A 144,179-nucleotide genomic window follows, 5' to 3' on the forward strand; every position below is an offset into this window, starting at 1 on the left:
GTCTTTGGGTTCTCATAGTTTTGTAACTGTCCAAATATTTCAAAAAGACTCCAAAGTTGGCGACCAGATAAAAGGAAAGAACTTTAATAATAACAGTAAAACACCAAGAAAAATGGTCAAACGTTTTTGTCCTTACAACTAGGACTTCTTCAGAAACATTTCCTTCCAATAACAGTTTATTTAAATACCTTAATTTAAACAGTCATGTGATCCTAATAAAAAAAAAAACAATATTGCTGAATTTAACTGAAACTGTTAATACTTTTGCTATTTTTAGACATCTGATATTGGTATTGTAAACTATTTGTAGCTACCTGTTAATTCGTATGTACTTTTTTGTCTGAACTCTTTTTTGTAATTAATACTGTTGTTTTTGTGGAGCTTTTCTCCCTGGGCCTCCACTGAAAATGGGCCCCCGAGCCCAGTAGACCTCCTCGGCAATCAAACTGAAATAAATAAATAAAACAAATTATGATCTATCTGTTAAAATCCTGCTAAACTACAGGCAGAGTCAGAGAGATAGAAAGAGAAAAAGTGAGAAAAAGAAAATAGAGTGAGGATGTCATATCTAGTCACAGTGCAATATACAACCTTGGACCAGTTTATCAGTACCTGGGCCACTGCATAAACTCTGATCGCAGTCGTAGCTGAGGGAACAATCCCCCTTTTGTGCAGCAGGTTAGCCATATAATGTATGAATTAACATTAGTAGTTGGTTATTTGAACGCTGGAAACAGACATTTTATACAGCCCAAATGAATAGTTTGTTTAATCAGTTATAGCAGCTCTGTGATAAGCAGCAGTAGGACAAAATTAGTCTTCAACATATGAGACACTTAAAATGAAGATGTGTAAAAGTATGCTTAAGAAATATGAATATTTTGAAATATTTTAGAGAATTTCCAGACTTGCTAAGGTTGTTATGCTTTTAATTCATGTTCCACCAGATGTCACTATTACTCTCCTGAAAGACCAAATGCTTAGCTTGACAACTTTTTTTTCTTACATTTTTTATTCTTTTAATAATACGATTGAGAAAATGGCTTGCTGTTTTCCTAAAAGAAAACAATTGTTTTTGTGTATGACTGCGATTTGAATTGCTGCCTAGTAAATCACCTTCACACTGTTTCTGCTTAGCATTTCAAAGCACTGTGGCATAAATGAATATACAACGTTTAGTAGAAGGTATTCACAAAGGCAGAATCAAATCAGCATTCCAAGAGAGTTTCACTGAGTCAATGCTAACTGTACAGCCATGTGTTAGCGCCAGTGCACCTGCAAGGATAACAAAACGTGTTTGGTAGTATGTTCTGAGGCTACCTGACATACTGTGGCCCCTCACTATACTATGTTGACAAGATTAATAGTATACTAGTATACTTGTGTAGCCTTCTGAGTTAATTTCATTAGGTCATTCAAAATGACACCATCATAATAATGTGCATGATAGTATTAATATTCACACAGGTAAATTGTGAGATAGATGTGAGTGGGCAGTGGTGAGACTACAACAGTGAATGCATACCATGGAAAGGGAGTTTAGCCATTGTTTAACCCTCAGTAGCTTTACAAGGTTGAGGAACAATACAGAATAATAAGAGAACACACATCTCCAGAGGAGGGCTTTGTGAGCATGAGTGCACCTTTCTCAAATGCCAGCATATGCAGTTTATCCAGAGACGGTTGGCTTATAGTTTATGCTTATAGCTGTGGTTTTACTAAGCTCAGCAGCCATTGGCTGATGCCAGATAAATACATTGGTTTAAGTCCATAGCAAGAAAGAATCCTAGTCCTTTCATTATTTTTATTGCTACTTTTTATGACAGAATTGTTATTATGTATTACTGTGTATACACTGTTCTGCATTGCTCAAGTTAGAACCGTATCTAAAATAATAATGTTATGGCCATTTTCTGTCACAGAAAGACTGTTTGGAAGAGGAACCAGTAGAATATATTCAGCATAAGGGTCTATGTAGTAGTACCAGAAGGAGTTTAGGATTTACTTTATATACCAGCCTTGCAGTTTTATACTCTTGGCTGGCTTTGTATTATCAACAATAATATTTATAATAATTCAAATTAAGGTTAGCATACTTAATTTGGTTAACTATAAAGTCGCTAAATGTTGATGGGGCAAATATAGGCTGTTAATTACTTGACCCTAGAATTTAGTTAGGTTCATCTTAACTTTAGTATTCTTAATGTATTGGCATGTATAAGTATATAATTACTTGCTGCTAGAATTTAGCTATGCTCCATTTATACATTTAGTACTCTTAACTTACATTGTAGTCAGGGAACGTTAGCATAGTTTGTATAGATATATTGTTATACTTATTACCATTGCGATGTGTCGATATAGTTAAGTCTTGCATTCATTTCCTGGGCTAATCTGCTCAAATCCACTATTTAATTTCAGAAAGCAAGTTTACTTTGTTTTCCTGTATTGTTACGAAATGCTGCTCAACTAAGGATTTATCTTAAAAAACTGTAATTGTACTCAGGAACGCTGACTAGATTTCTCACAAAGACTGTATCTGTATTTCTTTTCTTAACTGTAGTGTGCATTGTGAACACTTCTTATATGGGACTTGCTGATTATTTGTCTTATTACTTCTGCCATATTTTGCACAGGTTCTTGTTGAGAAAGGTCCTCAAAACAGCCCACCTACCCAGATAACAAATGTTAAATAGAATAAAATAAAACCTTGGCACTCACAGCTCAGCTAGGTCTAAGACAGCAATTTCAAAAATGTAATGCTTTTTGTCATAAAAGGTAAATGGATAACCCTCTCAGTGCAAAAGATACTTAAAGGCATCCTATACAGAGCAATCACTGCCACTGTGAATTGACTTGTCCAGTTTGCCCTTGCATCTCCTAAAATACTGATGGCCGATGTAATGACAGGATGGCTCTGGCAGTACATGAAAATGGATAGAAATATTGTGAGAGCTGGAGGCTTAAACAGTATATGCTGCCAAGGCCTGCCAATAGTCTCTATTAGTAATAGAATATGAATACTTCACATAAAATTGAGAAAAATAAGGAAGGAGCAGAGTTCACTTTACCTTACAGAAGAGGAAGAATTCATCTAGTGTTTGAGTGTGTGAGCTAAGGATCTGAATTTTTCAGGCTGGGACTATAGCATATTATAGTTAGTGCATTCAAGTTTTTTTTTTTTTTGGGGGGGGGGGGGACAACACTATTCCAGAAGATTATTGGTGTAGCAGTCACTTTTGGTAACAATAAAAGAAAATAAGACTAAGACTTCTGACATACATACTCATTATAAAGGCTAGTTGCAGTTTGTTTGATCATGGATTTTACTCAAGAATAGGCCTTGAATTACAAAAATACTTTATTGTTGTTCTCTTTCTGCATAGTGACTTGCAGATTAATAGAGGGAGTCGGGACTGTGAGTAACAATTCATGCAGTTAAAGAAAGAATCACCTTATAAAAGTCTGTGCCCTTTAGTATCAGTCAGAGTTCAACACCAAAGAAAAAACAGTCAGTGAACAGACAAAAGGCCAAAGAGTGTGGATATTCTGCTAAGCTATACTTTCAGTACACTGAGGAAATGAGGAAGGAGAGGAAAGCAGTGTGTGTGTTTGACGTCCAGTGGGGTTTTGTGATGGGTAATTTGCTGTCTAATTACTGTGGATGTAAGAAAAAAGGTACAGAGGACAAACTGAGGAAAGTGGTAGCATGAGCTTTTGTAGTGATGGAGTGCACAGTTATTGATAGTCTGGACAATGACATGTAACAACAAACCTAGAAATTAGCACAAAAGGAAGTTAAAAAAAGAAAGCAAGCTGTGCAGGGATGTCTTTTGTCATTTTTTCAGCTGCTACTTTATCATAAACAGAACAAGGAACATACACGTAGTGAAGATGTGCAGGATTTTTGCCTGGCTGTGATTTACATGCACAGGCATAATTCTCCATTTAGTCAGATGATGTTCTGGAGGGAGGCAAACGGAACACTATCCTATGAGAAAAAATGTATGAGGACTGATTTATGTACTGGGAAGCAGACAGGATGAAAAGTTGCTCCTCCCATCTAACATCACATGATGGGTCCCTATCAATTGATCGAGTTTTCAAAAACTCAAAATTCATATGGTCGACACCATATGATTGAGTGTTTGAAAACCCAAAGCTTTTTAATGCGGATTGTGGTACAGAGCAGATTGGGAAATGTACCCTTTTCCTCACTGTGGTGCGATCTTGGAGTTGGTATATGTAATTTGCAGGAGGGGTGGGGGGCAGGGGGGCTTGCCCCCTTCAAAAGCATAAAAAAGGTAGATTTTTGTGTTTTTTTATGTTTTCTTTTGATGTTTGAGTTTTCAGAAACTCGATCATGTGGTCTTGACCGTATGAATTTCGAGTATTTGAAAACTCAATCATCTGATATATACCCCACATGACTAGTGCATTGTAGAGAATGTGAATCCCCTTCCTTTTTTTCCTACTTTGTGTACCTTCAGCTGACCATCTCCTGCTCAGTGGTACTAGTGGTACACTCATAACTTCTGACTTTATATTATCAAGAATAATATCTCCTAGGCTGAATCTCTCCAAACTATTAGGATGTTCAGAAGTGGAAGCGGAAGCATAGAGCAGTGGTAGCAGCTGGCAGCATCACAGACATTGTCCGGTATGCCAGTGACCTTTGTTAGGCCCTACTTACTATGTGGTGACATAATGCTGAGGCTGCATGGAGAATAATACATGGCCTCTGAGGACATGTCCATGCTGGGCCCAGGGTAGCCCCGCCTCCTTGGCCATCCTGCAAAACATGCTTGGTGAGTGATGAAGCCCCAGTCTCCACCATGGTTTAATGAACAATCCACCTATTACTATAGCAACTCCCCAGTGCAGGGATGCCATCCTCCCTGCTACTCCATCACTCTCCTGAGTTGCAAATTGATGTCAAATTTCTGATTTGTAAAACATTTCATTTTTCTATGCCACCAAAACAGTGCAGTATCCTCTGTAATCTTGTTTTGATGGACAGGGTCCTTGTTGTCATTATAAGAGGATTATAAGCATAATACTCCCCTGTTTATTTCTACTACATTATTAGGCAGATCATTTTCATCAACTGAGTTTAGAATTACAGACAGTCCCCAGTTTAGTTACTAGTACCATTATATTTTATTATATTAATTTGTGTATTATCTGTCATAGGTTCACTGATATATTGTAACTCATATACCTCTGGCAAGGGTAGCATGAGTGACTGTTACGTGAAGTGTATTTAAAATCAGAACTATATCACCATACCATCACTGTACCACTAAACACATGCCTGAACAGACCTTTATAAGACAGATTTAGCATACCTTAATGAGTCATGGATGAAACCATTTAACAATGATTCAGAAACAAAAAGAGCTGGGTGTGATCTCTATGGAACAGTTTATACCTTAAATGTAAAAGAAAAAACAAAAGTATTTCTTAGCCTAAGCAGACTAACTCGGCATACTGCCACCCCCTTACTCCAGTACAGCTTCAAAATGTTGAGCTATAATTCTGGGTCATGTCTGTTTTGTGATCTCATTCTGTTCCATAAACTGAACACCACATGTGTACTGTGGTGAGAAAATCATTCTATGTTGCACAACTTATAACTAAGGGCAAGGCATCTGGGTACAAAGAGGTCATTGTTCCTCTGTACGTGGTTCTCATCAGACCAATCACTGAGGACAGTGCACCCTTTGGCATGTGCCTGACCTGGCACTTGCAACAGCTTGAGAGACCACAGATATTACTCACATTAAGTCTATGCTGACCATCTCAAAGACCTATTCCTGTGCTCAGTCTCCTACAGACTACTGCACCATGATTTATGCCTAGTCTACAAGGCATCCTCTGATCACTCACTGATGGAGTTGTTGCATATCTGCAAAACAAATAGCATCAGAAATACTAGTTCTAGGATCCTAAACTTTGTCTGCAACATAAACAGGGCATGTTGGAGGGACAGGTTTGTGTCTCAAAGATTACCACTTCTCTGGAACAGGCTACACATCCATGTGAAGCAAAGCACATATCTTACCCTATTCAAATGCAACTCAGACCAATGAATGGGAAATTGAATATTTAACCCTGGTTTGATACTTATGTCCCTAATGGACAGGGCCAGGCTGTGAATGCTTGATGTGTACAAGCCTATATCATAACTGTAAAGTTTCTTGTGGTATTGACACATGTCAACAATATTTTGTTAAATTTGGAGTAAGCTTGATTACCTTAAAATGGCTTTAGGGCAATAGATTATTAACCACTTGTTAATTATGTGGGTCAGGATGGAACACTAGCCACCAGGAGTAACATCAACTACATGGGTCAGTGAGTACAACAGCCAACTTAGCCATCAGGGATAATATGTCATGCCATGGGAGGATCTCCAGATGCAGCTCTCTGCATCAGGCACAATTTCCCTTAAGAGCACACAGTCAGTCCGGGGGTTGATTCAACTCTGTTTCTCCAGTTCCCAAATAAGACTCCCCACTAGCACAGCTACAGAGTTGAGTCCTTAGCCAGAGTTCTAAACCAAGTCATCTAACACTCTCTGTTCAACCAGCGCTTCGTATCCTACACACACACACACACACACACACTTACTTTGAGATTTGATTTTCATGTGCACACACACACACACACACACACACACACACACACACACACACACACACACACACACACACACATATCTGGGAAAAGCTGGTACAGGTTTACTAGCTATTCCCCCTATTGCCCAGACTATAAGGTAGCTATCACTGCCACCAGAACCCCATAACAGCTACTTTAAGGCCATTACAAGGGTACCCAATATACTGGGTGACATTACTACTAATACAAATGGTAGTTTGTCTAAGACCAATTTTGTTAGGAGTGGCCCACATAGTGTCACCAAATAAATATGCAAATACTCTCAAAACTTAAATATCTCTACAAAGATCAGACACAATGAAAGGTTTAAACATATTTAATAATAAATAATAAAAGAACAAGAAAATACTAAGCCTATATTCACAGTGACATCAGAGATCAAATCACAGGAAATGTTTAAAATAACATTGAATAAAGAAAAACAGTATCTAAAATAAGCTTCACTATATTCTGAACCGAAGCTAAGAGAAACACTATCCCCTACTTACTTAATAAAGCAAGGCAGATTATGTGGTGAATTGTCCTTCTTGCTGTCAGGCCCAAGACAGAATACAGAATGCTCTGTCTCACTAAGAGACTTCTTAAAATAATATCTAAAATATTACATCTGAGATAGCTTGCAGAATGACATCACTTCTGGTCATCTGACTTCCAATGCAACCCCCCCCCCAATTGCTGGAAGTTGGCAGGACTTAGTACCTACCTGTAAAAATACACATACAAGGACTTTTGCTCAGATCTTTGGCAGGTGCTGGAAGTCGTAAAACAATTGCATACCTCCATACTTCCAGAGTAGTATTTAGTTCATCCCAAAGACAATTCAGAAAACTTCCTAGTACAGACTTTTTGTCTCTGGCTGCTTTGAAACCTATGAGCTAGCATCTCAATGGCCTAACCTATAAAGTGATTTAATTTCAGATATGTTTTAACTTTTGCTAGACTGAGGTTAACCTCCTGATTTCCAGTTTCCTCTGTTAAAACATTTAAACAGTTACAATAGTTCATGTACATTTTTGTTCTCTCCAGTAGGGCACACTGTGGATACAGTTCAAACACAAGCACTTTACAAATACCTTTTCAATATAAAGGTCTGTACAAATCAGTTTGATAAACACATGACATACAGTTTTAATGCATTTGTAACACCAGCATCTTGTATGACATACACTTCTAATACATTTGTAACACAAGCATTTTATATAAATCAATTTGATATTCAGAAATGACATATAATTATTTACAAAATTCCAGCTAGCTGTGCTGGCAGTACCTCTTTTCATCACAGGCACTTACATATAACAGAAAGAATGTATACCAGTGATACTTTGTATTGCACGAAAACAGGGACAGATTTAAATTATGTCTCCTACAAACTTAGAAAGCTGATAGTTTAACAGTTTTTGCACTGCTCTGGGCTTACTGAAGGATATGACATATGCAACTCTAATGGCTGGCATTAATAACTGACTTTAATCATTCATGATTTATGAGAGCAGGAAAAAAGGAGACATCATGGATGTCCTGATAAGAAAGGGAGAGGTATATGGAGTATGTGGTGTGTGCATGTTTGAATATGTGTATTGTGTTTTAGAGAATGAATGGTAAGGGGTTGGTGTCTGTGCTGACACAATGTGGCCACTGCCACTGGTAATTAGTGTAGGAAGTGCTGATCTGCACTTGTGCTAGTTGACCATGATTTAGAGACATGCAAATTAGCCAGGAATTAGGTCTTTCCTCAATGCACCTAATAAGTCTCTGAATCACAAAATACAGCATCGCAGAAAAAAGTCTGTTTTACAGTATCCTTTAACATTAGCAATGGGTTCATTATTAATCCGCAGGAAAGAGTCATTGTATAAAGATTTATCTGCTTTTTTTATGTTTAGTTATATCCAGAAAGCTGGAAATGTATGTATTTTCGACTATAACCTATGGCTTCTGACTACTGAATATTGTAATACAAAGTTTGATGGTGCATTCTAAAACTTGAAACTGCATGGATATTTGGCTATAAGCTATAGTTGAGGACTGCAGTTAATATTTAATTAATCAGAAATGTATTATATGCTGAACATACGAAAGGACCTCTGGAGTTCTCACCAGGCTCTAACTGAAAATTGTCTGTGCCTATATGGACTCTCTTCAGCCAACAAAATAATCAGTCAGCCTTCCCAACCAAGGCTATCCAACTGTAAAAAGTTGAGAATTATAAGTTGGTGCATTTGTCATGCTAAATGTATTATTCGTTCCTAAATTTTGGTTTCTTTTCCCTGTTCCTTCAAAACATCAATTATTCCATCTCAAGAGTGTGTACATAGCTTTTTTGCTTGTAGGATTAAGGTTACTCTAGGATGGGAATACTATGAAAATGATTGCCAGTCTGTTTCCATATTCTGTGGCTTGTACATTTTTGTAAAAATTATGCATCTTGATTTAAGGGATGTAAAGAACACTGAAATTAGATGTAAAATTGTGTTTTATAAGGTCCCATTATCTAAATTTCTAAGGTGTATATAGCCAATAAACTGGCTTTAATGAGTGAGTACTAAGGCAGTTTTTGACTGAAAATGACAGACCTCGGCTTATGTTTGATTACGTTAAACAATTATTGGCCTGTTGTAATACAGCTATGCCCCATTCAGCTGCTTCTTGCAATCCACACACTTTGCAATGTCTCCAGCTACCACTGCCTTGTTCCTTTTCTACTCCTGTTAGTGTTTTTTGCTGTTTGTTGTGCCCTCTCTTGCTTGTTCCATTTGTTTTTCTATTTTCTTAAGAGAATTTTGGTCAGAACAAAGAAGAAATTCTGCACTTTTCTTTATAAGAAATGTAATGTTTCCTAAACTGATAAGTGCTGCAGTTATGCAGGTGATAAGGTATGGCTAGAACACTGAGTATGCCAAATGCTGATGTTATTGTTTGGAAACAAAACATAAAAACAGGGTGATGAAAGTGTTAAAATATGTGGAATTGTGCTTGAGTTCTGTAGATTTGTATTGAATAAGTATAAATATAAAGATTTAGGAGAGGCAGTAAAGCATATTTATTATTGTAACATAGATGTTACTTATTAGGAGTTCAGGTCGATGTGAAAGAAATGATAAGGAATCAGTTTTTTTTTTTTTTCTTTATTTGTGTTATTGGTCCTTGCTGCCTGCTAACTGTGTTAGTACCTGTGCCATTATTCTGGTCTGTTCATTTCCCATCACCAGAGTGAGAGCCAAATAAGAGGGGCAATCACTGAGGTAGCCATCAGGGGTGGTTTGAGTTTTTACCTTTTTTAGCTTTACATACTCTGAGTGCACTCAACTATATAAGGGAAGGGGCTTCCAATGGGCTATCAGCTCAAGTCATCCCTAAATTCTGCAAGGGAAGTTGCCAGCAAGCAGCCCTGCCCCTTTTCACTGAAGCATGAATGTGGTGGTTTCTCTGCTCTTTATCTGAGAAATCAAACCATCCCCTATGTGTCCCTGAGTGCACGCCTCCCTCTCCCCACCATCGGGAGTCATAAGTAGGCCAAGCCCCTTAATTCCTCTCTCTTTCTTCTTGACTGTTCCAGTGACAGGTTACCTGGGTCACAATCAGGACTCCATTACTTTGTGCCTCAGAGCCAAGCAATGACAACTGTTAGGTTCATAGGTTGGTACTAGGTTACCTGCCTAGCCAGAATGTATTGGCTTTCGCTGCCCCCTTAGATTAGTTCCCTATGCCTCTGTCCAGCAGAGCCACTGAAGTGATCCCTGAGGCAAACTTTCTGTTTCCCATCCACTCTTCAATGTTTCTTTTGAAGAGTGTTAGTGAGGAGCTCTGCCTAATGTAGATTGGGATCTTGTTTCAAAGCATGGGAAGTCTCTGGGACAGGAATCTATCCCTCCAGCACATCCTATTTATTGTTGTGGTGAGATTTAGATCCCTAGAGCATGTGGCTCAAGAGGATAAAGTTTTCTTTAGGTGGAGCATGTCCATCAATTCTGGGTTGGACATGGCCTTGTATGTCAGGCAGAGATCACCTCTGAGTAGGCGGTATGCAACCAAGTACAACTGGAGTTTCTTTAGTCATGCTGCATAGGGCATCTGTTTGATGCCAGTGATCCTCTTGGTGTGGTACATCTGTGGTCTTTCCAGCTGTTGCAGGTGTCTTGTAAGGTACATCCCAAATGGGGCATTGTACGCTATGATGGGTCTGATGAGTGATGAGTAGAGGGGCACAATGACCTCTTTTGATCTGGATGCGAACCCTTTTGTGATTAGGTGGGCCACGTAGAAGGATTTTCTAACTACTTTGGCAATGTGATTATCAAAGGTGAGATTACTATCTACTTGGGTCCCTAGATCCTTATTACATCTTCCGTATTTAGGGGACTACCACCTATGTGGTAGTTTGTGGGTACTTTGTTTTTTCCAAAGGGGATGACTATGCACTTTTTGGCATTTAGCTTGAGGCCATGATTTTGACACCAGGTATCCATCTAAGTGAGACCCTTTTGGAGGATGTCTGTGTCAGCTGGAGAGTCAGTTATAGCCCCTAGTTTGCAGTCATCTGTGAACTTGGTCAGCCATAGTCCTCCTGTGCTTGCCTGTACCTCTGAGAAGTATATGCTGAACAGGAGGGGTCCTAGAACTGAGCCCTGGGGAACGCCACTTGTAACCGGTTTAGTGTTGGACCTAGCTCCCGCAACTCTCACCATGTGGGTTCTGTCTGTGAGCCAGTTGGCAACCCATCTTGTGACATAGGGGTTTATGTTCAGGCTGGTAAGCTTGTGTATAATACCAAAATGGGGAATGGCGTCGAAGGCCTTAGCGAGGTCTAGGTAGGCTGTGTGTACCACCTTTCCCTCGTCTATAGCCTTGGTAACTGTCTCAAAGAAGTCCACCAGGTTTAGGAGGCATGATCTGTCCTTAACAAAGCCAAAGTGGGTAGGGTCCAGAGTTTGGAGGTTCCCAATGTCTCTGTTAAGGAGTTCCATGATGATGCGCTCCATAACCTTGCAGACCCAGCTAGTCAGGCTTATAGGGTGATTGTTCCCAGGGTCTGTTGTGGCTCCACCTTTGTGGAGTGGAATAATCATTGCTGTGCACCACTCTATGGGTATGTAGCCTGTGGAGAGGCTGAGTTTGAACAGTGTGTTTAGGTGAGGGGTTAGTTCATCTTTGAGCTTGTGTAGGGCACAGCCTGGGACACCGTCCGGTCCCATTGATGCTTTGTTTTCGGCTTTGGAGAGGGCTGTTTTAACCTGAGTGTCTGTGATTTCAGGGATTCTACATTCTTCTGGTATGGTTATGGGCCCTTTTGGGGGTGAGAGGGGGATGAAGATTGCACTGAACCTGTCTGCCAGGATGTTGGCGATATCTGTCGGTTCAGTGTATTTTGTGCCATTCTGCACTAACTCCGAGCAGATCTGAGCATTGTCACTTAGATTCTTGACATAGCTAAAGAATGCCTTGTGGTTATCTTTGGAGTCCTTGGCAATTTTTCTTTCAAAGCTCACCTTGGATGATTTTATGAGGGATCGTCGTTTCTTGCTGATACTGATCAGGGATGTCTTCCCTTCTTAGGATTTTACTCTTTTCTGTACTAGTTTCCTCCTTCTATTGTATAGCTTGTTTATGGCAGGAGTCCACCAGAGTGGTTTCCTTTTCTTGGAGGAGTGAGTCTTTGTTTTGCTTGGGATGACACGATCCATGCGTTCTTGTAGTCAGGTAACTTGGCCTGGCGCCATCTTTGATATCCTGAATCTCTACCTGGCTGCTGTGTTGTCCCTGGCCCACCGGGTGATCACAGTCTCTCAACCTCCTTCCTTCATGTATGACCGTGAACCTACCTGCCTGGTCAAAAGGGATCCTCTGCTATTAAACACAGCTATCTGAGCTGCTCTCTGGGGATAATCCTGTCTAACTCTCCAAGTCCCTCTTACAAAAGGACTCAAGGAACTCTCAACCTCCTTCCTTCACCGTGAACCTACCTGCCTGGTCAAAAGGGACCCCTGCTATTAAACCCAGCTATCTGAGCTGCTCTCTGGGGATAATCCTGTCTAACTCTTCAAGTCCCTCTTACAAAAGGACTCAAGGAAGTACGTGTATTTACAATCCTCAGTGTAAGGAACTGCTTTATCGCCTGTTCTGGTTTGTGTACAAAAGACTCTCTCACAAGCTAGGCTTCCAGCAGCCAGGCCCTGCTTTCCCCTATAAATAAACTACTCCACTCCGTTGTTACTAAACACTGCCTTACCCATTTCTTACCTTTGCACCTTCCATGCCAACTCAAATTTCTAACTGTCCACTAGGTGGCGGCCTTTACTCGCTTGTCTTATCTTCCCTCTCTCTAGTTTCCAACCCCTCACTACTGCTTAATTCTGATGTCTCTTTTCCTACTCTCCCTGTCCAATATCTGGCTGATCTTGTACCTACCCCTTATCACCCTATCTCCCTTTCCCCTCACCTCTATTCCCCTGAAAACAGATTCTTGTAGAATCACTACCCATTCACCTGCAACTGTCCAAGAGCTCCTCTAAACTCTGTAGCTTACTGATTGTCTCTTAGTTTCTCATCCTTTACCTGCTCCACGATCTTCTACTTCTGTTCTCATCTCTTGCCCTCCTTCTGTCCCCTATACTGTCCTAGATTAGCTACGACATCATCACGTATCCTAGCTCACCTACTATCCTTGTTCCTCCTCCCTAGATTCTTGACCTTCCTCCACTTTCTTGCCTATCCCCTACCCTCACCTCCTCACTTCCTTTCCCAAAAGGCTTATAGTCAGGTCTTTGTCCCTGTCCCTCCCTCCCCCCCCCCTCCTTCCACTTTCCTATCCTTTCATCTGTGTTTCTAGTTGTATATACTTTTACCTATTGTACCCATGCTGACTTAATTTATTCGTTAATCAGGGTAGCATATATATATTTATTTATATATATTATTTTTATGCATTTTTATGTGATTTTTAATAAGCCCACATTTATTGGACATGAACTAAAAGTTTTTCATTATCCAGGCTGCTTTTGTTGTGCTTTGGGCTGAGCATCGTTAATGTGGAAATATTTTTTAAACTTCATAAACATTTTAGGATAAGAATGTTGTTTATATATACATCTTCAATGCTGACTAAACCAAACTAATGTATGGCTTGATGAAATTTTGAGAAGTTTTTATGGTTTCTTGTTAAAATGAGTATTTCTAAAGTGTGGAGTTTGGAACATTCATTAAAACCTTTTGAAAAAGAATATAATGGATTTTTCGGCATTCTTTGGCTTACTGCACTTCATTTTATGGTTTTTGGTAACATTAGAGTGCATCCAGTGTTTTTTTGTTATTTCCAAATAAGTAAAGTGGAAGTTGACTCCGTCATTAGAAACGTTCATGATACCATATATGATCTTTAATGTCTAGATGTGTTGACAAGTGCCTATATGAGTTCCTAACTATTGAGTCCCCATTGATTCCTATAATTAAAGGGCTCCCTAAGGTACATAAAGGTGTTCATCCCCCCTACGACCAATAGTATCTGAAAACTTTGGGTTACTGAGCATGCTTCTCAGTATGTACAATCCAAGTTAGGCCCACTGGTAGGAATGATACCTACTATTTTGAAAAATTCCTTTAAATTATTGGAAGATCTTAAGGATGTTTCCTTGCTTGAAAATATGAGGTCAGATACCTTAATGGTTACGTTAGATATAAAGAGTTTGTTTACCAGCATACCTAACGATTTTGGCATTGAGGCCGTCAGAGTTGTCTAAATGAGTGTGACAACATGAATAATAATGACCAGCTAACTATTTGCACCTTGCTGGATTTAATACTTAATAATAATATCATCATGTTTCAAGACAAAGTGTATAGGCAAACATGGGGCGAGCCATGGGCACCCCTGTGCTAATGCCTATGCGAATATAGCAATTTACCAATGGGAGAGGATGTACATTTTAATGATAAGAACTTCATTACTAATGTTATTTTATATAGGCGATTTGTTGATGATATCCTCCTTTTGGAATGGTAGTATCGAATCTCTGAATGACTTTGTTAATTATATGGGGTCAACTACATCTTTTTGGAATTTACTTATGAGTTTTCTTCTACCAGTGTTAATTACCTTGATGTAACTATAACTAAGAATGATATGAATGAGATTACAACCTCCTTTATAGAAAGCCCTGTTGAGGAATGGCATACTCCACTATGAGAGTATGCACCCTAGGCATATTTTTCCTAATGTAGTAAAAAACCAGATGGATAGGGTTACCAGACTGTGTAATAATGTTGATGATGGTGATTGTTTATTGGATTTCCAAGCAAAATGTTTTATGAATAGGGATACCCTTCTCAGCTAGTAATGAACTTTGGAAGCAATACTGCACCTACTCAGGAATAGACCCAGAAAATATTTTTATGGATATTCTACTAGAACTATCAGAAGTAGGGTACAATACGACCTCAAATACACTAATGATGTAAAATACATAAAGGACATCCTATGTAAGAACTGGAAGTTACTTACTATGAATAGAGACCTGCTGAGAATTGTAGGGGAGAAACCCAATTTTAGATATAGTAATTGCCTTAACCTGAAAAGGTTGTTGTGTAAGGAGAAAATGAAAATTGTACCTCCTGATATAAGGATGAAGTTTAGGCAAGGAACTTTTCCCTGTAGGAAATGTTGCATTTGCAAGTTTATTACGGTTGATCAGAAATATGAAAATATAGAGTTAGGTACTATGTTTACACCGAATTTTTATGCTACCTGTGATACTACTAATGTAGTCTACTTGGCCACATGTGAAGGCTGTGAAGCCTACTATGTGGGAATGACCACATGTAGACTCAAAGACCGAGTCTACAATCATATATATGATATACGAAAAGTAAATACCAACAATGTCTTAGCCAGACATTGTCAGTCATTCCCGACACATGTATTTAAGTTTAGGGTTTTACAGATTTTGTACCCTAGTAGGAGGGAAGGGGATATATTAGGAACCCTTGAGTTGAATGAGTTAAGGTGGATTTTAACCCTTAGGGCGCACTTAGAACCTGGCCTGAACTCGGCCCTTAGCATTAGACCTGCACTTCTATGAATAACTACTGATGCTATATTTGCACCGTGGCTTCCTTGTTTTACTTCTCTCCCTTCCCTTCGTGCTCCCTTGTAAAGGAGCCTTGAGTCGACTGGGTTAAGGTGGACTATAATCTTTATGATGCAAGTAGAACCCGGCTTGAGCTTGGCCTTGACAGTTGATTTGTGTTTCTATTTAATGGTTTTGGTATTTTATCTACATTGTGTTTTACCAGTCCCTCATTTTTTCCTGTCCCCCCCCCCCCCCTCCTTCCACTTTCCTATCCTTTCATCTGTGTTTCTAGTTGTATATACTTTTACCTATTGTACCCATGCTGACTTAATTTATTCGTTAATCAGGGTAGCATATATATATTTATTTATATATATTATTTTTATGCATTTTTATGTGATTTTTAATAAGCCCACATTTATTGGACATGAACTAAAAGTTTTTCATTATCCAGGCTGCTTTTGTTGTGCTTTGGGCTGAGCATCGTTAATGTGGAAATATTTTTTAAACTTCATAAACATTTTAGGATAAGAATGTTGTTTATATATACATCTTCAATGCTGACTAAACCAAACTAATGTATGGCTTGATGAAATTTTGAGAAGTTTTTATGGTTTCTTGTTAAAATGAGTATTTCTAAAGTGTGGAGTTTGGAACATTCATTAAAACCTTTTGAAAAAGAATATACGGATTTTTCGGCATTCTTTGGCTTACTGCACTTCATTTTATGGTTTTTGGTAACACTAGAGTGCATCCAGTGTTTTTTTGTTATTTCCAAATAAGTAAAGTGGAAGTTGACTCCGTCATTAGAAACGTTCATGATACCATATATGATCTTTTAATGTCTAGATGTGTTGACAAGTGCCTATATGAGTTCCTAACTATTGAGTCCCCATTGATTCCTATAATTAAAGGGCTCCCTAAGGTACATAAAGGGGTTCATCCCCCACCCCTACGACCAATAGTATCTGGAAAACTTTGGGTTACTGAGCATGCTTCTCAGTATGTACAATCCAAGTTAGGCCCACTGGTAGGAATGATACCTACTATTTTGAAAAATTCCTTTAAATTATTGGAAGATCTTAAGGATGTTTCCTTGCTTGAAAATATGAGGTCAGATACCTTAATGGTTACGTTAGATATAAAGAGTTTGTTTACCAGCATACCTAACGATTTTGGCATTGAGGCCGTCAGGAGTTGTCTAAATGAGTGTGACAACATGAATAATAATGACCAGCTAACTATTTGCACCTTGCTGGATTTAATACTTAATAATAATATCATCATGTTTCAAGACAAAGTGTATAGGCAAACATGGGGCGTAGCCATGGGCACCCCCTGTGCTAATGCCTATGCGAATATAGCAATTTACCAATGGGAGAGGATGTACATTTTTAATGATAAGAACTTCATTACTAATGTTATTTTATATAGGCGATTTGTTGATGATATCCTCCTTTTTTGGAATGGTAGTATCGAATCTCTGAATGACTTTGTTAATTATATGGGGTCAACTACATCTTTTTTTGGAATTTACTTATGAGTTTTCTTCTACCAGTGTTAATTACCTTGATGTAACTATAACTAAGAATGATATGAATGAGATTACAACCTCCCTTTATAGAAAGCCCTGTTGGAGGAATGGCATACTCCACTATGAGAGTATGCACCCTAGGCATATTTTTCCTAATGTAGTAAAAAACCAGATGGATAGGGTTACCAGACTGTGTAATAATGTTGATGATGGTGATTGTTTATTGGATTTCCAAGCAAAATGTTTTATGAATAGGGGATACCCTTCTCAGCTAGTAATGAACTTTGGAAGCAATACTGCACCTACTCAGGGAATAGACCCAGAAAAATATTTTTATGGATATTCTACTAGAACTATCAGAAGTAGGGTACAATACGACCTCAAATACACTAATGATGTAAAATACATAAAGGACATCCTATGTAAGAACTGGAAGTTACTTACTATGAATAGAGACCTGCTGAGAATTGTAGGGGAGAAACCCAATTTTAGATATAGTAATTGCCTTAACCTGAAAAGGTTGTTGTGTAAGGAGAAAATGAAAATTGTACCTCCTGATATAAGGATGAAGTTTAGGCAAGGAACTTTTCCCTGTAGGAAATGTTGCATTTGCAAGTTTATTACGGTTGATCAGAAATATGAAAATATAGAGTTAGGTACTATGTTTACACCGAATTTTTATGCTACCTGTGATACTACTAATGTAGTCTACTTGGCCACATGTGAAGGCTGTGAAGCCTGCTATGTGGGAATGACCACATGTAGACTCAAAGACCGAGTCTACAATCATATATATGATATACGAAAAGTAAATACCAACAATGTCTTAGCCAGACATTGTCAGTCATTCCCGACACATGTATTTAAGTTTAGGGTTTTACAGATTTTGTACCCTAGTAGGAGGGAAGGGGATATATTAGGAACCCTTGAGTTGAATGAGTTAAGGTGGATTTTAACCCTTAGGGCGCACTTAGAACCTGGCCTGAACTCGGCCCTTAGCATTAGACCTGCACTTCTATGAATAACTACTGATGCTGTATTTGCACCGTGGCTTCCTTGTTTTACTTCTCTCCCTTCCCTTCGTGCTCCCTTGTAAAGGAGCCTTGAGTCGACTGGGTTAAGGTGGACTATAATCTTTATGATGCAAGTAGAACCCGGCTTGAGCTTGGCCTTGACAGTTGATTTGTGTTTCTATTTAATGGTTTTGGTATTTTATCTACATTGTGTTTTACCAGTCCCTCATTTTTTCCTGCCCCCCCCCCCCCTCCTTCCACTTTCCTATCCTTTCATCTGTGTTTCTAGTTGTATATACTTTTACCTATTGTACCCATGCTGACTTAATTTATTCGTTAATCAGGGTAGCATATATATATATTTATTTATATATATTATTTTTATGCATTTTTATGTGATTTTTAATAAGCCCACATTTATTGGACATGAACTAAAAGTTTTTCATTATCCAGGCTGCTTTTGTTGTGCTTTGGGCTGAGCATTGTTAATGTGGAAATATTTTTTAAACTTCATAAACATTTTAGGATAAGAATGTTGTTTATATATACATCTTCAATGCTGACTAAACCAAACTAATGTATGACTTGATGAAATTTTGAGAAGTTTTTATGGTTTCTTGTTAAAATGAGTATTTCTAAAGTGTGAGTATACTCCATTGAAATGATGTGAATTGTTTCTGCTTGCCCTAATTACTTGCTAATTAGGGCGTATGCTTTTGTATATAAGTACAAGGTATAATTCTGTTTAATGTAACCTGATGAAGCGCACTAGCTAAGTGCGTGAAAGCGCTTGTTCTGTTCCAAATAAATCAATTGTTTTCATCGTGGTGGTTCCAGTGATTTGTCAGATTATGACCGTGAACCTACCTGCCTGGTCAAAAGGGATCCTCTGCTATTAAACACAGCTATCTGAGCTGCTCTCTGGGGATAATCCTGTCTAACTCTCCAAGTCCCTCTTACAAAAGGACTCAAGGAACTCTCAACCTCCTTCCTTCACCGTGAACCTACCTGCCTGGTCAAAAGGGACCCCTGCTATTAAACCCAGCTATCTGAGCTGCTCTCTGGGGATAATCCTGTCTAACTCTTCAAGTCTCTCTTACAAAACGACTCAAGGAAGTACGTGTATTTACAATCCTCAGTGTAAGGAACTGCTTTATCGCCTGTTCTGGCTTGTGTACAAAAGACCCTCTCACAAGCTAGGCATCCAGCAGCCAGGCCCTGCTTTCCCCTATAAATAAACGACTCCACTCCGTTGTTACTAAACACTGCCTTACCCATTTCTTACCTTTGTACCTTCCCTGCCAACTCAAATTTCTAACTGTCCACTAGGTGGCGGCCTTTACTCACTTGTCTTATCTTCCCTCTCTCTAGTTTCCAACCCCTCAGTACTGCTTAATTCTGATGTCTCTTTTCCTACTCTCCCTGTCCAATATCTGACTGATCTTGTACCTACCCCTTATCACCCTATCTCCCTTTCCCCTCACCTCTATTCCCCTGAAAACAGATTCTTGTAGAATCACTACCCATTCACCTGCAACTGTCCAAGAGCTCCTCTAAACTCTGTAGCTTACTGATTGTCTCTTAGTTTCTCATCCTTTACCTGCTCCACGATCTTCTACTTCTGTTCTCATTTCTTGCCCTCCTTCTGTCCCCTATACTGTCCTAGATAGGTTATGACATCATCACGTATCCTAGCTCACCTACTATCCTTGTTCCTCCTCCCTAGATTCTTGACCTTCCTCCACTTTCTTGCCTATCCCCTACCCTCACCTCCTCACTTCCTTTCCCAAAAGGCTTATAGTCAGGTATCTTGGCCTGGGGCCATCTTTGATATACTGCATCTCTCCATGGCTGCTGTGTTGTCCCTGTCCCACCGGGTGATCGCAATGTAAGTTGTTGTTGTTGTTGTCATGTCTTTCAGCTTTTCCCGGTTAGGGGTCGCCACAGTGGAACTCCGGTCCGCTAATGATTGGTAGTTGATTTTTACGTGCCGAGTTACCAGCTCTGATGCACAACCTTCAACGAAGGTATGCCCATTTACGCATGTCTCCACGCAGAAGACGCTCTAGCTGAGAATTGAACCGGACAGCATCTTGTTGTCAGGCAACAACGCTATCGCAGCACCACCACCGTGGGTATGTGATTGCAATGTAAGTCTGTTTACTTATTGTAACGTCAATGTTTAACTTATTTTTGTTTTATATGTAACTTCTAAGGTGGGCTTACATAGGCTGGTATATTTGTTGTACTGCTTACTTATCTGTATTTAATTGTTCACCATTGCTGTGCATCTAGAATGCCCAATTAGTAGGCAGTGACCCCAAATGATTTCTTTACCATGCCATTTCCTCCTCAAAGTGTGCGAGGGAGTCCCTACTCCGTGGAGTTAGTTTTATTTTTTTTTCTTCAGGTCTTCAGATAATCTCAGTGGCGGCTGGTGACTTCAAATCAAAGGGGGGCTGCAGGAGACAGCTGAATGGGTGGGGTCAATGGGAATGGGTGTGGCCAACTAGAAAGGGGAGGAGCTATGCTCAATTACCACAAAAACTTTAAAAAAATACGCTGCCCTGGGTGCCAAACCATCATTATGGGAGTCCAATTAAGACAAATGAAGTGTAGAAGAAAAAAATTCAATCCATTGGCTGCATGACAGCTTACTTAATATCTAGATGGAAACAAAAAGGATGTGAGGCATGAAAAAATAAATAACTTTAAATACATTACTGGAATGCCAGTCAAAATCAAGTATAAGAAAAACAAGCAGCACTTAACTCAAATCACTTCTCCTTGCACTCCAGCTCTAATTATAATTTATATTCAGCTTTATTAAAGTACCAAGTAACATGCTGAAAGTAGCAATCTCTGTGATACCCTCACTTGTAAAAATCTTTCTTATCCAAAAAAGACCTGCTGTCTGACAACTATCTATTTGTTTCATGGGGAAAACATGTCTTCAGACAAGCATGTTTAGGGAAAATACTGTTGCCCTGTTAATTCCTGTGAAGAATTTATGTAATACTAGATGATGACATGTCATACTGAGCAAATAATAACATTCAAGAAGTACCCATGATAGTATGAGAAAAACATTCCACAAAAAAAAAAAAATCTCGTGGACCTTCAGAATACAGCTGTTACTAAGGAATAGACAGACTATAGATAAAATATGCCACAAGGAGTCTATGTAGTACATATACAGTAAGGGTTATGAATGATCTTTGAATATTATGGAGGTCAGCAGAAACAATGCCAGAAAGTTGCAGTCTGTATCATAAGTAGTTAAACAAAATGTGTATCATTAGTTTGATGCAGATTACACTGAATAGCAATATTTCAAATCACAAAACCCTGAAAGGACAGGGTTTCATCCAACCCAACAAAACCCTTAAACCACACTCAAAAGCACCAAAAAAACTTGTACTTACTGCTACTTATAAACAACAATTCTGACATCACAGGGCAGTGAGGGAAGGAGAAACTCCCTTATGACATAGGTAAAAACATACACCATTTATAACAAGTCAGTGTAAATGTAAGGAATATATTGATTCACTTTCACTAACAAAACACATCAGCCTGCAAATATTTAAACCCTTTGCAACATTCAACTGAAATACTTACACTCAGAAAGGTTAGAACTATCTTATTTTTCAGAACAAAACATAAATGGGCCGCGAGGGTTTAAAACACATAAACTCCACACGGAGTAACGGACAAAAGTCACGCAACTATAAAACCAAAGGGTTTATTAAATAAGTTAAGCACTTTCGTCCCTATTGTATCACTGGAACATCTTCAGAACTGCTTAACTTGTTTAATAAATCCTTTGTTTTTATAGTTGCGTGACTTTTGTCTGTTACTCAGTGTGTGGAGCTTATGGTGTTTTAGACCCTCGAGGTCAATTTATGTTTTGTTCTTGGTTTCTGAGTAGCACCGTTCTAACGGGTTTTGTTTTGTATTCTCAGTCACTCTTCAGAACAGAAAATCATCACGTAATCCATGTCATATCGTTAGGGATAAAGAGTGTTTGTATAAGCTTACTTCATTATTTAATAATGATGTACCCTTAAGTGTATTTAAGTGTGTTTAATTTTATGAAGAAAAGCTAAATATAGGAGAAACAAGGCTAAATCTACACCCTTAAATGGGTAATGCTGAAAATGTATATACAGGAGGAGCAACACTAAATCGTAAGTTAAAAAAATATAGTGCTATGCCTAAATCAGCAGTGGGGAATGGGAGTTAGGAATTATGTATTAATGTTTGTCATAGCTCTCAAAGTCTTTGCTCACGAATCAGGGTTCAAGCCAAACATACCGAGGGACAAGGTCCCTAAATCAGTCACAGTAATACACACACACACACACACACACACACACACACACACAGCCTTCATCACCTACCAGCCCAAACTCCAGCGACACACAGCCTTCACCTACCAGCCCAAACTCCAGCAACACACACAGCCTTCTATTCTGCACCCGTCCTTCACTCTGTACTTTCTTCTTCTTCTTCTTTCTTCTTCTTTCTTCTGCTCTTCTTCCGCTGTCCAAACGACAATAAATCCACCAAAAAAAAACGTCGATTCCGAAACAGAAATGAAAAAAAATTACAATGATGATCACAATTAAAGCTGAAGCTCGATTCCTCCTAAGCCAAACTGAACTGACTGATTCTTGCTCTCTTCCCAGGACATAAAGCCCGGGAAGAGAGTGACAACCAATCAGCAGCATTTAGGCTTTAGCCCAGCAGGCATGTCATGACTGACGTGCTTGCGGACGTCGCAGTCCGAGCCCCTTCCAAGTCTATGCGGTTTGGAACCGCTGCCGCATAGACTTCTGGGCATCACAATGATGCCTTATGTGCTCCTCCGGGCTGCAAAGAAAACAAAAAAAAAGCTGTTTACAACCGCGGGTAAGGTGCGCAATGCGCATGCGCATACTTTCGAGTCGCGGACTTGAAATTTAAACTAAAAAAAAAGATTTCTTTTTTTTTTTTACATTAAATTAAAAAATAAAAACAAGACCAAAACAACTGAGGGGGCTGCAGACCGGCAGTCCGATGCCACGAGCCGCCCCTGGATAATCCCATTGCAGCTCTGTGCTTATGGTGAAGGTCTACCTTAATTTTGTGACCTATACTTATGTTCACCTTTGTTTAGATTCTTACCAGGCACATAGACATGTTAAGCTGCTCTTATACACTAGTGTCTTTCTGGTACAACATATAAAGAGTGCTCTTCAGCTCACAAAGCTTGTATAGGTCTAGCTACTAACTCGTTTACTGTTTCATCAGGGATAATATCCAGAGCTCACCGTTATTTTAGCGTGTGTTTTGCATCCAATACATTGGTACCATTAGTAGTTTTCATCCTCATAAGAAGCACACACTGTTTTAAGGTGCTGGTTAGCATGTAGTCAAGTGCTTTTGCTTTTCACGACAGCACCTTCTTAATTAGTTCAAGTTGATTCTTCCTGAGTTGTTTTTTCTAATACAGACAAGCTTCTGTTTTTGGTTACTACCCTTAATCCTTTACTATGAGTACATGTAGCACATATAGAAGGAAAAAAGTCACAGAATATTGAAGACACAGATAGCTTAAGCACTTACATGTAGCGCATACTCGAGGACTCTGGTCTCCGAGTATAGATGATACATTAATGGGTTAATAAGAAGTATAGGACACACAAATATAAAGACTGCATTGTTCTCCTAAGCGCTTACACTCAACGCTTTTTAAAGGGAAGGCAGTCTCCGAGCTCAAATAACACATGTTGCTGAAGTGCTTTCACTAGCGCATATTTGAGGTGGTCATTATTATTTTTTTTCTCCGAGCACAGACAGGCCAGAGAGCCTCTGCTCTAATTGTTACTGGCTACGGCCAAATAGTTTTATGTTTCTTTTTGTCAATCAGTACCCTGCTACTATGACATAGAATAGTTTATTCCTATATCGGACATACTGAGGAGTGCTTTATGGCTAGCCCTCATTGCTCAGGGTTACTCAATTAGTTGTCTTCCTTTTGGCATTGGAAAATAATTTGCTAATGTGACAGTTGTGTCCTGTGGTTGCATCAGGCACATATGTATTTGCTTATGGTTTCTTCACTTGTATTAGACTGCTATCTCCTATATATCTCCTTTTTCTAGTTAACTCCTGCCTAGCATTACTTAGAAATGCACCGTGGGAATGTACTGAGATAGCTGTTACTTGTCATTGTTTCTGGCTCATATCTTTATGTTAATTGCTTGCCTCTCTTGTATTTAACTAATATCTGTTATCAACTGCAGTAGTCTAGATACTCCTGCCTAGCATTCTTTAGAACAGCACATTGAGAATGTTTTGTACTGATAATTGCAAAGTATTGTAAGGATTTGTAAGGTTCCATACCTGTTTCTGCATGTAAATTGATTTTGTTTCTACCTGGCTTATGTTACCAACATTTAACCAGAACCTGCATCCTTGCTTAGCCTTAGCTACAGTAATTTTATGAGGTAGTATATAACCTTGTGTAAGTGCTTGTGCTTAGTGCAATTCATCTTTGGCTTACTCTATGCTCTTACCTAACTGTATTAAGCTCTACACTGACACCCAACTGGACTCTCACTAAACTGTATTTTTTTTTGTCTGTCTCCACCCCACATAGCTCTCAACCTCCTTCCTTCATTTATGACCGTAAACCTACCTGCCTGGTCAAAAGGGACCCCCTGCTATTAAACCCAGCTATCTGAGATGCTCTCTGGGGATAATCCTGTCTAACTCTCCAAGTCCCTCTTACAAAAGGACTCAATGAAGTACGTGTATTTACAATCCTCAATGTAATGAACTGCTTTATCGCCTGTTCTGGTTTGTGTACAAAAGGCCCCTCCCAAGCTAGGCATCCAGCAGCCAGGCCCTGCTCTTCCCTATAAATAAACCAGTCCACTCTGTTGTTACTAAACACTACCTTACCCATTTCTTACCTTTGTACCTTCCCTGCCAACTCAAATTTCTAACTATGTCCACTAGGTGGCGCCCTTTACTCGCTTGTCTTATCTTCCATCTCTCTAGTTTTCAACCCCTCACTACTGCTTAATTCTGACGTCTCTTTTCCTGCTCCTCCTGTCCAATATCTGACTGATCTTGTACCTACCCCTTATCACCCTATCTCCCTTTCCCCTCACCTTATTCCCCTGTAAACAGATTCTTGTAGAATCACTACCCATTCACCTGCAACTGTCCAAGAGCTCCTCAAAACTCTGTAGCTTACTGATTGTCTCTTAGATTCTCATCGTTTACCTGCTCTAACCCACACCATTCGCCCTGCAGGCTCACTCCGCTTCCTCCTACCCCCAATTCCTGTCCACCCCCAAGGGTCCTAACCTTATACTTTTCTGGCCACTCCCCCTTCTTACCTTACCTATCACACAGTACCTCACCCTCCTACCCATCCATAACCTATCCTAGTCTACTAGAACACGTACTCTCTTTCTTTTTTCATCATGACTCCCTCTCTTCCTTCCCACAATTTCTTTTATATCCTTTTAACTACCTTCATACACATCCCTATCATCATGCCTCCACTACTAAGCTCTAATAATTTAAATCATATACTCCTTTCCTCACTTCTTTCTTTTCTTATACTATCTTACCTTCTAACATCATATGAACAGCTTAGCCTAAAATACACGCACTCTTTCACCCAATACACTAGCCAACCTTCCCAAATCACATTCCAGCCATTCTCAAACTACATCTCTTCTCCTAGCTACCTTCTACCAAGATTTCATAGCAAATTCTATATTACCTACAATAACCACCCAGATAAAAAAACATCTTACTTCTACTCCGAACCCTCTGACACCAAAATTAGACTACTTCTCTCTCTCATAGCAGGTGACATTCATCCCAACCCTGGCCCAAACAATACTCCTACTATAAATCCCCTACTCTCTCCACCATCCTGCTCTACCTTTCCATCCAAATCCCCAAACTCTCTCTCTATAGCTCACCTAAACATCTGCAGAATTAATAATAAAATTGCCCAGCCCCATTTCCTGCTTGATATCCACTCATTTGAAATACTTTGCCTAACTGAAACTTGGCTAAAACCACCAATCCAAGACAGTGAAATTACTCCCTAAGGTTACAACATTTTAAGACTAGACCGTAAATCCAAAAAAGGTGGTGGTATAGCAATTCTGTATAAAACGGGCATGTAAATTACTGTTATCCATGAAAACCTCCCTCTGTTAGCAACTCTGAAATTCTTATCACTAAACTACACCTTAATACCCACAAATCCATTAATATTATTTGCACCTACCTTCCTCCTGGAAATAATATTAACACACTAGAAGAAATTCTTAATTGGCTCTCTATTACATATCCACAAGAAACCATACTACTCGGTGATGTCAATATAGACTGGAAAACCTGCTCCTCAGGAGTCCCACCCTCCCTCCTAAATTTCAGTGGCTTCTCACAAGCCATTAACACCCCAACCAGAAAAAACAAATCTAACAATAAAGAAAGTATATTGGATTGGATTCTGATTAACAGTCAAAACCAAAATTACATAGTAGGAACTCTACCTGACGACTTAAGTGACCATGCCCTCACCTATTTAATAAGATGTAAAAGCCCTACTCCTCACCTTACTAAATATAAACAAATCAGAACAAATAGAAACTTCAACCCTGAATCCTTCCTTGCTGAATTACAAACTACAAATTGGTCTCCTCTTAAACTTCTGCCAATAGATGACGCTGTTGCATACTTCAATTCAAAATTCCTATCTATACTAGACTCTCATGCCCCTTTAAGATCTATTAGAATTCGCTCAAAACAAGCCCCTTGGCTCTCAAAAGACACACAGCATAAAATAATTTTGAAAAATAAACTTTGGACCAAATACCATAGCATCAAAGATCTCAGCCACCATCTTAAATTTAGACAAATAAGAAATATTACAAAAAAAGCCATACTTCTAGACAAAAGAAATTACTATTGCCACCTACAACAAACTAACCAGCTAAACCCACAGAAGTGTTGGGCAGGGATTAATAGACTCTTAAAACCTGGCCACTCTGACACCCCACACCCCTTAAACTTTTCCCATAACAACCCAAAACAAACAGCTGATGCCTTTAATACATTCTTCACTGAAACTGTCTGGTCTCTATCTTAATAACTATCCTCTTCTTCCACTTCTATTCCCCAATTACAACTTCAACCTGTACCCACATCCCTCATCTACTCTCTTCTCCACAAACTTAAACCCTCCATCCCATCTGCTGACCTTCTACCCCCCAATAATTACAAATTGCTGCCAAACCATTGACCTATCCTATTTCCATTCTAATTAACAGAACCATTACCGAAGGGTACATTCCCTCAATCTGGAAAATATCACATATTGTTCCCCTACATAACGGTGGTGAATCAATAGAGCTTTCTAACTACCGACCCATAGCCCTTCTCTCCCCGCTTGCTAAAATAATGGAAAAATGTATCCAAAAACAGCTTCTTAAACACCTGTTAAATAACAACCTCCTATTCAACTATCAGCATGGTTTCAGACCCTTCCATAGAACCACTTCTGCCCTCCTTTCCTTCACTGACTGCATCAACAAAAATCAGAACAATAATATCCTCACCTCTGCTCTCTTCGTTGATCTATCCAAAGCCTTCGATATGGTCAGTCACCAGATTCTAATAAATTTACTGAAAACATTACCCTTAGACTCTAGTGCCATAAATTGGTTCCACTCCTACCTTCAAAGTAGACAACAGGCAGTACTCTGGCATAATAACTTATCCAACCACCTCCCCATTTCCCTAGGAGTTCCCCAAGGCTCTATTCTTGGCCCCCTTCTGTTTTCTATTTTTATTAATGATCTGGAAACTAGTATTCCCTTAGCTACCTGTATACAATATGCTGACGATTCTACTCTGATCTGTTCTGCCTCATCTGCCTCTGAACTACACTCTATCACCCAGCAAACTTTTTAACCGCAGAAACTTGGTTCCTTAAACGATGTCTAATCTTAAACCCTAAAAAAAACAAATTGTTACTTTTCTCCCCCACCCGCAAGTCCCCTCCTCTCAACTTCTCAGTCCTCTCTAATAATGGCACCATTATATCTCCAGACCCCTCCACTAGGCTCCTGAGAGATGAAATAGATAACAACCTATCCTTTGATTCTCACATAAATAACACTATTAAACAAGTCAACAGAAAACTAGGCTCAGTTTATAGAATCAAACCATTCCTTACTCCACTGGCCAGAACCTCCATTACCCACTCCCATCTGGTTTCAACCCTCCTTTATGCCTCACCTATTTATACTAACCTCTCCAAACCTAACCTCAAGAAACTGTCTACTGCCTATAATACTATCGCCGGATTTGCCTCTGGTTCTACTTTCAGAAGTCACCATTGTAAAAACTTAAAGGAATTAGGATGGCTAGAATTGCAAAATCTGATCTTGTTTCATCAACTCTCTTTAGCCCCAAAATTTTGTAGAAGCCCACTAATACCCCTGTACTCACTTACCTTATAACTCCTTACTGCAACCTCAAAAGCCTACGTTCCTCTAACAAACATCTCATAGCAACTTGTAAAGCCAACAAATTGGCAGGCAACCTCTTGTTCTCTAACACTATTGGAAAATCCTGGAACTCTCTTCCTGACAATCTGTCTTCCATCTCCTCTCATCACTGCTTTGAAACCCAGCTCAAAACTGTCCTTAGAACCCTCTGGCTCTGCCCCTGCATAAACCCTGACTAACATTTCCATCTAGTTCTACTACTTCCACCTTTTTTGCCTACTAATTTTTAGTCCACAAGTAAATTGACTGTTAGTAAGTATGTTAATAACCTAACTTTTACATCTGACAGAACTTGATACTTTAAATGCTCATTAATTAAAGTGCAACTCTGTAATTTCTGTTTATCAATGTAATTTCTGTTTATCAATGAAAGTATTTTTGGAGCTTTTCTCTCCGGGCCTCCACTGAAAATGGACTCAATATCCAGTTGGACCAGGCCGGTCAACAAATGTAAAATAAATCAAATAAAAAATAAATTGTAGATGCCCATAGAATGCATTAGTAAATGGTTTTGCAGCTTGGACAGTGTTATCCTTCAGCATGGGGCTGAAACTTTCCACCTTGGTCTTAAGTAACGTGAAGTTTGCTTTTGAAAAGTTTTTCATGGTGGTTTTCTTGTATAGGGGTGGGGGTGGAATATGGATATCCAAAGTGATTTGTTTATGATCAGATCCAACCAGCGAGGGGTTGACCTCTGGTGTGGAATACCGGTCGCCCATGTTGGTGATGACCAGGTCCAATATGTTGTCACCTCTGGTGGGAGTGTTGACCAGTTGAACCAGGGCGTTTGAGTTTATTAATTCTAGGAAAAGTTGGGCAAGGGAGTTAGTACTTGAGTAGTTCTCCCAGTTAATGTTTGGGTAATTGAAATCACCCAATATTAGGGTGTTTGGTAGGACCTTTATGTTTCCCAGTGTTTCCAGAAATGCAGAATGGGGGTCCTGGGACATGGTGGGTGATCTGTAGCAAGCTACAATTTGAATTGCAGTTTTGCCCATTGTTAGTTGCATGTGGATGATCTCTAAAGCATCGTGCTGTGCCAATAACTTGGAGGTGTGGGTATCCTTGATGAATATGGATACACCCCCGCCTTTTGTATTTTGGTTTGGGTTCTGAGGCCGAAATGTATGGTATGAGTTGTAGCCTGGTAGTGCTGGGGTGCTCTCTGGAGCCTTAAAGTGGTTTCTGTTACTGCACATATATCGATTTTCTCCATACTGAGGAGTGCCTCGAGTGCGTGCATTCTGAGGTTTAGACTTCTGGCATTGAGTAGCATTACCCTCAGTTTTTTGTTACTTGTACTATTTATGGTGGTGGGTTTGTCTTTTGAGCCTTGCCTAAAAAAGGCACTATGGGGGTGGCAAGAGCCTTGGCCAGAATTCGAAAGCCTAAGGGTGACACATGCAAGCCATCTCTAGCAAAGCAGTGTGGCTTGTCGAGCATGTCATTCCAGGTGTACAGACACTGGATCCACTTTGAATGACACCAGAAACTTAGCCAATTGTTGAAATCAAGAGTTTTTTTCTTTATACCGTGGTATCATTCTTGGTGAGGGCAGGATGCTACTCAGGGTCAGGATCATACCAGCCTGGTCTACGTGATCAGAGAGCTCTTCCATGTATCTCTCCATGTAGTCCAGGGAGGTACGGCTCAGGTCATTCGCACCAAGATGGACAATGACAGAGTCATATTTGTACTTGTTCTGGAGTGACCTGAGTGCTTGTGTTATGTAGCGGATCCTGGCACACGACAGGCAGCTAACAGTAACCTTCTCCTTATTTAGCCTAGTGAGTGGGACGTCAGTGTGCCTGACTATACAGTCACCTATTACTAGTATGTTGGGTATGTTATTTTGCCTTTATTGTTGGAAGACAGTGAAATATGGGAAGGTTGTGGAAATCATTTAAATTATCCTTTTTAAAAAATGTTTATTTGATAAACACTGTACTGTTAGGAAGATTAGATATTAGGGTAGTAGTTTGTATACTAATGAAGACAAGACAAGTGTGTTATTAGAGATATTTTAAGTAGTGTGAGATTCAAAATCAAATCCTGCTAAAAGGGGAGTTTTGTACAGTAGATGATAGTGTGTTGAGTCTTATAGATGTTGCTGAATATGTTCTTCACCCTTGCATTGTGTTTTTAAATGCATGACACAGGAAAAGAATAAAGTAGTGTAAAAATTATATACAAAATTATGCTGAAGTTTTGGAAAATTTAATTAACATTTAAAAGATCTAGAAAGACAGAAAATGAATAGATTAAGGTTCTTAGGTAGGTACTAGGCTATTGGCCCTAGGCCCTATATAAGCCTAGCCAAACAGTACCCTGGCTTTTGCCACCCAAGACAATTATTTTCCTGTGCACCTGTCAAGTAGAGCCACATTATTGATCCCCAGGGTAAATTTCCTATCTCCCATTCAATCATCAAGATTTTTCTTGAAGAGTGCTAATGAGGAGCTTTGTTTGATATAGACAGGTAGTTTGTTCCAGAGTATGGGAAGTCTCTGAGACAGGAATCTATCCCACCAGCATGTTCTGTTTATTGTGGTGACAAGGTTTATGTTCCTAGAGTGAGTAGCTCGGAGGGATTTGGATTTCTTTAAGTGGAGCATGTCCAACAGCTCTGGGTTTGACATAGCTTTGTATGTTAGGCAGAGATCGCCTCTGAGTAGGCAATATGCGACAGAGTAAAGCTGGAGTTTTTTTAGACGTCTGTGTAGGGCATCTGTTTGATGCCAGTAATCCTCTTTGTGAGGTATTTCTGTGGCCTTTCCAGTTGTTCAAAGTCAAAAAGGCAGTCAGCACCCAGAATGAATGAATGTATCCAATAACCATTTATTCATATGTTCTGACCCAAACAAACAGACCAGTTTTGGCACAAAGCCTTCTTCAGTAATAGCATAACACTCCATCAACTGACTTAATATAGCCATAAGATAATTGGCTAATAAATAAATGAGGACAATTACACGTTTAAGGATATCATACCAAAAAATAAAAATGAACATAAAAATCAAAAGATTTTTATGTAAATATACTGAAGACAGAAAAAATAATCATATCTAGATATCTTGATATTTGCACTGTAAAAACAAGCTAGCCGATTAAATAACTTGTAAGTATGTATCATCTTATAAATTATCATTATGACCTGGGTTAAATAACCCCCCTAGTGTAATCATCCAAGCCTTTTCCTTGCTGTTAAGCATATCGTGCCATCCAAATTTACTAATATTGTCACCCCTGATAGCATCAATGATTTGAAACTGAAACTTTGCGCTGGTATGAGACAATACATGTTTATATAAATCACTAGATAGATGTTTGTTCCTAATGTCACTAAGATGTTCTGACATCCTGATTCTCAATGGTCTTGAAGTCTGCCCAATATAAAAGGCAGAACAGGAACAGGTGGCAAGATATGTGACCCAATTGGTTCCACAATTGCCAAAACATCTAATCTCAAAAACTTTTGTTGTATTCCTGCTAGAAAATTCTTTAGATTTCCTCATATATACACAAAATGAACAATGACCGCAGGGAAAGGAACCCCTTAGTTGGTCACCAGAAAGTGTGAGTTGTATACCACCCATATTCATTTGTCTTCCCTTTTTATGTAGGTTCAGATATGATCCCGAAGTACGACCTCTCCTATATGAAAACTGGCACTCTGAGGCAAGAATATTAGCTAAAGCTGAATTAGCTAGTAGGATATTCCAATTACTTTTAATCACATTTCTAATAACATTAATATTCCTACCAAATGTGGTCACAAATCTAATGGGGATTACCCCTGTATTGTTTTTTTCTTTATAACTGAGCAACTCATTTCTGTTAAATTGTTCTGCCCAATTATATGCTGACATGATATGACCCGATTTATAACCTCTGGCCTTAAATCTGTTCTTTAAGTCATGCTGATAGTATTCGTAACTTACGTGATTGGAACATATCCTTTTGATTCTCAAAAACTGAAACTTGGGAATATTTCTTATAATATGTTTTGGGTGTAGAATATTGGCATCCAACAAGGTATTATATTGCACGTATTTTCTGAAAATTTTTGTATCAAGTGTATTATCACTATTTCTAGTGATAAAGACATCCAAGTATTTAATTACACTATATTGCATATTGAGAGTAAATTCAATACCCCACTTGTTGTCATTTAGGTATTGAATGAACTCCAATAGATATTCCTTATCAGATCTCCAAACAAGCCAGCAGTCATCAAGGTACCTACGCCAGATGTCCAATTCCTCTATATAGATATTTTGGGCCCTATCATAAATAAGCTGTTCCTCTAGGAACCCCATAAATAGGTTGGCATATATTGGTGCAAATGATGCCCCCATTGCTGTACCTTGGACTTGCCAATAACAATCCTGATGAAAATAAAAAAACATTTTTGGTTAGTACCTGTTCCACCATACAAAATATCAGAGTATTAAAACCCGTTGGATAGAAATTACCCTTGGGCAACCAATATTCAACAGCCTGTAATCCGGTCCAATGTAAAATGTTCGTATATAAAGATTTAACATCAAGGGTGCACATCCACCAGCCAGGCTCAAGTTGGGAGTCTGCCACAATTTGTAGGAATTCAGTCATGTCTTTCAACCTTGATCTAACTAAACTCGAAAGAGATTGTAAATGTAGAGTCAAAAATTCTGAAAGTGGTTCTGTTAATGAACCCCTGCCTGATACAATAGGTCTGCCAGGTGTTTTAGTTAGGTTTTTATGAATTCCGGGCAATAAATAAAAAGTTTGTCTATGTGGATCAGTCACCGTTAGCTGTTTCTGAATATTTTTATCAATAATTCCCTCTTCAACAGCTAAGTCCAAAAATTAATCTATCTCCTGTTTAAACCTATTGGTAGGGTCTAAGGGCATAGGCATATAATGCTTACTATTCCGTGTTTGTGCTTCAGAAACATATTTCCAGTTGTTGTAGATGTCTTGTGAGGTACATACCAAAAGGGGCATTGTACTCTATAATATAATGGGTCTAATGAGTGTTGAGTAGAGGGGAACAATGACCTCTTTTTTCCTGGATGAGAAACCTTTTGTGATGAGGTGTGCCACATAGAAGGATTTCCTGACTACTGTGGTGATGTGATTATCAAAGGAGGGACTACTGTCAACCTGTGTGCCAAGGTCTCTCATCACACTTTTGGTGTTAAGTAGACTACCGCCTATGTGGTAGTTCATGGGTACAGAGTTTTTACCAAAAGGGATGACAATTCACTTTTTGGCATTGAACTTGAGGCCATGGCTTTGACACCAGGTATCTGTCTCAGTGAGGCCCTTTTGTAGGATGGCCACATCATTAGGAGTTTTAATTATCGCTCCTAGTTTGCAGTCATCTGCGAACTTTGTTAGCCAAAGACCTCCTGTGTCAGCCTGTACTTCAGAGTAGTAGATACCAAACAGGAGAGGACCTAAGACTGAACCCTGTGGTACTCCACTTGTCACTGGTCTGAAGTTGGGTTTAGAGTCTGCTACTTTTTTAGTGTGGGTTCTGTCAGTGAGCCAGTTGGCAACCCATCTTGTGACATAGGGATTTATACCTAGTTTGGTGAGTTTATCTATAATTCCAGAGTGGGGGATGGTGTCAAAAGCCTTGGTGAGATCTAGATAGGCTGTTTGAACCACCTTACCCTCATCTACAGCTTTGGTGACCGCTTCAAAGAAGTCTATCAGATTTAGGAGACATGATCTGCCTTTTACAAAGCCAAACTGGGTAGGGTCCAGAGTTTGGACATTACCAATGTCATTGTTTATAAGTTCCATGATGATACCTTCCATAGCCTTGCAGACCAGGCTCGTCAGGCTAATGGGGCGGTAGTTCCCAGGGTCCGTGGTGGCTCCCCCTTTGTGGAGTGGGATAACTGTTGCTGTGCACCATTCAGTGGGTGGAAGCTTGAGGTGAGGCTATGATTGAACATGGTACTTGGGTGGGGTGCCAGTTCGTTCTGTAGTTCATGTAGAACGCAGTCTGGGATGTTGTCAGGTCCCATGGATGGTGTGTTCTTTGCTTTGGAGAGTGTTTTTTTTTTTACCTGTGCAGTCGTGATTACAGGAACTTTGCATTCTTCCAGTATAGAGATGGGCCCTTTTGGGGATGAGAGAGGGGTAAAGTTAGCACTGAACCTATCTGCCAGGATGTTGGCAATATCAGTTGGTTCTTTATATTTACTGCCATTGTGCTGTAACTCAGAGCAGATCTGAGTGCTGCCATTGAGATTCTTGACACAACTGTAGAATGTTTTATGGTTGTCTTTGAATCAGTGGCGATTTTGTTTTCGTAACTAGCTTTGGAGGATTTTATAAGGGATCTCAGCTTCATACTGAGGCTGAACACGGAGTTCCTCCAATCATGGGATTTTACTCTTTTTTGCAACAGTTTCTTTCTTCTGTTGTTGAGTTTGTTTATGGCGGGGACAACCAGATTGGCTTCCTTTTTTTGGAGGATAGCATCTTGGTTCTGTTAGGGACTGCCACAATCCATGCACTTGTGTAAGTGCTTATAAAGTGCAATCGTATAGGGTTCAGCAGTCGTATCTCTATTGTCTGTCAGCATGGGTGTCATGAAGTTTGCCACTTCTGTCTTAAGAAGCGTGAAGTTTGCTTTGGAGAAATTTTTTATGGTGGTTTCCCTAATGGGGGGGGGGTGGGATGTGGATGTCTAGGGTGAATTGCTTGTGGTCAGATCTGACCAACGAGGAATTGACCTCTGGTGTGGAACATCGGTTGCTCATGTTGGTAATGACCAGGTCTAGGATATTGCTGCCCCTGGTGGAGGTGTGGATAAGTTGATCCAAGGTGTTGGAATTTATGAATTCTAGAAAACGTTGAGCATAATAGTTGGTACACGAGTAGTTTTCCCAGTTAATAGTGGGGTAGTTGAAATTGCCCATTATTAGGGTGTTAGGTTTACCCTAATATTTTCCAGTGTATCAATAAATGAGTAGTGAGAATCCTGGGGCATGAAGGGATTAGTAGAAAGCTACTATTTGGATTGAGGTCTTGCCCAGAGTTAGTTGCACTTGGATAATATTGGATGCATTATGCTGAGCAATTAGCCTGGAGGTGTGGATATCCTTAATAAGTATGGACACACCTCCACCTTATTGTTTCGGTCCAGGTTAATTGGCCAAAAGGTGTGGTTTGAATTATAATATGAATTATAGCCTGGTAATGCAGGGGTGATCTCTGGAGCCTTGAACAAGGTCTCTGCCACTGCACAAATGTCAGTGTTCTCCATTTTAAGGAATGCCTTGAGTGAGTGCATTTTGAGGTTTACTAGCATTAAGTAGCATTACCCTCAAATTTTGTTTGCTTGTACCTGTTACGGTGGTGAATTTGTCATTCGAATCTTGCCTAAAAAAGGCACTATAGGGGTGGCAAGAGCCTTAGCCAGTATCCAGAATCCCAAAGGCGACAGGTGCAGGCCATCTCTGGCAAAGCATTGTGGTTTGTCGATCATATCACCCCAGGCAGACAGATACTGGATCCCCTTAAAATGACACCAGAAGCTTAGCCAAGTCAATAATTTTGTCCTTGTACTGTGGTATCATTCTGGGTGATGGCAGGATGCTACTCAGGGCTAGGGTCATACCTGCCTTGGGTACAAGACAGGACAGCTCCTCCATGTCACTTTTCATGTAGTCCAGGGAGGTACATCTCAGGTCATTCACACCAACATCAACAATGACAGAGTCATATTTGTACTTGGTGTGGAGTGACCTTAGTACATGCATTATGTGTGCGGAGCCTGGCACCTGACAGGCAGCTGACAGTAACTCTCTCCTTGTTTAGCCTGGTGAGTGGAACATCAGTGTGCCTGACTATAGAGTCACCTATGACTAGAGTGTTGGTTACATTATCATGCCTTATGGGCTGTGGTTGAGTGACACACTGAGTTCGTGGGCTATGTGTCATTTGGGTTGTGTTGGGGGATGGAGGTTGCTTGCGTTTCTGCTTTGGAGGTCCCTGTTGCTTGGGTAGATTTTTTTTGAGAGCCTCCGTGAATGTTGGTATGTGTTTTGTGTTTCTATGTGTGTGTTTTGTTGGTGTAGGTTTTGAGGGACTATGTGATGAGTGTGGTGTGGTGCAGGTGTTTACCTTCTCCTCTTGACTGTGTAGTCCAGTCTTGGGTGAAGAGAGCTTTGCTTCCAGTTTGACAGTATAAGTGCATCTCTCACAGGTTGTAGTGTTGGGTGGTAGGAGGAGAGGGTTGTCTGTGTACATGAGGCAATTGCTACATTGCCCCAAGACACCCAGATTCATCAGGTAGACAGGAGAAAACACCAGGAGCTGACCTTTAGACATGCCTGGATAGGTCCTTATTTATTAAGTATTAAAAACTGTTTTCCTCTAGACAGTGAGGAAAGTTGAGTGTTGTAGTAAATTGTAGCTTATTTAGTGCTTACAATGAGTTCTGAACAACTGCTGAGCTCAAAGAAACAGATTTGAGTGCTGAAACTAGAAAACTGGCTAGTTCTAAGAAACAAAATTAAGCTAGAAGGCTTCCCTCCAACATATAAATTCTTGGGTGCTCAGAAGCTTACAAACAGTCCTGGATACAACAAATCTTTATCTGGACTGACGACTTACAGGAAAAGCAGGAAACAAGCTTAGAACATCAAAGAAAGGTTTGGGAATTGAAGTTGAAAGATTTTGAGGTGGGTTGTAGTAGAAGGCAGTCTTATAAAGATATTACCGATGATATTTCATTGATTAACAGCAAGATTTACATGCAAGTCCGAGTGATTAAATAAACCCAACCGTGGGAAAATCTTCAATATATCACAACCACGGAGTCAGTCATTCCTATTATACAATGACATTATTTAAGAAAAAATGCTTACTTTTCTTAAATAATGTCTTTGTATAATGTAGCATTACTGTTCTTCCGCCGGTGGTGGTATACTGCTTCCTTGTGTTGATGTACTGTACATGCATATGGGACTTGCATACCCAGTACATCAATGCTTTGAAACGGAAGCAACGGAGAAAAGAAAGTCTCCATTGCTCCGCCTTTTTTTTTTTTTTTTTTAATTAAAAAAATAAAATTTTGGAGACCTTATACCAATGGAAAAAAGTTTGGGCGGCCAGACCTTTTTCCATTGGTATAATGTCGGATTTATAATGGGCACGCTGGACAATCAGCGTGCACATTTTGGAATATTAATTGGGGGGGATCACTGTGTAATTTTGGGTAGTTCACAGAATTACTTTATGAACCGAGTGGATCTGTCATCAACACCAGCTACCCCTGTCTATGAGGGACATGGGTGCCACCCCAGGTGCGAGTTTGCATTCTCCCATCCAGTTATCTAGCTTGCGTTTGAATAGGACAGTGAGGAGCTCTGTTTTACATGAGTAGGTAGTCTATTCCAGAGAAGCAGCAGTCTCTGGGAGACATATCTGTCTCTCCAGCATGTTCTGTTAATGTTACAAGCTAGGTTGAGATCCCTAAAGTGAGAGACTGTTGTGCCATTTGACTTGTAGATGTGTAGCATTTCCATTAGGGCAGGGTTGGAGATTGCCCTATAGGCCAGGCAAAAGTCACCTCTCAGCAACCTTTAAAATACAGAGTAAAGTGAAGTGAATGGGCTTTCAGCCTGTCCATTTAGGTCATAGTTTGGAGTCCCTGTATTTTCTTAGTGAGAAACCTCTGAGGTCTCTCCAGCTGCTGCAGGTATCTGGTGAGGTACATGCAAAAGGGTGCATTATGTTCTATTAGTGGTCTGATGAGGGTTGAGAACAGTGGAGTTACAACATCCCTTGACCTGGATGCTATGTCCTTGTTTATGAGGTGCTCTACGTAGAAGGCTTTCCTTACCATTGTGGAAACTTGAAGGTCAAAGTTCAAATTGCTATCAACCTGTGTTCACAAGTATCACACCACTAGGTTGGAATGCAGGGGGATGCTGTCACTATTGTAATTTGTAGGGAATTCTGTTTGGCCAAAGGGAATAATAATGCATTTTTTTGCATTTAGTTTTAGACCATGGCTTTGGCACCAATCATTTGTTTGTGTTAGTCCTTCTTGTAATATGTCGGCATTTTGGGGGGACTCAGAGTGATTGCTCCCAGTTTGCAATCATCAACAAACTTGATGAGTCAAAGATGTGAACGTCTGAGAAATAGATACCAAACAGTAAGGGGTCTAGCACAGACCCCTGTGGTACACCACTGGTTATGGGTCTACTGGTGGAGGTGGAGTCATCAATTTTGACAGTGTGTTCTGTCAGCTAGCTAATTGGCTATCCATCTAGTAACATAAGGGTTAATCCCTATCTGTGAGAGTTTCTCAACAATGCCAGATTGGGGAGTTGTGTCAAAAGCCTTGACAAGGTCAAAATAGGCTGTGTGCACTGTCTTACCTTTGTCCATGGCTTTGGTGACATTCTCATAGAAGTCCTCCAGGTTTAATAAGCATGATATACCCTTAAAGAAGCAAAACTGGGTTGGGTCCAGCATTTGGAAGTTGCCTGTGTCCTTGTTGATAAGGTCCATGATAATTTTTCCATGACCTTGCAGATGCGGATGGTTAGACTTATGGGTCTGTAGTTCCCAGGGGGAATTACTGCTGCTGTTCTTCATTCATAGCTAGTTCTCAAGCTATGATTAAAGAGAATGCCAAGTGGGTCCAGTAGGTCTTGTTTTAGATTGTTTAGTAAACAACCTGGGATATTATATGGTTGCATTGGGGCCATGTGTTTTTGGCCTTGGCAAGTGCAGAGATGACCTGTTCTCTAGAGATACTAGGGAGATGGCTGGTGTCAGGTATGCTTTGGGATATGGTAGGTGGGGATAAGGGGGAGTGAAGTTTGTCCTGGTAAAAATAGCTATCGTATAATGACAAATTACTGTGGTAATGGCCCATTCTCTGGGAGCATGAGTTTTAAGGGAAGCACTGTTGTTCATGCTTGTGGAATTCGCCAGCAGGCAAAATATTTGGATGAGGATGGAGCCAGCTTGTAGCAACTGGGTCGAGGGTCACGGTAAGGAGTCTTCCGGTCATATTGTGACTGTTTTAGTCATCCATACAGGGCTGGTATGCTGTACAAATTTTATTTAAAAAATAAAACAAAAAAATATATATATAATAAAAGGATCTTGGAGGGGTTGTTCTGTAGGTCACTCGGTGTGGCCAGGGGGGGTGGGGGTGTTTTTGTAGTGAGAGGCTACAGATTCTTGCAGAATGTCCAGTCTTTTGATTCATATTTTCAGTCTGTTCCCCATAGGATTTCTAATTTACTGGATCATTTTTGTTTCAAGTCAGTGAGCACTAAATAATGGCAGTCATTTAAGTTACAGACTATATCCTTTAGAAAATGCTTGGTAACCCAAGACCTTTTATTCTAGCAACTTTCTAAGTTTATAAGAGCAATATTTAAAATTTGTTCCTATTTTTGAAGCTTTGTCTCCCCCATTATTGCTGATTTTGTCCAGAATTTTTGTGTTAAGAGGTTTAGAGTTATGGTGACCGGAAATCAATATTAATTAAAAAAAACAAAACAGAGAAAGAGGCTGATGCATAGTGTGCTCTTGTTTATAATTTATGATTGTTGGAATCTGTATGATTTGGTTGCTTATGGTTTGCTTCTTTATTTCAGCAGGATTTGTCTAATACACTATCTTAGGCAGTTTAATCATGCTTTAATTAATTAAGGCAAGATTGGTGTGAGGGCCTGAGTTGTTGGGGGGAGTATATGTTACCATGTTTTGTGTTAGCCTTTTCGATCGATGTATCAGTTGTAAAGGGGTGCTCATTTAGGTTAGTAGCTTTGTCTCGTTTTATGACAGGTTGATTTATTATAGGGGTAAATTTTGTAGGCTGACTACAGGGAATTCAGTCAATTTTTGCTTTATGTTCTAGTGGGGCTTGTGTGTAGGTTAAACGGTTATTACATAATTTATTATGTGATGGTATTTTGGGTACATTGAATTTATAATAAAGTTGTAAGGTTAGTATCAAACTGTATTCAGTTTTAGGCATGGCATTTCTGATAACCAGTAGTATATATGTTCCTCAGCATTTGATTATTAAGTTGTACACATCCTTGTTTTGTCAGTGGTTTTTTTTTTTGTGAAGAAATGTCATTGCATTCTGGAAATTTCACAGCAGCCCAGCTAGTTTTAGTCACAGTGACATTTTCAAGGAAGGACCAGGGAATCACCTCTTAGCAGCACAGCATCCTAGCAGCCCATTATCTCTTTTATAATAACTGGAACTTTGTATGACTCTTAGATGATCACATTCCCCCCACCCCTTTTTTTTTTTTTTTTTTTTTTTTTTACATTCTTCCCTGTGCTTATTCTTTCTGTCTTTCTGGTTCAGCCGCGGTACAGTCCATTAAAGAGAGATGGTTGCGTTTATCGCAGGAGTGGGGGTGGCTGACCAAAGCCTATATTCCAGGAGGAGACCTTCAGTGAATCCAGAAGAAGGTTCATCTGTGGGATCACCTCCAGCTAAGAAGGCTCAGAAAAAGGCAGTCAGAGATGCTTCCAGCCAAAAGGTTGCCCCTTCCTGCTCATCCGACATATGTACAGAAGCACAAGGTGAAGTTTCTGTAGGGGCTACAGGACTTGATATTAGTGGTAGGTGTCAATCTGCTGACAGTTGTTTAGAGGATTTTTTAAAATTCTTTGCCTGAAGAGGGTAGAGTTAGGCTGTTTGACTTAGCCTTAGAGAGAAACTTTGTTATATCTACACCTTTTGGTCTGGGTGCAGGTACTGATGTTGACAATGTGGTTCAGCCACCTTTTCCCACCTTGCGTGGAGGATCTGAGGAGTTCATGGGTTCAGAGAGGGAGGTACCACCCAGTCAGATGAGCATATCCCCCAATTCTTGTCCCCATGGCTACCCCTGCATTCACATATTCCAAATCACCTGGTTCTCATATCGCAGCACATGTTCCCTCTTAGGTCAAAGATAAGATTTTAAAAGGGGAGTTTTCAGATATCTTTGATCTAGTAGATAAAAGGATATAAAGTGCATACTGGATGCTGATAACATCCTCAACAAGGACTTGATGGCAGTCTTAGCAGCCATCGGGAAGAAGGCATCAACCAGGACACCTGTGAAGAATTGGGATACTTGGTCTCTGGGTTTTGTGGTATTTATGGTCATAATCATTGAGAAGGATCCCACCCAAGCATTGCATTTATTAACTTACATTGCAGCCATAAGGAAAGCCCATCATGTGAAACAGGGTTTGGGGAGGCAGAATGATGATCAGTGCTTCAGGAAGCTGAAAGCCCTTGATAGTTCCCTCTGGTGGGAGTCTAGGCAGCCAGATATATGGCCCGGTGCCATGATGGACAAGGAGGTGCCTATGGGCATTGAGGGAGGGGCTGTTAATACAAAAGATATAAGATTCTGTAGGGCATTCAATCAAGGAACATGTGTCTGGCCCACTTCCAAATATAACCACTTGTGTTTAGGATGTGGGAAGGGTCAGCCTGTTTCCAGATGTTGGGGCTTGTTGACTAAGGACAGGTGGACTTTTCTACATGTTAGACAGATGGTGAGTTTGATAAGGGGCACAACTCTTCCTTTTGTGCCAATCCACCTTCTTGTGGACACAAGGGGAAGGGGACCCAAATGTGCCACATTGGGCTTAATCCCCCATTTGTCTAGATAAGTTATCCTATTTGCTATGAGATTACCCAGATCAAAGGACAGCAGCTGCCATTATTAAAGTGTTTTTTTCAATCAATTCCACAGGCCTGTTAGATTCTAAGTTAGTTAACAATTTGTCATTCATCAAAGGATACAAACACATTGCAGCCAGATTAACAGAGAAAGAGCGACGAGCCAGCAGGATAACTGGCCTCTTTTCATTCCCTCCTTGGTTATTATCTAAAATTCCCTATTAGCCTGGTTCCCAAGAAACAGGAGGGTGAGTTCAGATTGACTCATCACTTATCTCACTCACTGGGGGGGGGGGGTTCAGTCAATGATATTATTGACACCAAATTCACCAAAGTACATTACCCTTCTTTGGATCAGGTGTCATCTGGGGCTATCCGGACCCCTGGCTCCATAAGATGGATATCCAATCTGCTTTCTGTTTTCTTCTGGTGAGAGAAGAGGATTGGCCTTATTTAGGTTTTCAGTTTAATGGGAGGAAATCTTTCGACACTGCAATGCCAGTGGGTATTCTGTGGCTTGTGCAATGTTTGAAATATTTAGCATAGTTTTACATTGGTGGTGGCAAAAACGGGGCCCCTGCCAGTCAGCAGTACACCACCTAGATGATATTTGATAGTGGGGGAGGGTCAGGATGGTGCTTTGGAAGGGATGTCCATTTTCAAACAGCTTTGCCAAGCTGGGTCTTGACTTTCTTGGGCTTACACATATACACCACTGATAACTAATTCAAGCTTCCTCCACCCAAACTGTGAAACGTCCAGCAGTTACTTTGGAGATGTTTGCATTCCAGCAAAGTATGGGCAGGAGACATACAGTTACACAGTTTGTTGAATTTTCTCTGTAGGGCAGTTTCTGCAGGCAGAACCTTCCTATGGTGTGTGTCTGACTTGCTGAAAGGTAAGAGGCCCAAGCACCACCTGGTAAGGTAGACCAGACAGGTTAAAGAGGACTTTTGTTTATGGTTTACATTCTTGAGCCAGTTTAATGGAGCTTCTTTTTGGCAGTCCCTTGGACCACAGCCACCTACCCTGAGTTTCTTATTCATGCAGCTGGGGGTCCTGTATGGGGGGATATTGTATAGGTAGCTTGTTTGCTAAAAGGTGGCTAGTGGTCCATGGAGAGGAGGGGGAACATCATGTTTCTAAATATTTTCCCATCTGGGTGGCAATATTAATATGGATGGATACATTACATGCTAAGAGGATCAATTTTCACTCAGATAATATTGCAGTGGTTCATGATCGCAAACATTCTTCCAGTTCCAGGTGGGTCCACAGTCATCAGACTTTTAGTTTTGCTGAGTTTACAGATTAATTTGTCATTTTTGTGTGTTCATGTCCCTGGTCATCTTAATCCTATAGTTGACAGCCTTTTCCAGTTTCAGTTTGCCAAGTTTCACCTCTTGGCCAAGCATTTCGATTCGAAGTGTATCCCAGTTCCTCTGGGAGTCTGCCTAATTGGAGAAGACTAATGTTATCGGTTTTGGCAAGTTCTTGAGCCAGCAACACTAGGAAAGCTTACTCATCATCTCTACAGGTTTTCAAGATATTCTATAGGTCTATGATCCCAGGTCCCAGGCCATGGGAAGTACAGTTGTTGCTACAGTTTTTAGTAGCTAGGTCCACAAGGGAGATTCACCTAAAACTCTGAGTACACCTAGCAGCTTTATGATGGCTGGAGCATTTTTTGGGCCTTCAGGCTGTGTCAGGACATTGGGTTATGGGGAGGATACTTAAGAGCCTACAGAACATGAGATGATCTTTCCAGTATCCCAGAAAACCCATTGGGAGACAACTGTCTCTCCTTATTATTCAATATCTTTACAGGACCATCGGTGAATTTCACTTATTCGTCTCTATAGCAGCTTTGTTTACCTTTTTGTATGTGGGTGCTTTCCAGACCAATGAAATTTTCCTTTATCTTTGCTGGGAGGATCTTGTCATCCACAGGGAGTTTTTCATGATTTGGTTGAAAAAAATCCAAGACTGACCAAATTGGTAAAGGTCAGCAGGTGTGCCTGGGCAAGATCTGTGGGCTAGTCACTTGCCCTGTGCATTGGGTTAGTTTGTTATTTAATATTATTCCCTTATAGAAGAAGTCAGGTTTGGTTTTCATTCAGGCCTCTAGCAGGCCTTTAAACCTATCTAAGATTAACGCATTTCTTGGGTAGGCCTTGGCAGGGAAAGGAATTTACCCACATGGATACTTCTCCCATTCTTTTCGGATAGGTCATACCTCAGCTTTGACCATGGATGGGCAACCTATCCAAGTCATTCAGTGAATGGGAAGGTGGGTCTCTGATGCCTTTTTTGTCATACATCAGGGATTAATTTTTGTTTCTGTTGCAGAGAAAGAGGTGATTTGACTCTTGGGCCATTCTTTTACCATCTGGTCATGCAAGTTCTTTTGATAGTAACCAATGGATAGTTCATTCTTTTGGTTTCCTGGGTTTTAGTTGGTTTCAGTTTTGGGAAATTAATGTAAGATTACAATGGAAGAAGCCTTGCCCAGCATTGTGATAATTCACCTTTGGGGAAACAATGTGGGTCAAGCCCTAAGAAGAAATTGTTAGCCAGAATCTTATCTGATAAGAAACTTTTGCAGCAACTATATCCAAAAGTAGTATTATTTTGGTCCACCATCATCCCTAGGCTGTATTGGAGGGGTGCTAGAAAACCTAGTGCAATTGAGAGAGTGAGGCATTTTATAAACTACAGAGTCAAGGGGGCTGCTACCCAAATTGGTTTTCAGGTGATTGAGCACAGGATATTGACAGACTGGTGCCTGGTTTTTATGATTTGGACAATGTTCATTTAAACAGCATGGTTTGTATTTGTCTAATTTAGATATGGTTGTTGTTATTCAAAGATTTTTCAAAGTTTAACTTGTTTTCTTTCATAACCCAGATTTTATTTGTGCGGCTGTTGTTTTGGGAGGGTGGGATGACATGGCATACAGATTTGGCAGCGGCCTTACAGCTTCACCCCCTTGTGTTCCCCCATTCTTGTTGAGCAACCTTGGCTCTCCTCAACTTGGACCCAGATGTGACCGATGGGCACATCAAGGGGTATTTAGCTTGTACATATGAGTTAAATGGGTTTGCCATCAGCTCTGAGGTAGCCTGGAATACGCACCCGGTTTTCTGTGAAGCTGCCGCTGGAACAGGTGGTGAACGCCAACTGGCTTGAGGTGATGGTTTGATGCCTCCTACCCTACTCTAGGGAACAAAGCCAAACCACTTTTGAGAGCGTTCTCCTGGAAAGATACAAGAAAGTACGTTCTACAGTTCCTGCAATTTTTAAATAACATTTGTAAGCTTCTCACAGCAGCCAGTGTAACTGTAAAACCCAAAGCCAGGTCAGCCAGCAGCCAAACCTTGCTTCTCCCAACCAACGGACCAAAGACTCCCATTAGTATCCCCAGCAACCTGCCTCACGCTGTAAGCTGTAAGCAGCCACGGTTGCAGTACCTGCTGTGGCCACTAGGTGGCTCCCTTCTCCTAGGGATATTTCCCTCTGTAAACAATTTCTACCCAGTAAACTCTCTTTATCTTATCCTCTGTTAGCCCCTTCGTGCTCCACCGCCTCTATCTACTTTCTCTACTACTTCTAGCATTAACTCACTCCTAACTCTCGCCATCAAACAAACTAATATCCCCTTGGTTTACTCACCTGTACTATTAGCACTTCACTGATTGTTTCAATTGAATCTCTTCTTCTTTGGCTCTTAATCTGTTCTCTTTACCACCCCATCTTAGCCCAACCACCCTATACAATACTTCTTCTTATTCCCCTCACTCCGAACTACTAAACCTACTACCTCTCTACTCCTTTCCTGTATCGTTCCCTACCCTCACTTAACTCTACTCCCTACACCCTTGGATTACCACACCCTCTTTTCCTCCTTTTACCATTTTTTTTCAGGACTGGTACTTTTACCTCTCTTCCAGTTTTTCTACCTGCCCCCCACTCCTCCCCCTTCTCCCCTCCTACCCCACTTCCTTTCTTAACTTATAAATACACCTGCCCATAGTCGCGCCACCTCTCTCCCTTAGATTCCCCAGGCTGCTGTGCGTCCCTGCCTTCGGCGTTCCAAGTTTGTGTAAGTAGCGTGGTTTTTCTACTTTATGTTGTATCACTTCTTAGATGTACAGTAACTCGTGTGGCTTTACTACTGTATTTTGTGCCGTTAAAATAATGTTACTGCTGCTGTACTGTTTACTGTATTACTAATTGTTTGTCACAAGAATCGCTGCTTATCGCCAGTACAGCTTATGGTGATTAGCGATAAGCCTGTAATCTTTCACTGTTTAAAGTACATATCCTACTATACTATACTAACAGCCTTAGGAAGAAAGACCGCATTGCTTGACAGGGAATTGGTTAATTTACCTTGAGCCAGTTTTCGTGCCTTACCAGCGCCTTAAAATCAAGCCTATGGATTACATCCTATGGCGTCAAGCACCCAATTAAGTGTCTTTTTCAGCCCAATTAGTCTCTGTAGTGCATGGAGTTAGTAGCGTGTTTTTTTTTCTCAGCTACCCTACACGCGCTTAATTTATTTTTTTTTCATCTTTCTCTAGAATTTAGCGTGTTCCTAAGCAGTAGCCACAACAAGCTTAACCTACTAGCTGCTGAGTACTCCACTTCTCTTCCGAGCACTATCAAAGTCCACACGCATACCCTTTTATGCTCGGATTCCTTTGTCCAGAACAGCAAAGAAACTCCTTTAAGAATCTTTGTCATGTTTGATGGGCTTTATGTAGCTGTTCTATTCTTCCACCATATGTCTAACTATTGGTCCTAATTGTAAAAACTTATAAGGCATCCTGGACCACCTCGCTCCCAAAGCAACTGATTTCATACACTAACAGGTAGCGGTGCCTACCTAAATTAGAAAACACCATGGTAGAGTAATCCTCAGGTAAATGGGCTGCAATTAACCTTGAAAAGGGGAACGTAATAACTGCATTTAATACTCCAACAGGAACGCTCACTATTGTGTTGCGATCATGTGTAGTCTCTGTTGTATGAACCGCTTTCTCACTTTTCCTTGAAAAATTGAATGCAGTAACATTGATTAATCCTTAACAGGTACGTAGACTATTGTGTAGCGCTTGGAGTAAAATGCAATAGTTTTAGCTGCTACTTGTCCCTCCCTCAATATCCAGCTCCAACTACTTGGCCAAGCAAATTCAGTCACTTAATGAATAATACAATCTCTTTATATAGATATATGCTAGCGGTACAATATACCCATGATGTTTTTTTTTTAACCTCCTCTGCTCAGCTGTACTTACATCCAGTGTTTTAGTTTAAGTAGAGCTTTATCACAGGTCAGTCTGCTTTAATTTAAATGCTTAAGTTAGTAGTCCATGATTGCTTAATTTACCTCTACTGCTTAATTGTTTGTATATCTAGTGTTTCTATTCTATTGAGGTTACCATTGCTCTGTATGCTATAAAGTGCTTAGTTTAAACTCGTTAGTTAGCTCATAGATATAGGAATTATCTGATCTAGCTGTTGTTCCTACACAGTAAAGATATTTTTTGTCTGTTGTTGCCTGCACTACTTCCAATAAGAACTGTGGCTGAATTTAACTGTATTCCTAGAAAAGTGATTACTGTATTTATAGTAGAGCTTTATCAAGGTTTTGTTTGCCCTATATCTAAATCATCTCCTTCTCCCCTCTTTTCCCAGCTGTATCACCTCCTGACCACTTCTAGGTCTGGGTTCTTGCACCCTAACTAGGACTGCTGCCTCCTACCCTACTCTAGGGAACAAAGCCAAACCCCTTTTGGGAGCCTTCTCCTGGAAAGATACAAGAAAGTACGTTCTACAGTTCCTGCAATTTTTATATAACATTTGTAAGCTTCTCACAGCAGCCAGTGTAACTGTAAAACCCAAAGCCAGGTCAGCCAGCAGCCAAACCTTGCTTCTCCCAACCAACGGACCAAAGACTCCCATTAGTATCCCCAGCAACCTGCCTCACGCTGTAAGCAGCCACGGTTGCAGTACCTGCTGTGGCCACTAGGTGGCTCCCTTCTCCTAGGGATATTTCTCTCTGTAAACAATTTCCACCCAGTAAACTCTCTTTATCTTACCCTCTGTTAGCCCCTTCGTGCGCCAATGCCTCTATCTACTTTCTCTACTACTTCTAGCATTAACTCACTCCTAACTCTCACCATCAAACAAACTAATATCCCCTTGGTTTACTCACCTGTACTATTAGCACTTCACTGATTGTTTCACCTGAATCTCTTCTTCTTTGGCTCTTCCCGCTCCGTTCACCCTTTGGGCTCACTCTGCTCCCATACCTTACCCCCAATTCCCACCCACCCCCAGGGGTCCTACATTTATCTCACATGTAGGCACACCCCTTTCCATTCCACTCCAATCAAACTAAACAACCCTCTTTGTCAAAACCACACCCACCAATTTAACAAAACTACCTCCTCCCCTATCTTAACACTATACCTACTACATCATAGCCCTACCTTCTCCCCTACCTTCCCAGTGTACTACTACCCTACACCACACCTTCAAACTATATCTCACTTCTCTGCAAACCTCATTCAAACCAAGATGCCCATATTAACCATCCATCCACTACTGAAAATACTTATCTCCCTTTTACTATTATCTTCTCTTGTAATTACTTACATCCTAACCTCATATGAATACTCCCTGAATGTTTCTCTTTCGCTTCCCTCAAAATACACCTCTACACCTGCAACATCTTTATCCCCAACCTTCTTACACTCACCCTCGCAACCCATTTACCTACTAGCTAAATACCACAGACTAGTGCACTGCAAGTTACAAAAAATGAAATCCAAGAAAACATTTGACTCTCTCTATAAACTTACCCAACAAAAACATTTCACACTCCTCCACTTACTACTAGATGGAGATATTCACCCCAATCCGGGCCCACATCATAATAAAACCAAAACACAGCAAAACCAAACCAAACCTTTATCTCTCTCATTCTCTAAACCCTCCAACTCACTTTCCATTGCCCATCTCAATATACGTAGTATTTGTAACAAAATTAGTCAACTCCATGCCCTTTTAGAAACCCAGCAATTTGATATTTAATGCCTAACTGAAACTTGGCTGAAGTCTTCAATTAAAGACATTGAAATTACCCCACCTGGTTATAACATTATTAGACTAGATCGCACTACCAGAAAGGGAGGAGGGGTAGCTATTCTGTATAAAACAAATCTCCAAATTATTCCTCTAGACCTGACTCTTACTCAAGACGATAATGCTGAAGTAATTAGCTCTAAACTTCAAGTCAATACTACCAAATCCATAAACCTCATTTGTGCATATCTCCCTCCTGGAAATAATATCAACATCCTTGAGCATATCCTTAACCAACTCTCTACCAAACTCCCTCAAGAAACACTAGTCTTAGGAGACTTTAACATAGATCGGCATTCCTGTAACAGTGCTAACCCCACTTCCCATATCAACCTTTTTGGCTTCAAACAACTCATAAATAGTCCCACCAGAACCAATAAAACAAACAATATGGAAATCACCTTAGACTGGATTCTTACTAATACCCCTTGCAAACCTACCAATCAGGCACCCTTCCTGATGACCTTAGTGATCACTCTCTAACCTATATCATTAGATGCAAAACTAACCTAACCTTACCTACCACTTTCAGAACTCTACATTCAAAAAAACAATTTAACCCTGTTCAGTTTCAAGCTGAACTTTCACAATGTAATTGGGCCCCACTAAAACATCTCCCACTGAACGAAGCAGTGGAATACTTCAGTTCATCATTCCTAACTATCCTAGATCAACATGCCCCAAGTCGTACCATTAGAACCAAAACTAAAACAGCGCCCTGGCTAACCATGAATACTAAGCAAAAAATCATCCTCAGAAATAAATCATGGGATAAATGGCGATCTACTAAAAACCAAACTGACCACCAAAACTTTAGAGAGCTTAGAAACAGTACCAAAAAAGCCATTCTGACAGATAAAAACAACTATTACTTTCAACTACAGAAAACCACCGAAAAGGAACCTAAAAAATTTTGGTACAGTATTAATAATCTTCTAACCCCAGGCCAAGCAACCCTCAAGATTCTGACTCTGACAATCCCACACAAATAGCCAATGACTTTAATTCTTTCTTCACCAATTCCATACAAACTCTAGCAAACCACCTATCTCCTGACACTTCTAAACTACTCTCACCTACTTTAAAAAACACTCTTCCTCCCCTTCACCTACAACCTGTATCTACCTCCTATATCCAATCTCTAATCCAAAAACTTAAACCTACCACCCCATCTGCAGACAAGCTTCCTGCAGAATTCCTGCAAATAGCAGCAAAAGCCATTGCTTACCCTGTCTCTATCCTAATAAATAGATCTATAAAAGAAGGTATTTTCCTTGCAATCTGGAAGATATCCCACATCATTCCCCTACACAAAGGAGGCAAGTCTAATGACTTCTCTAACTTTTGTCCCATAGCACGTCTATCTCCCTTAGCCAAAATCATGGTAAAATGTATACACAAACAACTACTTAACCATCTCCTCCATAATAACGTACTTGCTAACACTGGATTTAGACCTTCCCACAGTACTACCACAGCTTTACTCTCCTTTACCAACACCATCAACTATAACCGTAACAATAATAAACTTACATCTTCTCTATTCATAGACCTATCAAAAGCCTTTGATATGGTTAATCATATATTTCTTCTGCACACACTAAAATCTCTTGCACTGGATCCCTCTTCCTTAACCTGGTTTACTTCTTATCTAGAAAACCGTCACCAGGCAGTACTCTGGAAAAATTCACTATATGCTCTCCTTCCTATCTCTTTAGGAGTACCTCAGGGTCTATCCTAGGCCCACTTCTATTTTCCATCTTCATTAACGACCTCCAATCAGCTATCCCTAACACTACCTGCATACAATATGCAGATGATTCCACTATAATTTGCACTGCTTCCTCTCAAACAGAACTCCAGTCTCTTACACAAAAAGCCTTTTCAACTGTGGAACAGTGGTTCTCTGACCGCTGTCTACTCCTTAACCCTAAGAAAACCAAATTGTTACTATTTTCCCCTACCCGTAAATCTACTTCTATAAACTTCTCTATTACTTCCACTGATAACACTCAAATTTCTCCTGATTCTTCAACAAAACTTCTAGGTGTTACTATTAACAATAATCTTAACTATGATTGTCACATCAACAACACAATAAAAGCAGTTAATAAAAAGATTGGATCCCTGTACAGAATCAAACCCTTCCTTACACCTGAAGCCCGGACCACCTTAGCCCAAACACACCTTATCTCTACCCTTTTATATGCTTCCCCTATTTTCACTAATCTCTCTAAAAGTAACCTTAAGAAGCTTACTACATCTTATAATATTGCTCGATTTGCCACAGGATCTCAGTTTAGAACTCACCACTGTCTAAACTAAAAACAACTAGACTGGCTTGAACTTCCTAACAAGCTCATTTATCAACAACTCTTAATAGCTCACAAAATTCTATATCAACCATCTAAAACACCAGTTCTCAGTAATCTCTTGACTCCCTATAACAACCTGAAACAACTACGTTCTTCAGACAAACTACTATTTAATAGTACCAAAACTATTAATTTTGCAGGTAATTGCCTTTTTTCCAACTCAGTTGGCAAAATATGGAACAACCTTCCATCAAATATCTCCTCTTTGGCCACTCTTCCACTCTTTAAGAAACAACTGCAAACACATCTTAATAAATTCTGGCTTTGCTCTTGTACCAACCCTGACTAACCTACCTTCTTCATTTCCTTTACCACAATTCTTTCTTCTTTGTTATGAAATCCTGACTGACTTCCTCTGACATAATATATTTGTAGATATTACTGATCTCATATATGTTGTATAAAAAAAAAAAAATTATATTGTCTACCATTTTTTCAAACAATGTATTGATACACTGCATGACTAGATACTATCAAATTTCATATTGAAAGTCGTTAACCATTTACTCAAATATTTTCTTGTTTTGGATATTTTTTACTCTTAGATGTGTATTACCTATACTAAAATCTTCTTATCCTTTATGCTTACTGCTTTTGTTTTATGTGTATTTGTATTCTCTAATCTTGTTTTAACCAATGGAGCTTTTCTCCCCGGGCCTCCACTGAAAATGGACATTGATCCAGCTGGACTAGCCCGGTCAACAAATGTAAAATAAATAATAATAAAATAAATATTTATTGATATGGTTGCATATGAATTACTTATTGCATCACTACTGGCTGTTGTATAATAAAAGGTTGAAAAGTCAGTCTGGTGTGTTCTGTGACTCAGCTCAGTGGACAAAGTGATGACTTAGGGAATTTGTTATATGTGCAAACTGGAGGAAATAAATGAACTGTACAAGAGTTAAGATGAAGTGAGAATTACTTAGGAAATATTAGAAAATGGGCAAAGTGTACAACTTCACCATGACTGGTGAATGAATGTCATCCAACAGGGTGTTAATGCATAGGTAATGCAAGGTAAAAAAAAACAAGTCTGATGCTTCACAGCAGCATATCAATGTGTATGAAGTTCAGAAAGAAAAAAACAGTGTATGCTTACTAAATAGGGCAAATAAAAAAGAAGTAAATAAAAAAGTAATGTGTGTGTTTGTGTATGTGTGTGAGTGTGATAGAGAGAGAGAGAGTGCATATTACTTGTTTTAGAGAAGTGGAGGATTTAGCAAAGCTTTGTGTGAGTTTGCGCAGAAGAGTTTTTATGAGTTTCAACAGTGCATGTGTCTTGCGAGCTAAGCAAGTACAGGACTGGGGTTGGAGTGGGTGGTTGAAAGCGTGTTAATATTTCTTTGTTGTTGGCCTGGTTGGAGTGACTGAAAGTATGCAGTGTAGTGCATTTTGTGACTTGGTACTTTGAGCAAACACCCAACAGTATGCTTGTGTATGGTTTTCTCTACTGGAGTGAGTGATCAAAATGTAATATTGTTTGTATTGCTAGAATCTATTTTCTGTAATAACTGCATAGTATTATGATGAGTTGTTATGTTATTAGTCTATTCAATTTGGTACTCTGTCATTTTTTTTTTTTACTAGTCAGTCAACAGCAAGTTTGCTATTGACATAGAGAACCTAATTCAAAATAACTCATTTCAGTAAAAATGGAATTTTAATTAAGATGTACATGCATTGTAAAATTTTAATACATTTTAAGCTGTAAGAGAAGCATTTTTTTCCCATTTTGTAGAGGTTGTGCTTGAGAAATAGATAATTGCTGATACTTGTTTTAAACATTTTATTAAATTTTTTGATCGGGGAAGAGCAAAGATCCAGGTGAAACATTTTCAGGCTCAGCCTGGAAAAGTAAAGACACAGTTATACTACACAAATAAGTAGTTTAGAGTAAAGATGAAAATAATTGCAGTATTAATAATACAGAAATATTTTAACTTAGTGGGAATCTATCTAATACAATATCCAGCATGCAAAACATTATAATAATATAGTAGAATCTTGACTATCAAAGTCAAACTGTATCTAATGTGAATGAATACTTGCTGATGTCCTCCTGTATCACTGATACAGTATTCATCACCTCTGGGATCTCCTGCCAAGGATAGCCCAGTGTCTGGCTAGTACAGCAAAGCTTTTATTACCTAGGGATTGTTGTATGTCAGATGTATGCTCTCCATGCAAGCGTAGAGCATAAAGGAGATGTACATATGCTTCCAACTTAGAACTTTATTGTTACCAGTCTAAACACTGTTGTTGCCTGTCAGTCTGAATGTTCTTCACTTTACTGGTTTTATCGAGCCTATATTTTTCAGATGAGTACCCAGATGAGATTCTTTTTTCCTGTTCCCTTTATTATTTACTGGGTTACATGTCATCCAAGAAAGAAAAATGTCAGTGTAGGAGGTAGATTCCTCTTAAAGATTGCAACAGTAAGTGCCTGTTTTGCTTAGGTGCATCTCACGACCACAAGCAGTATTCTGTCAGTCTTTTATTCCCAAGACCTTACATAGTTGTCTTTATTCCCTTTACATTTACCTTGAGAACCAACATGTCAAACTTTTGTCCCAAGGTGCCATGGCAGAATCCAGTTGCCCTGAGGCACAGCCACTGCTTAAAAAGAAGGCCAAGAAGTCTACGCCTGAGTCTGCTGCTGTTCAGCTTTCACCAGATGCTTCTCTTCAAGTGAGTGTTAACCCAGATTATAATCCATCATTAGCTTCGATTTCCTCTGCCTCTGCCTTCTTGGAGGCCAGTACAGAACCTGCTTCTCACACATCCTCAGAGGCCTTGCAAATTTCTGCTGCAAATGTTGAGTGGCAACCAGGCTGATCATTCCAAGGGGCCTAAGATGATTCCTCAAATCCTTGCATGGGAAGAGGTGCTGGGTACCTTGATTGACTCTAGGCAGGGGTCCAAACCTCTACTTTTTGTCAGAGTGGATATCCCTATAAAGAAAAGTGAAAAGACTAAGCATGTGGCATCTAGTCCAAGGGATCCACCAAAGGAATGGCAGGACTTTACTTAATGCCTTGATGGCAGTGAAGACTCCTCAGGGGGGACCCAGAGTCTTTGGATGGGGATTCTGATTCTGAGGCTGATGCCTTGGCCTATTCCTCCCTATTACCTTCATCTTTAGATTGTGACTTAGAAGAGGAGCAATTTGTCGATCTTGATCCTCCTCTGGAGAATCTTTATTTTGGTGCTACAGTCGTGTGCATGATGGAGCATTTCAAATGAGATTGTTTCCAAGTTACAGACATCCAGAAGAGGTATTATGAGTTGTTACAAATGGACTCTCCTAAACCTTCGGCTGTCCCTCTTGTGTTGGCTACCCTATTAGATACATTTTCTGATGCTTCCCTGACACCAGATTCTCAGCCTCCAACTTTTAAGAAACCTGATAGGTTCTATAAGGTACCAGATGCCTGCCTGCAAGTTCCTGTGTAAATGCCCTTCCTCTGATTCTGCAGTGATTTCTGTTTCTACTGATAAGTCTTCTAAGCAGTTTCCTTCTTCCAAGCTCCTTCCTTCAGATAAGGACAGAAGATCTATGGAGAGGATTAGTAAAATGATATACACTTCTGCTACCTTAGCCTTTAGAGCCATCAATTACCAGACTCATAAGACAAGGTGCATACTGTCTCTTCTTTTACAGATAGGGAAGATTGTTTCTGATATGCCTGACTTTGAGGGCAAAGCATCAGATCTCTCCTGACTCAGTTTCATCTCGCAGTTTGCCTGTCACTCTATCAAATGCAGTTATGATGCACCAGATGCAACCTTTGGCTATGTAATGAGGCGCTAGTCCTGGCTTCGCATTTAGGCCTTAACAGATGTTATCAAAGCAAATCTTCTGGATGCTTCCTTGGAAAACCAGAATTTGTTTGGTACTGTTGTGGCTGACCTTTACAAGACCTTAGAGGATCAAGGTAAGGTCATAAAAGATTTGAAGCAGATTTTGTCTACCCTATTCCCAAGTTTAAAACTGGTGAAGCAAACGAAGTAGGCAGACCAAAACTCCAAGCAAGATCAGGTTAACGGCGTTTTTAGCCAAACCAGGAGCTTCCTCAGACAATGTAAAAAAAGCGCCAAATCACTTTTAAACACATCAAAAGTGATGTCATATCCTGCACAAATACCTCATGAAGCATAATTTAAAAGCTCCAATTTTTTAAAAAGTAAAAAATACAAGGCAAATTCATTACAAAAACATTACCCATGTATTTACACTTCTAAGAGGGACTTTGTATAATTGATGATGACACCTTGTTTAATGTTAACTCTTCTTAAATGTATACTTTCAAGAGAGCACAAAGTAACCCAGATAGTCAGGTGTATATAACAGAAACAACTAATTTCTTTATGTACAATTCAAAGACTTATTTAAAAGCCCATGCCCAATAAAGGGGATGGGTTAGTTTCATAACTACACAACAAGTAGATGCCCCTACCGTAAATGTTACCATATTAAAAATCCCCCAAAAAAAATTTTTATGTATCTAAATTACATAAGGATTTTTCACAACATGGCCATAAAGTGTAATAGGATGAAAGTCTTGAAAGTTGTAAAGGTAATTTTTATCAAAGGATGATGTTAATTCCTAAGATAACTTTTGTATTTTAAAATAATGGAAATATTACACAAGTCATTTAGACCAGGTGGAGAAAAGGCGTTTAGTAATAGCTGCCATTCTAATTCTTTTAATTCAAGGAGTAGTGATTGGGGGCCCCCCCTAACCCCCACTTTCACTCCATCAATTCCCATAAAAGAGAAACTGTGTCCTAAATTATCAAGTACATGTTTTGAAAGGGCGTTATCAAGTCTCTTATTTTTTATGGCATAATTATGTTGATAAACACGGTCCCGCAATTTGCGGTCCGTTTTTCCAACATAAAATGCCTGACAGCAGTTACAAAACGCTATATAAATCACAGATTTAGAGTCACAACAAAATTTTTGTCTAATGTAGTATTTTTCCCCTCTGATCATAAACGAATTCCCTGTTTTTAAGAGCTTGCACCAATTACAGAAGCCACACAAAAAGTAGTGTTTTCATTTTGTAGGAATTCCTTCAAATTCCTCCCTCTTTTAAATGTAAAACCAGGGAAAGCACCCAAAATTTCAAAAAGGTGTGTATTATTTGTTATAAATTCCCAGTTTTTCTTAACAATACTACATATCCTGTGAATGTGTTTATTATATGTAAGAATGAACCTATTTTTAAAATCAACAACTGGACAATTAAGACTCTGGTGAATATTCGTGTGTTCAATCAGGGGTTGTTTTTCTAGATCATCCCCTAGTTCTATCACCACGCCAAAAGAGTTAAGGTGGTTACTCTGTGGGTACCCTGTAAGAGTGGTTTGTAAAATCTAATTCTTTTAAGTGTTACCTCATCTATGAGGTTATCCAATAAATCTGTAGGGTAACCTCTATTTTGGAACATGTTTTTTAAGGTGCTGCATTCCTCTTCAAAATCAACCAGGGTGCTGCACTAGTTGGCCTTTGAAGATAGACTTCTTCTGGTTCAACGGGTGATTGCTGGAGAAGTGAAGAAAAGCATTACAGTAGGTTTTTTCCTAAAGATCTTGGAACAAAACAGTTTTTGAATGTCCTTTATAAGTTTCACATCTAAATATTCAACTTCTCTCGTTGAAAAATGATGTGTAAAGGTCAAAAAAGGACATGATTCATTCATATAATTCACCAAATTAGTTGCCGTGTCAGAGTTCCCATCAAGTAAGACAAATGCATCATCAAGGAACCTAGTATAAAATTTTGAGGCCTCCTTAAAAGGGAGATGTTCAAAAGAAAACGCCACTGCCTCCACATGGTGATCCCATCGCTATACCCCTTTTCTGAATATAATATTCATTGTTGAAAATGAAGAAATTAGATGACAAAATAATGTCAAGTAAGGTGGTAACGACATAAATTTCATCCTTTGAAGCCTTCATGTCCAACAGCATTAATTCCACCCATTCCACAGCTTCAAGATGTGGTATAGAGGTGTAAAGGTCCACCACATCAATAGTCAAGAAGCTGTAGGAAGGGCTGAATGGAATGCTGTTGATAGCTTTTAAGAAGGTTCCCAAGTTTCAGAGGAACTACCCCTAGTAAGACTGTTTTTTTGGGTAGGCTATCTAGATAATCTTCCAAAGTTGAGAAATCTCCCAGGAGAGCTTTCTCAGATAGGTCTAGTCAGATACCTAGGCCCCAGAAGCAGTCCTTTCCTGACAAACCTTCAGCTGTCTGACTGCCTTCCCCTCAGCCTGGTTCCCTTGTCCCTCAGGCTTTATCTTTCTCTCCCAGTTTTGGCAGCTGATCACTACAGACAACTGGGTTCTCTCCATTATCCAGCAGGGTTACTTTATGATCTGAAAGGCCCTTCCCTCATTTTCTGGAATTCCTCAACTCCCAGCAGAACAGCTTCCTTATTTTCCAGGGGTCTTTTAGGGTCTGTTGGACCAGGATACCACTCATCTGGATCCACAGACAGAGAGAGGTTTGGAGTTTTATTCTAAAATGTTTCTAGTATAGAAAAAAGGATCTTGGAGACCTGTCCATCCAGAACACCTTCTTCATAGTGCCTTCTTTTTAAATACTATCTCTTCAGACTCCTCTGTTGCTTCCCCAAGCCTTTCTAGTTTCTTTGGATTTCAAGGACATTTACCTTCACATTCTCATCCACCATCTGTTCAAGAGATGTTTGCATTTCTCTGTTTCTTCCTCATATTTTCAGTTCTGTGTTTTGCCCTTGGGGCTTTCCACAGCCCTTGTAGTCACCTTTTGTTGGCTTTGGGACATTCAGATATTTCCTTATATGGATGACCTCCTGCTAAAGGTTTTATCCCATTCCAAGTTGGAACAGGATTTTCAATTTGCCCAGGTTGCACAGCCTTCACTCTAAACCTTCAGAAGTCCATATTGATTCCATCTCAGGATCACATTTTCCTAGGCTGCAAGTTTCAGACTGTTCCAGTGATGGCATCTCTTCCTGCCTCCAAAGTTTTGCCACTCTTAAATTATTTTCTGTCCCTGCTTTCCCTGTCCTCTTTTCCAGCCAGATAATTTCTCAAAGCTCTGGGATTCATGGCCTCCACTGTTGCCAAGCTTCATATGAGGACATTTCAGTGGTACCTAAAATCAGTCTGCCTATAACATCTCCATCCACTGGACCATCTCATTCCTCTAGTCTTTGTTTTAGACTGGAATTTCAGTAGTGAATTTGGCAGCTCTCTCTCAATTCATGTGTTCCTTTCCACCATTCTCAGCCATCTCATGAACTATTCACAGATGCCTCAGAGTTGGGGTGGGGAGCCTCTTCAGGCACCCTGAAGGTGTAGGGCCTTTGGTCCCCTTAGCAGTGGGTGGATCACATCAACATCAAGAAATTTTGGGCTCTCGTTCTGGCCCTTCAGGCTTTCCATGCACTCTGGGTCCCAGGTCCCTTGAGGGTCTATGTGGACAGCACCATAGTCATGCGTTATATCAACAAACAAGAGAACAGGAGGTCTTACCTTCTTTGCAGGTCAGCCCTTCATGCATGGGAAATAGCCATCAATCTGCAGGTCTTTCTACAGACAGTCTATATACCTTAAGAGTGCAATCTTCTGGCAGGATTTTCTCAGAAAATTTAGGATACAACCTCATGAATGGATGCCTCACAAAGATGTGTTTCTGGGCATAGTTCATAGGTGGGGGTGTCCCTTAAGTAGATCTCTTTCCCTTTCCTCTGAACAGGCAATTCCCTCAGTTCTGTTCCAGAGTCCCAAGCCCTTTGGCTTGGAAGGTGCACATCATGTCTTTTTCTTGGAAGAGAATGTTCCTGTATGCTTTTCTTCCTCTTCCAAGCATCCTTCACAAAATTGAAAAGGTCTTTTTCCAGAAATCTTGTAGGTGGCTCCATTTTGGCCCAGGCAGTACTGGTTTCCACTCCTATTCCATCAGGCCAGAGGCAATCTTCACAAGTTATCTCACCACATGGCTCATAGGTGTGTACTAGGCTAATGGCCACAGAGCCTTTACAAGTCTATCCATAGAATTACCCTGGCATAGTGCCACCCAACCTTAGTTCCCAGTGACTCTGTGGAGTGGAGCCACTGGAGTTATCCCCAGGGTGAATTTTCTGTTCCCCATCTGCTCATCAAGATTTCTCTTGAAGAGGGTCAGTGAGGTGCTCTGCTTGACATGTATGGGAAGTCTATTCCATAGGGTATGGACAGTCTCTGGGTTATGAACCTGTCCTTCGAGCATGTTCTGTTATTTGTGGTAATGAGGTTGAGGTCTCTGGATTGTATGGTGTGGAGGGATTGGGATTTCTTTAAATGTAGCATTTCTAACAGAGCTGGGTCAGACATGGCTTTGTAAGTCAAGCAGAGATCGCCTCTAAGTAGGCGATATGAGACAGAGAATAGCTGGAGTTTTTTGAGTCTGTCCATATAGGACAAGTGTTTAAGGCCTAGGATCCTCTTTGTGAGGTACTTTTGTGGCCTTTCCAGTTGTTGCAGGTGTCTAGTGAGGTACTGGCCAAATGAGGTGTTGTACTCAATGACTGGCCTAATAAGGAAAGAGTAGAGGGAGACAATGATCTCTTTCTTTTAGTAATGAAATGTGCCACATAGAAGGACTTTCTGACCACAGTGGCAATGTGGTGATAAAAAGAGAGGTTGCTGTCAACCTGTGTTCACAGATCTCTTATAACACCTTCTGTGTTCAGTGGACTACCATCAATGTGGTAATTCATGGGAACCAGGTTTTTCCCAAAGGGGATGATGGCACATTTTTTGGCCATGATTGACATCAGTCATTGGTCTCAGTGAGGCTATTCTGTAGGATGTCAGCATCACCTGGGAAGTTAATAATAGCTCCCAAATTGCAATTGTCTGCAAACATTCTCAGCCAGAGTCCCTTCATGTTGGCCTGGACTTCAGAGAAGTAGATACCAAACAGGAGAGGACCCAGGACCGAACCCTGTGGGACTCCACTCATGACTAGTCAGCAGTCTGACTTGGAGTCAGCTACTTTCACACTGTGTGTTCTATCTGTGAGCCAGTTTGCAACCCACCTAGTGATATAGGGGTTGATGCCTAGCTTAGTGAGTTTTTCTATTATTCCTGAGTGAGGAATAGTATCAAAGGCCTTGACCAGATCAAGGTAGGCTAGATCTCTTTCCCTTTCCTCTTCTCACATAGGAAAAAAGGAACTGTCTTTCAACCTCATCTCTCCGCTCTTCAACAATAACTTCAGGTGATAGGGTTTTTGATTCCTTTCTGACACCAGTTTTCTGAGGACGTGCTTAGGGTCCTGCAGGAGAGCAGGAAACCCAATACCAGAAAGTAATGTATGTTCAAATGGAAGAGATTTTCTGTTTGATGCCTTAAAGGTAACCAGGACCCTTTTTCATTGGAGATCCACTTGGTTCTTTCTTACTTGTGTGAGCTAATAAATAAAAAGCAAAGAAATAATTTCCAAAAATTATGAAACCCGGGTAGTGTTCCAAAGCAAATAGCCTTTATTCATTACTAACAAGTGATCCTCAGTGTCGCTTGTCTAGTCAGTATGTAATAGACTAGACTTTGTTGGTTCTGTTCAAGCCATCTTCCATCAGCATCTCATCTCTGCAAGGAAAATAACTTTGCACTTCAGGTGATACACTAGATTGCTTTGACAACCATCGAGCATTAATGTAGTGGTTGTGCTTTTGCAAAATTGGATCAGTCTTTGTATGATCTCTCAGCTCATCAAGTCTTGTGGTAGAAATTTATGCACTGCCATTATGTCATATTCAAAAGTCTCTGCTCAAGCTGTTCTGTTGTATTTCTGGGCGATCTGGATAAGGTATCAGTCAGATAAAGAAGTTTGCCCTTTGTATAGACCATTTTGAAGTTGCACTTTTGTAATTTGAGTATCATTCTTTGTAATCTCACTGGAGCTGAATGCATAGGCATTTTTATTATAGTAACTAGAGGCTGGTGATGTGTTTCAATCTGAATAGTTCAACCATAGATATAATCATGAATTTTCTGAACATGCAAATACTATTGCCAAAAGTTCTTTCTTAATTTGAGTATATTGCATCTCAGTTTGGGTAAGTATTCTAGATGCAGAGGATACTGGTCTGCCTTCTTGAATAATAACTGCACCAAGACCAAATTTTGAAGCATCACAAGAAAAAGCGGTTTATTGACATCATAGTATCTTAATATACGTGGAGTGGCAATTTTCTGCTTAAGGTCTTCAAATGCTTTCTGGTGCTGAGACCATGTAACATTTTCATTCATTAGCTTTCTTAAAGGTGCTGTCAACTCATTGAAGTCTGGTATAAACTTGCCTAAATCGTTGACCATGGTAAGGAAATGCTGTAGAGGTTGAACATTATCTGGTGCTTAAATCTCAAGAATAGCTGCTTGCTTAGACAGGTCTGGTAGTCTGACTTTGCACCTTAGAGGATTGAACATTAAGTTATTTTCACATGCTCTGCCGAGAACTCTCTTAAGATTTCTGTCATGCTCTGCTTCACCTTGCCTCCAACCAATAAATCATCTACTATTATGGCACAAGGATAACCTGAAAAAAATTGCTCCATTGTATACTGGAAGGCTTCACTTGCAGAATTTATTCCAAATGGTATACTCAGAAATCTAGGTCTGCCAAATGGTGTACCAAAATTGGTCAGTAATGAGGATTTGCGATCAAGCATCACTTGCCAAAATGAACTTTTTGCATCCAAGACAGAAGAAACAAAGGCATTCAGTATTAGGGCTGTGACTTCTTCGATTGTACTCATTGGATGATGCAGTCTCTTAAATGCTTTGTCCAAATTTCTTGGGTCAGTACATATTCTGATTCATCTGAGCCTTTCTTGTGGGCTGCTACAGTGGACGACACCCATTCAGTTGGTTCTGTAACTGGACAAATTACACCTTGCTGAACCATTTTATCCATCTGAGCTTTGACTTTATTTCCCACAGATATTGGAACTTTTCTTGCTGGTCTGACCTCTGGGTCTAACTTCATAGAATACACAACTGGAAGTTTGCCCAACTTGTCAAAAACATAAGCATACTCTGAGAATATGGCTTCAGAAAAATTGGAACTAGGATATGCACTTATATGATGAACTTCTTTGGTAAAAGAAAGCAGATTTATTCTCAAACTGTCTCTTAGACCCAAAAATGACTGCACAGGTCTTTGCAATACATAGAATAACAAGCTGTAACAATTCTTAGCCAAATAACATGAAAGCACTACTGAGTTTTCAGTTTGAATTTCTTCACCTCCATAAGCAACAAGTTTCGCACTACTAGCCACATTGAGTTGTTTGTTAGTTCTCACCTTAGCAAATGTGTCTGCTGATATAACATTACACTTTAAACCAGTGTCTACTTTGAGCTTGGTGGATTTACCATTGATTCAGGCAGTACAAAATGCTTTGCTCTTTGCCAACAAATTCACTACATCAACCTTTTCACAAATTATTGATACACCATCTATATAGACAGTAGAGTTGCAGCTCTCTGTATGATCAACTTGCTTTTTCCAGTGCCCCTTCTTTATAACTGTGTGAGGTTTACTTGATTTGCAAAACTTTTGAAAATGGTACCATTTTTTACACTTCTGTCATTAATGAGCAAATGCTAAGCATCTCTCTCTTTTAGACTCATGACTGACACCACAAATGTGACATTTAACAATAAATCTGGATTTGTTTTTTTCTGACTCATGCTTGTACTGCACTGAGCATGCTCCTTTCTTAGAACTACCTGGAAAACTATGTGGTTTCCCTGGTGAACCAGCAGGGCCTGTGGCTGCCATATACTTAGGCCTGATTTTGCTTACCACATGTTGCATGCTGTCTACATTTGCTCTGAACCTTGCTGAAACCATGCTCGTAGCACATGCAAGCATACTTGTGCGCCTTTGTATAACTATATGGATTTGACAAATCTCAACATTAAATCACTGTCATGAAGCAAAATCTTTCTCACAGCAGCAGTATTAATACCACACACAAGCCTGTTCTTTATCAACTCATCTTTTAAGTCACCAGACTGACACATTTTAGCTTTGTTTCTCAGGTCAACAATATAATCTGCAAAAGTTTCCCCTTGTTTCTGATCTCTTGTGTAAATCAAATGCCTCTCTAACATTTGTCTGGGGGTTACACATTTCTCTGAATTTGCACTTCAAACACTTGAGGTCTTCCCTTGATTCAGCTTATACAACAAAATGACAAATTTTGCTTTCTCCCTCATTATACTGCTGCTGCATACACAAATGAAGGCTCTCTTTCAATTGCCTCTGACACAGCTAGGTATAACAAAAGGAATGTCCTGGTGCATGCATCTTTGTCCGAATGAGCTGCTTGTATAAACGTATCATACTCTTGCTCAAATATCTTCAAATTGTCTGCAATATTCTGATCAAATAGAAGTGGTAAGGGCTTTCGAAATCCATCTGCCATTTTTAACTCATACCATTTTAAGGTTTTGCAAATATGCATGAACACACACATATACATATGCCAGAAATGTATGTCAGTATTGGTGATTTTGCCCAGTGGCACAACAAGCCTCTGAACAACTGAACTTTGCAAAATAAGTCTCTCGGGCACCCGTAATACTCTTGAAATCACTATACTGTAAGAAATCACCTGTTATCAATGTAAGAAACATTTCAAATAACTGCACTGTGTGAATGAACTGGGCAGAAGAAGCTTTGCGCAAGAAACATTTTGCGAATAAACAGTACACAGCACACTGAAACTTCCCCAAAATGGCAGTACTTTGCTAGATAATTCTTTACAGTACAAGAAACACTCTGTAATGATGACACTTTATGAATAGATGCAGCCAGCACAAGAAACTTATAGAAATTACTATATTTTGACTGAACTTATACAAAATAGTTGCACTTTGCACACAAATGAAGTCTTCAGAATACATGCACAGTAATAAGAACACACTGTAAGCACTTTTATATACTTTGAGATGCTTTGAATAACTGTAGTTATGCCTTTAATACAATACGAAGTAGTAGTTATGCCAAAATACAGCACTTTGTAAAAAAAACATGCAGTCACCTTGCTTTATTTATGCTTAATGTGCCCTTTTTACCCTTATTATATTTGTTTTCCTCATTTAATCTATTTTCATGCCCATTGTACTTTTATTGTGATTGTTTTACTCTAAACAAGCCCGTTTTGCTTTAAACATACCCGTTTTGCTTTTCTGATAATTGTTTTATCAAATACCTTAATTTTAAACATTTTGTTTAATTAATAAACCTTTTGTGTCTCTTGCTTGTCTAATAATGCAGTTTGAACCCTTGTAATGCTCTGTTTTATCTTTTTTATAAAATAAACTGTTCATGCAAGTTTTCATTACATTTGGTTCTTTTCTGGTCCTTTTTTATGCTCTTTCCTCTTAGTGTACCTTCACGGTTATCTCTGCACCTCATAGCTCTGGACAGGAGTCTCTGGAATCCTTGGTCTGACACCATGTCGCTTGTCTAGTCAGGATGTAATAGAAGAGATTTTGTGGGTTCTGATCAAGCAGCTTTATTATGTTCAAACATATCACAAATTGAAGCTTATTAACTTTAACTTAGGTAACTTATATACAAACTAGCTATTGCATTCATACATGCTCACTCTCTGACTGCACTCTCAAAATGGCACTGGGTATAGCACATGTAAACTTTACCCCCTTTTCACCCCCTAAAATGGGCCTATCACAATACCTGAGGAATGACAAGTCCCTATTATCATGGCTACACAGGTAAAAACCGCAGTGTCCAAAGCCAAGAATACAGCTTCCATGGGACCTGATAATATCCCTGGCTGTGTTCTACATGAATTACAAAGTGAACTGGCACTACACCTGAGTACCCTGTTCCATCCCAGCCTCATTTCAGGCTTTGTTCCTACCGAATGGTGCACTGCTATTGTCATCCCACTCCACAAAGGGGGAGCGACTACAGACCCTAGGAACTACTATCCCATTAGCCTGATGAGTCTGATATGCAAGGCTATGGAATGCATAATCATGGACCTTATAAATAAGAACATAGGGAATCTCCAAATTCTGGACCTCACGCAGTATGGGTTTGTGAAAGGTAGATTATGCCTGCTCAACCTGATAGACTTCTACGAGTCTGTCACCAGAGCTGTGGATGAGGGCAAGGTAGTTCACACAGCCTACCTAGATTTTGGAAAGGCCTTCAACACCATCCCTCACTCAGGAATCATAAACCCTTATGCAATAACATGGGTTGCCAACTGGCTCGCTGATAGACTGATGGAACCCACACTGTGAAAGTAGCGGACTCCAGATCTGACTACCGACCAGTTACAAGTGGTGTCCCACAGGGATCTACTTCTATGAAGTTCAAGCCAACACAAAGGGACTCTGGCTAACAAAGTTCACAGATGATTGCAAACAGGGAGCCATTATTGATTTTCCAACTGATGTAGACATTCTACAAAAAGGCCTCACTGACACCAATGACTGGTGTCAAAACCATAGCCTTAAACCCAATGCCAAAAAGTGCATTGTCATTCCCTTTGGGAAAAATTCAGTGCCCATGAACTACCACAAAGGCAGTAGTCCACTAAACACCGAAGGTGTGATGAGAGACCTGGGGACACAGGTTGACAGCAACTTCTTCTTTGATAACCACATTACCACTGTAGTCAGAAAGTCCTTCTATATGGCACATCTCATTACAAAAGGTTTCTCATCCAGGAAGAAAGAGGTCATAATCCTTTTCTACTCATCCCTCATTAGACCTATTATAGAATACAATGCCCCATTTGGTATGTACCTCACTACACACCTACAACACCTACAACAATTGGAAATCCACAAAAATACCTCACTGAGAGGATCTTAGGCCTTAGACACATGCCCTATATGGACCGACTCATAAAACTCCAGCTATACTCTGTCTCTTATCGCCTACTTAGAGGCGATCTCTGCTTGACCTACAAAGCCATGTCTGACCCAGAGCTGCTAGATATGCTACACCTAAATAAATCCCAATCCCTCTGTGCCACACACTCCAGGGACCTGAACCTCATTACCACAATAAACAGAACATGCTGGAGGGGCAGGTTCCTAACCCAGAGACTTCCCATACTCTGGAACAAATTTCCCATTCACGTCAAGCAGTGCACTTCACTGGTCCTCTTTAAGAGAAATCTTGATGAGTGGGTGGGCAATAGGAAGTTCACCCTGGGGATCACTTCAGTGGCCTTGCTTGACAGGGGCACTGGGAACTAACTTTGGGTTGCATGATGCCAGGGAATCTTCTTCGGCTAGGCTTATATAGGCTCCAGGGCCATTAGCCTAGTCCACACCTATGAACCTATGGAGGTCGAGAACTGAGGAATCAGAGGGCAGTTTCTATGGTGGGAAAGATGAAGTTTGCAGTTAATTTCTTGGCCTAGGGTATTAGCTATTTATTTGGGATCAGAATTTGTGGCATCATTTTGAATCCGCTCTGACCAATGAAACAGTGATGGGTATTGTTTCTTAACTTTGCAGCATAATTAAAAAGGGATTTATAATTACTTTTGGTGTCAATGGTCATTTTAAGTTTATAATGAGTTCTGTGTTTTCGGACAGCTGCCTTAAGTTCTATGATAGCATTTTTGAGTGACATCCTAAAGATGGATTATGTGACCAATTATATGAAATTAACACTTCATTTCATTTTTTGTAGGGTGTATTATTATTATTATTATTACTACTACTACTACGACTGTTATCATTATTATTATGAGCATTGCGCTATATATATTTTTTACTTTCTTGAGTACTTGTTGCAAGTAGGTATTGCTTTCTCAGTATAACTACTTAGATGAAAATATGAATGCTGTGGTAAAGACTCGGGCTCTATTTATAGGGACAGTCTCATGAGGGATGGAATTAAAATTACCTTGATCACAAAGTAGCCACAATAGATTCAGTTTTGAGAAGTCCCTGAATAACTGTGTATTATGTTTGGGATTACTTCAGTCTATTCTGTTTGAACAGAACTGATCTGTGATCTGACTTGACAGTGGAAGTTGACAGCTGTGAAGCTGTACAAGAGGGGGCGATTTTAGTAAGGAAAAGATCCAAGGTATTGTCTGCCTATAGCTTGCATTAATGTAGAAAGGGAAGCAATGGGTGTGACTTCCAATTGTAATATAAGCCAGTCACCTAAAATAAGTGTATTAAAGTTTATAGGGATAGTGGTTATGGTATTAACACAGATATTATGATCAGTGGGGGGCATAGGGGAAGAGACAGAACTGTAGTGGCCTAGAAGGTGTTAATTGATTTTGTTTATGGTGAATTGGATTTCCACCATTTCAAGACTAGTGTCATAAGAAAACTGCTTTCACTTGAGGGGGTCTTTGACAAAAAGAAATACTTCTGCTCAGTTGTCTATAGGTCTGAAAGAATGATAGGTGGTAAACCCAGGAATACTAGAGGTGTGTAAAAGGAAAAACTTCAAAAATCAATACACATTAGGTTCAAGCAAGGCACCCTTTATTACTTGCAGCAAGGAAACAAAGCATGTAGGTACAAGATTTGTCTAACTTTCTGGTGGTCAGTATATTATTCTTATACAGTTCTCTTCATGTCACATAGAAAATGTTACTAATTTACTGCTGACGTAGTTGGACACAGCTTTCTGTATGTTACACAGAAAATGTTATCAGGCTTATTGCTGACATGGTCAGATTATTGCTGTCTTGCAAAAACATTTGAGAAAATCTGGCCTTGGGCTTATTTTAGCCCACCTTGTCTCTTCAATTCTTCCACTGTACAATTCTAATACATGCGATACATTTTGTCTAGATTCAAGGTACATTTCTAGCTTTGGTACAAGTAGTGCTGACTATAGTTTAAGCTTTCAAACATCTATTGTTTTCTTTATCAAGACTTCTAGCAGCTGCACATTTTCTCATGGCATAAGCAGAAATAGAATGTCTCTTATTAGGTTTCCGGTAGCTGCACATATTTTCATTGCATAAGCAGAATAAAGTGTATTTTATTAAGTTTCTAATAGCTGTGCAGATTCATGCAGTATGAACAGAATAAATGTATTAACCCTTTTAAGCCTTTAATGTACTAAGCATGCATATTGCTATTATGCATTTTCCTAACAAGGTGCTTCCATTGCATTGAAACTTAATCTCTTTTACTTCACATATATATATGGAGGACCTCAAGCTTGGAAATAATTATTTATTTATTTATTATTTATTGTACATTTGATTACTGGGAAAGTCCGACTGGACAACATGTCCATTTTCAGCAGAGCCCAGGGGAGAAAAGCTCCACACAAACAAATGAGACTAACAAGTGTTTTAAAGGAAAAAATAACAGAGAAGGTAGATTACAAAACAATTGTACGTAGATTATAATTTTACATAGTTCAAATAACAAATATGTACAAATAAGGATACAACTGAGATAAAAATATATAGCATAAAGGAAATGTGAAATAACACTGGGTTATATTTAATACATAAAATCCACAGTGAAATTCCAGGTAGTAGTGCTAGTATGAAGAAGGAATATGTAATTTTTTTTTTTTTTAGTCTGGGGTAGATCAAGAGCAGAACCATTTAGTGGAAAGATGGGTTTTCAGTGTTAGTTTAAATTTAGTTAAAGTAGTGCTTGAGTGATGTTACTAGGTAGAGAGTTCCAAATCTTAGCGATATAATGAGAGTAGGTGGATTCCCCAGCATGATTGTGCGCTGTTGAGATTTGTAAGAGGGTCTTATTGTTTGAACGCAACATTCTGCCACAGAAATAGGGCTCTAGTAAGTCTTGTAATAATGGAATTTTTTCAGAATGATAGAAGATTTTGTAAGCCCTTTTAAGCTGGGACAAATGTAGGAGTTGGGGAAGTTCTAACCAGTGTAGTTTCCTTATGGCAGAGCAATGGTGTGATCTCAATGTAGTGTTCGCTGCATATCTAGCTATTTTATTGTAACAGGATTCTAGTTTTTCCAGAGGTTTATAAGTATAGGTGATGCATATAGAAGAGATTAGGTTAAATGAGCTTGGGCAATAGCTATTCTTGTGCTATTTGTGAGATACTGCCTGTTCCTATATAGTGTACCTAGTTTTTGTGTACTTTCTTAATTGATTGAAAGATATGGATGTTAAATCTCATATTAGTGTCAGTTTGCACACTTAATAGTTTGGTATGTGGGGAGTGAGTGATAGTAGTGTTATTTCTGGAGACAATGTAAAAAGATTGTGTGTGTATAGTAGCTTTGTTGGGCTGAGTTTTGCCTTATTGGGGTTTAATAATAAGCAGGAGTTTGTTATCCATGACTCTAATTTGAGAAAGGATGATTGAGTGAGTACTTGTTACTCAGGAAGGGTACTGGCAGCAGATAGTACTGTAGAGTCATCAGCATTTTGGATAATTTTGTTGTTTGCTGGCACTGAGTAGAACTACCTTAATGTATTTCCATTTGGGATTAATTAGATGGACTCTTCCTTAAAAAGTCACCATGCGGGCAGCAAATGATTTATCCAGAATGCAAAAGCCCTGGTGAGGAGGTCCAGGCCATCTTTTTCAGAGCAGAAGGGTCTGTCAACCATCTTTCCCAAACAGAGACACGTAATAGATTCCTCTAGAATGATCTCTAATAAGCCAATTGTTGAAGCCAAGTATCTTTGTTCTTGAATTTTAGAATTATTCTTGGTGATGGCAGTTGCACTCAGTAATAGTTTGCTTCCTGTCTGTGCCACATAATTAGCAAGGTCAGTAATATCCTTCTGTATTTCCTCTTTGGTGGAGTGCCTAAGAGCTTTCTCGCCCCCCACTTGGGCTATTAGCAGGTTGTGGTTGCATTTGATGGAGTTATGTAAGAACCCTTTCAGTGTCTTGAATCCTACCTGTGGAAAGAGATTTCACCTTGTTCATGTCCATTCTCATGACAGCAGTGCCACTGTGCCAGACGATGGTCACTAAGTACCAAAACATTTCCTGGAGTGGATGCATCTCTTGTAGACTTTAAGGGCTTGTGGCATACACTGTTGTGACTCATTGATATATATATATATATATATATATATATATATATATATATATATATATATATATATATAAATAATAGCGGGTTACATATGTGTTTATCATGGTGACTGAGATTTCTTAGTTGTAATTCTAATAAGCTTCTAGAAAATCTGGCATGTGACTTCTTTAACACCTCAGCAAAAGTTATATTGGTGGTGCTATGTTCTATTGTGGTGTGCATGTGTTACCAAGTGCACAATTAAGTTCTCACCCCCAATTCATGTTGTGAGGACAAAAATGTGTTTTTAGTAAGCATGAGACAGTTAGTAGCCAGCCTCAGATCACCAACTGCTAACAGGGTGGTCACAGAAGGCTAAGAGGTGACTGAAATTCCATACTAGCTAAGTGTGATTCTTTTTAAATGTTGTATGAGCTTAAAATTGTTTTAACTCAACTGGGACAGGAATTAAGTTTATCTTCATTTGTCTCTGATTATCAGACCAGCTTGTAGTTCAACTAAAATCTGTGCCGAGTCATGCAGATGAGCTCAGTACTCAGCAATGGAACAAAAAACAATTTGGTAGTAACAACACTTGGCTGGAGTTTGATCTTTCAGCATGCAAGTAAAGGAGATTTAGTACAGTATTTTTATACAGTAAGGAGCACTGTTAATAGTGCACTATTACTACAGTAATAATTAATATAAGAGCAGTATGATCTGTAGAGTTAATAGTTTAAAAATTTTTAATATAGTATGTCTGAACAATGACAGCACAGGAGCTACAGCATTTTTTATTAGTGCACTGGCTAAGCAGTGGAGACACCAATGCCACAATAAATGTAACTGTACATGGAGCAGTGGAGACAGATGACATGATGAATTTAAATACATATACCAGTGGAGACACAGATGCCACAATGAATTTAACTGTACATGGAACAGTGGAGACACAGATGACATGATGAATTTAAATACATATACCAGTGGAGACACAGATGCCACAAGGAATTTAACTGTACATGGAACAGTGGAGACAGAGATGCCACAATGAATTTAACTGTGCACAGAGCAGTGGAGAGACAGAGAGGATAATGAATTTAACTGTGCACAGAGTGGTGGAGACACAAAGGGCGCAGTGAATTTAACTGTGCACAGAGCAGAAGAAACACAGATGCCACAATGAATTTAACTGTACATGGAACAGTGGAGACACAGATGACACAATGAATTTAACTGTGCACAGAGCAGTGGAGACACAAATGCCACAATGAATTTAACTGTACATGGAGCAGTGGAGACGGAGATGCCACAATTAATTTAACTGTGCACAGAGCAATGGAGAGACAGATGCAATAATGACTATAACTGTGCATGGAGCAGAGGAGATACTTGCCTCAGTTTCTTAAACAGTGCCAGAGGAGAAACATTTTTTTATCTTGCTGCACAAATGTATTACTGTAATAAAATTTCAGTTAATATTTGCAGATATGTTAGAGATCTGCACGTTTCAGAGCAAAATGATTAAACTATGAGATTTTGATATATTGCTTTCCATACTCTAGGGTTTAATTCTCTCAGCCTCTGTGTGCTGTGGGAGTTTAAGCAAGTCACTAAGCCAGACAGTGCTGTGAGGCTATTGAGGAAACAGTCTCCTGGACCGCATGCCTGGAATCTACCTGTAAAACTGTGAAACTCTGCCCCCCTAATCCTAATAAACTCATTCCTACTTGTTCTTCATTAAATACTTCTTCACCTTGCTATTCTGCCCAACAGCTTCCCCTTGATATTTCTAACATAACTTATAAACCTTTAATGTATATAATGTAAATACTATACATAGCCTCCTTTCTGTACTCTCTCCCTATATATTTCTTCCATCTAAACCTATATTACATTTGACTAACTAATGACTCTAACATTCTACAAATTGTGTCCAACACTCTTCTACTGACTTAACCCTCCATCCCCCTTGTATTACCCCCTATTGCTTTTTTTCTCACATATGTTCTTCTTTCTAATAAACAATTGCCTCTTGCTTCACTACTCAACCGCCTCTCTCCCCTTCCTCCACTTTTAGGTATTGATTCCTACTACTCTGCATACTTTCCACTACCCATCTTCGTTCCCAACCATGTTCTGTATGAACTATCCTCAAGTCTCCTATACTCCACTTATTGCATCGTTTTGCTACATCTCACTGTATCATCTTACAATTTTGTTTAAAATATTATATAATACTAGGATTTATTGATAACTGCATTTTATTGTACTTTTATCATATTTTTATTGTATCTTTGTAATTTTGCAGCTTTTCTCCCCGGGCCTCCACTGAAAACGGGCTCCTTGAGCCCAGTGGACCACCCCGGTTATCAAACTAGTAATAAATAAATAAATAGTGCAATTTTAGGACAGAAACAATTATTTAAACAGTGCTGCAAGGATGTAGAAAATCTCTTTTGAATGTCCTTCCTGCATGATCACTGTACAACCATTGGTTGTCAATTCAACGCTTTTGAAGCATCACCATACAGATGACTATATACATGTATAGATAGAAGAACATTTGCTATTATAGCATAGTAGTTAGAGTAATGAGTCCTTAGTAAGACTGATCAGGAAGACAGACCACTGTATGATTTAGAAAGCTCTTTTTGCGTACTTTGTGAGCCTTAAGAAGCCTCCATTTCTGCTAAACTAGATTATCCTAATATTGCTGTACTAGGGTTTATCTCTTAATATATATTGTTGCATTCCATTTGGTTGAACATTCAAAATAACAATTTTTTTTGCTGGCTTAAGAGACTAAACTCTCTTAATGCCACCTTTTTTTTTTTTTTTTGCAAGATTGTGGTACAGTAGGGACTTTTCTGAGCTGAGGGTGTGTGTGTGTACACACACACACATACACACTTAGTTATAAAAAATTATAATTAACAGGGGGTATGGGGTGTGCAGGGGGGCTTGCATCCTGTAAAAAAAAAAATATATATATATATATACACACACATATTGAATATATATGAATATATATATATATATATATATATATATATATATATATATATATATATATACATTTTTATTGTTTTTTATTTCTGTATTTTTAATTTTTAAATTGATGTTGTTCTTGTTTGATTAGGTACTTATGTATTATCACAACCAGATTTTAGTGATAATGCCACTTGCTTCCCAATATCGAAATCTAACCGTTAGTGGTTTATAACTGTCATATAGTGTGTTTCCTTTAATAATACATTTTTTTGGGAGTGTTATCAATAAAATGTAAAAAAAACCTGCTGTTGTTCCTTACATACTTTACTGCAAACAGCATGTCGCTTACTAAAAGCCTGCCCGCTGAACGTTCCTTTTTTTTTGTTGCAGCAAATGCTGATGAATGTCATAATTGCATTTAGGTTTCAGGTATCCCAGCTATGTCATTGCTTTCCTGAGACTCGTACAACACAGTATTTTGCTTAGTTTAACATGCGTTCCTGGGATTATAACACACAGAGGGACGCCTCCTCACCATTTGGAGTCCTATTGAATGGAAAACATGTAGCATGACATGCACTTTGACAAGGAAGAGTGAAAAAAAGGATGGTTTTTGAGAGAAGATGGTTTTAAGAAGGGTTATGAAGAATTGTGTGAAAAGTTACTGTCACTGTGGCTGGAAGCACTGTTAATGCACAAATGAGTCAGATTTCTATATCGGGAAGAAAGTGGTATTATTGCTAAAATCTGGTTGCGATAATACCCAAGTACCTTTGATTATTTTAATGTTCAATGTTTCATTAGTTAAAAACAGGTAGATGACACTTGACAATTGTGAGTTTAAGACTTTGCTCAATTGTAGGTTACAGAACTAGAAGACAGATTCAGGTATTACTGAAGTCCGATACATCCTTGCTATAATGCTGTGTTCTGTTCATCCTAATATAAATATAACCCAGGGCAGCAATGAACAAAAATGGAGTCCTACTGTTAAGCAGAAAGATCGCCCTACCAAAAAAGGTTTTCTAGTAGAGTTTTGCTTTCCCTAAAATATTTACTGTGTAAATTTCACATGTAGGAGCATAACCATGCATGCTGTCAAAAGTCTGATACACTTATCTCTTGAGTTCACTGCTATATCTTTTTCTGGTAAAGATGTGGCCAGGGAAATAAGAGTTATTTATGCATCTCAAAGTTGCTGAATTAATTGTGGTAGGAATTAGTATGGTTAGAAATACAAGAATAGCAGTACTTCAGATAAAGCTTTTACAGGAGTGTGTGTGTCTAGTGAATAAATGTTTCATTTACCTACAGTCCTTGCTGGGTATCACTTCTATACTGTTGATTCTCTTGCACAAAAAGATAAACAGTAAAATTAAGGTTTCAGACTAAGGTGGCAAGCAGGTGACATTTGATTACTATTGATCCTTTCTCCAGATTTATGTCCTGTTTGCTGAAACCTGTGGAAGAAAAATATATAAATTCAAGCTAAGCCTGTAGGAAAATTCAATAACAAGAATTTATGAAGAGCTTGTGAGTGGGTGAACTTTACTACTATACCTTTGCAAAGCTGTCTGTCCTTGAATCAATTTGAATGCAAAATGTGGACAGTATTTTTGTTTCCATCAGAAAGCAGTGTTCAGTAATAAAACTTGACATGAATGGTCAGCAGTCTTGTAACATTATGTATCATTTGTTTTTGAATAATGTGAAAGATAGTCTGTTAATAAACGGGGTTGGAATCACTCCCTGTTTTATGTCTGTATGCAGGAACAATATTATTTAATCATGAGCTATGGATTTTAGAACAGCTCTTTATTGCTTCTTTAAAGAGATGATCACTGTATTTTGGATGCCCTAATTGTATCTCAACCCAGAAAAGAACCTTCCTTGAAGAAAATGCACATCTGCAGAAGAATTAATGAATTGTCCACATGGTACATATAACTGCTATCATCTTAGGAAGAACCCTGCTCTATGTAAAGCTTGTAGAAGACTCTTATTAGGTTATTCATTTAAAGGACTTTTAAAAACAGTATTACATAACATCTGCATTATAATGAAATATTGCAATGATGAAAAATACATGCCATTTTTTGTTTTCTGTGGTTTTAGCTAACAGAGTTTAATCTGATATACATAGGAATGCAACCTGTATCTGCAACAGCTTCTTTGTTCTTTTATATATATATATATATATATATATATATATATATATATATATTGCATTTATTACTTTTAAATTATAATGTTTCTTGTAAGGTCATTCTTAGCATCATTGAGCATTTTAATCAATATACTTTCTTCTTAATTTGGTACTTTCAGCACTGTATAAAACATTCATCTTTATGTGCAATAAAAACAGTTCAGTACTGACACAGTATATGGTAGGTAAAGATAAAAAGCAGTTTTTCATAATTGTGTTAAATATATAAAAAATATAAAAGTTTTGCATTATTACATCAGCTTTCTTTCCTTTGCACTTTGAATGGTCAGCATATTCCACCTGAAGCAAAAAGACACAGACACCTACATGAAAAGTTTCGAGTAACATTGCTACATGATAGGCAAATCTACTACAGTGTTAACTTGTACAATGTAGTCAGTTGACTAGCTAATGTGTTTACGGTTTGTTTTTTTAGCAGTTTACTGCCTGACCCTGTTGCAGTTTCCAGGTGTAATTACTGCAGGTAATACCAATAGTTCAATGTGTAGTTGAAACTGTACTAAATGCATGAGAGGCTAAATGTAGGTGGTACAAGATATGAAGTGCTGTGATATTATTTATAATTTGGGTATTACTATATCTATGCTTACCCAAAGTATGCATCTTCATGTACTGTAGCACTAAGGTGTGCAGATATGTGTTTTAGGCATTATGTAGATATTCCATGTTTTGATATTAAGGTCTGTATGATTGTTTCATATTGCTTCTAATATCATGGCAAATAAAAGCTTACATTACAATTGTCTGACTTGAGAAAGAGACTGTGTGTCTAATCTGTCCTTTATTACACTCAGCCTTTTATTGCGACTCTGTACTTCCTGTTTCTGATTACCCTTTCTCCACCTGTTCTTTGTTTTCTTCAATTCTTCCATGGATTTCTTCTCTTCTGTACTTTTCAGTAGTCCATGGCATAAATCTGCTGTCCTCTCTTTGAAAGAGGTACACTTGTAAACCCAGCGAGAATGGCATTCCTGCCATCTACTACTGTGTAATCTCCTCTCACCCAGATATTTGCTACTATGGTTCACACTTACACATCCCAATGACATGATCTTTGTGTATCCATTTCATATCTGTTCTAATTTACAGTGAAAACAGATTCAATGCCTCTTGCCTGTGGTCATAGACTTCTCCCTCAACACATATGCTTTCTCATGGACGTCAAACAACCTATCATCATTTTCCTTGTATAGACCTCCAGAACTTCATGCAACCCTAAAGATATGACCTGAGCAAGGGTCCAGAAGACTAAAATTATAATTACATGGCTTTTGGAGATTGTTCTCCTGAGAATACCCACTAGCATTCTGATAAACATATCCTTTTTGTGCTCTTTTGGCGTCGACATTCTCCACCAGCTGATGCTTAACAGTATATTCATATGGTCCAAGTACAATACTTTGTACTTGTACTGCACTGAACCTCAGCTGCCACCTTTCTCCCAACCTTTTTTTTTTTTCAAGTACTTCCTTGGATTTTTCTCCAGTTCTCCATTGTCTCAGCTGTGTTTGTGTTATGAGACAGAAGGCTGATGCTGTTCTCTTTTCCATCAGATATGTTTGAAACTAAGAGACTGAAGAGTACTAGATCCAGGATTTGCCATGGCAGTATTACACACCCCACTTTCCTTCTTTTTAGCATTATCCCTCTCATCACAATTTTTTTTTCCTCTCCTCCAGTCACATCAAAATCTAGAGTGCCCATGTCACTACTATCCTAACAAGGCCCTGGTGAGGCTCATGCTGACCACTTTAAGTGATACTCCCCTTATCAAGCCGTAATGCAACCTTCTTGCAAAATGATATCAGGCTTAACTGACAGATCCTTCTGACCATCAACAGTTGTTGTTTGCTGTACGTGACATTGTTGTCCTCTGGGAAAGCATTTATTTTTGTTTCACCCTCACTCAGAATTATAAGACCTTTCCTGCCACTGTTGTTAAACTAGTTTTCATTTTTATTTTTACTTTACCATTTGTTGAATGGATTCAGCTGAATGGACAAATCTTCACTTATCGGGGTGACTTGGGAGTAGTGTTTAGTTAAGTGGCTTGCTCAGAGCTATACAGTAGGCAAATTAAGTTGAATGGAATTAAACACTGTACCCCAGGCACAGTAATTTCTAGACAGGCTAAAAGGTCTGTTTTTCCCTCTTGCTGTCTTTCAGTCTTCAGGCACTTTTATGATGGTCAGTGTCTGTCGAGGATCACTGATGTGGGTGTCTGCCAACATAGCTCTTGGAGGTACTGTTGATATTGTAATGTTACAATTGTTGTGAAGTCAGTAGGTTAGAAAATGCAGAGTTTTTCAACTCATAGATGGTAGTAATATTTAGAATTGTAGATAGAAATTGAGATTAATGCCAGTTTTGCATACTTAAAAGTCAGAAATATTCATGGAGGGTGAGACAAGAACAGGGTCAGAGAGGGGTTCACCCACAACTACTACTAATTCCTTCTGGTAACAGTCAGGATCTTATTGAATCTAGTTAAGACCTTTTGGAGCATAACTATTAAACTGGCAGGATTTTCAGCAAGTTAGTGTTGTTAACCAATACACAAGAAATTAAATCAAAAGAACCCACAAGTGCCTTGCTAGACCAAGGCACTTTGGGGATGCGAGGGGACCACAGCTTGTGACTGTTCATATGTCTCTTAATGTTAAAAATATCTTTATTCTCTATGCTGTAAAAAAGGAACAGGAAACTAAATAAAAAAAAAGATAGATATTTGTGAAGGGTATGGAATGGATATGATTATTTAATTGCTGATGATCAGCAAAAAAAAAATAAGAGTTGCAACTTTTATTCACAACTCTTTAGGCTGGACAAAACAAAAAAAGAGCTCACTGGCATGGATGGCAGATTGGTTTATTTATTTATGTGTGTATGTATGTATTTATTTATGTGTGTATGTATGTATTTATTTATGTGTGTATGTATGTATTTATTTATGTGTGTATGCATGTATTTATTTATGTGTGTATGTATGAATTTATTTATGTGTGTATGTATGTATTTATTTATGTGTGTATGTATTTATTTATGTGTGTATGCATGTATTTATTTATGTGTGTATGCATGTATTTATTTATGTGTGTATGTATGAATTTATTTATGTGTGTATGTATGTATTTATTTATGTGTGTATGCATGTATTTATTTATGTGTGTATGTATGAATTTATGTGTGTATGTATGTATTTATTTATGTGTGTATGTATGTATTTATTTATGTGTGTATGCATGTATTTATTTAATTTGTATTAACCATGTTAGAGTACTGATGACAGATGATCAATTTCAGTCCCAGCCCAGGAAAGCATTATTTTGACAATTACTGAGATATAGTGCAAAAGTTAAAGAATATATATATGTAATATTGGAAAGTATGTCAGGCTTAGAGCTGAATGACTGCAGCATGTATTTCCTCTGTAAAAGGTAATCATGGTGGCTTTGAAGTGGTCTGCAAAGGGATTGATAGAAAAAAACAATACTTGGAGGTATTAATGAGATTTGATGCAGCTATGATAGTCGAGACCAATGCTAACATATTACTAGGTAGTCTAAGGTATAAAATTTTAGGATGGAAGAAAAAAGTTTCTATTTGTCATGAAGGTACAGATAAAGTAAACATCTTTTCTCCCTAAAATCTAGTTTATGCGTAGACATCACCCCTATATTTATAAATTAAGATATCTGCAAAATTTCAGACTTTCAATCTTTTTATGGAATACATCCTAGAATTCAAAGAATAAAAGTTAACACTGTATGTAATATATAGGGGCATGGGTTTCCCCAGTGTTAAACTTTACCATGAAGCCATGGCAAAATGTCAATATGTTCGGGCACTGCTACACACTAGACCCTTGTTGATAAATATAGTGTTCAGTTTTGAAAGAAACCGAGGGTAGGAAAAAGCATTTAGGTGATATCAAAGTATGAGACCCCAAGGGGTTGTGAAGTGGGTTAAGATAAGACCGTGGAAATAAGATATGGATTCCATGGAAGTGGCTTTTTGGAAGTGAATGTGGGGGTTGGGGAACTTTCTAGTGGATGAGAATTGCTGGTGATGTTTTACCCTGTTAGCAGATTGCCTGCATATCACAAGGCCATGGCCAATCTCTATGGGAATGTGGCTAATAATATTACCAGATTATCATAATACATTCTGGCATTCATAGAGTATATCCCTGTTAGCAGTGGCTCTTTCATCCATGGTGATGTCACCTAAATTCCAGTGATTGGAGCACCTACCATTCCAACGTTCGTTTGGTATGCTAAGTGATTCTTGGACTGCGTAAATGCAAACACACTAAATCAGCATGTTCACAAACCAACCAGGGGCTTAAATATTCTTGACTTAGTACTCACAAACTTGGCCCCTCTCTGATTCCCCTCTCATGACTAGTCCTTCATTATTAAAGTTTGATCATAATCTGATTACCCTTAAAACCTCCACTGTCTTGATTACAAACATCGCCTTCTTTAAAGGCTTCGTAAAGGCCAGTCTCATGCAACTATATGGTGAACTCACTACATTTACCCATTTCATCTCTGTGGTTGGCATTGTTTGTGTAGTTAGTTACACAAATGATTTTATATCCATTTAAATAAATGTAGTGACATAACATTTCCTTTGAAAACAAAATATGGTGGTAAATCTAAAAATATACCATCTTGTTGGCCTGTGAATATAAACAGACTGCATAACAGAAAGAACTCTTTAAACTGCCTTATAGAGTTAGAACCCCACACCATCACAATAGTATCAAAACATCACAAAGAAACTAAAAGCAGCCATAAAGACAAGTATTACATCACTTACATTAAAAAGATACAGAAGGTAATGATAATTACCGGACCTTCTTCTTTTATATAAGAAAACTTAGAAATAACTGAATTCTGCTCTGAGGTTCTGCATAATGGACCTAACACTCAAACACAAAAGATAATGCAAACAGGTATATATCACATCATCGAAAGATGAAAATATCGAATTACTTAACATCAAACTGAATTAATCGAACTGTAAAACATCGAAATGGAAAAAAAAGAAACTTGTGGAGTGTAGATCAAAAACAAATTGCTCCATGCAGGGGGGCAAGACCCCCTGCACCCCCACACCCCCTGCCACTTAAATATACCACTTCGGAGATCACACTTCAGTGTACTACAGTGCGGAAATGGAAGATTTCCATTTTCTACATTGTAGCGCAATCTCGGAGTTGGTATATTTAAGTAGCGAGGGGGTGCAGGGGGGCTTGCCCCCCTGCCTACACCCTTAATGTTTCATGTCCCCGTTGGAAACTGCCATTCACATAATTTTGATGTTTTCATGGTTCGATGTATTCAGTTTGATGTTAAGTGCTTCGATGTTTTAAACTTTCGATGATGTGATATAAACCCATTGCAAACATACTGGCTAACAAGTCTTTTCACAAATTTCTGCCAGAGAACTACCATTCCCTCTCAAACCATCCCTAAGTTACTCCCCCACTTTCACTAAGCAGCATGTTCTTGAAAGTACTCTCAAAGACCAAGCGCCCTTCCTCCATGTGTCCAGACAGCATACTGGATTGTAGAACAAACAGTGTTAAGACATGCATTCACTGACCCCCTCCTCAAGCTGTTTAACCTGAGCCATGCTACAGGATATGTCCCTTAACCATGTTAAGAAATGTGATTGTCATTCAGCTCTAAGCCTGACACACTTTCCAATATTATATATAAATTCTTTAACTTTTGCACTATATCTCAGTAATTGTCAAAATAATGCCATTTCTTAAGAAAGGACCCCCTACTACCATATGCTCATCAGCCATATGCATCTTGTCTGTAAAGCCATGGATTGGATCATCACTGACCTCCTAAATCATGGCATCAGTCCCTTAATTATGCTAGTCCCATGGTTTTGTAAAGGGCAGATTCTGACTGTTAAATCCTGTCAGCTTCTTTTATGTCACACAGTAGGTTGAAAGTGGTTGCATTGTTCTTTCTGCCTACCTTGATTTGGCCATGGCATTTGATACCATACCAAATGATGGAATTGTTTATTAGCTGATGCCTTTAAACATAAATTCTTATATGGTAAGATGGATAGCCAAGTGGCTTAAGGAGAGAATGCACACTGTGAAGAGTAGGTCACACCTTCTCATACAGATAGAAGGTGACCACTGGTATCTCCCCAGGGACCTGTGATGAGTCCCCTTCTGTTTATCTATACTTCAGGCCTCCAAACTGATAGCAGTGATCTCTGGCTAACAAAGTTTGCTGACGATTGCAAGTGGGATGTGGTAGGTAAATCCCCTATAGAGACATATACCCTCCAAAATTAACTAACTAAAGTCAATTCCTGATAAACTGAAGAAAAAAAAATCAACTAACTGCTAAGATAGGCAGCATCACCCCCTTTGGGAAGCAGAAATAGTTCACATTCTACTGCACTGAATATGAATAAGTGAATCTGGGCACATGACCTGATACCCCTGTCACCTTTGACTATCACATGGTGACTGTAGTTAGGAAATCCTTTTTCATTTCACATTAATTTCTTCTAAAACTATGGATACCAATTTCTGTCCTCAGTCTGCTTTCTGTTAGACATGTTATTGAATATAATGCACTCTTGGGCATGTAGCTGGCCAGACACATTAAAAAATTAAAAACCATGGAGGTTCCTAACAAAACAAAGATCTCTGTTCTCAAAACATTAGTTTACTAGGAGAGAATGGAGTCCTTGTCCCTATACTCTGTGTTCTATAGACTCCTGAGGGGAAACTTGTGCCTAGCTTACCAGCCCACAAAGATCCAGCTATTCTCAACCTCCACTTCCTTAAGAAGTCACATTGTGCAGCACACCCCAAAACCAGAGATCTAAACTTTCATCAAGAAGTAAATAAAACTAGCTGGAGATATTTATTAACTGCCCAGTATCTCATCCTGCTCAGGAATAGATTCCCCTGACATGTTAAGAAATGTGATTGTCATCCTTCAAACATAGCTTGGTCAGTTGGATGCTTGCCCTTAAATTTACAAAGGGATTTATAGACATCATCCTCCTTGCAAAAAATGTCACAGCCTGAGGTTGGGTACTGGCAAAGTGCACATGGTCCATGGTCTGATTTGCCTTATATATCCTGTAATAACTAATGCTGTCCGTCAGCTAGAATCTAACTACAACACAGGGAAGAGACAGAGTTTTGGTTAGTGGGTAAAAGCCCGCCCTAGTTCAAAGGTGAGCACGTAGTATACTTGTGGATAAGAGTTGCATGATTTGCTTTATTAGGTCTTCTACTTAGATACTTGAAATTGCCTCCACAACAGTTGCAAAATCACTTTATTCAGTTTGTCAATAGCTGCTCCAAATGGATGCCTCTAGGGGATTGATAACAGATGTGGAATTCTTGGAGGGCAATTTTCAATAAAGCTGTCTATACACCTATGTATATGTATGAGCGAGGTAAATATTTAGTAGATGACTTAGACAACATTATGGATTAGAATAAGATAAACATCTGTTCCCCTTCCCTGATTTTTCTATCTCAATACTTATGGGGCTCTTATGTGAGGAGGAGAAGGATTCATAACGATTAACCTTGAACAATGGTGGAAATAAAAGTATAATCTGTTTGGATAAAATTAATGCACTTTCAGAGATGACATAAATATGGCAAAATTAAGTGATGGCTTACATGTGAATTCAGTAGTTTGACATGTTTATTTTATTTGTTTACTTGCTATACTTAGAATATGGAATTACATGATGCATTTCTTCAGAGCAGGTTTTTTATGTCTTACTACTGTTTATTTAGAAAGATTGTGTAGTAAGCAAGCATGCAAGGGCTGAGGCTATAAAGATATATGATTTATTTGTATTAATGGAGATATTTATTTTGTTCATAGGTTGGTACTAGGTTATCAGCCCTAGGGCCTATGCAAGCCTAGCCATTACAATTCCCTGGATATTTCTTCCCACAATATTTACTTCTCTGGACCCCTGTCTAGCAGGGCAACTGACATGATCCCCGGGGTGAATTTCCTATCTCCCATCCAATCATCAAGGTTCCTTTTGAAGAGGACCAATGAGGTGCTCTGCTTGACATGTATGGGCAGTCTATTCCAGAGTATGAGGAGTGTCTGGGTCAGGAGCCTATCCCTCCAGCATGTTTTGTTCATTGTGATGACAAGGTTTAGATCCAGGGAACGTGTGGCTCTGAGGGATTGGGATTTCTTTAAGTGGAGCATGTCCAACTGCTCAGGGTTTGACATGGCCTTGTATGTTAAGCAGATATCACCTCTGAGTAGACGATATGCCACAGAGTATAGCTGGAGTTTTTTTAGATGGCCAGCATATGGCAACTGCTTTAGGCCTGTGATTCTTTTAGTGAGGTATTTCTGTGGCCTTTCCAGCTGTTGTAGATGTCTTGTGAGGTACATACCAAATGGGGCATTATACTCTCTAATGGGTCTAATGAGGGATGAGTACAGTGGGACAATGACCTCCTTTTTTCTGGATGAAAAGCCCTTAGTGATGAGGTGTGCCAAATAGAAGGATTTCCTGACTGTTGTGGCGAAGTGGTTATCGATAGTGAGACCACTGTCCACCTGTCTCCCTAAGTCTCTCATCACACTTTCGATGTTTAGTGTCCTGCCACCTATGTGGTAATTCATGGGTACATGTTTTTTTCCATAGGGGATAACTATGCATTTATTGGCATTAAACTTGAGCCCATGGCTCTGGCACCAGGCATCTGATTCTGTAAGGCCCTTTTGTAGAACATCCACATCATTTGGGGATTCAATAATGTCTCCCAGTTTGCAGTCATCTGCAAACTTTGTTAGCCAGAGTCCCTTAGTATTGGCCTGTACTTCAGAGAAGTAGATGCCAAACAAGAGTGGTCCCAGGACTGAACCCTGAGGTACTCCACTTGTCTGGAGCTGGATTTGGAGTCTGCTACTTTTACAGTCTGGGTTCTGTCAGTAAGCCAGTCAGCAACCCATTGAGTGATGTAGGAATTTATGCCCAGCTTAGTAAGTTTATCTATGATTCCAGAGTGGGGGATGGTGTTGAAGGCCTTGGCGAGGTCCAGATAGGCTGTGTGGACCACCTTACCCTTGTCCACAGCTCTGGAGACTGATTCAAAGAAGTCAATCAGATTCAGGAGACAAGATTGGCCCTTCACAAACCCAAACTGGGTGGGGTCCAGTGTTTGAAGGTTGCCAATGTCTTTGTTTATAAGTTCCATGATAATGCGTTCCATGCCCTTGCAGATCAGGCTTGTCAGACTGATGGGACGGTAGTTCCTGGGATCCAAGGTGGATCCTCCCTTGTGGAGTGGGATAACTGTAGCTGTGCACCACTCAGTGGGCACGAAGCCTGAGGTGAGGCTATGATTAAACATGACACTTAGGTGAGGTACCAGTTCATTTTGTAGTTCATGTAGTACACAGCCTAGGATGTCATCTGGTCCCATGGATGCTGTATTCTTAGATCTGGAGAATGTGGTTTCTACCTGTGTGGCCATGATTATCGGAATTTGGCAGTCTTTTGGTATTAAGATGGGCCCTTCAGGGGGTGAGGGGGGGGTGAAGTTGGCACTAAATCGATCTGCCAGGATATTGGCAATATCCTTGGGATCAGTATATTTAATGCCATTCTGTTGTAGCTCAGAGCAGATCTGAGCATTGCCATTTAGATTCTTGACATAACTATAGAATGCCTTGTGGTTGTCTTTGGAATCTTTGGCAATTTTATTTTCGTGACTAGCTTTTGAGGATTTTATGAGGGATCTCAGCTTCTTACTGAGGCTGGTGAGGGAGTTTTTTGCATCCTGGGATTTTCCTCTTTTCTGCAACAGTTTCTTTCTTCTGTTGTATAGTTTGTTTATAGCAGGGGACCACCAGATTGGCTTCCTTTTTTTGGAGAAGAGCATCTTGGTTCTATTTGTGATGGCACAATTCATACACAAGTGGATGTGCTCGTACAGTGCCTTAGTGCAGGATTCTGCAGTCGGACGTCCAGATCCCGTCTGCGTGGGTGTTGTGAAGTTTGTCACTTCTGACTTCAGTAGCATGAAGTTGGCTTTGGAGAAGTTTTTTAAGGAGGTTTCCTTACTGGGGGTTGGGGTGGAATGTGGATGTCAAAGGTGATTTGCTTATGGTCAGATCTGACCAATGAGGGGGTGACCACTGGTGTGGAGCATCTATCGCCCATGTTGGTAATGACCAGGTCTAGGATATTGGAACCCCTGGTGGGACAGTGGATTAGTTGATCCAGGGCATTGGAATTTATGAATTCCAAGAACCGTTGGAAAAATGAGTTGGTACCCAAGTAGTTTTCCCAATTAATGGCAGAGTAGTTGAAATCACCCAGTATTAGGGTGTTTGGTTGTATCTTAATATTTTCCAGAATGTTTAGAAAGGTGTAGTGTGAATCTTGGGGCATGGTGGGGGATCTGTAGCAAGCTACAATTTGGATTGCAGTCTTACCTAGTGTTAGTTGCACCTGGAGAATTTCAGATGCATTGTGTTGGGCAACTAGCCTGGAGGTGTGAATATAGACACTCCTCCACTTTTAGTGTTTTGGTCTTGGTTTTGTGGCCGAAAAGTGTGGTAAGAATTGTAGCCTGGTATTGCAGAGGTGCTCTCTGGATCCTTGAACCAGGTCTCAGTTACTGCACAGATATCGATGTTCTCCATTTTTAGGAGTGCCTCTAGAGAGTGAATTTTGAGGTTTAGACTTCTAGCATTGAGTAGCATTACCTTCAGATTTTGCATGCTTGTATCTGTTATGGTGGTGGATTTTTCCTTTGAACCTTGCCTAAAAAAAGGCACTATAGGGGTGGCAAGAGCTTTAGCCAGTAACCTGAATCCCAGGGGTGACAGGTTCAGATCATCTCTGGCAAAGCATCGTGGTTTGTCGCTCATGTCTTCCCAGGCAGACAAATATTGGATCCTGTTTATTTTTCATGTTTTTCAATGGACTGGATCATGAGTCACATTATATGATCATATTTGATATGGTTGGTTTACAAGGATGTTTAATGTTAAAAAAGTAATGCATATGCTTCTCAAGATTTGGAATAAGACTATATATACTAAAACATGAAGTACATACAAAAAAACATGACACCTAGCATTTCTGTATAGAAATGCATGCATACACATCAGGAGGCATGTGTCCATCCAGTGCAGCACAGATAGCTATAAGGCAAACTGATAAACATGGTGCCAAAGCATAGAGCTACAGTGTACTGCAGTATCTGTGAGCTCTGGTCATGGTTGAAAACATTCATCAGAACTTGGTTATCTATCTAATTACCAAATTAATAAATAATAAAATATGTAATTGTGGACATACATATTTGTGAGAAGATGTTATGCATATAAAAGCACAATAAGTGTAACAACTAATCACAAAATAAATTGTTAGGAGACCAAAAAAAAGGGATAATTCAGGCTTTCTGACTGTTCTTAGCTCAGACCCCTGTAACTATAAAACAGTAAGTTGATTGGCATTATAACTGAGAACTCAAACTGGTATAGCAATGTACGAAAAACAATTTCCATAATGAAATATAGAGAAATTGGATGTCCAGGACAATTGTTTATCTAGTGGCGGAGTAAATGTAACAGAGATCTCCCCTCAAAAATATATGATACTGAATAAAGGAATAAAGCTTCCAGCCTCTCTCAGTAGCTCTGAGATATTCGGCCTGTGATCTTTTTGGTTAGCAGCGTTTGAGGGTCTTTTTAACTATTTCTATGCTTAGTGAAATACAGCCCAAAGCAGTAATGTACAGAATCAGTGTTACGATCAGTGCTGAGTTTAAGGGAGTGATTACCTCTTTAGGCTTTTATGCAATTCCTTTGTCAATTAGCTGTGCTAAATAAAAGGATATACTGACAACCACTGTTACAGTGATCAAAACAGAGGAAGTTTCAGCCCATATTCCTAAGTCACTGATCACATTTTCATTTTGTAGTGATGTGTTGTCTTTAAAATGAGATGAGGGGAGGGATTGTCTTCAGAAAGTGATGATAATGCACTTTTTTAACATTTAGTTTGTACTAATTTTTAGTACACCAAGAGTTTTCTAGGAAGAGTTAATTGTGGAGGGTTTGGTTGTCAGAGGGCGACTTAACAACCTGCAATTTGCCATCATCTACCGTCTTTGTTAGCCATAGGTATTGGCTTCTTGCTTAGAGATCTAAGAAGTAAATGCTGAAAAAGACAAATTCCAGCACTGGGCCTTGAGGAAAACTACTGGAAACTTTTATAATTTTTGATGAGGCACCAGCAAATTGTGCTGCATGGGTTTCACTTTTTAGCCAGATTTTCTATTTATCTTGCCACATATTGGATGTTAAGTTCAACTACTGTATGCTGCAATGCAGGTTAGAACTAATAACATAAAGAACATACCATAAGTAAAGACAGGCAAACATACATTGCAGAGTGGCTTCTTGTACATGTTGTCTGTGAAACAGTAAAATATACCACAAATAAAATAGATCAAAGGCCCTAGCCTTATTAGAACCCCCCCCCCCCCAAAGATCTTCTCTCCTTTTGAAATGCAACTAGCAGCTGCTATAGTTTGTGCCACACACGGAGGACTACAACACTTTGGTTCTTACTGAAAATACTGGCATTCAGAAATGAACTCACAGAAGGCACAGAATACTATAGCACTTCAGTTCTCACTGCAAATGCAATGCAATTAAGACCAATCAGGATCTACCAGTCATGCCCCCTAACACTTTGGGGCCAAGATTGCTGCCCCTTCATTCCTCCCTAGCTACTCCTGTGCATCTCGGGTATGATTTTTGTAGGTCTGGTTCAGAAAAATTCTTTAAAATCCTGCAATATGCAGCTGCTGTCCATAGGAATCAAACCACAAACTACAGGATGAGGTTTGTCAGTAGTTCACAGTTTGCTGCCTGTGCCAGTGTGCTCATGAGATGTTAAGATGTGCCCTACATGTAATCTTTTAAAAGACTGTAGTACTGATCTGGAAGTTGTTCATTTGGTTGGTCAGTTGCCAGATAGACACTGACCCTGCCTTTTTTAGGTTCTACATTTTGTCTTTCCCAATGTACGTCATAAGTGTCTGCCCTTTATGACTTATTAGGGTTGCTTATAATTCTTTGGCGGTTTTGATTATTTTCATGGCAAACGCTATAAAACCAAAAGCAAAAAAACATTAACTAATCTTAAAAGTGTCAGACTGTGATTCAGAAACAATTACAGCATTGCACTATGTGAACTAGAGCAGAGAATAGAGATGCACAGGGAAGGGCCAATTCAGTGATATAGGTAGCATGATGGTACTACATGAAGAAACAAAATGGTGTCAGCATCATGAGTACATGACATGCAACTGAGTGACATTATTGAAACAACAGAAATTGTGAATGCAAGTTAGAGTTAATGGCATGGCTGAAGGGTTCAGAAATATATTAAAATATTATAGTGAGACAGTATGGTTGTGGAGTTTGTACACTGCCTTTTGTTGGTGAGCAAAGAAGAGAGAAAGAGAAACTGCAATAAGATGCTAGGAGTAGCTACCATATTAACTGAACAGTATATATTAGAGAACAGACAGGGTCCACAACAGTGCACGTCATCACCCTATGTGTTGCAGATGGATCCAACTTTTTCTAACCTGCCATCATATCTACAGCAAGGATATAGTTGAACCCTTTCATGTGGGCATACCTCTGAATTGTCCATGTTTTCACAGAATGTCCAGATTTTTACCTAATTTTTTTTGTCTATTTCTCATAAAATTTGTGGTTTTCTGGCAAATTATTGAGGACTGAAGTCACTAAATAATGACAGATATTTGAGTTTCAGACTCAATACCCTTCAGAAAAATGCATGCCAGTGCAAAACCTATTATTTTATCAGCTTTCTAAGTTTGTAATTCCACAATTCAAACATTGTCCTAATATTTGGGCTTTGTCCAGAATTCTTGCACTAAGCAGATAAGTATGTGTATTTCTAAAATTGACCATCCTTGCTACACAAACCTTCCAGTGGTAATCGTGGGACATGGTAGGTGTGTCACAGGTGCCATGCAAATGAGGCTATTTCCTTGATGTCCTTCTGCAGCAGATGGAGGGGAATGTGTGGTTCCCATAAAAGCTTCTCATCTATCCCTATGTTGGAGGAACTTCCTTATTTTCAGGCCTGAATTACCCTGGCACATGACACATTTATGTTTGGAGAAACATTTCTATTTCCAGGCTTGATTTACTCCTTCACCCAATTTTCTGAATCTTCCCTCATTATACACGATCTGTGAACCTGTCTAGTACACAGAAAACTGCACTATAGGACCAATATATTAGTGCCACCAATAATTTAAAGAAAGAAGACGCACACCTTACATCTCCCTTTTTCATTTACTGCACCCATATTACCATTAAGGGGCACTCTATCAACTGTCAAGTGGTATGCAATCCATGAGATATTTACAATGTGTTTGTGTGCCATTAGGCAGTTCCCATGACTCATGCATCTGATTCATATCTGACCTGTACTAGTTACTCATGCAGGGCAGTTTCCCAAATGGATATCTAAGTGGTGACACCAGATAAGTCCTTGAGCCAGGGCTCATGACAGCCATACAAAACCCATAGAGTATGGCTGACATGCAAATCAGCACTGTTGCAGACCTACAGCACTGCTTAGCAGTTGTTCAGGCCTAAACCTACTTCTGATACTCAGATACCTGTGGTAGTGTGCTGCAGTATCCTCCACAGACCTGCAGGAAAATATTTACTTTCTGCACAATGTTGCACAATGTATAGTTAGAACAAGGGATCAACACTGGAGAATGAGACAGAACAGAATTGGCAACAGAGGAGGCACAGGTTGAGGAGATGTCAGAGGAACCTGTTGTAGTAGGATCCAAAGTAAGTGCAATATGCTATGGAACTCATAATGAGGCACCAAGTGGTCCACAACTATGAGCCAGATTAGAAACAATAAATATTAAAACTGATGTCAGCCATACTGCACCCAGTCTATGCAGTTTAGTGTAGTGAGTGGCCATGCAGTGCATCAGATATTATCTAACCCATCTTACAGTGGGGTGGGAGGGCACTGTTGTCATCATTTGTACAGATGGGCTGGACCACAGCAACTGGGATCAACAATGGCTATATAGGTAGAAGTGGGCATGGACCAGGGATGCCTAAATATTCTTGTGTTACAAGGTTGGGTGACTGTGAGAACTTGGTATACTGTGTGTGGGGGAGGTGGAACTTTCTAAGAGTAGAAGGTAGTTAGATTTTGTGGAAAATTGCATAGGGGTGGCTCCAGAGAACATAGCTGCAGTAGATGGCAGAGCTCTGTGCCCATAAGGTTGGGGGCCTACCTGTGGTAGTGATATAGACCATGAAATGCCTCAGGCAGGGGTGAGGAGGGTATCTGTATTGTTGAACGACAGTGCCAGCAACACTCACTGACAAGAATGACATATAAGTGAGTGGTTGTGACTGCTAAGCCATCCACGGTGTAGGACCACCACAGAGGTCATAGCCATGCCAGTTGTGACACACACGGTTCATTACTAGTAACTGGAGTCATGGAAGTGGCACTACATGATCCTGAGATACCGCCCCGGTAGATATACAATATGCAGAAGATGATAAACTCTGATGCATAGAACTCAGTTTGTGCACATAACTTGTCAGCAGAGTGCAAACAAATATGCACTGTACTCCAGTATCTAGCTTATGCTTAATGCTTTTACCTTGAATTGTAAGATTTATTTTTTATTAGCATGCATTCCCAGTTCTGCTTTTACTTTTTTATGCATTTCTATTGCACTCAGAAACATCGTTCATTCTGCTTTAGACTCCATAGCTTGAAAATTTTGCAAAACAGAACAATTGTTTCTCTTGCAAACCTTTGTGAAATGACTGTTCCTACTTCATGTCTGCAGGTTTCATTGAATTTCTTGCACTTGCCTGTAGCCATGCTAGTATATGAATCTTTATTCCTAACTGCATAGTTGCTGCTTGGCTTCACCTTGAATAACTTACGGCTTGTTATATGTTTACTATATATATATATATATATATATATATATATATATATATATATATACACATATATATATATATATATATTTTTTTTTTTTTTGCTGTTTGCTCTTTGTTTTGTTTGTATACTTATAATTGTACATCAACTGCTTTATCTAGTATAATTTTAATGACATAAATTATTCTTTCTCTTATTCATGAAAAATGAAGGTGACTAAACTCTAAAGTCTTTCTCTGTTTTTAACTCCATCATATAAGCATCAGTAGCTTACAGAATCCTTTGGTTAGTAGTAGAGAATGATATATTACAGGTGTTAGATATTTCTTTTGTATTGCCATCAGCACCCTTTTCCCATGGTGTTGTGTTAACTGTCACCTTCTCACTAAATTCAGTGTCACTCTCTCACTTTCTTTAATAGTCATACCTGACTGTTGAAGGTCCTTTCTCATGAAATCCATTTATTTGCTGGATGCCCTTGTTTCCTCTTGCCTTCTGTCTGTCTCTCTCAAATCCACTTTAGCAGATTGTCTTCTGTTTTCCTGCACATGTCCCCAAACCACAGTAATCTGTTATCTTTTATTTTGTCTGCAATTGCAGCTACTTTATCTTCTGCTATAATGCTCTCATTTCTTCAGCTGTTCCACAGTGTATATCCTACCCACCCATCTCAGGTACTTCATCTCCATTACTTCTAGTATCCTCAGTTGTTGTGCCTTTAATGTCCCGGTTTCTGTACCGTACAGAGTACTGATCAGACTGCTGTTTGTACACCTTACTTTGCAGCTTGTTTGGCATTCTTCTGTCACACACTACTCTTGACAATCTGCACCAGATGACTGCAGCCCCTCTGATCTTAGCTTTGAACGCCTCATTTAGACTACCTTTCTTCCCAATCACCCTCCCAGAAACTTGAAGCAGTTAACCTAGTTCACTAATTCCCCTTCTATCTCAATTTTCGGGTTCTTCTGATGTCCTCTAATTACTGCCTTGTCGACAACTTGTTAAAGACAACTGTCTTGTCTGTAAAAAGACACAACTGGCATACTATCTTCACCTCCCAATGAAAAAGTACAAGGTCCAATCCTCATCTTTGACCAATGCCTCTGTAGAGTTTGCCATGTTCTCCCTGTGTCTCTGTAGAGTTTCTCTCATCTCCCACCCCTACCAAAAAATGCACTGCAAGTTTCCACTTCAAACGTATCCAAAAATTGAATGGATTCATGGAGAGCAGCACAGACTCTAGATGATGCCTACTGGGGCAGAGTTGTACAGACTAATTACTTTAGGCTTCAGCTGTAATGCATGGTATCCTCTAGATAGTAAAACACAGATGACAGACTGCACACCATATCAGGGCTAGCCATTCAACAGAATAAAAATTGGTTTTAGTTGATTAAGTGTTTAAGACATATTTTGCTTAAAAATTCTTGTTCTTAACTGCTAACTTGTCCTTCTACTTTTTGCTGATGTTAACAGTAGTAAATACCTTTATGTATTCCTCTCCTGTGACTTGTGTAGTAGCGCACACATCACTGCATTAGACCACTAGGCCACTCAACTTCTCTGCAGTTCCAATCACAGTGAGATATGACTTTATTTTCTGGATTCAAAGTATCCACTTTTCAGACAAATTCTCATATACCTTCAGTCTGTCATCTGTGTTTTCCCGGCCAATGCAGTATGGCATTTTTTTCCCATACATGTCAAACAAAGCACCTCACTGGCCCTCTTCAAGAGAAATCTTGATGAGTGGATGGGAAATAGAAAATTCACCCTGGGGATCACTCCAGTGGCTCTACTTGACAGAGGCACTGGGAACTAAAGTCAGGTGGCACGATGCCAAGGTAATCCTATGGGCTAGGCTTGAAAAGGCTCCAGGGACATTAGCCTTGTACACACCTATGAACCTATGAAACTAATGCATTTTGGTTGTAATGCAAGTATTCTTACCAAAACATATGAAATTTGAACACTGAAAGAGACTGGTGGATCAATTTGCATCTGTCTGTGTCTATATGTATGTATATGTGCATATGTGGGTGTGTGCATGTCTGTTTAGTGCTGTTTAACAATTATGTTTATCCGCCATTTTTCCTCCCAGGATTGATTATCCAGTTCTTTCCTCTAGTGTGAGACCCTCTTTGAGGCCACTGTCATGGCTTTTCCATTATGTGCTAAGTCTTCAGTCTGGTGGCTGGCATGTGCAGTCAGTTGTTAAAGGGCCTTCTGTTCCTCCCTTCTCCAATGCATCATACATGGACCTTTATATAATAACTCTTGGAAGACTATTGCATATCACAATGTGGCACAGCAAAAGAGACATCTCCAGTGTTGCTCACTATACCCACACCTCAATGTTGGATTCAGCATATGGCAAAAAGAGTTAATTATTTCATGCTAGGACTAGCAAGCAGATATTGACCATTCAGTTTCACTCTCAGTGGTCATCTCTTCCAATGCTCAGGCCACTGAGAAATTCTGCTTTGAGTCATAGTTAAGGCTTCATTTGCCATAGAGCAGACCAGTGGTTTAGTGTTTATTTTTCTATTCAAAATACAAAGTGGAAATTCTTTGGGAAAAGAGAGACACAAAATGCATAGGCTAATAATGTTAGGTCCTGAGAATTATATGAAACTAAAAGATGGAAGTAATTTTTTATTTATCCTGTCAAGGCATGAAAAACAAGATACTATTTATAATTACTTTATCAAAATGTAAAAAAAAAACTTGCTAGCCATATCCTTATAGCTGTGAAACAGTCATACCTCACAGGTGAAATTATCATTTTTTATGCCCTCCTGAGAGGGGAGTGGATGCTCAACACGAAGGCAGAAGTGGTCTGGAATGAAAAGACAGAGGCCCAGGGTGATGTCACAGTTACAGCTTTATTGAAAGCATAGGAATACAGGTAGTCACAATGTCCTACAGAAGCAGCAGTGTGATTCAATTAAGGTATAGATTGTGTGTCTGTATTTGAACTGTGCAGCAGATAAAATGATTGCAAAGTACAATGCAATATTTAAATGGTTTGTGAGGGGCATTCAGTATATATCAGAACATTAATGTGCCTGTTACAGAGCTTACCCTCCATGTGTAAAATAATATTTTCCATTAATACTGGGATTCGATTATCAGTAGCAAGCTGGCTTTCAATTTCAAACACAGTGGCAATAAGTCTGCTTTAGTCCACATACTGTAATAATTGTACTGTCTGCCTGACAGTCGGTCAATGAGCTATAGACTGATGGCAGTAATATTTAATGAGTTATTTTACACTGTTTACCTTGTAACTTGAATGTAATTGAGTTTGCTAATTTACCGTTTTGCTATTTTTTTTTTTTGCAATAATAAGGGTCTACACTTAATTTCCATTTATTAACCTATAGTAATGGAACAAAAGATCAAATATAATCATGCCATTTTTCCTTATGATTTATTGTTCCAATTTGTAAGGAAGCTGACACCTCTACTTAAGAATTGGAAGAGGCAGCCTTCCTTAAAAGCCACAAGAAAAATAATAGTGTATGTAGACATTGACTGGTGATTCCCTTATATTGAGAATCATCTAATATATATGCTCATATACCATATTCACAGTCCATAGCTCTTATTGTAGTAGGAACACCAGTCCTCTTCATATAATAAAAACAGCCCCTGGTTTCAATAACGTGTATACTGTTCTGAGAGAATAGACAACACAAGCATAACTCACACCTTCTTCCTCCTAATTTTAATTTTCCTACTGATTTTCTTGCAGCTTTAAATATTGACAGGGATTAATAGAGGTTACCACAAAGTGTAGACTACATGTACACTTAGTTTAATCTTTCTGAGTGACTAGAAAGTACAAAAAATGTAGTAGGAATGTTCTTGAATACATATCATATATTAGTGTAGGTGTTAATGAATCTGGCATATCACTTCCATTAATGGGAATGCAAGTTTCTTGTTCAGTACACAGAAGTCAAAGTGAAAGCTGTGTGCATGTCTACTGTATACATACTTGATGAATGGGACAGTCTCCGAGTTGGACCCCATAACTTGTGTGGGTCCATCACTGGTCTTAATTGCCAGACTATCAGTACTTGCTCTAATCATAATTTTACAATGCATGCAGTTTGTATGACTATTCATTTTTTTCCTGTAATTTGATATTTGACTTGTACATTTTTGTTTTGCTTTTGCAGAATTTTATGTTTGATGTGTAATAAGATTCTGCAAGCTTCTTTTACTCAAAGTAATTTTTTACTACTGTTAATTTTCCTTAATGTTTTCCTTACAACTGAAATGTCCAAATGTGTTTGGATTTTAATGTCACAGGTTTGATTTAATTTCTTTTAGTAGGTTCATTTCTTTTTGGATGGATATTTTTTTCTCATCTATCATCCATCTTTTTATTTATATTTAAAATTTAGTTTTATTTTAATAAGGTACAATTCCACATCAAGCACAGATTGAGCAGTACAAGCTGTATATTGTGTAAGGCAATTATTCTGGCAGAACATACCTACTGGAATCAGAGTGCATTATACCTACTACCTCATCTGAATAGCCATGTTTTACAACATGAATTAGGGACCGGTTTACCGTTGTCAGTAACCTCCAGTATGAGTCAACATAATGAATCACACCTGTTCCTCTGGTCTCATATGCCCTTCACACATAAAAAGATGGTGTTTTAGCATACATCTCACTCTTTGTGATGATGTACTCCTTGCTAACAAGACATTTTGTACAAAGACAGGGACACAGCATCTTGTGCTTGGGTTTTCCCATTTTATTGTCTAAATTTAATGCCTTTTTGCTTGCCATGCCTACTTTTTATTAATGAATATAGTTGCAGTGTTTTCAGCCTTTCCAGTGAACTTAGCCTGTTGTAATGATTTATTTAGTATGTTACCAGTTTTACCTCTACCCAATACTCTAGCAAGTCATCAGTGGTAGTGTCTTCCTTTACAACCTCCCAAACATAAACTCATCCTTCAATGATGTGTTGTCTACAAAATTATCTTTGTTAACTGAAGTGCTTTCCTGAAATAATGGATAAATTAATTTCATAGTTGTGTGATGTTTCTTTTTCTGTAGGACCTAGGTAGAAAGATTTTTATCTGCATATTTTTATGGTAAGGTTTGGGGTTACTAACCTGGACTTCAGATACATAGGATTAAGGTTGCATATTGCATGAAACAAAAAAAATTTTAATTATTTCTTGACCATGAGTTATACATTGTTTTTGCTTAAAAAATAAGTGTGTCATAGTAATGCATTTCTACCCCAAAGCTGTTTGTTCTGCTGTATGACTTCCAGCTAGGGTGCTTTCCATGTGAAGTCTGCATGAGTTTTCAGTGCAGGGTACTTAAGTTTCCTTCAATATCCCAAAGACATACTGTTTGGTTATTGAATGCTTCCAATGTGCATGTTTGTGCTGGTATGTATCATGCAATTGCCTGACATCATGAACAAGACTGACTCTGCCTTATGCTTGCTGCTTGCCAGAAAAGCCTCAGGCTACCTCACAACCCTTTATAGGGTAAAACAATCATCCTAGAATAAACAAATGAAAGTACTAAATTTGGAATATTTTTGATGGCTGTGAATGTTTTTTTTTATTTCAGAAATAATACTGCAGAGTTTTTAAAAAAGTATTTTGCTCTATTTGCTTACTAATAAATGTATTTTATCATGAAGTTGCTGCTGATATAGACCGAGTCTTACATAGCTAAGACAAAGACAAACTACCTAAACACACAAATGAACCATGCATCTAACACATCCAAACTTACCCAAACTTTCTTGATTTCTACCGGAACATAACAGGAAGAAAAAAAACATGCAAGAGACCCATTTAAAAAGCCTATGGAAAACATATAAAGCCACATTCACTAAACAGCTTTGTGTGTGTGTGTGTGTAATCTCTCTGTCTTTCTCTCCCTCTCTCTCTCTCTATATATATATATATATATGCACATATATATATATATATATATATATATATATATATATATATGCATACAAACATACTTGCATATAAATATGTGTGTATGACTTCAATTCACTCTCTGGAATAGTCAGTTTTATTTATTTATATTTGTTGAATGGGAAAGGTCTAACTAGGAAAACCCATTTTCAGCAGAGGCCCAAGAAGAAAAGCTCCACATTTAAGTTACACAAGTGCATTTATAATTTCTGGATAAAAACATCTATACATGAGCTTATTTACATGATTTTTAAATCTTTCTTACATGGGCATACATTTTATCTTTTTTTATGTTAAAATGCTAACATAAATTGGATAATTATTAAATAAAGAAATGACATATAATAACAATGAATTATTAAAAGCATGAAGGGTGCAGTGAAATATCAAACTGGAGTGTAGTTGAATTTAGTAAAAATTTACAGACTGACAAGTAGAATGTAGCTTAAGAATGATAAGAGGGATATGAAAAGAGAAGTTATGGAAATGAGCCGGAAGATAAATGGACAGAGGAGGAATTGTAGTTAGTGGTAGGGTGTGAGAGAAGGAGGAAAAGTAAGTTTAGGAAGTAAGCGCAGTATGAGGAGGAGCGATATGGTGCAAAAGGATTTCGTAAGCAAAGTGGCTGTAAGAGTTGGATAAAAAGTTCATTGACATAAAGAAATGTCTGGGAAATTTATCCAGGATACTTGGAGGTATTGAATGAAGGAAGTCTGAGTGTATGTGTGTAATGTAATTGTAGATTTGGGATTTTACTGCTGAAAATGTTGGACATACTTAAAATTTCAGCATGTGTGCATGTCACACACAAGTGTATTTGGCTTCGACTAAGATTTGTGGAAGTAGATAGATTTAGTATTGTACAGTGCACTGCTCTGTGTGATGTATGACTGAACATCTTGTGTAGTAATAATGTTCTAGAGAGGGTTGTTCTAAGGTTAAGTGTAGTGTTTGTAGAGTAGGTGTTACAGACGGGGCAGAGTTAGGGTTAACATACGTAAGGTATTGGATTAACTGGGCCCTGGCTTTTCTTTTTATACATCATTTTAGTTGAACAATTGCCTTTATTAACAAATATCTCATGGAAAATCAACCCTACATCTTACCTGAGAAAAAAAAACTTTCTCTACCTCTATCACTACTCAGAAAACATATCTCTAAATTTGTGGTAGGGTTTGGTTAACTGATCACAAAAGGAAAGTGTTTTTGAAAAATTGGCCTCAATCACCAGTGTTTTAATGCATATGTATTTTGATATATCAAACGAGGCTCATATATATCTCTACCTATCTGTATATCCTTATCTGCATATCCAAAAAATCCAATAAACAGAACACGGACTGAAAAGAAAAGGTTAAGCAGTGAATCAATTTTGTTTAAGTGCTTTAGTCTATTCTGTCACTTTAGACTGTTAATCAAATAACACCAAATCACAGTCATGTGATACAAATCAGCAAACCAGAAACAGTTAAAACCACTAATTAGTACCATTAAACTTACCTTTGCAGAAAAAGAGGGTAGAATTATCTTTAATAATACATTGTGGTCCTGTACTAATAAAAGAACATTGTTTGCAAGAACCACACTTACTCATTTTTCCACTCCAACTCATTTGCTTAGGGATTTTTAACATGTTTTATATTCATTTCCTTCCTGGTCACAAAATTAATCCTTGGCCCCAATGTTGTGGGTTCAACTCAGTACGTGTCCCAGTTCTTACGTATAACTTTCTTGATTAAATTACTGCTGTGACCAAATGGCAAGACCATTGAGCATGTAAAATTGTCTTGCCCACCCAGATTATCACTACCATTCTAAGTTGAATTGCAAATACCCCCCCAAAAAAGGGTTTAAAATGCCCATCCATACTTAATATGATCTAATTTTTACATTATTTAAAATATGATCAGTGTAGCCCCTGTTGTAAAACATTTCTTGTAAAACTTCTAATTCACATTCAGATTTAGTTTTTTCAGAAATCACCCTTGAGTAACATAGCATCTGCCCTTTAACAACATCAATTTTTGCCTCATAGGGTGGCAACTAGAAAATTCCAAGTATGAATTGCTAAAAATAGATTTTTTGAAAATAGTTAATTTATACTTTGTTTCCAGTGTGTTGCTATACATTGTTACATTCAAGTAGTTAATACTTTGGGTGTTAAATGTGTGAGTAAATTTAAAAAAACTACAAGTATTGTTTATATAACCAAAGCATTTTTCCAACATAACCACATCAGTCCATACAATACAGATGTTGTCTAAAAATATAAAATATGCAAAAATGTGAATAATATTGAATTAAGTAAATATAACAATTCTCATTTTAGCATTACCATGTTTATGTACACATGGTGCAATTAGCACCCATGGCAATACCCTTGGTTTGAAAAAAATTCTTCATCAAAATGCAAAAAAACTTTAAATTTAATTAAATTTAACAATTAAATTGTTTGGAATAATCTCCATAAAATCAATCAACCTAATATCAGTAGAATTTATATATGTAGGTTCAACAAGAATTTCCGCAAACTACTCTATTCCCTTGCCATGCAGTGTATATGAAAATAGATTGACAACATCAGTTGTGGCAAAAATGCTGACAGGAACATAAGTTACCTTTCCCATCTGATTTAAATGCCAGAATTTCTTAAAAATGTGTGACTGGTGTGAAAATGTGTCTTTTAAATGACCATCCATAAACATGGGTAGTGGTTCAGTAACAACCAACCATTTCAGGCCCAGGGCTTTACATAATATTGGACACTTCAGGGTTATTCTGGTTGATATCCTTTTACTGATTTGAATTTTTTTTTCAGTGGATAAGCTTTTCCTTTAGTGTAACCATCAGTATCACGGATGATATAGGTATATCTATCTATTTATCTATCTGTCTGTCTATCGGTCTAATTAATATATCATTTTTAGACAATGTGAAGCAGGGATTTAAAACAAAATATTTGGATAAGTTAAATAACTGAGGGTCTAATACAATGTGATACATGGTGATATATTATATTTAGGAGAAGCTGAAGAGAAATCTAATTTAAGATGGAAAGTTAGTTTTCTATTCTGTTTCATTGTTAATAGTATAAATAGTGTTTTTCATGTTGCATAAATAATAGCATGATTATTTATGTCATTTGGTTTTACTTTTTGATTGTTCTTTTGTTCTTTAATTAAAAAATGTCAAATGAAAAGTTTATTTTTTTAATTAAGAAACTCTGTTTCATGACACCTCCACAAGTGTTTCTTAATCTTTTTAATCAGTACAAATTAATACAAGGTACTTCATATATCATACTCCATACACTGTCACACATACCCCCTCACACACAAATACATATATAATATGTCACAAAAAGCACATTTGATTAAAATATTTTTGGGAGGTAAAAACACTGAAGGTACAAAATATCAAAAGCACATTTGTCTGACTGCTGAAGTGTTTGAATAGGATCATAGGATCATGGGAAGTTACTATGCTATTGGCCCTGAGGCCCTTATAAGCCTAGATAAGAGTTTAGCCCATGTTTAGACAAATCAGCACCCAAAGCCCCTATTCAACAGGGACACAGGTGGAGTCCTAGGGGTGTATATTCTATTTCCCATCAAGTTATCCCTGATGGGCCTAAAAGGGATAATGAAGTACTCTGCTTGACGTGGAGAGAGAGTCTACCCCACAGATGGGGGAGTCTCTGGGACACAAATCTGTCCTGCCAAGTTCTACTGATATCATCACAAACCAAGTTTAGGTCACGCGTATGGGTTACTCAAGTGGAGCTTGACTTGTGGATATGCAGCAGTGTCATCAAGGCTGGGTCTGAGATTGCTTTGTATGCCAGACAGAGGTCACCTCTGAGGAATCTGTATGAAACTGAGTAGAGGTCAGGGCTTTTAGCCTATCTGTGTAGGGTAGATGTTTGAGGCCCTGAATTCTCCTGGTTAGGAACCTCTGTGGTCTCTCCAGCTGCTGCATGTGCTTTGCAAGGTAGATGCCGAAGGGGGCATTGTACTCAATAAATTGGCCTTATCAGGGAAGAATGCAGGGATGTTATGACCTCTTTATCCCTGGATGAGATACCCTTACTTATGAGGTGGGCCATATAGAAAGCTTTCCGTACAACGGAAGCAACATGGTGGTCAAAAGTCAGGTTGCTCTCAACCTGGGTGCCCAAATCCCTCACTACTGATTGTGTACTTAGGACGTTGTTATTAATGTGATAATATGTGGGGATATCACTCTTCCCAAAGGGGATGGTGATTCATATTTTGGCATTTGGCTTGATGCCATGTTTCTGGCACCAGTTATTTGCCTGGGTGAAGATCAAGCAGTTTGGTGGCTCATCTTACTGTAGTTCTTTGGGCACAAGGCAAGGATGAGATTTGAAAGGGTCATTCACAGTGAATTTTGCAATGTTATGATGTCATGTTTCTGGTTTTGCTTTTTGAGTTCATTGCCAATTAGAGAGTATTAGACAGGCATATAGGGAAGGAGATAGGATACAGCAACAGTTTTCTTGGCTTTGTCTGTGAAGTACTGCTTGGACTAGGATTGAACACCTAATTTTTGGTGTTTGTTTTTTTTTTTTCATGACCTTAAGTATATGTTGGTCAAATTTGAATCATCTATGGTAAATACAAGTAGTTTAGTGTTAATTATCATTTTAATAGCTGTATTGTTTGCTGAAACAACGATAAAGGTGTTGTTCTGAGTTGTAGCTGCTAAGGTGTGAATAACATTAATTTATTTTTTGGGGGTTTAAGAGGTGAGTAGATGTGTCTAACCAGGTTTTAACAGATGAAAAGGATCATTACGTAATTTGTAGTGGGTTGGTAAGTTTTGGAGGCTGTTTATAAATATGTTAAATAGTAGAGAGCTTAGAATTAAGCCTTGGGGTACCCCCAAAGGGACAGGTAGAAAAGGGTGAAAGGGTATGGCACTATTTTACAGCTTGTTAGATTTTGGAGAGGGAGCAATGAAACCATCACATAGAAGGTTTGGAAGGACCTATGGAGAATAATTCAATTAGAAGTTTGGGATGGGAGATGGTGTCAAAAATTAGATTAGTCAAGAAAGGGCGGGGGGGGGACTAGCAGACCTGCATTTTATTGGTGTTAATAGTGTTATTGAAGTTTATAAAGTCAGTTGTACTGTGGTTAGGTTGTAGGCCATGCTGTATTGGAGAAGGATGATTTTTGTTCATAAGATATTTGAGGAGCTGTGTATGTATGCATTTTCTAGAATTTTTGATAGAAGGGATAGTATCATGATTGGTCTGTAGTTTAAAAAAATTATACAGTTGATTCCGGTATTGATAGGCATAATAATTATACTTTTCAGAGTGTAGGCACTTGTTTTTTCTTGGATAGAATGATTTTTTTAGGAAGGAAACAGGATTGGCCAGAGGATCATCTGCTATTTTGGTGACTTTACTTGGTAGGTTATTTACAGCCAAACTAGTTGGCTTTAGATTTCTGAAATTTTTTGGAATTGCTAAAGTTGGAACAAGTTGGATAGAGAAAGACATTGCTTTGCCTTATACTTGTGTACTGCTAGTATGAACTGGTGAAGGGCTGCCATTAACTAGTGTGGGAACTGCTTGAGTGTGTTAAACTGAATGGCAATATATTCAGAATTATTGGTGGGGGTGGGAGTAAGTGTGGAGGTTTGTCCAGGGTAAATTAGTTTATTTTGTGTAGATCAGAGATGTTTTGGGTTGTGATGGTGATTTTGTTGAAGGTTGGTGTAGTATGCCTTTTTGCCTGCTTTTATCTAGTATTTGGTACAGCTTCTGAAATGTCTGAAACTTTGATAGTTATTTGGGAATTTATTTTGAAACCATCTTTTCCATGTTTCATTTCATAAGTTGTTTCATTTCTTTAATTTACCATGGGACTAGGTTGTATCTGACGCTTTTTGTTCCCAATAGACCTAACTCATTTAGGGAATTTATAAAGATTTTGTTGAATTCCGGGTGTTCCTATTAAAGGTTATTTTGTCACATTACTCGCCCTACAATTCATGCAAAGGTAATAGTGATAAAAAAAGTAATCACTGGAAAAAAAATTAGTGAACTTTAAACTAGTCACATGGTCTGGCAATCTTATAAAGTGCTGCGGCTAACATCATAGGGTAGATCACCAATAAAAATGTTCTTACTACATTTATTCATATGTGTAATCATGAAATAGAATTCATGTTAAAAGAAATGTGTTTTTTTACAGGGGAATAGGCCCTCAGCAATAACACCCCCATCTGAATGGATTCTGGCCTTACTTCACACTACCCATGTATTACTACTTCCTTGGCAGGAAATATTGCTTTAGATGATTTCCATTCCAAAGTCATGCATACAATTAACAATGCTACACAACTGTGTGTTTTGTAATTATCCAAGGAAAAGTGTGAATAAGGGATGGAATGCAGACTATTGGCCTTTATTAGTCACACCAGAGTTCAGTTGCAGCACCATCACAGCCATTGCCACTAAATGTGTAATCCAGATCTAGGTGAGTAGGTACATGTCAGCTACAGCATAATTTGAGGGATATCTCTACATTGTATAGTAAAGGAATGTCCTATCATTGAACACTGCTCACAGTATCTCATATTTCTGCTCATTCTACAGGGCAGCTTAGGTACTTGGTGGACATTATATTTTAGATGAGCAGATTATATATTTTTTTTGCCATTGTAACAATGTTTTTGAACCAACAGTGGGATAGTTTTCTCTATATATTCTCTTTAACCTTTTTTTTGGCAATGTGTACTTTTATTATCGAAATTACCGTATAATACTTTATAGATAGCTTCGTTAGCCCCAAATATTAAAATCAGTCCCACTGTGGATTTTCATCAATCAGAATATTCTGCTTTAGCTTTTACAGGAGGAAAAACATTAGCAAGGATTGTGTTTTATTGTACACTCTGAAATATAGGATGCATAGAGTCTGCCATTGTAAATTAGTCTATGCATATGTGGCTGAAAATATAACTTAAGCTAAGGTTAACTGATTCAGCATGTCAGTTTGCAGTGTCAGTTCAATGTACTTAGACCATTATGAAATTTTCATAAAAAATATATGCCCAAGATTTAATAAACTCTGTATGGGCACTGTGTAGAGTCTACACAGAATGAATCCATGTACATGGCCACAGTTCAGCCTCGGTACCATGCCATGCATATTAATGACATTGCACTGCCAAGGGAGAGCAGAGGAACACAGATACTGAATCAGTGTTGTCTGTTTTTTTTTTAATGCATTTTTGCACGGTGCGGAGCGCAGCAATGCCAAGCTGTTCTCACATGTAGACAGCTGACACCTGCCAGACATCTAAAAATAGAAACTGGATGTAATTAATAAGCATAATGACATTTTATGTGTTTTATTTTTTTGTTTATTTGGCTTTTGTGTGGCGCACAGTGCAGCTAAGCTGAGCGGAGCTCATACATACATAGCCGACACCTGCCAGACATTCTAAAAACAGAAACTGGATGTAATTCATTATTTTATTATTGGTATGTTTAAGCATGCTTGCATGGGGTGGCATGGTGCTCTACCTGCTAACAGGTAGCCCAGTGGTATATAGGTTCATAGGTAGGTACTAGGCTATCGGCCCTAGGGCCTTTACAAGCCTAGCCAAAAAGGTACCCTGGCTTTCGCCACCCAAGAAAATTATTTTCCTGTGCCCCTGTCGAGCAGACCCACAGAGGTGATCTCCGGGGTGAATTTCCTATTTCCCATCCAATCATCAAGATTTTTCTTGAAGAGTGCTAATGAGAAGCTTTGTTTGATTATAGATAGGTAGTTTGTTCCAGAGTATGGGAAGTCTCTGGGACAGGAATCTATCCCTCCAGCATGTTCTGTTTATTGTGGTGACAAGGTTTAGGTCCCTAGAGTGTGTAGCTTGGAGGGATTGGGATTTCTTTAAGTGGAGCATGTCCAACAGCTCTGGGTTTGACATAGCTTTGTATGTTAGGCAGAGATCGCCTCTGAGTAGGCGATAGGCAACGGAATAAAGCTGGAGTTTTTTGAGACGGTTTGCGTAGGGCATCTGTTTGAGGCCAGTAAGCCTCTTTGTGAGGTATTTCTGCAGCCTTTCCAGTTGTTGTAGATGTCTTGTGAGGTACATACCAAAAGGGATGTTGTATTCTATAATGGGTCTAATGAGTGATAAGTAGAGGGGAACAATGATCTCTTTTTTCCTGGATGAGAAACCTTTTGTGATGAGGTGTGCCACGTAGAAGGATTTCCTGACTACTGTGGCGATCTGATTCTCAAAGGAGAGACTACTGTCCACATGTGTCCCAAGGTCTCTTATCACCCTTTTGGTGTTAAGTAGACTACCACCTATGTGGTAGCTCATGGGTACAGAGTTTTTACCAAAGGGGATGACAATGCACTTTTTGGCATTGAGCTTGAGGCCATGGCTTTGACACCAGGCATCTGTCTCATTGAGGCCCTTTTGTAGGATGTCCACATTGTTAGGAGTTTCAATTATGGCTCCTAGTTTGCAGTCATCTGCAAACTTCATTAGCCAAAGACCTTCTGTGTTAGCCTGTACTTCAGAAAAGTAGATACCAAACAGGAGAGGACTGAGGGCTGAACCCTGTGGTATTCCACTTGTCACTGGTCTGAAGTCGGATTTTGAGTCTGCTACTTTCACAGTGTGGGTTCTGTCAGTGAGGCAGTTGGCAACCCATTTTGTGACATAGGGATTTATACCTAGTTCAGTGAATTTATCTATAATTCCAGAGTGGGGGATGGTGTCAAAAGCCTTGGCGAGATCTAAAGAGGCTGTGTGAACCACCTTACCCTCGTCTACAGCTTTGGTAACTGCTTCAAAGAAGTCTATCAAGTTTAGGAGACATGATCTGCCTTTTACAAACCCAAACTGGGTGGGGTCCAGAGTTTGGAGATTACCAATGTCTTTGTTTATAAGTTCCATCATGATACGTTCCATGGCCTTGCAGACCAGACTCAATAGGCTAATGGGGCAGTAGTTCCTGGGGTCCGTGGTGGCTCCCTCTTTGTGGAGTGAGATAACTGTTGCCGTGTGCCATTCAGTGGGCACAAAGCTTGAGATGAGGCTATGATTGAACATGGTGCTTAGGTGGGCTGCCAGTTCATTCTGTAATTCATGTAGAATGCAGCCTGGGATGTTGTCAGGTCCCATGGATGCTGTGTTCTTGGCTTTGGAGAGTGTGGTTTTTACCTGTGCAGCCATGCTTACAGGAACTTTGCATTCTTCTGGTATAGAGATTGGCCCTTTAGGGGGTGAGGGGGGTAAAGTTAGCACTGAACCTATCTGCCAGGATGTTGGCAATATCAGTTGGTTCGGTATATTTAGTGCCATTGTGCTGTAACTCAGAGCAGATCTGAGTGTTGCCATTGAGATTCTTGACATAGCTATAAAATGCTTTGTGTCGGTCTTTCAAATCAGTGGCAATTTTGTTTTCATAACTATCGTTGGAGGATTTTATGAGGGATCTCAGCCTCTAACTGAGGCTGACCCTGGAGTTCTTCCAATCATGGGATTTTACTCTTTTTTGCAACAGTTTCTTTCTTCTGCTGTAGAGTTTGTTTATGGCAGGGAATCACCAGATTGGCTTCCTTTTTTAGGAGGATAGCATCTTGGTTCTGTTAAGGATAGCATGATCCATGCAATCGTGTAAGTACTTATAAAGTGCATTTGTGTAGGATTCAGCAGTCGTACCTCTATTGTCCATCTGCATGGGTGTCGTGAAGTTTGCCACTTCTGTCTTAAGAAGCATGAAGTTGGCTTTGGAGAAATTTTTTATGGTGGTTCCCCTAATGGGGGGGTGGGGGCAGGACGTGGATGTCTAAGCTGATTAGCTTGTGGTTGGATCTGACCAATGAGGAACTGACCTCTGGTGTGGAACACCGGTCGCCCATGTTGGTAATGACCAGGTCTAGGATATTGCTGCCCCTGGTGGGGGTGTGGATAAGTTGATCCAAGGTTTTTTTATTTATGAATTCCAGAAAACGTTGAGCAAAAGAGTTGGCACATGAGTAGTTTTCCCAGTTAATGGTGGGGTAGTTGAAATCATCCATTATTAGGGTGTTGGGTTGTACCCGAATATTTTCCAGTGTATCAAGAAATGAGGAGTGGAAGTCCTGGGGCATTGTGGGGTATCTGTAGCAAGTTACAATTTGGATTGCGGTCTTGCCCAGAGTTAGTTGCACTTGGATAATTTTAGATGCATTATGATGAGCAACTACCCTGGAGGTGTGGATATCCTTAATGAATATGGACACGCCTCCACCTTTAGTGTTTCGGTCCACCTTAGGTGGCCAAAAGGTGTGGTATTAATTATAGCCTGGTAATGCAGGGGTGCTCTCTGGAGCCTTGAACCATGTCTCTGTCACTGCACAGATGTCTATGTTCTCCATTTTAAGGAGTGTCTCGAGTGAATGCATTTTGAGGTTTAGACTTGTAGCATTGAGTAGCATCACCCTCAGATTTTGCTTGCTTGTACCTGTTATGGTGGTGAATTTTTCATTTGAACATTGCCTAAAAAGGCACTATAGGGGTGGCAAGAGCCTTAGTCAGCATCTGGAATCCCAAGGGCAACAGGTGCAGGCCATCTCTGGCAAAGCATCATGGTCTGTCGATCATGTCATCCCAGGCAGACAGATATTGGATCCCCTTAGAATGACACTAGAAGCTTAGCCAATTGTTCAAGTTAATCATTTTGTCCTTGTATTGTGGTATTCTGGGTGATGGCAGGATGCTACTCAGGGCTAGAGTCATACCTGCCTGTGCTATAAGATTGGAGAGCTCCTCCATGTCTCTTTTCATGTAGTCCAGGGAGGTACATTTCAGGTCATTCACACCAACATGGACAATAACAGACTTATATACGTACTTGTTGTGGGGTGACCTGAGTGAGTGCATTATGTGGCAGATCCTGGTACCCGACAGGCAGCTAACAGTAACTTTCTCCTTGCTTAACCTGATGAGTGGAACATCAATGTGCCTGACTATAGAGTCACCTATGACTAGAGTGTTGGGTACGTTGTTATGCCTTTTGGGCTGTGGTTGAGTGGCACATTGAGTTTGTTGGCTATGTGTCATTTGGTTTGTGTTGGGAGGTAGAGGTTGCATGCATTTCTGATTTGGAGGACTCTGTTGCTTGAGCAGATTTTTATAGAGAGCCTCCGTGAATGTAGGTGTGTGTTTTGTGTTGCTATGTGTGTGTTTTGGTAGTGTAGGTTTTGAGGGACTATGTGATGAGTGTGGTGTGGTGCAAGTGTTTACCTTCTCCTCTTTACTGTCTAGTCCAGTTTTGGGTGAAGAGAGCCTTGCTTCCAGTTTGGCTATATAAGTGCATCTCTCACAGGTTGTAGTGTTGGGTGGTAGGAGGAGAGGGTTGTCTGTGTACATGAGGCAATTGCTGCATTGCCCCAAGGTGCCCAGATTCATCAGGTAGACGGGAGTAAAATCCGGGAACTGACCCTTAGACATGCCTGGATAGATACTTATATATTACGTACTAAAAATTGTTTTCCTCTAGACAAGTGAAAAAAGTTGACTGCTGTAGTAATTTGTAGCTTATTTACTGATTACAATGAGTTCTGAACGAGTGCTGACTGCAAAGAAACAGATTTGAGTGCTAAAACTTAAAAACTGGCTAGTTCTAAGGGAATATTTGAAGAGTAGACTTTATGGTGCTGGGAATAGTTTAACCCTAGCTAAAAGCCGATGCATAAAGAGTATTTTTTTTAATATAACAGTAGCAAATGAGCAAACTGATATAAACAAATTAACCAATAAAAAGCTAAAAACTGAGCCATGTTTCAGCAGTCTTCGATCAGACAAGTTCTAACTGCACACTCCTGCCACTAGGGTGCAGGGGAACCTTCTCCAAAAAAAGATGGCCTGGATTGGTGCTTAAGTTATACAAACAAAGCTAGATTCAGCATGCCTGGATCTAGTCTATTCTACAGCAAACAAGGCGCACCAATTTCAGAAAGAAACAGTTCAAATAAGCAGGCACATTAATCCTTTATCCAGATATTCCCAGCTCAGAAGGGCAGAATCTAACCTCTCCTCCCACATGAGTGCAGGCCACAACCCTTCTTAATGTAAAATAACTGGCCTGAAGCCCAAGTGCTTAAACTAAATCCAATACACTTTTAGAATAACAGACACTGAGCCTTCCATCAACAATTCCCAATTTAGAAGAATGTAAGCTATATGTAAAGGTATACCAGATTTCTTAATATCCACATAGCTAAATATGTAGAATTACGGTCGTATGTGTAGTAGGTCCAGAGTTCAAATACATGGAAGTCACGACATGTCTGTATTTTTGTTGCACACGTTATGGATACAATTTTAAAATATGGCCTCGCTGCACTCTGTGCAACTGTGCTCAAACCTGCTAAGCACAGCATAAGCATGGTAATGGCTGCCAGTGTTTGTGTGGTGGTCAGCTTCACTTAAACCACAATTGTGCATGTTTGTGCACTCCTCAGCTCTGCTTGGCTGGTTTGCTCACTGCTAAGCAATGTGGCACATTTTTGAATGTTGCTCAATGAAGTGTAACGGTCGGAGAATAGCCTATATTAAGTGGAGTAGTCAGAAATTCTGCAGAATCCATTGGAATTCAATCATCTGTTAATATGGCTGGTGGTGTTGGAGAAGGTGTGTGCTTTCTGGTGCAGAGGTGGGGCATTCAGGAGTCCAGGGTCACAGTTGGGATCCTTGTCAAAAACCATGATGATAGGCTGCTGCAGGGTGGTTTTCAGGGCTCGGAGTGTAAGGCAGAGGCCTGGGACTGGCTGGCCAGAGAACTCACCAATGTGACTGGTATCCCCTACACAGGTGAGCAGCGTCATCACCACCATGACTACCTGAAAAGGCAAAAGAGGCGAACCTTGGACACCTGGGTCCAAGAAGTGAGGGCAGGGAATGCCCCACAAATATGTAAGTACTTCTTCCTCTGTTTTACCAATACCTAATCTGAATGTCTACAAAACTGGTATGCATAATGGTGTGCTTCTTTCCCAACAGCTACAGCTAAGAGGTCTCGCAATGTCAAGTCTCATGCCAGGCACCTGGCCAGGTTGCGCTGTGAGCGTGGTGAGTATGGATGCATCATGCCAACTGTAGTGCAATAAGCAAGAAAGAGTAAAGCATTAAGTGCAATAAATTATATACAATAAAGTCTGTAGTGCAATACATGTGGAATAAGAGCTGTAATGCAATAAATGTGAAATTTGAGGTGTAGTGCTATAAATGAATAATAGAGACTGTAGTTCAATAAAAACAAGAAACAATGCCAATGACAGCAATGAAAATGGTGTACATCAGAACTGTCTTGTCATAACCATTGCAGTTGGGCTGTATGCAGTGAGTCTGTAAGGTAAGGTTGCTGCAGTCAAGTATAACACTGTAATAGCTGTAGAATGCAAATCTAATGGCTGCAAACTCTATTGCTTAACCATGGTACTGTTCAAGGCTGTCTCTAGACCAATACCGGTCACATAATGCTCTGTCTTCATCAGGCTTCAAGTAATAAAGGTATATGTGCAAGGTAGCCCACTCCACAGCCAGATACTGTGTATGCACTTCACAGATATTTCAACCAATAACAATAATATGTGTTCACCAGTATTGTTGAAAGTGGAATAAAGCTGTAGTAATATATGCATTATGGTTGTATACCATGCATGTGTGTTCTACTGTCACTGCAGTCTAGTATATCACTGTAACAGTACTAGAATGCTAGCGGAAAGTCCTGTAACTTGTTTTGCACAATTAATAGTATTTCCAGGTGATCTCCAGGAAAGTATCAGTCACCCTGTAGTCAGCAGTGCCTCAGCAGCTCAGATTGTTAAATTCTTTGTATACTGTACATTTTGCCTCACACAGTCCTGTGTTCGAATCCAGTGTTGTATAGCACTACATTTCAGTATCAGTCACATAATGCTCACAATTTCTCTCTCCCCAAGAATACAAAAAATGTTATGGGTGAGTTAGCCAATATTATGTGCAGATATTGTGTTTAGATCTCACAGAATGTTACATTCAATAGCAAGAATGTGTTAATCAGCATTGTTGATACAGAAATAAGACTGTGCAATCCCAGTATGGCTGTATCTCTTGCATGTCTTAATCATGCTGCTGCAGTCAATTATTAAAGTATTTGCAGATGTCCCCTGCAGTCACAGCTAGTGGGTTCTACTCCCATGCCTGCCAACTAAGCCATGCTAGCTGTCTAGTTTAATTACTGTACACAAACATGCCTCTCAAATGTCCCGATTTCTCATAATGTAATTAAAACTGACTAATCCATTTGTCACATGTTTACAAGATTAATTATTACCTGGAATGCAATGTATTACCAAATCTGTTTACAGAACACCCTGGTAGTTATACAAGTCCACATTATGTGAAACTATTCTGAGTAGGTCTATACCTGCATTTGTTAGTGCTTGACCCTTATTGCCTCATGCTATCAGCTTAAGAGGTATGTACATGCTACAACAGTTATAGGAGTATTGTAGTCACTGTAATCACAACTGTCAGTACACACCTGTAGAAGTATGCATGATCAGTGTTCTCAGGGATATCATCTGCAATGTCACTAATGGAATGTTTTTCTCTCTCCCCACCCTTATCTTAACTTATTCATTACTGTAATGTATTATTATGATTTAATATTAAAATATCTTGATAAACTAACTACATTTTGGAAAATGTGGTTGATTATTGTTATGTTTTATTATGATTTAATATTAACATATTTTGCTAAACTGACCGTATTTTGGACAATGTGGTTGATTATTGTAATGTTTTACTGTGATTCAATATTAACATATTTTGTTAAACTAATTGTTTTGGCCTTATGGTTTACTTCACACTGGCATGCTGCTACCATACTGATTGTTATGTTACATTATGTTGTGTTGCACATACTATACATTAATATGTATTTAGATTAATAAATATGATGTTCCATTCTGTCGATACTAGCAATGGTTTGGTTGTTACTAACTGTAACTTATTGCTTTACCTCATGCACCACAGCATGTCAAGGTAGGGTGGTGCCTCAACCGGTCGTGGCATTGGGTTCCAGTACATCTGGGACCTAGATCAGTAATTATCCCTCTCCTGCCCCTGCACTACCTGTGGCATCAGTTAGTGCCATTCCCAGGAGAAGGGGCCCAGTCCCCTTCTGGGAGCAGTGGCAGAGGGAGGGTAGTCAACCATGATGAGCTACTGGTGCTGGTGTGCAGGATAGTCCACTGTGGCTATGACCAATACCTGTGCCAGATTGAGGGCATGCTGGCTGACCAGGTAGGGCAGTGTCGCCCTGGTGCCCAGCCTCCAGCACAGCCACCCTCAGGGCAGTGAAGGAGCAGTGCTGATGGTCCCATGGATGGGGGACGTGAGTCATGCTGCTGCCATCTGTAGGCAGATGGGACTTGGATTGCACAATACCTTCCCTGTTAAAGGTGTTCATCCCCTCATGTGTCACACACTGCCCCTGTCTACTGTCTCATCTGTCTTTTCTGTTTGCAAATGCATCCTCATCTACCCAACTTGCCTCTCAAACAAGTACCTATGTCCCTTCCCCAACATTCCACTCTCACCTTAAAAAAAATGGGCACCTGTCCCCCCCAAAAATATATTGTCCCATACATAGCTCTCCGTTTTGTATGTGTCCACTAGACACATGTAATTTGGTCCAATTGGCTTAACAATGCAGTTATGTTGTCCTCACCCCCTCTCTCTGTGGTTTGTGCAGTTGTTGCTGTACAAGAAATGGATATTTATGGATCTTTCCTACACCTTTCCTGCACATCCCTCCCTGCCTTTCAATATTTTTCCCCAATACTTGCCCCCATTTTACCACTTTCCTATGTCCCCTTTTTTTCTTTATATTTTTTTAGCACAGAGCTCTGTGCATGTTGTGCCATGTTATGCAGCTTTGCTTAGCTCAGCTAAATAGTGCTATAAGTATATGTGTTTTAACATTGTAAGTCATGTGTACAAAATAAACACCTCTGCAGTGTATCAAACCCAAACCCATCACACCTGCAGCACACTGCATTAACCCGCCACGCAACTCTTAATTAAGACAAGTGGTTTAAAAAAAACATAGTAATTGCCAATTACATCATTAGGTGCAAACTGGAATAAACAGTAATGGAAAAAATGGGAGTGTACCTTGGATTCTGGTGCAGTAGTACACCACTAGACAGCCAAACAAATGATAATGGATGTAATTGAGGCCTGTGATAGGAGGTAAATTTGTCCTTTTATCAGCAAATGTAGAAAGTCACCTACTAAGGCATTCATGGCAAAATAATTGTTCAACTGGGAATCTGGTGCAGAAATGCATCCATATAAAATCACACATTTATTAATGGATGTAGAAAATGTTTATCACTGCCAATATGTGTACACATATATCTTGCAAGTACACCTGCTGTAGCAGTGACTTAGTAGCTCAATCTGTTAAATGACTTGCATACAGTACATTTTGTCAAACATGGTCCTGGGTTCAAATCCAGTGCTGTGCTGCATTTCAATTACATTATTGTGAAGACAGCAATTAATGGATCACTAATACACTCTTTATCCACAAAAAGTATTGCAAATTAAATCACTGATTTTCAGTGCATAAAGTCACAGGCCTGCAAGTAGGGACACACTTCACATATCTGTATAGCAGCACTATATGTCGCCTAGTACTCTGTTATTGACATAGTTGCCTAACATACATAACTTAAACGCATGCCTTAATTTGGAGTGTAAAGGGTACCCTCACCGTGGCGCTGCCTCTACAATAAGACTGACACAACTGACACAGATACACCTACAGCTTGTTGTCCTCCAAAGTGTTCACACTCTCTGCCTATGTCTACAACCTGCAGTAGCAGCTGCAGCCTGTGGTGCACACAGCTCTATGTAAAGGTTTCTGCTGTAGACCTACCATCTGTGATGATGTAGTCTCCTCACCCCAGTAGAGTCCATCTTAACAGCTAAGAAAGGTGCCCAGGTCTACATGATGGCCTTATTTTATTGTGCAGTGGTTGCATATCATTGCCTAATAATCATGCAATTCAGATGTTTTGGCTGCAATTAACATTTCAGATACACAGACTGGTTTAGAGGTAATCACCTGCTGATGGGGAGCAGGTTTAACAGGCAGACAGCTGGCTATGGGGAACCATTGTGTATGAGACCGTACTCACACAGAGCATGCCTTTCTGAAACTTTACCAGACACACAGTTCAACAGAAGAGTACTGAACTCTAGCAGGTATGTAACTGTTTTTTTTATGTATAACAGGATTCAGATGGGAAGATAGAGGTATGGGGAATAGGGATTACAGCAGTAAGCCAGTTATAGACCTGTATAATGACATGTCAGTGATACCCTGTTGACTTACTCCTACAGGGGACGTACAGTACATCAGGGTGGCATTGTCTTTTGTCAGTGTGGCACACTGGTGTTGTCAGACTGTCCCTATATAGTGTTTGTTATAGCATACTGCTAGTTGTCTGGCACTGCTTCTATGACATATTATTGTGTAGTTGGCCTTAGGGGACATACCACAGTGGACTGGAGTGTTGAGTGTATGATCATACAGCAGAAGCTGTCATGGCATACAGGAAAATACCTCAGTAATGGTACTATCTTGGTTGTATCCACACATATGTAGTATGTTGTCACACTGTTCCTTATGACATGTTTGAGCAAGCAGTGGATAGTGCCAGACAATTTGCCCTTGCTGTATCTGTACATAGTAGATGTCCACATATCTGATCCTGTAATGTGTTCCCCTTGTGTTGTCTTTCAGAAACAATGTACCACAGATGACACCCTCCCTTCTCGGATGCAGAGAATGAGATTATCTTGCAAGGACTAAGGCAAAATCATGACATTCTGCTATCCAAGGGAGACATAATACAGAACAGCAGGGTGCATTGTGGTCAGACCTTGTCCGTGATATTAATGCCATGGGCCAGCAGGGCAGGACATAGGAGCAGGTTTGACACTGGGCAAACTATATGATTAATGCTGCACATCGACGGGCAGCATGTATAGCTAGGGATCATGCTGTCACTGGTGGAGGGCCTGCAGTGGAACAGCAACTCTCAGCCACTAAGGAATTCCTGGTGTACCTAGGCACATGCAACAGCTTCCAGGCATCCATCACACTGTACATATTGGAGATGTGTGCCACAGTTTCCACAGCTGAGGAGCATGTAGGTAAGCTTCCTGTGTTCAGCATTGTAATACTGTAGCAGTCATTGTATCAGGCTGCAGATACTTTTATGTGGGGGTTAGGTCTTTATTCTTTGGGGGGGTGTAACCTCAGGTATACACTCATACACAGAATGGGACCAATACAACAGGTAACACAGTAGTTATTGTAAATATGAGATATATAGACATATTACCTTGTGCTGCAACATGCAGTGGTACTGACATTACCCTACCCTCAACTTTTCACAGGTCTGTCAGGTATTGCCCGAGGCCATGGTCCTGCCCCTGGTAAGTATGATACTTGTTGTATTAAGGAACAATTTTAGTCCAGTACAATTAAGGGCCAGAATAATGCCCTATGCATACATAATTATGTGTGTAAACACCATAAGATGCTTTTAAATGCAAGTCTGGAAGAGGTACCTAAGGTTTTGAGAAGGGATAGTCACAGGAGTGTGGTTCAACAAACCGATACTCTTTGGCAGTTATAGGTAAGAGCAGATAAGGCTCCTGGTTTAAATGAGGCAAGGAATCTAAAATGCTTTTTCAAAATACAACAGGTTGAAGGCAAATACATTAGGCAGTGAATGTGTGTTTCCAAATAATTGTGAAGAGAGTTGTACTGGGTTTTATGTGTTGTTTTTTTCAATTATAGTGTCATACTGAGTAAGTAAAAGGTAGATATTACTGGTCATGTTTGACTTGCTTTACTTCAAGTGATGTTTATAAAGGTCCTGAGTTGAACTGAAATTGTGTTCTGAGGTATTGCTTTGTGGATGAAGGTGGAAAAGGAAGTTTTTTGACCATGAATCCAGCTGTGGGTCTTTGTTGTTATGAGTCTTGGATGTTTTCATACACAATAGTGCAGGAATTAATGTACTGCTTTTTTCATTACTATTGCAGGTGATCATGGGGTTGGTGTCTGTCCCCTACACAACCTAATGTCAATGTCTCCTTGGACACTGATGATGATGGTGGCCACAGTGAGGCACATGTGGGGGTGTCGGGGGCTAAATCTGTCCCAGAGGTAGACATCACTCTTCTGACCCCATTGTCACTGCATACAGTCGGTTTGCCCACACATACCCCATCCCCACAAGCCACAGATATTGGACAGTCAGAGGGTGCAGAAATTGAACAGGTAAGTGTGGCAACTATTGCTCTAGTGAGTGTAGACACTAGCCATAGCCAGAGAGCTGGTGAAGTCCCACACAGGTGGATTGGCAGGGGTGCTTGTAGGAGGCCTGCTGTCCATCCACCACCTGTTGCAGGCATCACATCACAGGTCACTCAGCACATGTTTCAGGCTGTCATGGAGGCATAGGCACATTCTGAATGGAACACCAGGCGTATGCTTAGGTTTATGGATGCCGCACATTCTGATATCTGTGACAGCCTCCACCACATTGGGAACACCTGGATTGGTACATTGATGCAATGGACAGACAGTGGGCTGAGACAGTGTCTATCTTGGACCCCACATTGTCTGTGGTGGAACATGTGGTTGGAGTTAAGAGTCAGACCTGTGGACATAGGTCAGCAACACCATCTACTGAGAGTCCATGTGGCTGTGCACACTCATGCTGCCATAGTGACAGTACATCCAGAGCTACAGAGGAGAGTGTGCTGTCCACACCACAACATGGGAGGCCATGGGCTCGTGGTCCTGGGCAGTCCCGTGGGGGACACAGTCCCAGCAGACAGCAGTCACCATCAGGTACTAGCACCGGTTCTGAGCTTGGGCATGGAGGTGCCAGAGCAACTCCTGGCAGAGCCAGTTCCCATGTTCAGGGCCAGAGATGGTAAACTTTACAGTCCAAAGCTTCAGCATACTCACATGTAGGGCTAGCACTGAGCTTGACTGTGTACATGCCCACACCCACACACCACTGTCAAATGCAGGTCACCTACAGACACGCACAGCACCTTTCCATGGTCCATCTTACATGCTCCCCCTGACTCACACACATTCTGTCTACCATTTGGGCCAGCCTAGGCTTCTTGCATCCCCACGCAACATCCTGTGCAAGTGATGACACCTGTGCCACATCCCTGTCATCCTTGCATCGATGCAGGGAAAAGAAGCTATGGGTTTGAGGCATAGGATGACTATATTACTTAACATATACTTGTGTAATACAGTGTTGCTTCACCATGGCACTTGTAGTGGTTAACAAGAGATACTGTATGCTGGCATTTGTCATGTGTATGCCACATACATTTGTGTACGTTATGTAGTATGCCATTGAATTGGCTGTATAGTTACACAATGACAGGTGTGACATGGACCTGTTTATGTTTCTGTTACAGGAGTCTGTTGGGATAACCTATGAATACACAACAGAAATAAATCAGCACAGGACAGCATGTCAGCACAGTGGACATATGTCAGCAGCAAGGTACAGCACTATAACTGCATGGCTCCATAGGCTGATATGTGTATAACAGGCTAACAAGGACAATGTTGGCATTCAGCATACTCATGCATCCCTAATCTGTGAGAAGGTCTGCTACCCTTCATAAGTGCCACAAGGGTTTTGATGGAGAATAACCCATCTACATATATCTTGTGTCCAGTGCCAACAGTTGCCTGGCAACAATTATGCTTGTGTTCTGCATCCCACTGTATAACCTGTCATGATGTGTGTCATAGCAGATGTGACACGTGTTAGTCCTGACATGGATACACTGGAGGTACAAAGTTGGAACTGACACCTCCCTGTATGTAGCCATACACATCCCCTCCAAAGCATTTTGGAGACAGACCACAGATGTACGGTCCTGACATGGACTTCATAGGACATGTTCTCTACAGTGTGTATTGGTGTACCTTGTAACCTGTGTGGCTGCTACAGTTGTAAGATATGCCTGTGTAGTGACATGGGAAGGGTGATATTCCACAGAATGATAGCTGTAATGACTGCCACATACAGCATACCAGTGCCAGTCTGGGATGTATGTCCCAAACCTGTTGGTTTTGCTTGTACAATAGTGAATGCATCCACATCTTTCCAACCAGTGACAGTTGAAGGCTTCAGTACTCTGTGTTCAATCCATAAGTCCCATGATTGCATAATTAGTTGTAAAATGCTCTAACAGGCTCACACAAACACATGGCTACATTAAGGCTAACACCACTTCCAATCAGTGTGTACAGGACATGCCAAGGCACACACACAGTGCAGGTTGTCTGTATGTAGGTGTACACACTTACCTATGTAATGGTACATACTACAGATAACAGTATGTGGTGCATGCAACACACCTCATGTCTTCTAGTACTATCATTTTAGGTACTATCATTTTAGGACATATGCTTGATGACATTTGCAGGCCTTGTTGTGGTCAGTCCTTTGGGAGGGCCACATCACCTGCTAGAAATAAAACAATGCAAAACCCTACATATGTCTAGGCTACCAAGGTTGTGCCATATGGATACACACACACACACACACACACACACACACACACACACACACATACTCTTGCACCAAGTAGGCTGGAGTGAGATTAGAACCCCTACCTATCTAGTCTTATACACTACAGATCCCAGTACTTATCGCATGTGCCACATGTTAAGTCTGTTGTATGTGTGATTGCAGCACAGTACTTATGCATTACACAAACTAGGCCTGTGTTGACCAACATCTGTGGCCTGCAGTGTAATATTGCTTCATACTGTTATCTGCATCTAGTACCATAGCAGTGGGATAAATGTAATTATCCTAGCTATGTGTGCACAATTACCAGTATGGCCATATGTGGCTGCTTGCAATTGCATAGGCATACCTGTGGACAGGGAAAGGTTGCCCTGTCTATATATGCATTAACAACATTATATATTACAGCACCTGCTCACCTGTGTCTGTCTACATGGTGAAATCCAGCAGGAACAGGGGTCTGTGGGTAAGTGGAATTTGTACTGTTGCACCCTTAGCTTGGATCCTTTGAGCAACAGTATGGCTGCGTGATAGTTGAGGTTTACTCACCATTATTAGGGTATGTCAGACAATACAGACATCCACACATACATTTCTGTATATAACAGGGATGTATATATAACTGTAGCTGTGTGTGTGCAACATATATATATATATATATATATATATATATATATATATATATATATATATATATGTGTGTGTGTGTGTATTGTAGATATATGGGGGTGTATATATCATTTTAATATATATATATATATATATATATATATATATATATATATATATCTGTACATGTCTATTTGATACTACATAGCGATAGATATACTATGCATGTGAGAGAGACATAGTGACGGATATAACAGGTCATTTTGATGAAGGGACAACAGGATTGTGCTCATTTTCACTAAGTGTATGGGCATGCCCAGTTGGGACTGTCAGTACTAATAAGGTGGCTCCAGTCCACAACCTACCTGTACTCCAGGATTTTGTATGTTACAGACATTAACATCTGCCCCTGTTAATGCAGTACTGCACTTCACTCAAACTGTCCACAGCATTCCTCAGCTGTGTGCTGTAGTTAATCTGTGAATGTGGTTGCTAATGTTACACCACCAACAGATTGACATTCTGCATACCTCTCAACTGTCCTGATTTCCACAGAATGTCCAGAATTTTGCATCATATGTTTGATCTCTTCCTCATATATTTGTGGTCTTCTGGTGAATTATTGAATATTGACCTCACTACATTATGCTACTTACAGACAGACATTTGTGTTTCAGGTATTATATCCTTCAGTACATATGTGATAATGCAACACCTTTACTTCCAGTGACTTTCTAGGTTTATGGGGACAGTATTTGAAATCTGTGCCTATGTTTGGGCCTTTGCCCCCAAGCTTACTGGCTTTGTTCAGATTTCTTGCAGTAAGAGGTATGACAGTCTGTGAAAACACCAGTATAGCACTACATCACATGCAAAAGATATGAGTAATTCCAAATTAGAACCATCAACACCATCACCCTTGCTAGCTTCCCTAGTCCACTGAGCCACTCAGGTCACTGAACATAGAGGAGTCATTCATCACACAATCAGCAGCATAAATATGTACATTGTTATCCTGCATAAGGAGAGACATACAATGGTGTGAGCAATATCTATGTTACAGCCCTGAGATTGCCTGGTCCACTGATATACCATAGGTGATTTTCTGTTAAAGCAGTTGTATGGGTGCACTGCTTTGTTGGGGGTGGGGGAACAACAACACATGATCTGATGGGATATACAGTAGTCCAAATATCATGTAAGCCCACTGTTTAACATCTCCCTTGACTGATTTAGTGAATATTCCAATCATGAGGCCTAGTTACTATTATGCATACTATTGGACTGGGTATTCATAGTCAAATGTGGATGTTATATCTGTCCAATTAGCCCACTATATTTCCCTGCATAACAGCAGTAGATCCATACATACAATATATTATAGTAATCCTTACAATTAGTGTGTAGCTTAGAGACTTACCTTGCAAATGCAGACAGACCTGCAGTTCAGGGCTGACTCTGTGTGATGTAAGCCATACACAACCAGTACATGGATAGGTACAGGTTGTGTGGGTTGCCTGGCATCAACACATGTACTGTATGTATGTGAGTAGGAGTAAGGTGTCAGTCCCTAGGGCTTTAGGTTGTCAGAAAATGTGCTATGTGTTGTCTCTTCACCAATGCCAGGGCATACTGAGCACTCCTACATCTGCCTACAGGGACATCATCAGGAGGCTCCTCATCTGAGTCCTCTTGTGAGTGTGGCTGCAGTGACCTAGGCACTGGAGGAGGGCTGTCTATCCCTTCCCTTTGCTGATCCTGCTGCAGCTGTTTCCACAAGATCATACTGTGTAGCATGGTACATACTGCGAACATATGTGCACATGTGGCTGAAGAGTACTGCAGGGCTTCACAAGATATATTGAGATACTGGAACCATGACTTTAGCATCCCAAAACACATGCTCTATGATGTTCCTAGTTTGTGTGTGTGCCTCATTATAGCATTCTTCTGTGGGTGTGTGTGCATTTCTGATGGGTACCATCATCCATGGTACCAGGGCATAGCCAGCATCCCCCAGTAAATGGCCATGTGGGATGTCTCCCCTAGCAAACATCTGGTACAGCTGTGATGCATGTCAGATATGGGATTCGTGATTACTGCCAGGGTGCTGGCACACACATTCACGATAATGACCTGGACATTGCACAAAACCTGGCAGTTGATGGAGTGGTACGCCTTGCGGTTGATGTAGATTCTACCTTCCTCACTGGGTGGTGCCTTGATGTGGACATGAGTGCAGTCTATGGCAGTCAGTACCTACGGGTAGTGTGCTACATGGTAGAAGTGTTGCATATTGCTGGCCCTCACCTCAGGGGTGGGGGAAAATAAATGTGCTCACTGGCATGTGGTAGCATGGCACCCAGGAACTTGTGGAGTACCTTGAGTGCTGATGCCTGTGAGACCCTCATCATGTCCCCATTTAGTCTTTGGAAGTTACCTGTGACTATTATCCTAAGGGCTACACATACTTTTGTTTCCACTAGGATGGGTTCCCCTCTGTTTGCTCTGGGTCTGAGTTGAGGGCGGCAGAGCTCAGTGAGTTCTTGTAATATGTCCCTGTCCACCCTGTAGTGCTCTACAATCTCCAGCTCATGTAGTTCCTGGAAGGTTACCCTGGGCCTGAACACATTTCTCCCTCTCTGCCTAGGCCTATTGTCAGCACCAGCAGCAGCAGCACTGATTTTGGCATCTAGCACTTACAGATGTAGCAGACCAGCAGCAGACCCTAGCATTCTTTCACTTAAAATTCCCAAGTCTGTATTCTAATGGTGCAGAGTATGAGTGAAAAATCAGAATGTAGGGTGTATGCATACTTTATAGTGCTCTGTTGTAGGTGCTGACTGTGTGATTGGCTACCTATGATGCATTCTATCTTCCAAGTACATCATTAAGAAGATTTAATGGTCCTAGTTTAAGTGAAACAGGGGTCATCAGTAATTAATAATATAATTGTTTTTTTGATACACTCCGCAGAGCAGCATGCCATGCAAACACATGGAAACAAGTGCCACAAAGGTAAACAAATCTTAGCAGTTACTGTGCTCACCCCTCTGAAAAGTCATGCTAAGCACGGCGGTGTGCCATGCATACAGGCAGGAACATGGGCCCCGAAGGTAAATAAAGCTTAGCAGTCAGTGTACACCCCCCCTGCTGAGCACAGTGACGCACTACGCAAACAGGCGCATCTGAGCTCCAATGAGCTTACATCTCCTCAGACACACCCCTTCTTGATGTTAGCTACCTCTTCTGTGGACACAGCCATGGTTCTGTGCCTACACGGAAGGGATATGTGGACATAGATACCCATTTGTGTTATTCAGTAACCCCACCTCATTTGCACAGGGATCCGTGCATACAACCTGGAAACTACATGGTTCCAGGCCCTATTTCATTAGCAACAGCACCATTCCACTATTAAAATAAAACAAACCCTCTGTAAAAGCAGCAAAAAGAGGGAAAATTCCACCAAAATCCACTTTATTCACAAGTACAAAACGGATTCCACCATTGTAGATACTCCATGCAGGGTCCTATAGTACATTTCTGTCACATACTATTAAATGTGTTTTTTCCACTCTTTTTTTTTTTTCATAAAAGCATGTTTGCACACTGCAGCAAGCTGTGCAAACAAGCCCAGATCATTAAAAAAAATAAAATTATTTTAACTTATTGCCCTTACGTTGTTGGATGCACGATGGGTAGTTTTGCTCATATCTGTATGTGGTATGCCATTTCTGTCCATCTACCTATGTTTTTACAGCCCCTGTTCTCTGTCTAAATTCGTGTACACGGAAATTTTCCATGTACACTACAGATACCGACATGGGGTCTGCAGGACTGCCTATCTGCTTGCTGGATCACTCTACCTACCTCATTTGCATGAGATTCACCTGCTTATGAGGTGATTTGCATGTCATGGATACTTCTGTGTTGGTACGTGCATGTGTACCACCCAGCTGTGTTTACTGAATTGCAAACTTGCTTACTTTTGTGTAAGCAGAGTGCCACAATGCCTACACAGTAAAAAAGACAGTGTAGGCCTTATTATATTCCTCCCATGATGTATCTGAGCCATTTCACTTTTCATAGAGAATAGCCAAATAAATTCAGTGTCATAATGAAAGATGTCTTGTAAAGAAACAAGTTAAAAACTAATTTATTTTCTCTTCAGTCTGCTGTAATCAATCAGAAATCAGTCAGAAAAAAGTGAACAACCTTTTAGTATGTATATGCACTTTAATATAATGAAAAACTGGTAACACTGTTTTTGTCTATGCAAATGTCCAGATATGTAGTGGAAAACTAAGAAAATTATTGAAAGAGAGCATTAATATTAATTTGATAACAAGTTATAATAATTAAAAATGACAGAACTATAAAAGATGTTACATTATTGCATGTAATTCATGAAGAAGTACAGAATATTTTCAACAGCTTTCATTCCAGAGAAAGCAAAGCTGCAGACTTTGATGTGATTATGAATAAATGTGAAGAATATCTGGTACCAAAAAGAAGTGTAACATATGAAAGGTACAAGTTCATTACTTGTGATCAGAAAAAAGGTGCTATATTTGATCACTGTCTAACAGAGCCCTGTTGAGAATGCAGAAAATGTGAGTTTGAACATTTGGAAGGTTCTTTGATAAAAGACAGAATTATATATGGAATACTTGATTATAAGCTTAGAGAATGGCTGCATAGAGAGGATGATTTATCTTAGAACACTGCAAATGTAACAGAAATGGAATATATTATTGCAGTAACTGCGGTGTTAAAATATATTTGCAGCAAGTATACATTTTATGTGAGATGGAAGTAAATAAACAAACTGGTAAGCATCTTCAGAAGTACAAAAAAGCAAATTTGAAGTTGTGTATTCACTGCAAATTCACTGCAAAACTAACGATATTTAGAAAAAAATATTTGGCTTTTGTGAAATTTCATAATGTGTTACTGGGCAAAAGGTGACAAAACCAGTTCAAAGTATTAGAGTAGATGTCACAGAATTGTTAGTAAGTTGTGATGAACTAAGTGCTCATCATCACAACGGATAATATGGTATCTTTACCATTAAATTAGACACTAATGACAGCTATGCTTGACATAAAAGTACAAGTTAACTTAATTCCACAGTGGGATTACAGTACTTTGGAAGTACTTCTAGGTGTTTAGCCTTTAAAAAAATATAGGTATTAGGAGAAAATATTTGCTAATTACTTTGTATATTTTTATTTAATGTTTTCGTGGAAGCAAGGCATATTACTAAATCACAGCATGGAAACTACCAATTAATTTTAGTTCACCTACTTTTGGACATAATCAAAAGTAAGACATTCAGTATGGTGAAAAGAATATTAGTTTTGACGTGAGTTTCAAGCATACTTCTCAACCTCTTATAGCAAGAAATCTGGACAAAGCCATAAATAAAAGTGAGACAAAGGCTCAGAATTAGGAACAATTTATAAGTATTGCTCTTACAAACATAGAAAGTTGATAGAATAACATGTTTTGCATTCACATGAATTTTCTGAATGGCAAAAAGTCTAGAACTCAAATGTCTGTCATTATTTTCTAACTTCAGTCTTTAATAATTTGCCACTGATTTGACAGAAAGCCACAATTTTAAGGAAAATGGAAAAAAAATATGAGGCAAAAATCTGGACATTCTGCGAAAATCTGTACAGTTGAGAGGTATGGCTTCAAGTATTATGATAGCAATCACAGAATGTCTAAGCAGCAGAAAACAGTGATTAGAATTCTAAATAAGCTGTTTACCTAGAGAATATAAAAGGCTTATCAGTGGCCAGATTTTATGTATGTCTGGGAAAAAAATGGCAAATAAATGGTGAGATTAGCCAGTGGATGTATTGCTGCAGTAAAGTATGTTAGTTTTCCAACTGACATAAATACTATAAAGTGAATTGTCTTACTTTTTTAATTACCACCTTTATTTTCATCTTGAATTCAGTATAAAATGCTATCTTATATGTACAGTTCAGTTGCACCAAGTACCTTATAAATATACATCTCCTTAAAAAAATGGACATCATAGAAAATAGCATAGTTGTCATAATATCATAAACATGCTCTACTGCTTTGTTGTATCCTACAACTATAATGAAAAAAAATGCAATGATTGATTAGGAATGTCTCAAAAAGACTGAATGATTAGCACTCACTCTAACCTAGAATATTCATCATGGCCACCTGGTAAACCAGAATGATGGTGACCAGACATCCATTTGTATTGTGTTTTTACTAACGGAATTTTTACTGAGTTTTCAAAGACCTTATCATGTATAAATAAACACGAGTTTGATTTTTCAGTGATGCAGCCTGCCGGGTTCAGCTTGCTAACATTCTACTTTCTAGCCAGCCATATCTTAACATATGATACATTTATTATATTAAGGAGTATCATATGAATATTTAAAATAAAAACAAAAAAATGTACAGAAATAAAATATACAGTAGTAAAAAAGTCCACAGCCTCACAGAATGAGTATAATAATTGTGATTTAATAGCTAACCTAAAACAGTTTTGAAATGTCTCTAATTTTACAACCATTTGATTGTGTCAGCTCCATTTTCTTAACAATCCATTATTCTCCCCTTCCCCTAGTCCTCTACTTTACATTATAACTTGCCATTTACATGTATTCCTTAATATCAGCCATAAAATCTTGCCTAAGGTGATTTGTACCCTTGTCCACCTTCTTCACTTTTTCCTTCCCTTGATCTTGTCATCTTTAATCATTAATTCTCTTGGCCTTCCACCCCATCCATAATCTATCTTATGTTAATTTCTGACTTATTCTGGTTAAAATTTATACCTAACACAATCACATGACAAGCAGCCCAAAAGTCATATGATCAAAAGATTCTAAACAGAATCATGTATATGCACACATACAAATAAAATTCTCTAAAACATACTTACTTATAAAATAATATAACAAATTGCAAAAAAACTTTTTCAAAAAATTAATAATAGTAATAATGTTGTCTATCTCGCCACCTGTACTGCCTGTCCCTCCTTTTATGTGGGAAAAATGACTAGAAAGTTAAAGGAACGTATAATAGAGCATAAATCGGAGATAAGAAGGGCTAATGAGAATAATGCCCTATATAAACATATAAATGCATGTGGGTTGAATCATGGTTTTAAATTTAGGGTTATTGATAGTGTCCAGGTATCGGATAGGGGTGGAGATATTGGCAATACTCTAGAAATAAGGGAATTTGAATGGATCATTAGATTAACAGCGGATGTTTCACCAGGTCTGAACAGCGCTGTTTCTTTGAAGCCTATATTGGCTAGGATACAGCATATAAAATTAAAATAATATGTTACATTTCACAATTTTTTGAAAAAGTTTTTTGCAATTTGTTATATTATTTTAGAAGTAAGTATGTTTTAGAGAATTTTATTTGTATGTGTGCATATACATGATTCTGTTTAGAATCTTTTGATCATATGACTTTTGGGCTGCTTGTCATGTGATTGTGTTAGACTCTTATATAAACTGCTTTTAAAATAGACCTGTTTGTAACATTGAGAAAGGGTGTTTAACCTGAAAGCTTTGTTTTATATAAAGGTTTTTTTGCTCAACTGTGGTGTTTTTGTTGGACATTTCATTCAGTTATTGCTACTTTAAAATTTATACCTCTCATCTTGTTCCTGTTCATTACTTCCACTACAATTATCGTTCTTCTCATTAGCCCCCCCACTTTTTTTCCTGCCTTCTTTTACCATCCTCCATAATTCCCTTCCTCTATTATGTTTCCTCTCACTATATTAACCTGTACTTCTCATTTGTATCCAAACTCACCTTTCTTCTATAAAAGCCTATTCTAAATGCATATCCATTCAATAAACAATTGTTCTTCTTAATTATCTTTAATTGTTTCCATTGCCTTGTTGTTTCCTAATTCATCCAGCATGTTATCAATAATATTTCCACAGTCTGCTTCTGATTCTGAATGAAGCAATCATAGGGATTCTAGCTGCCCAGTCTTTGCATGCTACCTGAATAGATAACATGCAAGAGAAGATTATCCTGAAAAACTATGGACCATCCATGGATAAGGCCTTTGATTTCATTTTATGAAATTGTCAACATCTATAAAGACATTAACCAGAGGACAATGGGGAGACTGGGTCTTGTGATGCAGGTTAATTAAAGCTCTTACTTGACTAGACCTTGACAGACCAGTAACAATGTCTTCTTATTCCAACTTATCAGATTTGGAATAAGTAATTGAATTTATCTTGTCTACACCTTGACAAAGATCTATGTTGCCAGGTAGGTTTACAATTTACAATTTGCAGTCCTCCTAGGTTTGGGGAGAAAATAATGGTGGGTTTATGTTGCTGTGTCAAGATGAAAGCCCAAAGTAGATTAAATGTACTAAAGAGATTATCAAGCAAGGGACATCATAGTTGGTGCACCTCCAAAGTAATCTCTTCAGATCTTGTTACCGTGCCATTTTTCATTATTTACAGTGCCTTCTCAACTTCTAAAAATTGTAGCATGACTTACAGTAAATGAGTTTCAGAAGACGTAGTTAGTACTTACAAGTCAAGATTTACAAAGTAATGACTTATTTGGAACGCTCTTTGATAAGAGAATTATATATGGATACTTCATCATTTGGATGAATATAAACTGGAATAAAACTGGAGAAAGCCAAAATAATTTCTTATGAGGAAAGTAAGATAAGTTTGAGATCTTTGATAATGTTGATCACACTCCCTGCTCATTGTTTTCTTAGATGGTGGGCTAGGAATATGTCAGACATTTTTGATTTATGAACTAAGCTTAGAGAGTGTTGTCTTAATAAAGATATATATTTTTTCATTTTAATATCCCATACTAGTTCAATCTGGCCTTCTTGTAAGCTTTCAGTACAACAGTGGTCTTAAAACTTGTAACTGCACATTGCAGGTGGTACTTGTTTACTTTCTGTCTCATGAGCCTTGTTTTATTATCTGCTTTACCATAAAGTATAATCTTAGCAGCATTTCAACAAGACTGTGTTTCTAGTTTTAAACTCTTTTAGTAAGCATTATTAAGTATATAATAGTGGGTCCCCCCTTTTAGATTATTGACTTTTTGGAAAGTCAAACTGCATATGGTTTACAACATATGATCAACTTTCCAAAAGTCAAAGAGATTGCAGTATAGTGGAGATCAGGGATTTTTCCCTTTTTCCTGCTGTAGTGCTATCTTGGAGTTGGCATATACATTTTTTAGTGGGTGTGAGGCTGCAGGGGGCTGCCAAAACACAGATTGTTTTTCTTTCAATCTTGCACAACTTTGATTGTATGATCCTGACCATATGCAGTTATTTTAAGACATAGATCCATAACATAATATTGCTGAGAATAGCTGAAAAAGGTGCTTCCTTACCTCTTGGACCTTGAAAAAATAGATTGATTGACCAGTCATTTACATGCTTTGCACTAGTTATGAAGTCTTTCAAAACAACCACTTTGCAGTCTTACAGCAGTAAAGGCAAGAGGTATTTTTTTACACTAAACACTGAGAGATTTGAAACTAATCATTTTTGCTCATGCAGTTACAGCTGGGTACAATAAATCTACAGTCTCATTCATTAGGTTGGAAACTCACCAAACATCAGGCAATCCATTTTGCCTTATATAGTACTATAATAAGTTTTGGGATTTCACATGTTTTCTCACTAGTAGGTTAACGTTTGTCTTCTATGAAGCCAAATGTTCCTTTAATCTCCTCTGTCAAATGACAGAGTATCTCCATGTTTTAGAACTGCAATTCTTTTAAAAAGGTAGAAAATAGTTAGGGCAGATCATTGTTATAGCCATGGATGTAGGTTGAATACTTATTTAGGACTCATTTAACCAGAGTATCTTTAATGATAGATTGAAGACACCAGTGTAATCACTCAAGTATAAAAATCCTTATACTCCTTTTTAGGATGATAGTTAAACTAGCTTTTTAAATTCTATGCCATTCTAAAAACGTAGTTGGTGCTGTCATGCTCTCCTGAATAAGAATAATACCTTCCTTACTCTAGGGCATCACATTGGCACAATGGTTAGTGTTGTTGCCTCACAGCAAGAGGTTCCTCTGTTCAATTCTTGGCTGGAGTGCCTTCTGTGTGGAGTCTACATGTCCTCCCTGTATTCACGTGGGTATTCTCCAGGTGTTCTGGCTTCCTCCCACTTTCCAAAGATATATAGTAGGTGGACTGGACACCCTAAATTGGACATAGGTGTGAGTATCTGTGCGAGTATATGGTGTGTGTGTGTGTGGGTGGTATGGAAAAACTGCTGTGGCAGGGCTAGTCACCCTGTGCAAACTTTATCTCTAGATGACTGCCACTAAAGAAGTGACACCCTGACCCTATGTGCAAAAATGTGAAAAAGAAGTTGTGGATAGATGGATGGATGGATGCCTTACTCTACTTGCTTACCCAAGAAGGCTGCTAATTAGTGGCATTTGGATGATGAGTTTCAGTCTGTAACATTTATTGTTAAGTGCTTCATAACTAATAGTACAATCATTACAAAAATAAGAAATAGAAATACATCTTGATGAACAATAAAACATTCTATTTCAAAGGGTTTAGCAAACCTCAGTGTCCAGCTGTGTAGCTAGACTAATATTCCCTGCTGGCCATGTTAATTGTCCACTAAGCAACCTTAACTACAAGCACAAGCACCAGCACCAGCTGTTACCTCAGGAGGTAATCTAACTAACTGGATATAAAGGCTACTTGCCTTATTCTTGAGAGGTGTAATCACTCACTTGAGAAAGCAGGTCTTTACAGTAACAAAGTGTATTAAAGCCTGTTTCAGTCATTGGAAGACTTGTGGAGTTTGGATCCTAATTTTAGCTATTCTTGTAAAAATAGATTATATTTCTTCTTGGATGTGTTACATTCTCTAGAGCAGGGGTCTGCAACCTGGAGCTCTTCCACCCCTCTGCAGTGGCTCCCTGTAGCTTTAAAAAGTAATGGCTACTCTTACGCATGACACACACACAAACATACACGCACACAGTTACCAGTCCGCTGTACAAATTTTCACTGAGTGTCCTGATTTTTGCCATATATTTTGTGTCTGTTTCTCATAAAATTGTGGTTTTCTGGCCAGTCATTGGCAGATTATTTAGGACTGAAGTCAGAAAATATAGACAGACATTTGAGTTTCAGAGTTCATACATTTCAGAAAATTCATGCTAATGCAAAACCTGTTCTATCAACTTTCTAAGTTTGTAAGAGCAATATTTAAAAACTTTCCCAGTTTTTGGACCTTAGTCTCCCCGTTATTTATGGCTTTGTCCAGATTTCTTGCACTAAGAGGATGAAAAGTATGATACACACACACACTGAGAGCAATCCCAATAAAAAAATCTCAACAAAGGAACAAAAATAATGATGGATTTTAAAAATTGCTCTTATAAACTTAGTTATTTTATATACAGTATAATAACTATATATAAAATGTCATATGCTGTGTTTTCTTAATTTTACGTACCAAATATGTTTTGTGGCTCCAGATGAATTTTATTTGGCTCTTTTGATAGTGAAGGTTGCAGACCCCTGCTCTAGAGAGTGAATGGTCAGTCTTCTCCATTAACTCTGGTGCACAATAGCCTATTTTAGGTAATTACACATGGCTAGGTTATATCTTTTTGTCCCTGTCAGGGACATGGATTCAGTTGCTGGTATGGCTAGAGAAGATATTCCTAGCTAGTAGTTTACTGTGATTTTTGTTTGTGTTGTGTAAATGTGTTGCAATGGTGACATCACTTTTCTCAGTTTCACTTCAGGTTTTGTATTATTCAAACATCCACGTCGGTCACAGTGGTGCAAGTGCATGGCAATGTTGTGTACTTTCCTAGCGCTGCAGTTAAGAATCAAGTGTTAAAAGACAGAGTAGGTGGGGTAAAGGAAATCTGAACAGCGGTCCCAACTAATTTTTGGCATTTATTCTGTGAAGCTGTAATCTTGCAGGAAACCCATCAGAAACTCCAAGGTCTTAAAAGGGTATTGCTTAGAGTTTCATTAAAAATATTGAAAAAATAGCTAATTCAGTTTTCTAACTTGTAAATAGATGCCCTTTCCTAGCCATGTTGTTAGTTATATTGAAGACTAACCTTGCACTGTCAAGGGATATTGTCTTTGTAGCTTAGGCACTTAAACATAAATGCCTTGAAGAGTGAATGTTCTAAAAATACTGGTTAGAGAGCAGTGAACACCTTCTGCTGTAATGGGATCTATCAGTTCAAGGGCCCTGTGTAAGCTTTTTTGAAGGAATTCCACAAAATCGTTGCCTTTCATTTCTTCCCTTAGGTCTACCCATGTTAAATTATATTATCTGGGACAGTTGTTTGTAGCCTGTCCTGAATAAAGCTAATGACCACTTTGTTGTGGCTTGAACTGAAATTAGACATTAGAAAGGCAGTTTTAGCCATTCAGGCATCCTTATTAGTCACATCCATGTGAACCATGGCTTTTAAATCTACTGTGAGTGAAAAGACTTGAATGGGGAGCTGTGAGCTGATGGAAGCTTTCAGGACTGCTGATTCCTGAGCTTGTTTCAACAAGGTGGATGGTCAGTTATAGCCTGTCCATTCTGTCTGTTAAAGTACTTTCCATCACCTTTTTTCACATCAGAGACCACTAAATCATTGTTTCCTTGATAACATAATACTTGTAAAGCAGGATGATATTTCCCATGTTAAAGATGACATGTTTTAAAAAGTAATGTCCTGGAAGATGTTTTTACAGATAAATCATCACAAAAGAACTGCTAATATTGTGATTGCTAACCCGACCATCCACCTTTTATTTATTTATGTTAGTTGACATTTGTTAACCGGGTTAGTCCATCTGAGCTAAAAAAGCCCATTTTCAGCGGAGACCTGAGGAGAAAAGCGCCAGTATAGTGACATAATTATTTACAGAAAGTAAAAATTACATAATTATTTACAGAATGTAGAAATACAAAAAATACTAAGCAATATTGTGATGGTAGAAATATACGTATAAAAGTTTTCTTTTTTTTTTTTTGGAAGGTAGGAGAGAGATGGAGAAGGTAGGAGAACAGGAGGATTGTAAAAACTAAAGAGACGATGTTAGGTGAGTCACGTATAAACAATAAATATGAGGGCAGTAAAATACAGTATAGGAGTAGGTGAGATGTATGAAAGTATAGTTGGCTGAGTAGAAAGTGTTAGTAAATTAAGTAGGGGCATGACAGTGGTAGGTAGTAAATTAAGTAGGGTCATTACAGTGGCAAGACCGGGAGTCAAGTAGAAATTGTTTTAGCTTTTTATTGAAGTATGGGGGATGTGGGGTGGTTCTAATGTGTGAGGGGAGTTTGTTCCTGGCTTGGGCTACAGTGTGTTTGTAGAGAAGCTTTCCTATGTTATTGTTAGGTTTATAGATGGCCAGGAGTTGTTGATTGGATGTACGGAGAGAACAAATGGGATTGTAATACGTAGTGAGGGAAGATAGAGAGGGCGCAGGCTGTGAGTGTGTTCAAAATGGTGTGAAGGACTCTAACTGGAGTTAGTTGGAGTTGTTGGGGAAATTCTAGCCATAGGAGCTTGTTGAGAGAAAGGCAGTGGTGTGAGTTATATGGTAAGTTAGTAGCAAAGTGAACTATTTTGTTGCATGTTTGTTCTAATTTAGTTAAAAGTGTAGTCTGGATATTAGTAAGGATAGTGGCTGCATAGAGAAAGGAGGGGAGATGTAGTGTTTGTGCCAGTGATAGTTTTGTGTCAGGGGTAAGGAATTTTCTATTTCTGTATAATAGTCCTAGTTTTTGGAGTTTTTTTTTAATGCAATGTTGGATGTGCAGGTTAAATTTTCAGTTTGTCATCAATAATGGTACCTAGAAGTTTAGTATGGGGGTCAGCTATAACAGTAGTTGAGTTAAGGGATGTAATGACAAAGGTAGATTTATAGTGTGCTTGGGTTCGAGGGAGGAATAATAAAAGTTTGTTTTTTTTTGGATTTAAGATGAGCTGATTGTCAGAGAGCCATTTTTCAGTGGAAAGGAAAGAGTTTTGGGTTTTGGGTGCATGTGTAGAGGTTAAGGAGACCTGAAATGTTTTTGGTGAGGAAACAATGAAGTCTTTCAAGTGCTTATACACACTCTGCCCCCCCCCCCACACACACACATTTATCTATATTGATAGATATATAGATATACATACACTAAAGGGTGTATTATATTCAATGTTTGGCCAAATAAGGGCCGAATAAAGTGAAGCTATAATACTTTGGACCTTGATGAGCTACCACAAATGATGCATTTTGCAAGGTCAAAGAAGTGTATGTTACTGACATTTAAGTGGAATGTTTTCCATATGGTAAACGGTAGATTGCTAGATTTACCAAATAAAGCTATGCTGCATTTTTGGTATTGAGGATAAGCTCATGAATAATTTTATATTATGCGTCTTTATTTACATAAGACCATCGGTCCTTCCTAGGCAAGGACTTACCAAATTTTGGTCCCCACATTCCCTCAAACTCACACTGACAGACAGGCCGTCATCACTGAACCTGAATAATTCTGTGAAGACCATTTTAAAGAAGTCTGAGCTGTCCTAACTAGGGGCATAGAGAAACCAATTTAAAGAAGTCCGAGCTGTCCTAATTAAAGGCATAGACCTTAAATATTTTTCTTCCTATTCTGCATCAGCTTGACATGTGAAACTCTTTCTTTAATGCTTTTCATTCCATGACAATTCTGTTAATGAGGCTAGCCATTCTCCTTTTTGCAAGTCTGACTCAAGAAAACCAGGACTAACCTCTAAATCACGGATGACATTACGAGGCTTTATTTTACTTTGCTTAGCATCCGAAAAGATTTACAGAGAGAATATTTCCCTATTTCTTAAATGCATCTAGTATATTTTCCTTTTTACTACGTGGATAAGTTTTCTCAATGTTCTTTGTTGCCAGTTGTACAGACCAGCATATGGACTGAATAAGTATATTACAGTAACCTAGAACTAGGGAGAAGAGTACAAAGAGCTGACAAAGATCCCCACAATGTTTCTGGGGGGAAGAGGAACAGTCTGCCCTGTCTGCATTGTCTGCATTTAATAATTCCTCCTACATACTGTCTTATAGCTCCCACTGCAGACTTAAATAGAAGTCAAAAGGTTCTTAAACTAAATGAATTACAGTGAAAATAATGCAGAAAGACCAGATTTCAGCTGCAGTATGCATTACATTGTTGGTTACCAAGGAAATATACTTATGCCATACAGATGTTACTTACTCATACTTATCAGCCTTGGATATAGGATTTAATCCGTGCAGCACTATGTGCACCATGAGGTGTGCTTGGGCAACATGGCTTAATTATATCATAGTGTACTCACCCAGGGTATTTGTTAATTTCATCAGTTTGAATCAGTTTTCTCTGTGCAGAAGGACTGCTTTAAGCTTATGCTATAATCTGAAACCTTTGATATTATCTCAGGGAACTTGGATTGGCACTTTTAAGAAGTTTTATAATCAACACATTGTCAAATCAGAGCAGTGGTAGCAAATTCTTAAATACTTTTCAATGAGAAGGATGAAAGGCTAACTGTGCTAATACAAGTTCTGTCTGATGCAGCCATTATCAGAGAGGTCAGAAGCAGACACGAGAACAGCCTGCCACAAATTAAGAGCAGTGTAGAAAGTTAACAGAAAGAGCTTTGTAGACATAGACAAACTCTGGGTATACGTTGAATTGGACTATAGCAGTCAACTGTTTACTAAGCAGAAAGCATGGTCCCTGGGGAGGTGGGGAATAGTTGTTGACTATGGGTCCCTGGGTCACTCTTCATCTTTCTTGCAGACCAATAATATTAATTTCAGGGACAGATTAAGAGCTTTAGAGGCCCTAAAAACTTAAAAGATTTTGGTGCCGCCATATATGTCTAATTAAAAATATAAATAATACGAAACCATAAAATAAAATTTTATTTTTTGAAATGTAACAAAACTTATAGAAAAATAGAAAGTGATATTTATTTTTGTATATTTCCTCTTCATTTATATTTGAAAGGTTTTCTCTTATGTTTTCCAATTGCAAAGTCATTTTCATTATGAAAATCCAGGAAAACCTGGCAGCTATTTGGACACAATAATGAGTAAAGGGGGTCATCCGGCACAGCAAACTTTGAATGTGACAATAACCAGATGCCAACTTTGAATGAGACAGTAACCGGAGGTAATGTGAGCAAGGAGGGTGAGGGCTCCTGCCAAGACAAGGCTCCCTAGAATAAGAAGCAGCACACAGCTGGGTCTTCCAGCTGGTAGCAAAATACAGCATCTTTTAACACAGTGACAGTGCAGAAACATTTCTCATGTGAGGATCAAACCTCCAACCACTGTATTCCTCTGTCTGCCCACATGATCTGGAAGATGAGTACATACACCTGATCCACTGCAGAGAAGATCCAGTTAATGGGCAGCATCAGTGACAAGGAAGAAGCTATTAAGGCAGTTAGAGTCATAACTAGTCGACCTAATGAAACCTGATATGGACATGACTGTACAGAGGTGAGGCTGATTATCTCAGCTCTGAGTCGGCATGCACATGCTGGCAGGAACATGTTTTTCTTCTCTCATGTCAGTCAGTCATGATCAGCCATGTTGTCTGGATGTGTGTTTTGAAGAAGCAATCTGTCAAGCAGTCAACAGTGCTTTCCAAATAACACAGGTATTGTCAGCTATTACAGCTATCGAACCCCAGGTGTCTTAGGATCACCTACTGTCACCCCTGTCTGCTTCATGCAAATGTTTTTTATGTGCTTATGTAACCATATTTGACCCATAACTTAGACATATACATTTATATACACTGTGTTTTTATACTTGCTAGGTTTGATAGTTTTCTACATAGTCTATCATGGACTATGTTATATGATCATTTCATTGCAATTTTAACATATGTGTTTTAGTGACATCACCATTACTGAGTTAATTTTATTACTTGTCTATTGGCCTAGGGAAATTAGATGGATTCCCATCAATTGTTCAGTGCAGCTGGAACTGTAAGTTAAAGTTAGTTCCAAATGCCACAGGGCTGGAGATGCAGTCTTCCTTGCCTATGCTGCCCTTACTCTGGCAGCACTGATTAGTGTTATTTTTTCATAACATTCATACATTTGTCTAATATGTAGTCCACATGTTGTACTAGCATGACTACAGTAAGTAGTCACTTACTTTATTCCATTTTCAGTCTACATCATGAGACAGCATTTATCCTAGAGACTGCTACAGATGCACCATGGTGATAAAAGAATTACATGGATTAAATGTCTTCACAGAATATTCAAGGGCTGAACACTGGGCGCAAGTTATATGGGTGTATGGATGTGATCAAGTATAAGAAGGCACGTGGTGTTCTTACGGGAAATTAAACTTCTGTTACATAATGTGGTGAAGTTGAGTAGATGGTGGTAGGGATGGATTAGGGCAAGTGTAGCATCATCTGCTATACGGGGGATTGCCGTATTAGTCTCTAATTGCACAGATTGTATCAAAGTGCATGAGGACCGATACTGTATGTGGATGGGTGATTATTAAAGTCAATATTAACAGCTTTTATATATTGATTGGTAATTTTATGGGCCTGCATAAGAAAGGCAAAAGCATCTACCTTCTATGAGGCCTTACTGAGATTGGGTGCAATATTGATTTCAGATGGAGATTTCAATGTTGTGAGCAATCCCTTCCTGAACTGATAACCACCTGACAGGATCTGACTTGTTTGCTGTGGACAAAAACATAACAAATCTGGGTCTTTGTGATTCATGGAATGAACTACATCTTAAAGCATGTGATTACTCATTTTACACACATTTACACACTATCTACTAAAGATAATACTTTAAGATGCCTTGATTAAAGTTTTGTCAGTCTATTACCGCTATCCTCTATGAAACAAGAATGGTCCCTTCTTCCATCTGAAACCATAGTTATGTTATAAGATTAATTGGGGATATAGGCTGTGCCCTGTTCTTTCTGGAGTGCAAGGTTGACTCTTAAAAAGAAATATGAGACCAAGAGACTGAGAAAATCCATCAAAATCTTTAGGTGTGGCAATCAGATTAAGGAAGAAGGTAATTTTGCTAGTGAGAGCAATTAAAGAATACCTGCATTAAAAAACTGAAACATTATAAGTGGTAGATGCAATACAAATGTGCTCCAAGTAAAATGATATGAAAAACAGCTATCTGGGTTATATATACAATGCAAGCTCACTGACTTTACTTATTGTAACCTAATCAGGTGTATTATTAAAGTAAGACAAGAATATAAAGCTTTACAGAGATGAGGTATCCTAGAAAGGGTTGAGAGAGCTATGATAATGTACTGGGCTAGAAAAGCCTCCTCTCCTAGATTTTTAGAATTCAGGCTAAAATGAGGAAGTGAGGGATAATAATTCCTGCAATTTGCAGAGATGATGAGGAGTCCATACATAATGCTGTAGAAATTTGGGAAGCTACTACAGTAAACGATATAAGGACTCAATCAGCCTCATGAGATGATATATGGATTTATTTGAATTAACATTGCCTTCTGTGAATAATGCAGATTTGAAGTGATTAGGTAAACCCTTATATCTGTGTGAGGTTCTAGAAGCAGTTTGGTATCTGACAGCTGATAAAACTCTTGGACCTGATGGATACCAGTTAATATATTTAAGAAAATTCAATAACTAACTCTGCCCTCCTCTATTCAAAATATACAATAGGTATATAATTACAGGTCAGTTCCCTAGGCTACAAGTCAGTTTACCAGGTCTAGTTGCTTGGCTACCATATTGTTCTTTTTGAAGCAGAGAAAAAAAAAAGGAGTCAGGCAATCTTCTTAATTATGACTCCATTTTATTATTGCAAACAGAAGCCAAAATATCTCTTAAGGTATGATCCAGCAAAACCCATTACTACCTAAATTAGTCAAACCTTTCAGCATAGGATTATAAAAGATAAACAAGATGGACCTGACCTGCCCTGCTTCATTTATTGCAAAATGTCCTGCAATTTGGCAAGGGGAAGGGGAATCTGTGTGTATCTGTCTGGGTAGAGCTACAAAAAGCCTTTGAAACTTTCACATGGGCATTCTTGTAGAAAGTATTAATAAAACACGGTTTCCATAAATCATGTATACAGATGTTTCAGGTTGTACACAATAGTCCCTAGGTCATTGTAATGGCCAACACAAGTTGCTGTCCTGTTTTTACCCTGGAGAGGGGAAACAGGCAGGTCTGCCGTTTCTCTCTATCTCTCTCCCATCTTTTGTTTGCATTGGCAACTAAGATCTTAACCAACTCTCTGTGAAATGTATAACAATGATTCTGGCATACCTGTTTCCACTAAGTACTTTCTTAGCTCCACTTGGTTTGTAGGTGATGGAATGCTATGGTTCAGTAACAAATGTGTTGATCCGCCCATAGTTTTACAGGCGATTAAAACATTTGGTACTGTGTCAGGATTGCAAATAAAGGTAATTCAAGTATTCTTCCACTCTAAAACAGCTGTGACAGGCTAAGGGAATATTTTTATGTCTATGAAACGCCAGTGATGTGTCAAATTACTTATTTGGATGTTGTGCTTTCAAATCAATTTTATTAGATCATAAAACTGTCAGATAATGTGATGTGATGACAAAAGTGATAACTAAATGATTGGCAGACTTAACATGCTTAAATGTTTCCCTTTCAGGAAACATTAATGCAGTAATAACCTTTGGATTTTCTACTCCAACCTTCTGAACTCAATTTTCTATCATCTATCCTCTAATTCCTATCTCTTAGTATCATAGGCTCATAGGAAGATACAAGGCTATTGGCCCTGAGGCCCTTACAAGCCTAGCCGAGAATTAAGCCCATGTTCCAACAAGTTAGCACCTGATGCCCCTATCCAGCAGGAACACAGGTGGGTGGAATCCCGGGGGTGTATTTTCTGTTCCACATCCAGTTATCCAGGTTGCGCTTTAAAAGGGTTAATGAGGTAATCTGCTTGACATGGAGAGGGAGTCTCTGGGACATGAATCTATCCCGCCAACAATTCCTATTGATGTCACAAACCAGGTTGAGGTTGTGCATGCGGGTTACTCGAGTGGAGCTTGACTTCCCTCATCCTTCAGCTGTATTCCAGCCAACCACCCATTCTCTTTTTCTCACTCCAGTACTAATAATCTGCATTTACCCCAATGCTCAATGCTTACCTTCTCTCCAGTTCATTAATGTTTAATTGTACATGTGTGTACCTTGTTTGTTCATTGATTTCATCAGCTTCCTTCTGTTACTCAAAGATATAATTGTAAAGAATCATAATTGATGAGATTTACTCTCCACAGTCAATCTACATTAAAAAAATCAAAACCGTGGCATCTTGTATAAAACCAAATGCTGCAGATGGTGGTAGAAGAAATATCTTCAGCTTATCTACTTCTTGCCCTGTTATATGCTTCTCATTTATTCACAAACCTACAATCTACTCAAAAAACTAAGACTGAGCACTTGTGTGATAAACTAACAAAATTCACTGCTAGGCTTTTATCTAGGAACTGCAACTCTTTGCATGCGCTTCACATTCTTGCAAGTCACATCTGACTCCTAGAGTGACACCATGGAGAGCCATCGCTTCCCATGGAGCTTTCAAGGTAAAGGGGCAAATGGAAGTAGGTTGCCAGGTTGTTCTTCATACCGCACACATATACTCACACCTACACCTGTGGGCAATTTAGAGTCCCTATTCCACCTACTCTCAGCTAAGAGTAGCACATAACATTATATTTCAGTCAGTTGAATGCCATCTTTTAAAATCTTTATTCAGTTATACTTATTCCAACTAAAAATTCCTTCTCTCCAGTAAATCATGCAGTACATCTGGTGGTAGCCTTTACTCAAACTAATAGTCCAAAATGTGGAACAATATTTCTTGTTTGCTGAGACTGGCAGAAAAACCTTCAAAAGGTTAAAAGTGACCTCCAGCTACATGTGAGAATATGTTGGCTGTGTCAATGCACATTATCACCTGGTTCATTTCATATCTATCCCTGCCATACTTCTAGCTGTTTCAGGATACTCCTCTATTCATTAATACCTGGATAACAGCTACTTCTAGTACAATAGTCCTTTTTAATAACACACATTCAGATGTAGATGTTCTCAAAATCTCCTTGGCATACTGATTTCTGGGGTGTATACCTTTTCAGATAGATGTCATCTTTTTAAGGAATTACATTCATTAATTAATTCATTACTTAAAGGTGCAAAACTATTTAGCTACACTTAATTCAAAAATTGCCAATTAATGCCTGTGCTCAGTCCCTTTTACTTATATTAAATTTTAATATTAATTTTGATTCTGATTCAGTATAACTTTATCTCCCCCTTCTACAAGGTTCACATTGGCTAAAACCAAATATTTAAGACTACACCAATCCCATTTTGCCCATGAACCAATGTTTCACATACCTCCCTCCTCATGTATTTGAGATTTAAGATGTACTGTCCAAATCACACAGCCCATTGCTCTGCTTCCACTTCTGGACTGCCATATTGTAGATCAGCTCTATGTATTTCACCCCTCCTCTCTTTAAACACTTCTGATTTATTTGCTTTCTATTATGTACTTGTTCTCTGTCAGTATCTCTCTTGTTTTCTTGCATCGTAGCCTTCTTCCTTCTCTATCTCCCTCCTCCAGCTTCACTAATCATCCTTATTTGTGTGCTGTATTATAAGGTTATGTTTGGCAATTTTTCATTTGAGTTTATTTCCTTTCCTGTTGTATTTTTACATAGTATATTTAGATACAAAGCACTAGAAGATATTTTTATGTTACGCTTTACATTCTTAATTCTTTGAAGTTAGATTATTGCATATGGACAAAGATAACTGCCTCTGGATGAAATTATTTTATTTATTTATTTTATTTGGCATTTGTTTACCGGGAAAATCTGACTGGGCATTACCCCATTTTCAGAAGAAGCCCAGGAAGAAAAGTGCCATGCACAAAAGAAAAATTACAAAGATACAAAGCCAGCAAATACATAGATCACAAATCAAGGTTAGATGTATACAGGGACAGTGTTACTAGTTACAATGCCAGTAAAATACCTCAGGGATAACATTAAATAACAAAAATGAATAGGGAACAATTTGTCAATCATTTGTTTAAAAAAATCTTACAGTAAAAATGCATCAGAGGAATATATTGCTTTAGGATATAACAGGGGAGAGAATAGGAGTTGATATGTTGAAAAGAAATGTAGGTAAAAGAAAAGGTGAAATGAGGTAGAAGACAGAAAGGTGTAGAGATAGCCAAAGAGAAGGTGTCAAAGAAAAACAGTGTAGGAATTAGGTGGAAAAAGGTAAATATTAGGGTAGTTAGAGAAGGGGAATGATTGGGAGGGGGAAAGAGAGAGGAAATGTAGAAGAAGGCTGGAATATTAGATAAGAAGCAGGGTAAGTAAGCCAGGGCGAGAGTATGGACATAGCCAATTATTAAATAAGTAGTCCTTGAGTATTTATTTTGAAGCATGCAGAATTAATTGTAGTTCTGATAGTTTGTGGGATAGCATTCCAGATTTTGGTTATGTGGTAAGAGTAAAGAGAATATCCAGCACTATTATTAGATGTGGATATTTGTAGTAAAGATTTACTGGAGGAACATAGCACACGATTATTGTTATAAGGTTATAATACATTTTGGAGGGCAAGTTTTTTTTTCAGGTTTCTGTACAAGTCTGTGGGCCATGGTGAGCTTGGTTATAAGATAACTGATGGGGTAATCCTAACCGGTTAAGTTGTTTCAGCACCAAACAGTGGTGGGTTCTATATGGGGAGTTAGTAGCAAATTTGGCTATTTTGTTATAGCATTCTTCCATTTTTCCAAGTTCTGTTTTGTTTAGATTGGTAAGAATGGAGGAGGCATATATGAGAGTAGAGAGTAGGTGCATTTTGGCAATTGCCTGTTTTGTAGTGTTGGTTAGAAATAGCTTGCATCTTTTTAAGGCTCTTGTTTTATATGTAATTGTATGGTCAAATAATTGTGTTATTTTCTTGTGTGGACTCTGTGGATTTTATAATCTCACCATGGATTGCTGTTTATATTGATGACTTGATTTTTTTAGAATGTTAGCTCAATTAAGATTGTTTCAATTGCTGAAAAAAGTGATTTTTTTGTGTGCCATAACAGTGGAGTTTAGAAATGTACCTCTGCTTTATTCCAGTAACATACTTTGTGGACTTCTGTGTTTATATAGGATGATATGAGGTTACTAGGCTAATGGCCCCGGGGCCCTTCCAAGCCTAGCTAAGAGTTTATCCCCAAAAAGAAACCTCAGTCAGCACCTGTTACCCCTGTCAATGAGGGACATAGGTGGAACCCCTGGGCCAAATTTGTGGTTTCAATAAGTAAATAAAAAATGGCACTTAATGTTTTGGTTATCTTTTGAAGTGTTCCTTGA

The sequence above is a fragment of the Protopterus annectens genome, chromosome 11.part0 (assembly GCF_019279795.1).
Source record: "Protopterus annectens isolate FY-2018-M chromosome 11.part0, PAN1.0, whole genome shotgun sequence".
In the NCBI taxonomy this organism is placed as follows: Eukaryota; Metazoa; Chordata; order Ceratodontiformes; family Protopteridae; genus Protopterus; species Protopterus annectens.